General features: G+C 43.6%; 6 protein-coding genes across 23 annotated transcripts; 4 read left to right on the plus strand and 2 right to left on the minus strand.

Annotated features, from left to right (window-relative positions):
• Nucleotides 1-1305: 1305 nt before the first annotated feature.
• On the minus strand, nt 1306-4795 carry RBP7 (retinol binding protein 7). Its single transcript, XM_089534215.1, has 4 exons — nt 4692-4795; nt 3150-3328; nt 2209-2310; nt 1306-1503 (listed from the first exon to the last, which is right to left on the minus strand). The coding sequence occupies exons 1-4, from the start codon at nt 4762-4764 to the stop codon at nt 1453-1455; spliced, it is 405 nt and encodes a 134-aa protein (XP_089390341.1). The 5' UTR covers nt 4765-4795; the 3' UTR covers nt 1306-1452.
• LOC149307664 (uncharacterized) lies at nt 1492-16656 on the plus strand. Of its 4 annotated transcripts, XM_089534211.1 has the most exons (9): nt 1492-1580; nt 3523-3597; nt 12801-13093; nt 13667-13757; nt 14103-14165; nt 14819-14898; nt 15421-15551; nt 15953-16019; nt 16503-16656. In XM_089534211.1, exons 4-9 carry the CDS (start codon nt 13684-13686, stop codon nt 16631-16633), a joined length of 546 nt encoding a protein of 181 aa, XP_089390337.1. In that variant the 5' UTR covers nt 1492-1580; nt 3523-3597; nt 12801-13093; nt 13667-13683; the 3' UTR covers nt 16634-16656. The 4 variants fall into 4 exon arrangements, with proteins under 4 accessions (XP_089390337.1, XP_089390338.1, XP_089390339.1 ...); XM_089534212.1 differs by lacking the exon at nt 12801-13093; XM_089534213.1 differs by lacking the exons at nt 1492-1580; nt 3523-3597; nt 12801-13093 and adding an exon at nt 12157-12716.
• Nucleotides 8989-29049, minus strand: LOC149307665 (nicotinamide/nicotinic acid mononucleotide adenylyltransferase 1-like). Of its 7 annotated transcripts, none has more exons than XM_089534207.1 (6): nt 19498-19516; nt 14542-14656; nt 12043-12204; nt 11441-11624; nt 10701-10840; nt 8989-10264 (listed from the first exon to the last, which is right to left on the minus strand). In XM_089534207.1, exons 3-6 carry the CDS (start codon nt 12158-12160, stop codon nt 9861-9863), a joined length of 846 nt encoding a protein of 281 aa, XP_089390333.1. In that variant the 5' UTR covers nt 12161-12204; nt 14542-14656; nt 19498-19516; the 3' UTR covers nt 8989-9860. The 7 variants fall into 7 exon arrangements, with proteins under 7 accessions (XP_089390333.1, XP_089390334.1, XP_089390335.1 ...); XM_089534208.1 differs by lacking the exon at nt 19498-19516 and adding an exon at nt 17004-17031; XM_089534209.1 differs by lacking the exon at nt 19498-19516 and adding an exon at nt 16162-16188.
• Nucleotides 19690-27679, plus strand: LOC149307666 (protein LZIC). 4 transcript variants are annotated; one of them, XM_089536910.1, is made up of 8 exons: nt 19690-19801; nt 20031-20069; nt 21443-21567; nt 22510-22645; nt 24551-24649; nt 25489-25584; nt 26064-26145; nt 27251-27679. In XM_089536910.1, the coding sequence occupies exons 3-8, from the start codon at nt 21467-21469 to the stop codon at nt 27307-27309; spliced, it is 573 nt and encodes a 190-aa protein (XP_089393036.1). In that variant the 5' UTR covers nt 19690-19801; nt 20031-20069; nt 21443-21466; the 3' UTR covers nt 27310-27679. The 4 variants fall into 4 exon arrangements, with proteins under 4 accessions (XP_089393036.1, XP_089393033.1, XP_089393034.1 ...); XM_089536907.1 differs by lacking the exon at nt 20031-20069; XM_089536908.1 differs by lacking the exon at nt 20031-20069 and having other exon boundaries at nt 19690-19793.
• Nucleotides 29050-34820: 5771 nt separating the features above from the next.
• On the plus strand, nt 34821-62567 carry LOC149307667 (beta-catenin-interacting protein 1). Of its 3 annotated transcripts, XM_089534217.1 has the most exons (8): nt 34821-34963; nt 36640-36735; nt 36885-36980; nt 38800-38864; nt 46825-46931; nt 47644-47765; nt 48660-48750; nt 59875-62567. In XM_089534217.1, exons 6-8 carry the CDS (start codon nt 47670-47672, stop codon nt 59931-59933), a joined length of 246 nt encoding a protein of 81 aa, XP_089390343.1. In that variant the 5' UTR covers nt 34821-34963; nt 36640-36735; nt 36885-36980; nt 38800-38864; nt 46825-46931; nt 47644-47669; the 3' UTR covers nt 59934-62567. The 3 variants fall into 3 exon arrangements, with proteins under 3 accessions (XP_089390343.1, XP_089390342.1, XP_089390345.1); XM_089534216.1 differs by lacking the exon at nt 38800-38864; XM_089534219.1 differs by lacking the exons at nt 34821-34963; nt 36640-36735; nt 36885-36980; nt 38800-38864 and adding an exon at nt 42156-42321.
• Nucleotides 62568-76424: 13857 nt separating this feature from the next.
• LOC149307668 (calsyntenin-1-like) lies at nt 76425-133438 on the plus strand. Of its 4 annotated transcripts, XM_089534220.1 has the most exons (19): nt 76425-76717; nt 93407-93529; nt 101928-101957; nt 103858-104053; nt 108609-108817; nt 109739-109888; nt 110241-110426; nt 111957-112205; nt 114707-114828; nt 116603-116765; nt 120609-120659; nt 122003-122160; nt 123330-123478; nt 125159-125385; nt 125650-125820; nt 126817-126962; nt 127401-127542; nt 129129-129313; nt 130355-133438. In XM_089534220.1, the coding sequence occupies exons 1-19, from the start codon at nt 76642-76644 to the stop codon at nt 130544-130546; spliced, it is 2925 nt and encodes a 974-aa protein (XP_089390346.1). In that variant the 5' UTR covers nt 76425-76641; the 3' UTR covers nt 130547-133438. The 4 variants fall into 4 exon arrangements, with proteins under 4 accessions (XP_089390346.1, XP_089390348.1, XP_089390349.1 ...); XM_089534222.1 differs by lacking the exon at nt 120609-120659; XM_089534221.1 differs by lacking the exon at nt 101928-101957 and having other exon boundaries at nt 76426-76717.
• Nucleotides 133439-141329: the final 7891 nt, after the last annotated feature.

The raw sequence follows: 141329 nt of genomic DNA on the forward strand, positions 1-141329 counted from the left end.
AGGTGAGGCCTGACCAAAGCAGAATAGAGTGGCACTATGACTTCCCTTGATCTAGACACTATACTTCTATTGATGCAGCCTAAAATCACATTGGCCTTTTTAGCTGCCGCATCGCACTGTTGGCTCATGTTCAATTTGGGGTCTACTAGGACTCCTACATCCCTTTCTCACATAGTCTTGTTATGTCTACTTCCTCAGATGCCTTTGGGAATTAGGTGTTTGTTTTGCTATTTGTACAGAAAAAGAACTCATTCGAAGATAAAGAGTTTCAAAATCACAGCACAGCCGCTGCTTTGTGTAAAGCACAGAGGCCATCTAGCGGCGCAGACATGGCAGGAGCTGCTTCAGCTTTTCTTCTTTTGTCTCTCCTTTCTTCCGAATCGCTCTCAAGGGAACATCAGGCTTACAACCTGATTTTAATCTAAGAAATCCAGAAAGTAGGATGGGTTGGTAAAAGGCAGCCAGCTTTTATGCAGGGCCAAGCCAAAACATTTTCGTGCCCGAGCGAAAGGAAGGAGATAGTGCCATCCCTCCACTCCATTTGCAGAAACCTGGTCTCTTTCACATTACACAGTTGCAGCACTTGACCAGCATGGCATCCTCCAAGGAAATCCTGGGGTTTGTAGCCTTCTGAGGAACGTAGAATGCTCTGCCATTAACATTAAATACTTCACCAAACCCATATATTCCAACTGTCCCAAATTGGGTAGACAGTTCTGCTTAAACCTTTGCCATATCACCTTTTCATCTGCTTTTAAAAACGTCCCAGATCGTTTCTCCTCTTCCTCCCGCTTTTCCCTTTTGTCTTCAGGTTCCTTCAATGGCTGCAAACTGAGCTCCAAATAGGAGTCTGTGGTCTATTAATCCAGCCAAAGGAGAGGGCAGAATCCTGCCCTTCCCAGTATGGTCAGGCAAAAGCAGTCTACTGCATCTACTAGCTTTGCGTGTTTTTCTTCATCAATAACTTTTGCTATCTTGACCATACTCTGATGTTGCTTGCTTGGCTACATGCATCTTGGTTTTTCATCAGTGAAATGTTGTTGCAAACTACAAATCCCAGGATTTCTGCAGGATAGAGGCATGCCTGTTAATGAGATCTTAGTATGAAGGAGACATAACCGGACTGTGAGTTAGAGCTCTACTATTACTCTTTGAGAATTAGAGGTCCAAAAGCTTAGTCAAGGTCCTCTGACCCATTTCACATCCAGACAATGTTTGGATAATTAGCACACTATTATAAGAACTACTAAAGACTCCCAGATATGTTGCCCATCATCCCCTTTAATGAAGGGAATACATTAAGTGCCGGCTGGAATGTTTTTACAAAGAGCAAAGGAGGAGGGAGAAAAGGGCAGTACTGCTCACTGAGTGTTGCTAAGGGACAGTGCTCTTGCACAAGTTTTCTCCATGTAGTTGTTTTTTTCTTTCCCCAGGGATATCGTCTCTTGAACTTCATCCTCTCTTGAAGACTTGCCTGCTGACTTGATCCTCACACCGGAGTTCCTGCACGAGAAAGAGTTATCATATCAAATAACCAATATTAAGGTTCTGCAACAAAATAATCCTGCCCAGAAGATGGAGTAAGTAGCCAGTCTCATTAGAACATATAAAGAAGGCATTTCAGAGCCAGTGTGGTATAGTGGTTCGAGTGATGGGCTAGGAATCTTTGGAGTTCTGGGTTCAAATCCAGGCTCAGAAAAGCACTGAGGGATCTTGGGCAAGTCATATCTTCTAGTTCTTAGAGGAAGGTAATGCCAAACCTCTTCTGAAGCCATCTTGCAAAGAAAACCCTTACACAGGTTTCCGTAAATTAGAGATTAGAGACTCTACACAGTTTGTAGTTCTGCTGCATTCTACACTTGCCTATTGCTTTCAGGTTGACTTCTTTCTCCATCCTGAACAGAAACCATACATCTCCTGGTGGTTTAAAGTACATGATGACCTCAATATGGATGGAAACACTGAGCTAGGTTCCCTTTTTAGTTTCCTGTACAATAAGTTAAGAGTTACCTTTTGGAAGGAGACTGATCATCATGTGGCAAATCAACATGAAATAAATGTGGCTATAATTTGATTGTGGAGACACTTTCAGATCAAGGATAATTATATGTAGCACATTTTGAGGGGTTGATTTGTCTCTTGGAGATCTAGTAGGACACTCATAATCTAGATCAGCTATATGTAGACATTCATTCCTGAACCGCTTACCAAGTAGAGTTCATCCCCTTCAATCCAGTGCGACCAACCTCTGTTCTTCTTTTCCCCGGTCTGGACACAAACAAGCCTGTCGTTTTCCCAGGTAACCACACTCTGCCATTTTCAGTAGGGAGAAAAGAGAGACTTACAGTCAGAATATTCAAGGCCTGGTTGAACTTGCAGCTGTTTTTCTGCCCTGCAACCCTGCATTTGTTTTTATGTAAGAGAGCCTTCCCTGACTTGAAGGTGCCCTCCAGATATGTTGCACTACAGTCCTCATTATCCCCAGGAGGCCAGTGGTTAAGAGATTATGGGAGCCATCACCCAGAACATCTAGTAAGTACTATAAAGGGAAGGCTGGTTAGGATACATGAGGTGTCTGATAGAAAAGCTGGCAATGCTATTGTCCAACTCTCCTGATTTGGCAAGAGACAGTCCTGACTAATCCTGACAGTCATTCTGCTTTCTCAGCTGCATTTAAAATGTCCCATTTTCTCTCTCCTCCTCCCATTTCCCCCCTTTCTCCTCTGAGTATATTCAGACTTTAAAAAATGGGGAGGGGGGAACTACCCTAAATGTACCAGATCCCATCTGATCTTGGAAGATAACTTAGGGTCAGCTCTGGTTAGCCCTTGGATGGAGACCATCAATGAAAACCATAAATTGACAGTTGACTTGCAGACACATACACACATTAGTAAGAACCAGTGTGGTGTAGTGGTTTGAGCGTTGGACTGTGACTCTTGAGAACAGGGTTTGAATCCACGCTCAACCAAATAACCCCAGTCATTCTTTCTCTGTCTCAGAGGAAGGCAAAGACAAACATCCCTCTGAATAAATTCCTCTAGGGTTGCCATAAGTCAGAAATGACTTGAAGGCACACAACAACAACGATACACTTACACATACGTCCAATTAAGGGTGCACATTTGGATCTTTTCAGTGCTTCTCACCTTGCATTTTCTGTTGTCCAAACCTTTGTTGTCTTCTTCAAACTCCTCTCCAATTTTGAACTGGACAAAATAGTTTCGGAAAGTGCTTGTTGTGCTGATAGTAAAGGAGTCTCCCTCCTGTTTTATCACCTTCTGTGGCTTCAGCATTTTTGCTATCTTGCGAGTGGCAAAGTCAATACCTTTGTGGAGAGAGATGTTAACACATCCAGATTATCCATCACTTATTCTACACACTGGATTTTCTGCTTATACTGACAGCCAGCTGTTTGCCCACACTATTTCCATCCCACCTGCCCAAGCTAGCTTTAAAGTTTATATTCAGTTCAACTTTTGCATTTGATTGGGTTTATCCATATCATTTATCATTTAACAGATGAAAACTGAGACACGTGTGGCTCATCATAACAAAAGTTATGAAGAACACAAGCACAAGATAAGAAAAATCCAGGTAAGAGATCGGGTTTATCCATACTCTTTATAATTTAACATATGAAAACTCAGACATGTGTGACCAAGCAACAAGAGGACAAAAGTTATGAATTAAGAACACACAACTTATTTATGTACTGGGTTTATTTATTGGGGGGAGTCTTGCTGAGTGAACTGAGTGCAAACTGCATTGCATTTTGATCTCAGTTTGCAGCAAAATAAGTAAATCAAAGATGAATGAAAGCAGGGGAAGAGGAGAGAGATACTGGGACACTTGAGAAGATGAGATGGCAGAGGATTAACCAGGGAAGTTTCTGCCAAACTAGGGCAGTTGGAGTGTGCGTTATAGCTTGACTGTTAGTACAGGGATACCTTGCTTAATGAAACACACATGTTTCTGGGCTTTCCCGCATCATACACACACAAAGAGCAGCACTTAAACATACATGAATAAACATGTTGGTAAGGCAGGCTTATTTCCTTTCTGGTTTCCTGTTCATGCATGTTCAGTAACACATTCTGGAGGTAACTGTTGCTTACCTTGCCTGTTGTAGGTAGGCACACATGGCTGTAGTAGGATCAGCTAGAATCCCACTTTGTTCTACTTAAAGTTTCATTGCATTGCTTACTGCAGAGACACTGCTGCAACCTGACAACAAAAGCCTGCGTTTCTCCAACCTCCCTTCACCATCCTTCCAGCACTAATTCTACCTTAAAAAATACCAGCTAGACAGAGGACAAGGAGGAAAAGTGGGGCTGAGAAGGCAAAAAAAAAGCTGTTGTTAAAAAGCAGCTTCTTTGTTGGAGGTTTTATTAACTGAAATATACCTGCACAGCATTCAGGATGGCTCATAGGAACCACATGCACAAAACAAGTACAGGATACATTCAAAACACAATTAACTGCAATGAAATAAATGTATACGAAGGGGAGATAACTGCATCAACTTTTACAAAAAATCCGAATTATTCAAAGCCTGCCTTTAAAATTAAATATATAATTGCACAGATAGTTCTTGAGCAGAGAGAAAAACTTCTACATCCAGGCTTTGTGTGGATATTTTTAAAGGTGAAAAGAGGAGTCAACACACTAACAATGCTGTATTTACTTACCCAAGGCCAACATATAACCTTCAAAGTTGTCACTGCTGACAAGGTTCCAGGTGCCACTGAAATCCATAGGCATGGCTTAAGGAAGACACTCAAGACAACCAGAAAATAGACAAATGCCAGTTGTAGCCACTCGCTCTTCATTTATAAGGGAAACAGGGGAGGGCTGTAGGCAGGACATGTTGCGAATTGGGCCAGATCAGCAGCAGCTGGGAAAGTGGAGGACAAAGTTCGTCTTGGCTGAAATCGCCTTTTTTTGTAGAACTAAAGTGAGTGTTTCATGAGTCATACACAAGGTTGTGAAGCAGCAAGAGCACAGTTTGACCTCTTTGGTAACACACACAAAAAAAGCAGAGAATGTGAAGCAAAGCTGGGGTTTAGATCAAAGATCTGTCTATAGACCTGTGTGACCTTAGTAGAACATTGTGGTACATTCTGCAGCATGGATTGTCGTTGTTTGCTGTCAAGTCAACTTCGATTTATGCCAACCCTATGAATGAAAAGGTCTAAATACCCTAAAGGCACCAGGTCCTGTATGATCTTGGAAGCTAACCTGGGTCAGCCTGGGTTAGTATTTGTATGGGAGACTGCCAATGTACACCATGTGCTGGAGGCTATATTTCAGAGATAGGAACTGACAGCACCACCTCTGCCTAAAAAAACCCTGTGAAGCAGGAGATTTGAAAGGCAAACACACGCATATAATGCATCTCAGGAAGCAGACTTTAGTCTATGAAATTTCCTGCTGCCAACTTCTTTCAGTGAGTCTCAGAGGTGTTACAAGATCTTTGGCCATATCTTTGAATTTACACACACATAAATGAAGACCCCTAGTCATCAACTGCCCTGCTCAAGTCTTGCAAACTCAAGGCATCTGTGGCTTTCTGGATTGAATCAATCCACCTGGAATGCAGCCTTCTTCTTTTCCTACTGCCTCCCACTTTTCCTAGCATTAGCCTCTTTTCCAGTGAGTCATCTCCAAATACAAATGCCTCAATTAATTGTCTTTTCTAATGATTGCTCGGCTTGATTTGCTGAAAGACCCAGTCATGTACCTTTTTAGCAGCACAGGTACCAAGGTGCTTTTAGAGTTGTGTGTCAAAATGGCCACCCACTCCTGGCTTTTGCACATACATCTTAATCAATGACCTCTGTGGTTCTCTTGTTTGTTGTTGTGTGCCTTCAAGTCATTTCTGACTTATGGCAATCCTAAAACAAACTATCATGTTTGCCGTTGTCATCCTCAGGCTGAGAGAGTAAGACTTGGGACCACGGAGTATTGGTTTGAGTATTGGTCTAGGACCAGGGTTTGAATTCATGCTCAGGCATGGAAACACACTGGATGAGTTTGGGCAAGTCACTCTCTCTTAGCCATAGAGGGAAGAAGTAGCAAACTCCCTCTGAACCAATCTAGCCAAGAAAACCCCATGAGTCCTCTGAAGAACTCTTCCCTGGGACTCAGGGAGCAAGGAAGGAGGGGAAAGGGGCTTGGTCAGTGAAACAGCCATTTTGGTCAATATTGCTCACTTGAGGTTAGCCAAATGTTGCTAAGGGAGAGCACTCTTGCACTAGTTTCTCCATGTCCTTGTCCTCAGAGATATCATTGTTTTAGCTCCTTACTATCCTGAAAACTTGCTTGCTGATTTTGCCCTTACACCAGAGTCCATGTATGAGGAAGAGATACTACCAAATAGAGCCAGCATAGCGAAGTGTTGCAGCAGGTTGAATGTGAAACTATATAGAAATAACACAGTTCGATACTACTTTCAGTGCTACAGCTCCATCTGATGAAATCCTGGGATTTGTAGGATTTACAGGGTCTTTAGCCTTAGCGTCACAATAAATGTTGGCAACTGCAACCCAACAACATCCAGAGGGCTGTGCATTTCCCACTCTGTTCTAGGCCAGTATCCTGTTTGTAGCATTAGCCAGTCAGAAGTATCTCTGGAAAGTTTACTAGCAGATTATGGAGGCAAAAGTCTCCCTCGGCTCTTTGCACCTCAAAATCTCTTTCTTCTCCTTCCTTTTCAGCTTATTTGTATGCCACTTCGCTAGAGACTTGTGCACAAAGCAGCTTACAATGTATAAAAACACAGTAGTGCCTTCAAGTCATTTCTGATATATGGTGAGCCTAAGGTGAAGCTATCATGGGGTTCTCTAGGTAGGCTTTGTTCAGAGGAGGTTTGCCATTGCCATTGCCTTTCCCTGAGGCTGAGAGCATGTGATTTGACCAAGGTCACCCAGGGCATTTAATGGCCAGGCTAGGAACTGAACCCTGGTCTCCAGAGTCATAGCCCAAGACTCAAACCACAACACCACACTGGCTGTCAGGATTGGAGGTAGCTATTCACTGCCACAAGATCCTTGCATGATTATTGCTATTGCTATCTTTGCATAGTTAGCCATCAGTGGGTCTTTTTAAAAATAGGATCAGAGGTAGCTGTTTAAAAAAGCCCCTGATAGCAGACAATATAAAGGTATCAGTAGCAGTTAGCAGCAATAATCCTGCAAGGATCTTGTGGCAGTGAATTTTGAAAGCGAGGTCTTCCTTCTGAATGTAAAGCTCATCAATTGCATAGGGTGACTCTGAATTCCTATGGCAGTGGTCTCTCAGAATCTTAGTCCATACTCAAATCACTACAAACTTTGGCCCTCCAGGTTTTTGGACTTCAACTCCCAGAAGCCGCAGCCAGCTAGGCCAATAGTCAAGAATTCTGGGACCTGGAGTCCAAAACATCTGGAGGACCAAAGTTTGGAGGCCACTGTGGCTACCCCACATTGTTCCTCTTGGGAAGAGCAGGGTTGGGAGCGATACTTTGATCATCCTCTGACCCATGACAGAGACCAGAGGAACTTCAGCCTCAGGGCTGACCCCAGACATTTTGCTGCCTGAGGGAAACATGGCACTCTCAACTCCCATTCTATATGCAAAAGCCAACTGTGCCGGCAATTGAAAGTTTCCTCCGCTTTGGTAAAAGGGCAGTGGCTGCTATTACAGGCAGCTGGCAGTATTTTAGGATGCAAAACAGGCTGCACAAGACTCAGTTCTCCCTTCCAATACCTTGTTGCTGCCTGAGGCAACTTTTTCACTCTATCTATTGGCAGGGCTGGCCATTAAAAGCCCAGCTATTTGCAGTACTCTGGGTAGAGGTTTGTTTTGTTGTTGTGTGCCTTCAAGTCAGTTTCCAGCTTATGGTAACCCTACGGTGATGAAGGTATCACAGGGTTTTCTAGGCCAGATTTGTTCAGAGGAGGTTTGCCAATGACTTCCCCTGAGGCTGAGAGAGCGTGACTTGCCCAAGGTCACCCAATGGGTTGCCATGGCTGGGCAGAGAATTGAACCGTAGAGGGAGATAGGATGAAACAGTGAATGGGATGAAGCAAGACCATGATGTTAACTTTGCACCAGATTGTGCTTCCGTCAAAGTTATTTATATAGCTCTCCCTCCCAATGGGTCTCAAAAGCTGTGGGTGTAAAAGGAAGTTTCCTCGGTTAATCAGACTCCTAAACCGGCAAACCCCTCCCTCTGCACCTCTTCCCGATTTAGCAATCTCTCTGGAAGTACATTCAATACCACAAGGGAGACCTTGAACTCTGACCACAGTTCCGGCTCTTGCGTTGTGCTCTCCAATGCATGCAGCGATCATAATGGGATTGCAATCCCAGATGCCAGGCCTGCTTTCCTGTCTGTGGGGTTTGATTGTTCTCTAGTTCATCCTGTTCATTCTTTTCTGTTCTCTAGTTGATCAAAATCACCTGAAGACACACTTTTCTGATCTAGAAAACTAAATAGGGTCAAGCCTGGATAGTACTTGAAGGGAAGAATGCTAAGGATGACCAGGAGTTGGAGGATATACATTATTGTTGTTTGCCTTCAAGTCATTCCAAACAAAAATGGAGCTAAACTCTGATCACGGCACACAAAGGAATTCCACCCGCTCTAGTGGCGATGGTCTGTGAAAGAGGCCATCAATTTAGGCTCTCAAAAAGTGCCCTCCATCCTCCCCAAAGGATAGGAGCACAGTTTTGGCGCAGCTTCCAGACTCTTAGGACGCATGCATCATTTAAAGAGCATACCTCCAAAGTGACTTGAAGCAGCTTTATTTTGGCTTGTCTGTATGGGGCCAAAGACATCCTGTTTAAGACCAAAGAGAATAGATTTGAAATGAAACCTATGGAAGCATTAAAACAATCAGATCCAAAGGTGCGCTGGTATCCTTATTTACAGATTAAAGAAAGATTCAAAATAGATAAAAAAAACCAAGATTTTGAAGAGGAAACTTCAGAATTTGCAAACATTTTATTAGATACAGCCAAGAAAGAGATAGCAAAACTATACAAATTTCTTAGAAATTTGGAACAGGAGAAAGAACCTGTCACAGATACAATGATAAAATGGGCATCTGATTTAGGGCACATGATAGATATGGACAATTTGAAATCAGCCCGTGAAAAAACAAAGAAATTCACAAAGTCCCAAAGTCTTCAGAAATGTTTTTGGAAGATGAAACATAGGTGGCATTTGGCCCCTAATAAACTAGCAAACATGTACAAAACAGGCCCAGGAACTTGTTGGAAGTATGATAATGCACCCGGAACTTGGATCCACGTATGGTGGAAATGTCCAAAACTAAAACTTCACAGGAAAACCATACGTAGAGAAATTGAGCAGACATTGGAGATTAATTTCGAAATGTGTCCGGAAATGTATTTGTTAAACATGCTGGATAAACTTTCAACACAAATCAAGATCAAGCATGGAAGAATCTTACTACATTTAGTAACCGCCGCCAAAACTATATTAGCCCAATTTTGGAAAAATCATGAGACACCTGATCATGAAATATGGTGGAAGTTCTTGAAATGCGGGAGATGGACATTTTAACAGGTCATTTGTCCTATAAAGGCATTACAGTAATAGAAAAAGAGTGGGACCCGATATGATAAACGCATCTTACGTAATTGTAACTTATGTAATTTTCTGTTTGATCAGATATATCCCTAACATGTCGGTCCAAACAAAAATGGACCTAAAGCTCTGATCACGGCACACAAAGGAATTCCACTGGTGGCCATGGCCTGTGAAAGAGGCCTGTGAAAGAGGCCATCCATTTAGGCTCTCATAAAGTAACCCCCATCCTCCCCAAGCCCCACCTGAAGGGAGGGACCACTCAATTTTTGGTGGCCTCCCTTGTGTATCTTTGATAAGGAGCTAGGCTCACTCCCTTATTCTTTTCTTCACTCTCCCCAGTGTATACGTTGTGTTGCCTGATATAGTCTACAACAGCGTCAGGAATCAGGTATCGGACACTTTGGTTCCTCCTCAGGGCTCTCCGGATCTTGGTGGCTGAGATATCATTGGGGATCCATTCATCTACTAGAAGAATATTATCCTTGTGTCTCCAAAGCATGTCAGAATCATATATGGATTTCTGGGAAAAGTTCCCAAGTCGGGTAATGCATACCATGCCATAGTTGGTTAGGATTTCTGTGATGTCTTCTGGTTTCCAGAGATTGGGGAGTCTGAAAGAGTCCAGGACATCCGACCCGCACAGCATCTTCAGCTGAGGGACAGCTAGACATCAAACAACAAAAAACAGGAATGATCAGGTTTATTACCTGAAACCAATTGAGAAATAAAATCATAGCTGTCTCTCCTTGTATTCGAATTAAGCACTCAAGCCAGAACGTCTGGACATTACAATCTTAATGCATTCTGCAATAATGTCTCTTTTTTGCTCTGGAGACCAGGGTTCAAGTCAAGCTCTTTCTTTATGAGGGGTATTTAAAGAGAGGCAGGAAAGCCATCTCTCCTTGCTTCCTGCAGTGAAGGCGGAGGGTATTGATTTATGGTCATGGATCCATAAAAGAAGATACTATTTGCACTGAGGATCAATGGCATCCTCTAATGTAGTGTATACATGCTACACCTGGATCCTGCAATAAGCATTGTCTTAGACTAGCAGACCGCCAAGATCTCTTCCTCATTTAATTCTGAGATTGAACCCAACCTTTTGTTTGTGACTGGTTTCTCTTGAGAGAGGGTTGGCCTCCTGCCTCCCGCTTCCTCTTCCGGCCCACTTTATTCTGAGGAGTGGCATTGTCAATGGCCGAAGTGCAATATAAATCCTTCAGCTTTTGCTGGTGATGCCTATGAGATAAAACAGAATCTAAAACAAAAACCAAGGGAAGAAATGTGGCAATACGGAACACTGAATTTTCTCTTTCTCATACCCCCAAAGGGCTTACAGTCTATAAATCTATACAGGGAGAACTACGAGGAGAAATGGAAAGGAATGGAGTCAAGAGAGAGACCAAGGAGGGCTCCACTGCAATTTGCAATTATAAAAATTGAAGCTGAGTTACAAGTGGCCTTTTCAACAGTAGCTGCAAACAATCTGGCAACCAACAACACAGACGTGCAGGACCACAACTCCCATCATTCCTAAACCACATGATAAATGCCCCTATACTAGGCTTTCATTTTTTATGATTTTCTGATTAGGTGTTTATTTTTATGACACTGACGTAAACTATTTGGAACTAAGTGCCACTGGATTCAGAGGAGGTTGCTCCGTGGAAAGTGTGCACCGTACCAAAACCCTACAATACAATCTTATATGTGTTTGCTCAGATGTAAGTAAGATTTATGGTGCATTCTCGTTTTTCAAAGGGAAACTGGAGGACCTGAACAGAGAGGCACAGCCCAGGCAAGACCACGCTCCGCAACTTTCCTGGAAAGTGATCATACCTGAGGACTTTGACAGTCTCCTGCCATTCCTGCTGGCTGCTCTCCCAATCGTCCACATCCACCCAGTCGCAGCTCTTTGTTGCAAGCTTTGCCATGGCCACCCGGTGCCTAGCGCTGATCAGGCTTTCCTTCTTATAGGCATCTCCCACAGGTGAAATGATCCCTTTCACCACTTTGTACTTCCCTGTAGTTGGGTGATAAAACGGACAACCAGCGGGGTGTGATGGTTAGAGCCGGCCTTAGACTTGGGAAACCTGGGTTCATTTCCCTCTTGCCACAAAGTGTGAGCAGTAGCTGCAAGGGGAAAACAACTCTTCAAAATGATCACAATGGATATGACTGAACCAATAAAGTTAATTGAATGTTAAAAAAAACCCTGTATACATTTGACGGCAAATTCAAGTATGCCAAAGTGCTATTGGGAGCAACTAATATCCCACAAAATCCTTGCAACACTGCAACCAGAACTATATGTTTTTAATAGCAATAACTGAGCTTTCTCCAACTGTGCCTGTTGTCTGTTGTAAACATGTTGCTTTTTTCACATGCCTGGTCTTGAGCGATAAAGCCAATGGATTCTCAAAGAAGTGATTGGTTTTTACCTGTTTCGTGCAAGTGATCCCTCGCCAGTTCAAAGAGTCGGAGATGCATGTTGGTGATTGGATTGAAAGACCCACATGCCAGAAGAACCACCTCAGTCCTGGTGTCTGAATTCTCCATAGCCTTTTGACGCAGGGGGAGGAACAAGGTCGGGCAATCGCACGCTGCATATTAATAAGAAAATAAGATAGTAATAGCTGTTTGTAACAGTCATTTGCAACAATAAATTTGTTAACAGTCATTTATAACAACAGTTCCAAAAACAGAGGCTCAGTCATTTTCTGTTTACTGCCTTGCCTTGCTTTTCTGGCTCAAATGTTTCATGGCCAACAACAGCAGCGGCCTTTACCTGCATCACACCTCCTTCCATTGCCATCTTAAAAGTCAGCTTTAATGTCTCAAGAAAGATGCAATATATGTGACTTTCCATCATCACATCTCTTCCCCTAAAACGACTTTTAACAAAGAAACCTGTGAGATTTGAAAGCTTGCTGATTTTGTGTTTTTGATTGGCCCTAATGCATGTAATTTACAGTTGGATGCATTCAGTTAAAGAAGCCACGGCTGCACTGAGTTTGCAAGACAGTTGAGAACTAGGGATCTTGCAAGTCTTCCTTTCACTGGGTTGTTGTAAGTCAAAGTCGACTTGATGGCAAATAACAACAACCAAATAAAGGTACCACAAGAATATATATTTTAGACAGCTAGCTACCTCTAGATATATAATTGTTCAATCATTCTTGTTTCTCCATGAATTCAGACTTCTGGAAAGGCCACCTGCAACCTGAAACCATCTCACAAGAGTGTAATTTGAACACCTGCAGACTCAACCCCCCTCCTTTGGCTTTGTTCATCACCTAACCCTGAGTTACTTTTTGGGGACTTCAGCTCCCATCAGCCTCAGCCAGCAAGGCCAATAGTAAGGGATTATGGGAGCTGTAGGTCACAACAGCAGAAGAGGTGACAGTTACTACCGGCAGTATCTGATGAGTGAAAGAGAAGTCTAAATTCTGCACGCTCCCTCTTGTGATCTGTAGTTGGCCTAAAAGAAAGGTATTGCCCTACATAAGGATTTTTAAAAACAATTCCTCCTTCCTCTTCCTGGACAAAATGTCTGTCTTGGGGATTTTTATGTATATGCCTTTCTTGGTATGAAATGTTTTGTGTGTTTTAGGATTTTAGTCTTTTTTTACTGCAATTCCTATGTGTTTGTATGTATTCTGACCTCTATTTCTTTTCTTTTTGGTAAGGTGCCTTGATTCATGTATTGGGGAAAAGGCAGGATATAAATGACTTTTTAAGATGGTGATGATGATTTTATTTCTTACCCACCTCCCCTCGTGGCTCGAGACGGGTTACAACATAGTTAAAACACAATCATTACATAACATAAAATACACATATTAAGAGATCTACACAATATTTATATTACAATATTTTGATTATGATGATGATAACCTCTACTACATCTATTATAAACAATTGGAAATGCTGTGGACTGAGTTTCCACTGAGCTTCAGGCTTTCTCTTTGTTAGGAAGCAGAACAGAGAAACAGGTAAATTTGGGGCTTTATGTTTAAAATCCTACAAGAAGGAATTCTAAGCTGCTGCTCTCTCTCTTCCCAGATTCTTGCCAATCAGATATGATTCACTTCTGCCTGGCCCATGCTGCCTACCATGTCGGCCGATGCCTACCAAAGCGTCACCACTTGAGACTGTAAGCACCCATGACTTACTCTCCAACATTTCACAGATGAAAACTAGGACGTGTGGCCAAGCACCACCAGAGAGTGGTCAAGATGGCAATGTTATTCATGAGGAAGAACAGATCAGCTAGGAGAGGTTGCATTTTGGACTACAATTCCCAGGCTCCACAGTGAACTGGCTGGGGAACCTGGGAGATGTAGTGCAAAAAGGATCTTGCCCCAAACTCTATGGAAATTTGTGTAGAGATAAGCTAAGGAAAGCTAAACTGCTGGATCTGTAGTAGATTTGTGACTCCAGTCCAGGTTGAAAAATCTTAACAATCCTCTGTATTTCTCCCCCGTTTCTCTTTCCTCAGCCAGCTCATCATCTTTGCCATTGGGCTTGCCATTCTCCTCCTGCAACTCTATGTCCTACTAAGGTAAAAACAGGGGCTCCCATTCATTCATCTTGCTTGTGATTTGCCTTGATTTGCTGGCATACCTTCTGGGGAGCCACCCAGAATATCCCACAGCGGCATTCTTGAGCAGAGAGAACTCTCAGCCTGGCCCATTTACTTTTAAAAAACCACAGGGAGATTAGCAGCGGTTTTCCTGATATTGTCCCCACATAGTTCTGAGCATTCAAACTCCAGACCCAAAGACTCAAAATGCAGCCGAAGCCTGTAGGAATGTTTGTTAAATTTCAAATTTCAGTTTAAATTTCTGTTTACGGCAGCAATAATGTAATCTCCAGCGCTTATGTATGGCATCCTCATCAAGGGCATAGCATGAGAAAGTTACTTTTTTGGAACATACCTCCCCAAATCCTCCAGCCAGCATGGCCAGTCTCTCTCAACTGGTATCCTCCAGATATGGTTTGAATTAGCTGGGACGGACAACACTTCCCAGTAGTGGCTGCACGTTTCTAGCCCTTAAACAAAGGAATACATGAAAGTGTATTTTCCAATGGGAAGGATGCATTGCCTAACAGCCTAGAGCTGTCCAAAGAAGTGAAATTACTCTGTCATATTTGAAGATCTCCTTATTAACCTGGGACAGTTGGGTTTCTGTTTTCTCAATGCTGCTTTTTCAGACCAAAATCCGCTCGCTACTGCAGCCAGCCTCTTCTGAATAACCTAGTTGGAAGCATCGTCTTCACGTTCTTTGCCACTGGTATGTTCCTGGCTCCACTGCCATTTAGAGAGCTAAATGTCTGAACAGCCATTGTTCAGATGGATGCGTGTGTGTGTTTTATTTCTGCCAAAGGTGCCATTTGGAGAGGTTTTTGTATTTTGGATGAAAGTCACAGTCTTGTTCCTCACTCTTGTTCATTGTGGCATGTGCTCAATAATGAAACAGTCACATGGCATCACTGTGGAAGTGTTCCTCCTTCACTCCCTTTGCTTCTGTAAGATCTGGAACACAAATTTCTAAACTTCTGGTATCAGTGTCCGACTGCAATGCTGGAGACCAGGGTTCAAATCCCTGCTCAGCCATGAAACCCACTGGGTGAGCTTGGGCAAGTTACGTGCCCTCAGCCTCAGGGAAGGCAATGGCAAACGTCTGAATAAATCTTACCAGGAAACTTGAATTTTTCAAGTCAGAAATAACTTGAAGGCACAAGTACATACATGAGAGTATCAACAGTCCTGCCTCTTGGCCTTGATGCAAACTCCCTCCTTGCCATCTCTGCAGGGCTGTCTCTGCTGCTGGTCTTGTTGGAACCCCTTCCCTGGGAGCTGAGGACCACTTTCTCCATCTTTGGAGTGGCATCTTTCGCCCAAGGAGTTTGCACCACTGCACTGACTGCCTTAGCAATGCAATGTGTGGGTAATCACTGCTCCCATTATATCTAGCCACAAGTACTAGAGTGTTTCCTATTTCTATATATAGTTAGGGCTCAACTGCAAAGAAGACTGACAGGAAGAGAACTCATTTGAAGTATGGTGCTGGAGAAGGGTTTTGCAGATATCATGGGCTGTCAGAAGACAAATGGGTGAGCCAGGCCTGAACTCTCCCTAGAAGCCAAAATGACTTCTGAGGCTTTCATGTTCTGGACATATCATGAGATGACATGATTTATTAGAAAAGTTTGGTAAGGTGGAAAGCATTAGGAACAGAGGAAAACGACAGTACAAGGTAAATAGATTCAATGAAGGAAGCCTAATTTTTAAATTGCTGGGAGGAAATCTTTAGAAACAAGAAAATGTCTGTTTCCTTCCAATAGGTTAAAACTACTCCTGAGCTATATTACTTCTCAGTGACTCTGTCTGTAACCAGCATAATATCAGTTGGTACGTATCATTATATCTCTTCACATTTCCTTGTTAGAACCCACTGTTGGTAAAGAGCTTTATCTTAGCACCTATTGATCAACATGAGGCATTTTGCCTATTTGTAGGACTGCTGAAAACCTTATCAGTATTGCAGCCTTACCTGGAAACGTCCCTGTATTCTCCCACAAAGTTGCTGTTGGCCACTTTGAGCATGGTTTCACCATGAAAAAGCAGCACAGAAATCAATAGGTGCCGATGATCAAGCGGGCAAGGGTGCTCCAGATGTTGTTGGGCTGCAACTTCCATCAGCCCTTGCCAGTAGAGCCAAATGGTGAGGAATCATGGGAGGTGCAGTGTAATGACATCCAGTGGGATATATGCCCCCAAGTCCTGTATTCACATCTGATGGGGGGTTTATAGCTGGAATGATGTGCCTTTCTCCCCTCCCCACTCTAGCTGCAATTTTTGTTGTTGTTGTTGTTGTTGTTTGCTTTCTTACAGCCTTTTTCTGTTTCCTGGGACCATTCTGGTTGGCCAACATGGTATCTCCTGGCCTGGTCCTGAACAAGGAGACCAAGACTGGGATCTGTTACAAGCCAGTGTCTGAATGCAGCTGCCTCTGGCATGTCTGACCTTTAAAGCGCTGGGCATCGGGTTCAGCAATTCCTTCTGCACCATCCTTGCCAACCATGGGCACCCCACTAGATTCACTCTGCTTCCATCCTTTCTTTGCCAATGGAGAAAACTGACTGATCTCTGCAGTGGCCACAGCGGAAAGATATTCAGAATCAGGGATAGCTAAGGTGTTTAACTATTCATAGGATGCTCACCTCAGGTGGTGTTTTGAGTTGAAAAGAGAGTTATTTAAGGAGGGGAGAGGTTTTACAGTCCCGAGACTTCAAACTGGCTTTCAAGTGGCGCAGGATCCCATCATCCACATTTTAAAATAGCTCACAAACTCCTCTTTGTTGTTGCTATAGCGAACAGTTAGCGGTCACAAACCTTGCGCATGTAGCGTGAAGCATGGCAGGAGGAGCGATGGGGAGACAGTTGCCATGGGAACTGCCAGGGAACCGGAGACGAGAGGAGCAGCATCTAGTGTGAGTTGTTTCAATGTCAAGGGAGCAAGATGAACGAGAAGGGGGTGGGAGGGATTATGGACAGCGCCTTTTCCTCATTGCAAGCATTAGGTGGATAGTTCAGTCTGGAAGGACAGGCAGATGTTTAGATCAGGGGAACATCAAGCCCTGTCATGTTATGTATATTTGATACTACTGTGAACCGCTTTGATCGCTGTGGAAAAGCAGTATATAAATAAAGTTTTTATTTGTTATTATTATTATTATAAGACCAACTGAATGATAACACAACTGACGGCTTCCCAGTTTTTGTATCTGCCCTATCCCCACTATTCTAAAAGACTGTTAGGCTATTAGCATCGCAAAAGGGGTTAGGCAAGGCTGCATACTATCCCTCTTTATATTCAACCTGTATGCAGAAAATATCATGCACAGAAAAAGTCTCCTTGCAGAAAAAGAGAGAGAGAGTGTGTGTGTGTATGACACTAATAAGGATGAGTCCTCCTTAGCCAAAATTCCAAAGTACTCCAAAAACTTTTTTCATGGGTGGCTGAGATAGTGACACTTTTGCTTCCTGATGGTTCAGTGTACACAACCTTTCTTTCATGTACAAAATTATTAAAAAACATTGTATAAAATTACCTTCAGGCCATGTATATAAAGTGTGTGTGTGTATACATACATGAATTTTGCATTTAGACTTGTGTCCCATCTCCAAAATACCTTATCATCTACGTATACACAAATACAGGTATTCCAAAATAAAATCAAAGTCCAAAACAGTTTCGGTCCCAGGCGTTTCAGACACCTGTACCTGAATCCCCAAGGGTTCCTAGCCTTTTTTGATATGCTAGAATTTGCCGCCGTTTGTTGAAATTTGTCTGACCGAACTTAGTGTTTTCTTATGGCATTATCCTCTGAGCCACTCCTGACAGTTTGAGCCGAGGGACAGCTCTTACAAATCATGCCAAATCATTAACTTGACCAAACGCATCTGAGGAAGCAAACTCATGCCTTTCTTTTAGTTAGTCTCAAAGGTACTAGATCTCTCTACATACGAAAAGCTCTCAAGTCTTTCCTCCGCTTCGTCCAGATCGGTTGTGTGCACACTGCAGAATTAATGCAGTTTGGCACCACTGCCATGGCCATGGCTCCTTGCTATGGAATCCTGGGGTTTGTAGTTTTGTGAGGTATTGAGCCTGAAGTACCATAGATCTCTGGTGCCACTGCAAACCACAATTCCAGGATCCCATTATATGGAGCCATGGCCAATTTCCAGGGCTGGGGAGTAAGAAGTTTTTATAGGAGTAGGAATAAGGAATAACAAGATATTATATATTTTATTCCTTATTCCTGTTCTTATATTGTATATGCAAACACACATTTTTATTTTTTGACTGAAGAGTAGAGTAGGAGTAGGCGTAACATTAAGAAAAAACATCTTACTCCAGAGTAGGACAAGGAGTAACCCCAAAATTGCCGCTACTCCCCAGCCCTGGTTTTTGGAGCCCTGTTTGGTGGTGTCTTTTTGCATGGCTGAGGGTTGGACTGGATGACCCTTGGGGGGTCTCTTCAAACTCTAGGGTTCGAAGTCACATATTCTCAGCCCTGATTATTTCTACAGTATAGATCAGTGGCCCCCAAACTGTGCCCTTGGAGAGATTTTGGACTTCAGCTGTTTTCCTGTCTCTGATGGTTTCAATGATTTAATGGGTTTAATGATTTAATGCCGTCAGAAGAACTCTAAGATCTCCGACTGCACTTTAGTCCATAGTTTGCTGAGTGAGTGTGTGTGTGTGTGTGTGTGTGTGTGTGTGTGTATATATATATATATAAAGTCTTATATTGTTTAATTGTATTTTAATTGAGGGTTTAGGAATACATATTCTTTTCTAATCTTTGTCAACCGCTCCAATATAAATTAGTGGGATATAAATAAATTTTATTACTATTACTATTATTATTATTATATTTTATTAGTGTTATATTGGAATTATTATGTTTTTGTGTGAGGAAGGAGGGAACGACGGGACTTATTTTATATTGTACAGGTTTAATTATTGCTAAACCGCCCCGATCCTATGGAGAGGCGAGATAGAAATAAAAGTTTATTATTATTATTATTAGCCTTGGCTATGTTGGCCAATAGTCTGGAATTCTGGGAGCTGGAGTCCAAAGAAATCTCTTAAAGAGCACAGTTTTGGGGACCACTAGTATAGATGCACCTATAGATACAAAATAAGTGCTCCTGGTAAGTAAGCAAGGAAGCAGCCTTTTAGAAGGGAGGCAGAATGCCATTAACGGTCAGCTCCCTTAATATACTAAGGCTGCCTTTCCCTTAAAGACCCCTTTACCTGCTTCTCAGTGACCCTTTAAGGCCCCTTTGCCCCTCTGAAAGCCCCTAAAACAGCCCTTACCAGCCTGGAAAAGGCGGCCTCCTTGGAGAGGGGAGAAGGAGCGGAAGCACCGCAGCATCGGAACCAAAGAGTGCGGTCGAGGTTCCCGGGGGAACGCTATCGCCGCCGTACCGCCGAAGCGCCTTCTGATTGGCCGCGCACGCGCCGGAAGTGGCTCTGGGGTCCGTTGCCAAATATGTTCCCCCACGGCCTGGAAACCGGAAGTGGGGAGGTTTCGATCCTCCTTAATAGGAGACCCCCATTTGCTTGAAGGGAGGATGTGATTGGAAGGTTTTGGAGGCTGGAGAAGGAGGAAGGTTGGTTGGTAAGGCTATGATTGTGTCTTTGTGTGTCACTCTTGGGTTTGTGGAAGTGATGGGAAAGGGTTAATAAGGATGGTGGGTGGGGGCCTTGGGAGGAATAGGTTCCCATTTTATCAAAGACCCTTTATGGTTTTGGGGCAGGAGAACCTTTTGGGATGAAGTAAGGCACTAGAATGCTAAATTAATAAAGTAATAATAATAAATATCTATGTGTATAAATGTCTTTTTGAGGTCAGCTCCTGAGGATGTCAGAGAGCCTTTTGGGCTGAGGTAAGGCACTAGAATGCTAAAATAATAACAACAACAACAACAACAATAATAATAATACAGATATTTAATAATATACATAAATAATATATATTTATTATGTCTATAAATACCTTTTTGAGGTCAGCTCTTGAGGATGTCAGAGAGCCTTTTGGGCTGAGGTAATGCTAAATAAATAAAATGTCTCAGATCAGATGGTACATCACTTTCCAGATTCAGTAGATGCTTTGTGATTTAATTACTTCCTTACATATACCTAAAGTCTTGAAATTCCTTCTTTGTGCACAATGTTGGAAGTACAACAGCCCAGCCCACTTTCATGCAGCTGCCCTGGAGGAAGGTGTGGCTCAGTTGTGGCAGAAGGGTTTGCTGGTAGTCGGTTAGAGCCAAGCCTCTACATATTTCCATATCTTTTAGTTACGTGTTTCTTTTCCACTTCAAAAGAAATCAGAGCACTGGGCATGGTTACTCACACTACTGCATGAGATTAGCAACCAGCCTTTCCCAGTCTGAGCAAGGATTTGTATTGCAGTTTTGCCCATTCCTAGTGCAACCATTCCTCCATGTATGGTAGAATTCAGAGACTTAGACTGCATCTACACGGCAAAAATAAGGTAGTTTGACACTGCTTTAACTGCCATGGCTCAATAGTATGGAATCCTAAGATTTATAGTTTGTTGTGGCACCAGAGCTCTCTTACAAAAGGTGAGCACAGGTGGCTTAATGTTCCTATGGAATATGGTTGGGAATGCTTTGACTTGGGGTGCATCTACACTGTAGAAATAATGCAGTTTGACACAAGGCTTGGCTCCATCCTACAGAATCCTGGGATTTTTAGTTTGGTAGACACCAGCACTCTTTGGTACAGATGGCTAAAGACCTTGGAAAACTACAAACCCCACAATTCCATCAGATGGAGCTGCAGCACTTAAAAGGGGTGTCAAACTGTATTATTTCTATGCTGTAGATCCTTTGTAATAAATTGCTGCTGTATAGATTAGGTGAGTATATGCATACCGTATGTATTTTGTAAGCTGTTGAAAAGGTGTTGATGTTGTTAAAATAAACTTAGATAACTGAAAGAAATGAGATTGGTGTGAAATGTCTTTTCAACTAGGCTGAGGTAAAGAAATAGAGATTTTAGCATTAGAAATACTATGAACCTACCATAATTTTGCTTCCTAGGTGAGCTAAACATATTGCAGTAATCCTCCCAACCATGTTATTTTTCTTGAGACTCTGTAGGATGGGCATATTTAAATAAGCAAGAGAATAAACATTGACCTTTGCACTAAAGCAACGTAGTTTTATTATTCATTGCTTTATAAGTTTAGCTGGTTATTTCCACTGCACATTACGTTTCTTTTCTCTCCCAGAAGTGGTTGTGCAAATAATTTAAAATGGCTTCAAGAGGAACGATTGAAACCAGTAAGTTGAAACAGAACTTGGAAGAACAGCTGGATAGATTAATGCAGCAATTGCAAGATCTGGAGGAGTGCCGGTAATAAGCAAATCCTTGGAAATGTCTATGTTAGAAAATGTTGCCTTTTTAATGTGATAAAGGTTTTCCTTTTGGCAAGAAATGGGTCATTGTATTGAGTCATATTGTGATTAATCCCAAAGTTTAGACATTTTTAGTTACAAAACGATTACCTACTTGCATTTAATTCCTTTCCCCACTAATAGAGGTATAACTATATCACACTGTATTTGTAATTAACATTGGATGGTGTCACTTCTTCTCTTGGGTAACTGTAACTTTGTAGTTCCTTACATAGTTATGGGAATGGGGTGTCGGTAAATGTTGGAGAAATAATAACACGGTTCAAACACAGGATCACACTATGCTTCGTGTCTGTGAATGAAAAGCATCCAGGTGTTTGGAGGGGAAAGTAACTAAAACTACTAGCATCTTTTGAGAAATGGGAGGGGGGAAAGTTACTGTTAAGATGTGTAACTACAACAGTAGTTATGGTTTGGAAGCACAGGAATCATCTGTAATAACTTAGAGACATACCTATGTTAGTCTGGAATATCGGTATGAAAACTGATCTTGCGGCACCTTTGAGAAAGGCGGGAAAGAAGTTGTAGCATAAGCTTTCATAGACTTAATCTACTTCCTCAGCTGCACAGAGTGAACTGGTATCTAGAAAGGACCATTATAGACTGTATGAATACCCATATTTACTCAACAGCTTCCATTAAAACTGAACTTGTCACTTCATCACCATACTCAAATTTTGCATTTCCATGGGTATTCATACACTCTACAAAGGTCCTCCTTGGGCATCAGTTCACTCCATGCATCTGAAGAAGGAGACCATGTCCATGACTGTGCTTTCTCGCAGTCTCAGAGGTGCTGCAAAATCCTTTTGCATATTGAATAACTTAATTTTTAAAAGTAACTCTCCTCATTCTCATGAATTTCTTGTCTCTCAATAAGAGATGACCTGGATGCAGATGAGTATGAAGAAACCAAGAAGGAAACCCTGGAGCAGCTGAGTGAGTTCAATGACTCCTTGAAGAAGATTATGTCTGGAAATATGACCCTGGTAGATGAACTCAGTGGGATGCAGTTGGTGAGTGCTTTTGTTTGAACCGTTGTGAATCAACACATTTGCTAACCCCTTTTCTCTAGAGTAAATATGTCTTACTGCCACTACCTTGGTTATTGTGATTGCTGGCAAACATTTACTCACCTTTGTCCTGAAGAGTTTGTTGGCCTGGGTGGTGCACATAACCTCATAATCTGAGGTGTATGTGCTGTTGAGAATAAGAAATGTTAAAAGAAACAAGATGGGGGATATATGCAAAAACACCCACCTTCCAGTAATATGTAACACACCCACGTTCCAGTGGGTGGCACAAGAGTTCTCTGGCTGACGGAGAATAAAACGTACCTTCCCGCTGCCTTCTTGGTAGGGATTTTAAAAATTAAATTTATATCCCATCTCCAGTGAGCGCATAGCATTTTACATGACTCATCCTCCCCATATAATCCCTGCAACAACCTTGTGAAGAATGTCAGGTTGAGAAAAAATGACTGGCCCAACCCCACCCAGTGAGTTTCACAGCTCAATGGTACCTGAATCTAGAACTCCTAGGCCCTAGTCTTATACTCTAGCCAGTTAATCACATTATCTTGTAAGTATTCATGTTTTGATCTCTCTCACAGGGTTATTCTGAGGATAAAATGGGGTGAGGCGGAAAAACTTGTTTTCCACCATGAGCTCATTTGGGAAGAAGAATCATATAAATGTAATAAAATATCAAATGCTTATGTAACTTACATATTCTACCAGAGTGTGTTGAAGAAGCTGAACCAGGCTTTGGCTTAGTTCAAAGACAGAGCTTGGTCTCATATACCATAGTTTATCAGGCTAGGGCTATTATGGGATCAGTAACAAACTTCACACAACCTTCCCTTTGTCCTGGTGTCTCAAGCCACAATATCACGATCCCCGTATCATGATATTTTAAACCACAGTGTCCCAGGTTATGAAGAAAGGTTATTTTCTTCAAAGGTTAGGAACCCCTGTTTCTTCTCTTACAGTGAACTAAATCCAGTGTTAGTCCTACTCAGGGCGGGCTAATTGAAATAAATTGGATTTGAGAGTTATAATTAACTTTAGCCCCAGTAGGTCTTATCTATGCTGGACCAACATTAAGCTAAGAAAATTGCTTCGGATTAATAAGGTGTTGTTTTGCAAACACATATAGCAGAAACATCGATTTATGGTCTAATTATGAAGTTAATGCCAGGGTGGGCAACTGCAGCAGATCTAGGGGCCAGTTTTATGTCCTAAGACCTTCTAGGTGCTGCATGGACAGCCAAAAACAAAACAAATAGATAGGTTATTATTATATATTATTTTAAATGGACGTGTCTGGAATGCAGATTGTGGTTTGGTATTTTTTGATGATACAAGAGACACTGTTGCTTATTTTAAAAATAAACTGTTTCTCTTGGGGGTTTCCAGGAAAGGCCCTCTCCCTCTCTAGGTTTCCCTTGTTGATGATTATGATGTGTGCCTTAAAGTCATTTCTGACTTATGGCGATTAAGTCAAACCTGTTGCAGAGTTTTCTTTGCAAGATTTGTTCAGAGGTGGTTGGCCTTCCTCTGAAGCTGAGAGAGCGTGACTTGCCCAAGGTGATCCAGTGGGTTTCTCTGGCTGAGCAGGGATTTAAACCCTGGTCTCTAGAGTCATAGTCCAACTTTTAAACGACTACACCACGCTGGCTCTCTAGGTTCCCTTAGAGTTGCAAAAAGTTGAAGATGACTTGAAGCTACATGAACAATAAAGTGGCAGGAAGCATGATGTATGATTGTATCTCAAGGACTTTATTCAAACAGAAATTGAGCATCTCTTTGTAAGTGTATTAATGAACTATTGAAGCAGCTTGCTTCAATAGTGGATAACTGGCTCTTGATATGCGTCAAGAGGAGGACACCATGATTTTAGCATGTCTCTTTATCTTGCAGGCCATACAAGCAGCCATCAGCCAGGCTTTTAAAACCCCAGAAGTCATCAGGATGTTTGCCAAAAAACAGCCTGGGCAGTTGAGGACAAGATTGGCTGAGGTAAAGATCTTCTCTCGCCTATGCATTAAAAAAAATGTACATATGTTGCCTGCTGGGATTTGCAAAGTCAAAGATGTAAGGTGTATTATAGTGTTGCTTCTCAGCATGAAAAACTGAATAACTTTCAGAATCAAGGTTAAATCTTTTCCTTGGTCAGGCAGCTTTCAGAACCGATACTTGAGTTTGTATTTTTCCTCTTGCCTCTCACTCTCTTCATTCTTTGGTGTTGTGCATTTTTTATATAAGCATGGAGACACAGGCTGTCTTGTTTTCATAGATATTAACCTAAGCTGGTCTGCCAAACATTTTGGCTGAAGGGGAATGTAAACATGCTTTAAACTGAAATTTATGTAAATTTATGTAAAGCGTACAGACTTTTGTGTGTCTTAAGGTCTGTGTATTGGACCAGTTGCTTGCATGAATAGTTGGAATGTAGGAGAAGAGAAACTGGGGAGTAGTCTGGACTGTGGGCATGGCTTTGGATTTTCCCTAGGGTTTTAGCTATGATGGATTTTACTTGTATTATTTTTATTACAATCATTACTTTATTTATCTAGCACTATCAGTGTACTGTACATGGTGCTTCACAAGCCCTTTGGGTGGATCTGAGAACTGTCATCCAAAAAAGCAACCTTTCCAAACTTTAGTTGTGATAGGTTCCTCCGTTAAACATTTACCAGCATGTCCCTTAGGAGCTGTGACTTGCTAGAAAAACGTGCATCTCTTTATGTACATAACTTTAGAATTATTGCTGTGAACTCTGTAAATCTTCATTCATCGTGAGTATCTGGTCTCTCTCTTTCTTTCCCCCTTTCCTCCTCCTCCACTTTACTGCATAGATGGACAGAGATTTGATGGTTGGGAAGCTCGGACGGGACCTTTACACCCAGCAGAAAGTTGAAATCCTCACTGCTCTCCGCAAGCTTGGGGAGAAGGTACTTATTTTAAATATGCGTCCTTCACAGAACTATATAGTTCACAAAACTCTAAATAGAACTGTATGTATTATTTTCTGCTCTCTCTGTAAAGAGAGATTAGACTGATGGGTTGTACCAAGGACAGGGCCTTTTAAACAGTGGGCCCACGTCTTGATCTCTGTCTCTCCTAGTGTGACTTTGTAAATGTCCAAGAAACAGATTAACGCACTAGTAAATCCCCCCATTTCCCCTTCAGCACATTTGGGGACATGAAGCAGGTACAGTTGGGAGATATATCCCTCTGCAGGGGCTAATGTGGCCCCCTGCCCTCCATAGTTGCCCACCACTCATTTATAGCTTCATATGAAATCTAAGGATTATGAAAACCCTTTGCCCTTTCTCTGTGGATTGGTTACACTCTTCCCATTCATAGATTAATGACTTGTCAGATGCCATGTAAATATGATACGGTCAACTCTTTTCCTTTCCCTTTTCAGCTGACTCCAGATGATGAGACTTTCCTATCAACAAATGCCGGAGCTGCCCTTAGCCAATTTGAGAGGGTCTCCAGTGACCTTGGTCAGTGTGTCCGTTGGTCTGCCTCGCTTGCTTTCTTTTCATGACTTCCTTGCAGTTGGTTGGGAAAAAATGGCTTGAATCGTCTTAGATTCAGAGGGAGTTAGGAACATGGAAATAGGATTGGGCTTGTGGTACGGTTTTGCCTGCTTCCTCTATGTTAAGAGGCCTGACGCCTGGATGGGTCATAAGGTAGAAAAATGTATTTGATGGACATTGGGATGCAGCCCATGGATCTCATGCCCTCGACTTCCCAGAAACGTTGAATATCTTTTGGAAAGAAAATAACGAGAATTGCTTTTTTGTGGGTTCCCCATCCACCCACCCAGAAATAACAAATTATTTGGTCTCAAAGTATCCAGAGGTGATTTTGGTTCATTATGGTTCAACTGAAACTTGGTTTCTGGATATGCTGGTCTGCCAAGGATTTGTACGAGCTGAAAATGGCCATCTTCCACCCCTTATGTGTTTCCTCCTGTTTTTAATACATCTGCTTAATGTACCTACATAAAAATCCTCTAGTGCTGCATCCGCACTGCAAAAAAGCAAAGCTCTGGTGCCCCAACAAACTACAAAGCCCAGAATTCCATAGCAGGCTGGGGCTGGTGGGAGTTGTAATCCAAAGCATCAACCCAGAACCAGATTAGATGGTTGTTTGTGGGGTGGGCTTTGGTGCTTTGTGGGTGTTTCTAAAGCTCTGTGATCCCATCACATGATCACAATGAAGCATAAGCCGGAGTGGGAATCAAACAGTCTTCTAGATGTTGGTTTTTTGTGGGTTTTTCAAGCTATGTGGCCATGTTCTAGAAGAATTTATGCCTGACATTTCGCCAGTCTGTATTGTTCTGTTGTTGATTGCAACAACATTGACTTCACTTCTAGATGTTGTTCGACTGCAGCTCCCAGCGTTCCTCACTTGCATTGCTGGATAGCGCTGCTGAGAATTGTTGTTCAGCACCATCTGCACAGTCGCACAACTCCTGTCCCAGATTTAAAGTTTCAGTTTAAACCCTATTTTAGGGGGCTATTGATTATTAGAGGAAGGACCTTGACTGAATGGAAGGCAGGGTTTTAAAATGGTTCATTCTCTCTCTTTCTCTGACTACAGGATCAGGGGACAAGGTCTTCGCTCTGGCAAGTTTTGAGGTAGAAAAATCCAAGCAATGAAGGCTTTTTTCCCTGTTTGCGGGCTACTTCTCTCTGCCGTGAGAAGCTATATTGGCCTCACCTTTTTTTAAAAAAAGCTAAGTTGTATGTATGTGTTTCTTATGGACTTTTTTTTATATATATAACATACTTTCTCATAACAGCAAGCTAACTGAAAGCAACAAGTTTTTCAAGTACCTTTCAGGAGCTCAACAAAGTAAGACTCTGAGGCTGAAACACTAACTAAGTGGTACTTTTGGAACAAAGAGAAACAAACCTAACGTAACTGTGATTGTCATTTTCTTTTTGAACACAGGCAAAAGGGGACCAGTCTTCTCCCCCACTTTGCCTTTGAAATGTGCATTTTTTCTAGTAAAATGTCCTCTCTTTCCTTCCTTGTTTTTTTCTTGCACCTAATGGCAGAAATCCTCTCTGTCTTCCGCAACCAGACAGTCGTGCAAGTGTAGCCGTTGGCCCAAAATCTAGTTACCTTTGTTTCCTCGAAATCCCCTATTTATTTTAGTGGAGGGGGGGAAGAGTCTGGTTCGGTATGGAATGTGGCAGCGTCTGCTTCAGACCCCGTTTCTCTAAGAACGGAGCGCGCACACAAGCCAAGTGTACTACTCCCACCCTGCCAGTTTCGCCCTGGCTATGAATGGGCGCCATTGTATTGCCAGATCTTGATTGGCAAACAATGGCAGCCCTGTCGGGAGCTGTTCTAGCCCAATTTAACTCCATGTAGCGGAATGACAGGGAACGCGGTCAGAAACAGCAGCCAGGAGCTGCGCCTCGGGCCTCTTTCAGGGAGCCTGGCATGTTATCGGCTGCGGGCCGCCATTCTTCCCCATCGTGTTTTGCGGGCAGCATGAAAACAGCTTCCTCCCAAGTAGAAACAAACAAACAGAGTCTATTCTCTCGATGAATGAAAGTCATGCTTGCTGTCTACTGACCTCCTTAGCCTCCAGGGCTCCCTTTTGGCTTCCAGACTGATCTCCTAGATGCTGCTTTTGACCTACAAGTAGGACTGGTCTCTTATGTACCTGAGAGCACTCCTTTTCTTTTGTAATCACAGTTTCTTTATTTCTGGCCTTCCTTTTCTCCAAAGCTCTTGGAATAATGCCCTTCTCTTCCCCCAACCCCACCTGATACTACTATCTTCAGAATCCTGCAAAGTAAATTAGGACAAGGAAAGGTGGATTAGATCAGGATCTCTTCAGTGGGTTTGATGGCTTAGTAGGAATTTGAGCATACATCTTCTTACCTTAGGAGGGCAGAGCCCTGGACTGGGAGGACTCTGGGAGACCAGGGTTTGAGTTACCGCTCAGTCATGGAAAGCCACTGGGTGATCTTGGGCAAGTCTCACACTCTTAGCATAAGAGAAAGGCATTGGCAAACCTCCTCAGAATTATCTTGCCAAGAAAACTAGGATAAGATCATTGTAAGTCAGAGTTGACTTGAAAGCACCTAACAACAATGAATATATGAAATTTCTATATTGCTTTCCTTGAAACTTGAAAAATGGATAAGAAAACTATTTTCCAGACAGAACTTCTTTCTCCTTACCTTGTCTGCTTAAGTAATTTCCCTTGGGAACCTTCATTCCTCAAGGTTTAACAAAGGATGAGGTATCGCTCTATGAATCAACTCTTACCATTTCTACAAATCCCAAGTGAAGTCACTCTGTAGTACCTTGAGAAATTCCTTGACTTTCTCTCCGATTTAAGAAACGAACAACCATGACACTGTGTTCTCTCTTCCTGGCTTGAAAACGTGTGCGGATTGCCAAAAGGGTACTGGCTGTAGCATACTGTGGTGTTGTTACAACACGATTCTCCCTTATTCAGCAGTTTTGGGAATGCAATAACAGCAGGGTTGTGTTGGGGGGAGATAGGAAAGGAGGCTTGTTTGTTAGGGAACAGTGGCGAGGGTGAATCTGTCCTAAAACAACCTCCTGGACAAAGATGACAATGACCTTCCAGGTTTATGGAGCAGTTTTGGATGGCTTCGTTCTAAACAAGATGGCTCTAAGGTCTGAAACTGGGCAAGTGGGAAAGTTTTCACAATAATCAGACTAGTAATATTCAACCTTTATTAGGAAGGGCTCTGTAACTTTAAATCATATTGTCCAACCTCTAGTAATGTCCGATGTAGAGAAACTGAAAGTCATATTTATTTCTGGCATCCGGAGAAGGGTTTTTGTAGAACCAGATGACTTGCGTAACTGAGCCAAACCACAAATGCCAAGGGAAGGCAAAAGACCCAAAGGCTCTAGTCCATGCACAATTCCTACCCAGCTACACAAGTCTGCCTAAATGCAAGCAAAAGGTAGTGTGTTAATCTGGTAGACACAGCTAAGGGTTATCTTTAGCACTGTGTTCCAAGGTTTTGTGGTCCTACAGAAGAGTTTATGTTATCCTGGCATGCTGAAGCATATTCCCCCAAAGACTATGAAGTGACAACTTTAACCTCTCTGACAATTTAGAGGTAATCTGGTTTCTGACTTCTCAATCTTATTCTCACTGAAGCATCAGTAGAATGGTGCTTTGGGATTCAGAACATCACTCAGTTATAGATGCTTCAGCATGTCATGGACTTTGTATATCTTAAGAAAGTAATTTGCCTTTAAGGAAGATGGGGAAATAACCTGCCCAGAAGGACAAGAGGGGAGAAGATGGTTGTGGAGACTGAGTAATTGTATGTTTGTTGGGATTTGGGACCATGAAGGCCTCAGCAAAGCAGGTTGGAGGGTCAGGCTGTCCTCTTTTGACTGGTCTGCCTTGCCCTCTCTGGGTTGCCATTAGGCTTGGGCAGTTGGGAGCCTCATCCTTTGAATATCTTCCCTTTCCAAACTGCCATGCCTAACTAACAGCTTGTGTGAAATGTGGTTGCGGACCTCCTCTCCCTGGAAGACCTGAGCAGCCTCATTAAAGATGATTAGAGGACGAGTCGGTTGCTTGCAGAAGGGAAGTGTTTGCTGCGCTGCAGTCATAAATCTGTGCCTTGAGCCAAACCCAGCCGTCACACCAGCTCTTAATAGGCTGCCGCTGCTTCTGATCTCCCTCTTTCTGCGTACCGATTTACATTTGTGCGCCTCCATTTGCATACGATTCATCTCACTTGAATAAGCCGTCGCTCAGAAATGCACTTTATCTTGATTGTCAATTGATACCTCCCCACACACTTTAAGCAACAGTGACTTCGCTGGAGTTTTCCCCCTAATAAGACCATTGATTTTGAACGCGATACATAATTGTTAGTACGGGAAGAGAGGAGACTCTTGCGAGCTGGGATTGCTTAAAGCGATGATAAATGAGGCTCAAGGTGTCTTCATGCTGGGTTTTGAAAATTCCAATCTTTAAAACCCTCCTTTTAAAATGGGTAGATTATGAAAGTGTTTGATGGAGGGATGGGTGAGAAAAGAGCAGCAAGGACAATGAGAGGTATGGAAAACACAAGAGGAAAGGTTAAGGGAACTGGGCATGTTCATCCTGGTGAAGAGAAGACCGAGGGGGTGATGTGACCCCACTTTTTAACTATCTAAAGGGCTGCCACAGAGAAGAAGGTACAGGTTTATTCTCTGCTGCCCCAAAGGGTAGGGCCAGGCCTAATGGTTTGAAGTTACAAGAGGCTAGGTTTCAATTGAACATTAGAAGTAACCTCTTGAGCAGTTTGGCAGTGACCTAGAGATAATAGGGCTTCTTTCTGTGGTGAAGCTGGACAGTTACTTGCTGGGGATATTCTAGATCAGTGCTTCCCAAACTCTGGTCTGCCAGGTGTTTCGGACTTCAACTCCCAGAAGCCCCAACCAGATTGGCTAACAGTCAGGAATTCTGGGAGCTAAAGTCCAGAACTTGAGGACCAAAGTTTGGGAACCACTGTTCGAGATGAGGTTCCTACAATGAACAATTATTTTACTGTGTCATTGCATTTAATGGGACTTGAGCATCCATGGATTTTGTTATCCAGGAGGTTCCTAGAACCAAATCCCAGTGGATACCAAGAGTTTGCTGTATCCACAACAGTCCTTGTAGGCAGGACAGTGTCATTTCTGCTCCGCATCCAGTGCTTTTGCCTTGTTGGTGCTGCTCTGTTGAGTACAAAAGCTCACACGCTCCCTTTTTGCTTCTGTGTCTCGCTTTCTCCGAGAAAGGAGAGAGAAAAACACTTTGCCTTCCTTTTATTCTTCTCAGCAAGAATAATAAAAACGGCAATCATTTTACATTTTTCCAAAGTGAGAGATTTGGGGTTCCAAAGGGAAGAGTGTCATGTATTGATTGTCTCTTCTGAACACCATAAAAAGAGTCAGGATGGAAACCATAGCAGGGAATTCAATTTAGTGAAAATGTCTTCGCATGAGGCTTAATCCACTTTCGCCACCATACGGGAAGGTTTAGTTTTGGGGCGGCAGCGGGATTATGGGAGAATTCGAAATGAATTTTCAAAGGAGATTACTGTGGATGGCTGAAGGGAAAGAGATTGAAGCGGAGAGGTTTTTGTCCAGATGGAAGGAGGGCTGGGAGAAGCCTTGGGCTTGCAGATGACTGAATTAACCGTTACACCTAAAACAGAGGATGCGTAACACAAAGGGAGCCGCAGTTGTCGGGCAGAGATGCTAAACCTACAGCAGGATCGACTGCAGAGATGTTGTGTGTTTTAACACCTTGAAATGTACAGTATTTTGTTAAACCAAAGGACAAGACGAAGCCAAAGGGGTCCTACAGTCCCCAAAATAATACCCGGGTACAGAGATTTCAAAAGGCTTTAGCACTGCAGGTTTGACCAATTATGGCTATTTTTAACAGTTCTCCAAAACCAAAGAGGTTTGGAGAGCTGTGCCAAGGGGAAAAATAGCCTCCTGGCTGTTGCTTCCATGCCTCTCTGGAAGATCGTACCACCGCTTTGGCTGGGAACTGGGTCAGGAGCAACTGAGGCTTGTGAATAATAGTAATAAAAAGGCTCCTGTCCCTTTCCTCCAGGCTCAGCCTCCTCCAGTGAAATGCTTTCCGTTTATTTTCATGGACGCTGTATACTTTATCAGGTGCTAATGAAGTTAATTCAGATTTTCCCCAAAGGCCTTCCTCAACATCCAGGTTTTCACTGCTCACACCAAAGGCAAGCAGTGTTTGAATGAGGTGTGTGTTTCATACACTGTCCAAGACTATCTTAGGCATCCTTGCCTGAGAATAAGAACACTGGTGTGTGTTTGTTGTGTGTCTTCAAGTCACTTTTTACTTACGGTGACCCTGTCTTGGGGTTTTCTTGGCAAGATTTGTTCGGAGGAGGCTTGCCATTGCCTTCCCCTGAGGCTGAGAGCCTATGACTTGCCCAGGTTCACCCAGTAGGGTTCACAGTCAGGTAGGAATTGAACCCTGGTCTCCAGAGTCGTTGTCCAGTGCTCAAACCACTAGGCCATGCTGGGTCTTAAGAACACTGGTACTTATTTTCAAGTAAGTACTTATGGGATTGGAAGGTGGCTAAAATGGTGAAGGGTCTGGAAACCATGCCTTTTGAGGAGTTCCTTAGGAAGCTAGGTATGTTTAGCCTGGAGAAAAGAAGGTTAAGAGGTGATATGAGAGGCCTGTTTAAGTATTTGAAGGGATGTCATATTGAGGAGGGAGCAAGCTTGTTTTCTGCTGCTCCAGAGACTAGGACCCGGAGCAATGGATGCAAGCTACAGGAAAAGAGATTCCACCTCAACATTTGGAGGAACTTCCTAAAGTAAGAACTGTTCGACAGTGGAAGATGCTGCCTTGGAGGGTGGTGGAGTCTCCTTCTTTGGAGGCCTTTAAACAGAGGCTGGATGGCTTTAAGTCAGGGATGCTTTGAGAGTCCCTGCATGGCAAAATGGGGTTGGACTGGATGGCCCTTGCGGTCTCTTCCAACTCTATGATTCTATGATAGTACACAATGCAGAATGTTATACAGGGCCCTGACCCGAAGTGGTTACGCAATTGCACAGCCAAATGAGGACAAGGCAGAAGCATACAGTTCCTTCGAAGGCCGCCTCAGTCAATGGCGAAGGGTGCCCAGCTGCCTGGATTGCAGGTCTCCCAGCAAACAGGAGCAGAAGATGGCTCTGGCTCTGGCTGCCTGCTTCCCGGCGTGTGCTAATTAACGTGAGGCTGACAGAAGGATCCCCGAGTGATGTTTCCGTCTCCCTTTTCTTCCCTGCAGCCTCCGTTTCCCCTTCAATAATTCATCATCTTCCTTGGCTGCCACTTGCTGTGTACATGGCAGCGATCCTCTCAGATCCCAGCGTATTTGCTCCCTTCCAGTTCCTGTCTTTCGGGGGCTTTCATGTGAAGGTCTTCATTAAATGAGACGGTTGTAGGGTGGCTCTTTCCCCTTTTCTTCCTGTGGCATTCAGGCTTTGATGCCCTCTGTTTCCTCCCTGTGATTTCTAGGAGAGAAGGAGAAATGAAAGGGGGGGAAATGATGGCATTTAAGCTTAGTATGTTCACATTATTGTGAGGAAGGAAAATATGAATGTTGTGGGGCAGTGGTTTGAGAGCTGGGCTGAGGCCCAAGACGCACGGCAGAAATAACCCAGTTTGAGACCGCTCCAAAGGCCAGGGCACCACCTTTCTCCAAACACTAATCATCCCTCTTCCCAGGCATCGCTCTCTTGTGGATTTTGGAGGTTATTGTGGTTTGTGTGTGTGTGTATATGTGTGTGTAAATATGTATCTATATATATCTATACACACATATGTATATATATGTATGTATGTGTGTGTGTGTATATATATATATATATAAATCATAGTTTATATTCTGCCTTTTCCCAAAGAAATCAATATATATGTGTGTGTGTGTGTAAATAGATATTTATATCTATATATATATCTATACACATGCATGTATATATATATATATAAATGTATATGTGTGTATATATGTATGTATTTATATATATATACACACACACACACATATATATATATATATAAAATAGTAATAATTTATATTCTGCCTTTTGCCAAAGGAATCTATATATATATGTGTGTGTGTGTGTATGTATCTATATATATATATAGATCTATATACAGACATGTGTATATATATATATATATATATATTGACTTTTTGTAAAGCGCTGTGTACATTATTCATAAATAAAGTTTAATATATGTGTATGTGTGTGTATATATATATATATATATATATATACACACACACACACACACACACATAGATATAGTTATGTGTATGTACTGTATGCCTCCTCCCTGGTTCCCCAAACGACCCTGACCTCCTTTCCCCATTCATCGCCTGACAGACAGGCAGGCAGTCTCCCACTTCCGGTCCCGCAAGCCCCGCCCCCTCAGGACCCGCCCCGCCCCATTACCAAACCCCTCCCTCCGACGTTAGCCCCGCCCCCTCGTGGCGAGCGACAATCCTGGCCGCTGCTGCTCGTCAAGGCCCCGCGTGGCCCCGCCCCTTTTACCTGAGGCCTGAGGCGACGGAGGAGGAGGCGGGTCCTTCCTTCCCTCCTTCCTTCCTTGCCACCTTCGCTGTGAGTCACGACGGAGGAGGAGGAGGAGTCCGGCCTCAGAGCCATTGAGAGAGAGAGAGAGAGAGAGACTCTCTTCCCCTCAGAGCCCTCTTTGACTCAGTCATAATAAGGAGGGGCGAGAGAGGAAATTGACGCCGAAGAGGAAGGAGAGCGCCTCAGGTAAAGCGCCACGAAAGGCTCCGGGGAAGGAAGGAAGGAGGCAGGCGTTTGTGTGTCCCTGGGTCCCTCCCTCGGAAGGAAGGAAGGAGCCCCGAAAGGGTGGCCCCCCAAAATGGAGTCCCTCTGGCTCCTTCCCCACAGGAAGCGGAAGCCAAGGGCACCAGGCGCCCTCCTTCCCCTCTGCAGCCGCCGCCTCCTCCTCCGCTCTTTCCCCAGGGCCCCCTCCTCCATGGCAGCCTCCTCTCCAGGAGGAAGGCCGGCATGGGGCTCAGGAGCAGGGATGGGCGAGATCTCTAGGCTGCTCTTAGCCCCAGGTGCCAGGCGTCCTCCATCGCGTCCTCCCTTCCAGGAGGAAGGCCAGCATGGGGCTCAGGAGCAGGAACGGACCTCTCTACAGGGGTTTTTCTGGGGCTTGGGGGCTCTGTGTCCGTGTTCTAGGAGAGTTTGCTCCTGGTGTTTGGCTGGCATCTGTGGCTTCGGCATCTTCAGAGAAGGCTGGCATGGAAGAGAGTGGGGTGTGTGGGTATGTCTATATACACTGCCTCTGAAGAAGCCCATAGCCACAGATGCAGGCGAAACGTCAGGAATAAGCTCTTCTAGGACACGGCCACAGAGCCCAAAGCCCCACAAAACCCCCACTATGGATGCCAGCCATGAAAGCCTTCAGCTTGACATCTCCATGAGTGTTTGTAGCCCAGCTGACCAGGCATCCACCTTCTCCAGGCCCTGTCCTCCACTTCAGCCTCCTCTCCAGGAGGGAGTCCCTGATGGCCTCTAATTTCAGCCTGCCTTCAGAAGCATGGATGTGCATTTCTAGGAGTTTGGCTTTGGTTTGTCCATGTCCTCTTTTTCTTCCAGGTCCTACATTGGGCTGTGCCTTGTCCTCCTTTGGGGGCTAAGACAGCCAGCCGCCCTGCTCTGCCACCTTCCAACACATCTGCGTTTTAACTGAGCTCAAGTCACAGGATCATAGAGTTGGAAGAGACCTCAAGGGCCATCCAGCCATGCGTTTGGCCAGGCTCATAGCAGCCTCCAAGCCCTCCTGTCCTCCATTGCTCTGCTTAAACCCTGTCAATCCAGGCCCCGACCTCCCTTCTTGACTCCATGCGCTCTTCCTGTCTTTCCCTAGATATCATTGCCTTTCCTAATAGATTGTGCCTTCTCCATCTTCTGTCCTAATAGTCATGTCCTGAGTACAAATCCTCATCAGGACTGTCCAATGTAGTGTCCCTCCCATGTCTTTAAGAGCATTCCCAAAGCCGTCAAAGGCTCAGCTATAGTCTATAAAGCGTGCGCTTATATATATAGCACATGACGCCAAACATGTTCTCCCCAAAAATGTGGGGAGAGGGAGCTGGTGCTAATCATAGCAGCTACTGTGGTTTTTATTGCTGCGGTTGTGTGCCTTCAAGTCATTTCCACATTATGGCGAAGCCTATCACAGGTATCTTCAGAAGGAGTTTGCCATGGCCGTCTTATGAGGCTGAGAGAGTGTGAGATGCTTACCCAGCGGTTGAGCTGGATTTTGAACCTTGGTCTCCAAAGTCCTGGTCCCAATGCTCAAACCACTAGGCCACACTGCCTCTCACCTCTATTGTTATTGCTTTATGCTATCGTTGTTCTCATGGCTTTTTTTTGCTTCTGCTGCTTATGACGACTGTTGTTACTATTGCTAGGGTTGCCAGAGCGAAAACCGAAGAGGGTTCCTGTGCTTTTGATCATTGTGTAGAAGAGGGAGCTTCAACAGGAGAAAGGCATAGCAGGCTTCGCAGGTTTGTTACCACTTTATTTATTTGCTTTATCTCCTTTGTTTCTCTCTCAGTGATATTATTACTTGATGCTATAGCCATTATCATAGCTGTTATTGTTAACTGTTGTTCTCATAACGGTTATTATTTCTTTGTATTGTTGTTATTTCCAGGATTGCCACCGTGAAAACTGGAGAGGGTTCCTGTGCTTTTAATGGTTGTGTGGAAGAAGGCGTTTCAGCAAGTGTAACGCACAACAGACTTATCAGGTTTGTTACCATGTTTTTATTATTACTGTTATTTGTTGTTCTCACAACAACTGTTGTTGTTCTCACAACTGTTATTGCTCCTTATTATTAGTATTTCTAAACTGGAGAGGTCTCCTGTGCTTTTAATGTTTGTGTAGAAGAGGGAGTTTCAGCGAGTGTTGTTTGTCAAATAAAGCAGGACCTGCTGAAATTCCCTCTTACATACACAACCACTAAAACAGTGGTTCCCAACCTGTGGGTCGGGACCCCTTTGGGGGTCGAATGACCCTTTCATGGGGGTCTCCTAAGACCATTGGAAAACACCTATTTAATTACAGTTATCAAGTAGCAATGAAAATAATTTCATGGGTTTGGGTCACCACAACATGAGGGACTGTATTAAAGGGTCGCGGCATTAAGAAGGTTGGGAACCACTGCACTAAAAGCACAGGGGCCTCTTCAGATTTCATTCTCACAGTCTTGAATGCAGACATACCTCAGTTAACAAAGCCCCTGACAAAGAAGCTCCTTTTTACAAGCGTCCCCCCTGTTCCCAGTTCTTTTGTCCTCCCTGCTCTCTGTCTATCTGGAAGTTTTTTGGGCAGCATCAGCATGAAGGATTGGGAAGGAAGGTTGGAGAAACACTGGCTTTTGGTACCAAGTGTCAGGTTTTGTCGTGTGCCTTCAAGACGTTTCTGACTTGCAGTGGCAGAATTTGTTCAGATAGGTTTTTTCTTTGCCTTCCTTTGAGGCTGAGAGTGAGGCTTGCCTAGCGTCAGCCAGTGTAGATATCCATGGCCAAGGAGAGGGTTGAACTCCCAGAGTCATAGTCCAAAACTCAAACCACTACTACACTGCGCTGGCTCAGTAATGCAACAAGCAAAGCATTACAGGGTCCTGTTCTAGCTGAGCTTGCTGTATCTATGTATGCCTGCCTTGAGCAGAAAAGGTATCTGCATCTGTCTCAAGCATGTTAAAAAACCATAGACCTCTATGTTTGGCCACCAAAATGGAAATTGTAAGCAAAGTGAAAGAAAAATTATTCCCTGGTTGCTTTTTGGAAGAAGCCTTCAAACAGTCTCTATGGAAGATTCAAGACGTTTTTGTTTGTTTATGCAAGGCTTATGTGACCTGGTTGTTTCATTTCATATGTGCATATTGCGCATGCTGCAACATGTTGAACGGCTCTTCTTCTTTTTGAGGTATAGGACTCTATCCCTGTTTTCTTTCCATGTTCTTTCTTCCTCTGGTATCAAATTGTCTGTTAAGGAAGTTGGGCCCAGGAGCAACACATTGACTATTTCTGTCTCCCTGTTAGCTATGTTACGTTACAATGCGTTATCACTACTGTTGTCATTACTGTCATCATTATTGCTATTATTAAGTTGGCATACAAATAAGTATTTATTATTATGTCTATTTATAAGATGCAGTGTGCAACAGTATAAGTTGATACATAAAATCAAGGTGCAAGGTTTACGTCGCCCATAAAATAGACAGTAAGGCTGAAAGGCAGGAATAGTAGCTGGTTATTATATTGAAGCTCCCCCCCCCTTTTCTGTCTAATTCAAATTTATTAGCAAACTAGAAGAAGCCACAAAGTGGTACAGAGATATACAGGGATTAGCCAACACAAAGACAATTCAGCATCTCAACAATATCCAGCTCTCAGTGTGTTAGAAAACAACCACAAAGATTGGTGTTCTTGTTTGCTTCAAGATTACTTATCTTTTAACCAGTGTTAGGATTCGTGCTCAAAATCACTTAACTGCTGTTTGTTAGGATTTGTTTAAAAGTAGCAAGAGTGCACACCTCCTCACCATTCTGTATATGTCTACAGGAACATTGGGAATGTTAATGCTAGTTGGTACCAGGAGACCAGGACTCCTGTTATGGAGCTGACAGGTATTGCTGCAAGACAGTTGACACTTTCACTTGTGCAAGACAATTTGCACCATTTCCAGGTTTGGGAACTTGTACTAAATAAGCTTCAACGTCCGATGCCTTGCACTGACTGTCCAGTTGTAGGTTGACAGTTTGCCACTGTGGTGTAGTGTGTGTTTATATAAATGTCTTACAAACAAACCATGATTTCTTGTAGCTGACATCTGTGTCTCGGGAGTTTATCAAACAGGAGGAATTTCTCTTAAATTTGAATGAAAAGAAAGTGGGGCCAGAACGCATTCACTTAAAGTCTCTAGTTTAGCGCAATTACGTGAATACGCATTGCATTCAAACTGGCTCCCCATTGCCCAAAAATAGCATGTCGTCCGAATTTGCGTGTGGCAGTCTATCGCACAATAACGTGAAACCACATGATTGCGTTTGGACTGACTTCCCATTGCCCAAATTTGTGTGTGGCGGTCTATCACGCAGTAATGTGAAACCTCATGATTGTGTTCAGATTGCCATCAGATTATACCGTACTTCCAATTTCCCTTGTCTGATAAACTCCTAGGTCAGTGTGATGGCTTCATCTCTGAGCATCTTCCAGCTGCTGTTGAGGTAAACACTGGCTCTGAAACACTTTTATATTAGGAAGGCATTGCTAACAGATTTCAATTGACTTGCATTTGCGGTTGTGGGTGGCAGAAAGATCAATATTTACAAGCAGGCCTGACTTCATAAAGGTGTTTTATTACCGTTTATAGGACAGAGATAGATAGATAGATAGATAGATAGATAGATAGATAGATATTGTTTATTATAGTCATAGACCAGTAAAAGTTGCTCCAAAGACATAAGTTACCAATAGTTGCAGAATACAAAAACTTCAATATATACATATGTGATGGCATAGATATAAGAATGATCAGAGAAGGAATGTTTCTGAGGAATAAAGCTCACAGGGATTACAGCTACAGGTATTGCATTCATCATCTGTCCAGAAACATCTGTGTATAAGTTACGAATAGTTACAGATATACATAAAACACAAATGTAAAAGTATACAATGGGATATTAAAACTAGTCAGAGCTACAAAGATTTTTAAATGTGAAAAGTTGCACAGCTATATGTATTGCATTCATTCTCTATCTAGTATCATTCTTATCACTGCAGCACAAAATTTGGCGACCTTAAATGCTATATCAGGGTTAGTATCTGATAATGTTAAGAAAATATAAAATGCTTCGGAACCACCTGGACGATCCCAAATTCGGCGAAACGGCATTCTGTTTTTGTCGGTAAAACCTTGAAAGAGTAACTGTAGTCTCAAATTCTGGCTGAATACTGAAAAAAGGATCTTTCTTAATTGTATGCAGTAAGCCCCCAGAAATCCTCAAAACTGTAATTCCTGGCGTACAATAAAGTTTGGGTAACTAAGCTGTTTATGTGGGTTAATCGCAATGCGCATTGTCCGATCTCAGCTAAGTGACTGTGCAAGATTTGTCTGGCAAATGTTCTCAAGAACATAGGCACCCAATGGATAAGTCGGCCTGATAAGTCTTTAACATAATTAATGCTAATCCTGCATAAATCGAGTTTGTATAGCGATTAATTGGAAGCTATAGCACAAAGCTCAGTATAGTCACTCACATGACTCTTCATCCTAATATCAATTTCACTTTCTCTCATTACAAAATGCCCATGCGGTAATTTAGCATTGATTTAAGGTTTTGTATAGCACCGTCTGGAAGAGCTCAGAAGTATATATTTAAAATAAAGTGTAGTTAAAAGGAAATTTATGTTTGTAAATGTGTTACTGCTTTGAGCTTATTCTGTTCCATAGCAGTTTTACATGTCACTGGTTGGAAAGGAAGGAAACTACACCCTGCTGAGTACATTTCCTTCCCTCTTCTTCTCTTAAAGAACAGCAAATGCAACAGCCTAGGGCCATAAAGTACATAAGTTGAGGTGGAAAAATATTGTGGTATATTGGTCTGCAGAGTTTAACATGCATATGCCTACATTAATGGAGGACGTAGAAGAGGTAGTGGGATGTAAAGTTTACAATGGCCTGATACAGACAGGCCAAAATAAAGTTGCTTTGAGTCACTTTGGAGGTATGCTGTTTAAAAGATACATGCATCCTAAGAGTCCGGAAGCCGCACCAAAGCCATGCTCCAGTGCTAAGGGCTGCAGTGCAACTTTGGTGCAGCTTCCAGACTCTTAGGACGCATGTGTCATTGAAACACCATACCTCCAAAGTGACCTGAAGCAGCTTTATTTTGCTTGTCTGTATAGGGCCAATGTTAGGCTGGAACATGAGAGATCCAGCTTCCGTTCCGTTTATCCCTGAGTGATAAAGTTGCTGCGATACAATTAGCTTCCTGAGAGAAGGTTGTTTCTGGAATAGCAAACATAGTAATGTGTTCACTACTACAAGTATTGTTGTCATGACTAAAAATAATTTGGTTTCACACATACGATATTGTGTTCTGTCTCTCCCTGCTCGCTTAAGGAAGTAGAGTAAACTCACCACTGAGGTGTAGTAAGTCTTTGATAAGTAACATGACAACTCCTCCGCTACTGAAGATGCTTGAAAGTTGACCAGACCCAAAGGGGCAGAAGTAATAGCATGGCTGCTTGAAACACTCTATTGTCTCTTGGTATAGATTCAGCTCTATTTTAGCTATATGTTCAAGTCTGAAGGCCAAACTGAGTTAATTCATCTGGAATTAACATTGACTTTTAAAAGCTAAAAACATCAGTTGGTTGGCTTGGAGTATAATAGAGACAGCCTTTCTCTGTTGACATTGCGAAGTCGGCAGAAATGTAATCGGCTGCAAATGCCGGCTGCAAATGCCTTCAAGGATGGAAGTTAAACAATAATTCAGTTAACTTGATTCCATGTGGTCAGGCAAAATTACTGAGGGGAATTCTTGAATTTGGCTTCATTAGTGCCCTGAATATGTTTGAAATCTATGAAAGAAGCTATAGACATGCATAGATCATAACCAGGAAAAGAAAATTTCCCTTTTTTTGGTCTATAAACTCTAAGGTATAGACGGCTGCAGCTTATTTTATGTAGAACTGTAAGGGCTTTGTCTAAAACCTGAATCACTTGGGAATCTTAGCTGGAAACAACCATCTGAGAATTCAGTTTGAAGTCAAATGCAACTGAAATCTTATACCAAGAGGGTTGAGAGTCTCTGAGAAGCCTGACACATTCGGAAAAAAGATGAGACGTTAAATATTCCACGTCTTGCTGTTCAATTATAAATGGCTAAGTGTTATGGATTTTGCATTGCTAGCCTCCCTCTAGAGATGCGGATTAATGCAATCTCAGCTGCCTGTGGTTGAAAGTTGCGAATCACATTGAGTCTGAACAAGATAATCGGGAGCATGAAGACGGGTTTTCTGGTTTCAGTGCTCCAGTCTTCATTAGAAAATCTGATTGTGAATTAACAAGGATTAAAGGTACGGCACACTCTTGTATACCTTCCGATTGTGACCACATTGTAACCATTAAAATCTTTTCCAAAACCCGCAAAACATTGTAATAATCATACTGCTGAGCTAAAGGAATGGCTCCCTGCATGTTATTAAACTGTGACTCTGGAGACCATAGTTTGAATCTCCATTAAGCCATGGAAACTCAATGAGTGTCTTTGGCCTCAGAGGAAGGCAATGGCATACCACCCTGAACAAATCTTGCCAATACAACCCCATGATGGGGTCACCTTAGGGTTGCCATAAGTCCGAAACAACTTAAAGGCACATGACAACAAGGGATGTAGACATTTAGGCTCTCCAGAAGACATCCAGGGGTAGCTGTGATACCTTTATTGGGCCAACGCAAATGCGCTATATACATGTTGCAAGCTTTCGATGCTCCACTGGAGCTTTGAAAGCTTGCAACATGTATATTGAGTTTTTCCAGAACTTGTACCAAGGATCTGAATCAGTATCTACTCTTCTTGTTCCCATATATTGCCCAGAAAAGACACTTTTAATATACATTTCACCATTATGGGAATTAGTGTGGATGTAGAATGTCTCAGAGATGTGTATATAATGCTTGTGTGGTAGAAATGGTGGTTTTGAAGATGCTTTTGTAAATTTATCCCTACAGACAAAGTATTTAGAGCCTCATATTCCACATCCTGAAAGTCCTGTGAGATTGTGTTGAGTGATATATTGGGGATATGTAGATGACTTCAGGGAATTGTAAGTCATTAACTCATGTTCTACAAATGAGACACTGGCGTTACTCAGTGAATCCATGGCTGAACTACCCATGGAATTCAGTGCTGACCGCCTGGAACCATTATGGTTCCCCCTGAATTGTACAATGAGATCGAAAAGACCTTGGTGTTAGTGGTTCAGCTGTTGTACAGCTGTCTTGCTGAGCATTGCTGCTTGCTTTAGGGACCTTAGTCATCTACAAATGTCCGATCCCCGCCACCTCAAATATCCTGTTACCGAGTATTTGGGGATCCTATTTCTCGCGAGTCTGCGTCTAGTTGAACATTTCAGATTTTTGGTTGAAATGAAAATCCTTAAGCCTAGCCTTAAGGGTCCTTGGGATCAAGGTCGTAGGCTAGATTTGTGGTTCTGAATATGTTCATTGGGACTTTGCCTCCTAGAGAAGTATAGATATTGGCAAGAAAATGGAGGAATAGAGCTGGGGCAGGTTAGTCCCTCAATATGTACTAGTGTCCTCAAGTACTAAAGCTAGATCTCAGTTGAAAGCTTATATGCAAGATGTTGTGATGGAGCAATAGACAAGGAACTGTAAGCTCGCCTTGTAAGACCTGGAGATGGTGGTTCAAATGGCCGAAGCTGCATGCCTTTGTCCATCCTCCTATTAAAGCCATCCAGCCTGGTGACCATCCATATACCTTATGATTGTAGATTCCACAATTTGACTTATGAACTGGGTGAAGAAGTCCTTTATTTTCCTAACCTGAATCTCCCACAGTATAGTTTCACCCAGTAATCCCTTTGGCTTCTAGTACTGTGTGTAAGAGAGTGTGTTTTCTCCATACCAGGCATTATTTTATACACCTTTATCATGCCTCGCCTTTTGAAGCTAAACAGCCCCAAGTATTGTAACATTCCCCATAAGGGACTTGTTCCATTTGGTAATCTTCTTTGCCCTTTTTGCACCTTCCCCAGATCTACAATATCCTTTTCCAGGTGAATAGTATTTTCAGTGTAGTTGGTTACTATAACTCTCTTGACTCCCTTGTCGGAATTGTGCTGAAGCTCTCTGTTACTTGTTGAGCTAGTAAAGATAACAGAAAGTAATTACTGAACTGAAAAAAAATTAGCTTAGGCCTCATACAGACAGGCCAAAATAAAGCTGCTTCGGGTCACTTTGGAGGTATGCTGTTTCAATTATGCATGCATCCTAAGAGTCTGGAAGTTGCACCAAAGCCACGATCCAATCCTAAGGATTAGAACGCAGCTTTGGCGCAGCTTCCACACTCTTAGTATATATGCATCATTGAAACAGCATACCTCCAAAGTGACCCAAAGCAGCTTTGTTTTGGCCTGTCTGTATGGGGCCTAAGTTTTTAAAATAGCCTTTTCCTCCTGAATTTTCTTCTTTGGAGGCAAGGCAATTTTTTAAAAGAGGGGCTGGTTAGCTTATTTACTCCAGGTCCTTCCTGGGGTGTTTCATTGTAGAGGAGATTTGCAGGAATCCCAGCTACAGGGTCCCTTTCTGATGGAGACATTCTAGGGATTAGTTTGGCATCTCTTCCAGATGCTTTGTGGGATAGCAGAAATAAGCTGACACTCAGGATTACCAGTCTTTGCCTTCTGACTGAAGCTAACACTTGTGTGCTGCTTGAATCAGTAACATTTGAACAGCGTTCTGTGGAGCCTTCAGGCTCCTTGGGAGGATATTGGAAGGGGTTTCTCAGTCTTTTGTGGGGTTTTTGGGCTATCTGGCCATGTTCTACCATCTTCTTTTTAAGTTCATCAGCCCAGTTGGGTCTGCAAGAGCATGCAGAAGAGCTGTCTCATAGGTTCGGAACATCTTCCCTGTGAACATAGCAAGGATATATGAGTATATTCTAAATAATAATAACAATATTCTGAAAATGATGTAAGTGACAATCCATAGATGGACTCAGCCAGAATAGGAGAGCATTTCTTGATAATATCTGCACCCAATCTCCTAGCATCTCTTCATATTCTGTGACCACAAAATTATCACAACCACACAATCCTACCAACAAGGAGGTAGGTTAACATGTTGGTTTATGGTTAGCCCATCTCAGGTTGTTGGTCTTGTTTTGCTCATTGGTGTGAACTTGTTCTCGCATAGACAATGCTTCTAGATGTCTGTATTAGGAAGAGGTTACTTTTGTGTAAATAACAGTAGCTAGTCTTGGAACGTTCCTGACATTGCTTCATTAATTTTCCTAATACATCTTGAAGAACAAGATTTAAGAGATCATCTTGATAGAAAAAGGATTGCTGTACAGTACAGAAAATACAACCTTATCTGGTACAGTACTGTGATTTCAATTTTCATTCGTTGTCTCAGCTTACCTTCTATGTTAGTCTTATTTTCACGATTCCCACATGTCCTAAAGTCAAAAGAAGGGTGATAAATTTGGTTTACACTGAACAGGATTGATTTTTAGGAGGGGGCTTTTTTCTTTGGCCTTTGAAAGTGGTGCCACCTGCTGGAAGATGATAAAGCCAAAAAAGCCCACTTTGTATTTTTCAGAGCTGCTTACATTCTGTTTCCTCTGTTTGTACTTTCCTTTCTAGTTTCCCTAGAGTGACCGTTGCTCAGTAGCATTCCCTGCAATGCACTTAAAATGTATATCATGCTACCTTTTCTCCTCCCCACCCTTCTGGCCATAGAGCTAAATCGTTGGATTGTCATACAAGTATCCATCAGGTCTCTACAATTTAGAGTTCCATAATTTATGAAGCAATTGTAAAGCCCAGATTGCAACTTCATGGACTGTTATTGGGCTAACTGGGATGCTGAGTGGTATAGCGGGGAAGATGGCTTGTTGCGTCACATGAGAAACTGCTGGTGTTCAGATTGTAATACCTAATGATGCCAAGAAGGTATAATAGGTGCCATTGTACTGCCACTTGTTCAGTGTCTGATTCAGAGTGTTGTCCTTCAGTATCCAGCCCATCTGTGGGGAAAAATCTCATGTTTATCTGGAATATATCTCTATTAATAGTTGAATGTATTTGGGCTAGTTCACAAAATAACCTAGATAGTGGTATGAACAGGCAGTAATGCCCTTTAAAAGGAGGGTTGCATCCCTTTTGCCCTAAACTGATCAATGTATTTGTTCCAAATTGGCCAACATCAGTGACACATTGCAATTCGTAAGTAGGCAACCAATATCTGCCCTACAGATATGCTAGACCAATAGTTCTCAAATGCTTTTACACTTGTTACCCTCTTTACATGTGAATTGTGCCCCCCAACATATTATTATTATTATTATTATTATTATTATTATTTAAATAGCACTGTAGATTTGCACATTTAGTACATACATACTATTTACACATAGTATATGAATAAAAAATATTTTGTTTAATGTGCATATTTTCATTCGCACATCCATGTATATTCATATTTTAACATTTTGGGGGGCATTGGACCTCCAAATCTCTGCCCCACAGTTTGGGAACCACTGCACTAGGCAGTAATTCCCACTGGCGCCACGCTAAGGAAGACTGAGTTGTGCAAGGTTGCTGGATATAGTTATGCTCTTGTTGTTTAAACCTTCCTTGAGAAACGTGTGGCCCTCCAGATGTTGTTAGACTGGAACTTGCTATTCACGTTATTGCTTGTTCAGGCTAGAACTGATGAGAATTGCAGTCCACTAACTTGAAAACCAAAACTTCCCTATCCATGGTTGAAACACATGCTGTAGAAAATTGCCAGATGCCTAAATGAAGCCTCATCTTTCTCTGTGTTTGTTGCAGGAGGTACCCTTCATGCTTTCCCCAAGGCCTGAATTACATCTTTGATTTCTTCTACCCGGCCGTCCTTGACTAAACATTCTCATAGCCTGAAGTGACCAGGCAAACAGGTAACACAGCCTCTTCTTATACCCTGTTGTGTCTTGTTTTGCTTCTTTTCTCTTTATGAACTGTGACCAGCCTGGCATGGGTTGAAGGCATTCAAAGGATAGCATGGAGGACCTGTCAGCTATGCACAGTATAAGAAGTTAATTTATGGCTAGAAATTCCTGCTGGTGACGGATCAAGCAGGCATCTAGAATAAATCCTTCTGATAATTTAGAACCAATGGTCCAGTGGCTAAATCTCTAAAAGCAGCAGTACATGCCATCATTCTATACAATGTTAGCTCATTACCTGATAGTCTTAGAATAGTGAGTTGGCAAAGGGAGTGGCACTTGATGTAATCATGTATGTTAAACAGAAAGTCTTGACACTACAACACTGTTTGGAATAATAACACCATAAGCTCCCATTTACTGATTCTTCTGTGTCAAACACTATTGATGCGTACAGTAGTCTGCAGTACTGTTGTTCTTCTGACAACTTTTTCTTCCCTAAGAAGAAGCTCTGAACCGTTGCTTCCCTATGGAAAATGAACTTGTCAGTTCTACTAGAATTCGGCTCAAGCTGAACGCTCCCAGGAGCCAAACCTGTCCATGACGTTTTCTAGCAGAGTTGAATGGCATACTAGTCAGCAAGTCCCAACAATCAGCTTTTCTGAGCAAAGTAATGATGGCTTTCACTGTTAATATTTTGTTTTCCTTGGTGTCAAATATCTAGAAGTCTCAGGAACTGGGAAGAGGGGAATGAACCGTGAGGGTGTCCCCGGGAAGAGTCCGGAGGAGATGTATATACAACAGAAAGTGAGAGTCCTGCTTATGCTTAGGAAGATGGGATCAAATGTAAGTATTGCAGGCAGCCTTGATGACAAGCTCACTGAAAGTTAATAACCTAGATTTTTTTACCAGCCTCCTAGAACTTAATAGCCAAGTTGGGGTTATTGCTAAGACAACTAGCCATCTTCTAATTTATGAAGACATGTGCTTCTTAGTCACCATGGGCTGCTGGGTGAGTAGATATTTATAAGCTTGATCATAGACATTTTAGACCAAGATTCTTTTGGGAAGTGGTGCAGGATAATATCCCTCAACTTGGCTTTACATCTGAAGAACTTTGTGGGCAAAGGCTAAGCTGGTTTTCATTAAATTATGTAAAGTAGTTTTAAAGTCTTGCCTTCTGGCCTGTACCCAATTGCCTAATAGTTTATGTCTTATATTGCATCTAGGTGTAAGTAATTCTTCTGCCTTTTGATTTCTAAAATATAAAGGTGTAAAATGAAACTGTACAGTATCACTTGAGAATTGGAGTTAATTTAGGAATTGGTGCTTTAGTTCCCTGTGTGTCTATATAAATGTTTGTTTGGTGTATTTGAGGGTGTTTTAATATCAAATTGAATGGCTGATTTAGACACACAACAGCATCTCTAATGGTTAGAGAAAATGACATTCAATTTATAGCTGCACAGCTAGGTTAATAAACCACATCAATCCATTGTCAGTGTTGTTTGGTTATTTTCCTTGGGGATCATTTGATGCGGGGTTTGTATACCTTCTGTGAAAGGGAGTATTTTGTGTGCCAGGGCTTTACTTTATCTGACTTGTGTGCCAGGGCTTTACTTATCTGATTACTGTCAGCAAAAGAGACTAATATGAATTGTAACAAGACACGGACCTTGCTAATGAGTTTTATCTTCCACTGTATTCTTGTGGATTTACTCTGCTTTGTCCTTTTCCCAGTTAACCACCAGCGAGGAGGAGTTTTTACGGACGTATGCAGGGGTAGTGAACAGCCAACTTAGCCAGCTTCCTCAGCACTCTATTGATCAAGGTGAGTAAGAAGGGAAAGGGAAGCAGAGGAAAGTTTTTGTTTCTTGTTGGTGCAAATAACTGGGTGCTGGGTCATATCTGGACACAATTCAAAGCACTGATTATGACTTATAAGGGAACCTGGGAAAGGACTTTCTCCCTGGAGCTTCAGGCTGTAGAACAATCTTCTAATAGATGTTAGGCTGACACCCTCCTTACTGTCTTTCCACAGGCAGGTAAACACCTTTTTATTCTGGCAATTGCAATTCCTCATTTTCCGTGCTTGAATGGATTAAAATAATTTCAGAAAATGATAACACGTTTTATAGCAATCCTGAACCTTTGAAACATGGTTTGGTAAGGTGCAAAACCCACGGTGTGTTTTGATGATTGACAAAGTGATTTAAACATCCTTGAGATGCTTGAGGAATGAAAAGCAGCATAAGCCACGAAGACTTCAAATGGTAATCAATCAGCAGGAAAGCTCACTTAAAGACAGTTTCAGGTTCCGTGTTTCTGTACAGCGTAACATAGTTTTGATCATTTTCTTGGCCTTGAGCAAAGTTGAAAAGGTGGTTGCGGAAAGAATGGTTAATTTTAACAGCATACGTATCTTTTTGATGTGCTGCTAGCAGCCGCTTGCTGACACTGACCTGGATTTTTCCCCCACTTCTAAAATTGGAAGTTGCTCGTAGAGTAAATTATGATGCCTTCTGCTGGGATGGAAGGGCAGAGTGCAGCCTACAGGTTACATTTAGGCCCAAAGCCCCCTTTCCAGCCCTAAATATGTTTTCAGTTTGACATCCTGGTTTGCTGCCAAAATTTGGCAGCAGACCACTGAAGGCATTATAGTCAGTGAGGACAAGAACCAATATCCTATATTCAATGGAACATTTAGTCAGTAGCAAATTAATTAATGCTAATAGCATATTCATTCATGTTAATATATCAATTAAAAGGAAGTAATCTATATCTGTTTAATGAGTTTTCATGAAAAGGTATACTAGGTTCTGCCCCTTCCTTAGGCCATGCCCACTGATATGCAACCCTTGACCACGTATCCCTTCTGAAAAGTGGCCCCCAGACATACAAACTGGCATTAGAAGTAGGTGACCTACAGATTAGAGCCAGTTGAAGCAATGTTTGATCTTGCTGTGGACCATCAGGTTGCTTATGTGTGTGTTTTATTAACTCACAGTCATGGGAATGCATTTTGTGGTGTTGTGTTGCTTGTCCTTGCGCTACATTGGGTCTCAGTTCTAAATATTCTATACTCGCTTACACTTTTCTTAGTTCCACTTCTACATCATGGCACTTGCATTTCATGAGTGCTGTTTATATGCCATCCATATAAGACCTTTCTTCCTTTATCCTGTGGCACACAGTAGGCTTTCTGACCTGGACCACATCACACTTGTGTTTTGGATGCTACTTTATATATATTGAGAGAGAATCCTTTTTAAAAATCTTTGGTGAGAGGGAGAGCCCATCGTGGAGCAAAATGAAACCTATTTCAGTGTCTTGAATGGCCAAACTGAAATTTGGAGTCTGAATGGAAGCGTTATCCACTAGATGGCAATATCTTCCTGGAAAATGTGTCCCATGCCTCTGGGATGCTTGAAATAAAAACATTCAACACCTCCTTCCCAATAGTTTTAAGGTATTTCTTGTAGTACCTTAAACGCATGGCTGATCAGCAGAGCTCATTGTAAACTTCCTTTTATCTTACATCATTTATTTTATAGTGTCTTCTATGGTATATTAATGTTTATCTTCTTAGTTATTACTCCCACAAGAGATCTGACTGATGCTGTTCAGTGGAACTGCCTTTTACTTCTCCATTAAGGGTTTGCATGCTTTCTCTTTTCCCATGTGTTTTCTGCATTCTGTATATTCTGCTTATGTCTGGAATTCTTGGCATTTAAATACTCTGACAGATATTTGGCAGTAACAAAGAGAGGTATATGCTGAAGACTGCCAATCAGGTCTGATTTTAGGTCCAAAATAGTTGCCAATGGCATCTTGGCTGAAGATTAATATAGTCTCGTATAGATGCTGCTACATCATATGCCTCATAGACATGGGACATGTGTGCAGAATAGACTTAACAGGTGGTCTAGTCTTGGGTCCATTGCTTACTTGGAGGTCTCTCACTCATAGGATCACCATAAACTGAGGGTGATTTTATGGCAGCTAGCAACAATAACCAAACTGAGGTCCAAACCACACTGCAGAAATATTCCATCTTGAGACCGCTTTAACTGCCCTGGCTCAGTGTTAGGGAATCCTGAGAACTGTAGTGTATTGTGGCACCAGAGCTCTCTGGCAGAGAAGACTAAGGCCTGTTACAGACAGCCAAAATAAAGCTGCTTCGAGTCACAGTGGAGGTATGGTGTTTCAATGATGCATGCGTCCTAAGAATCCAGAAGTTGCACCAAAGCCACGCTCCAGCCCTAAGGACTGGAGAGTAGCTTTGGTGTGGCTTCTGGACTCTTAGGACACATGCATCATTGAAACACCATACCTCCACTGTGACTCGAAGCAGCTTTATTTTGGCTGTCTGTAACAGGCCTAAATGTCTCATAACACTACAGCTTCCAGAATTCCTTTGTCCTATACCAGGGTGGTTAAAGAGGTCTCAAACTGGATTATTTCTGCTGTGTGTTTTGGACTTAAATTTCAGTATGTGATTGAACAAGGGATAGCGTCATTTCTTATGTAGTGTAACTATTACCGTTATGATGAGGAAGCCTCAATGAATGATGGAGGAGAAATATACAATCATAGAGTTGGAAGAGACCACAAGGGCCATCCAGTCCAACCCCCTGCCATGCAGGAAATCACAATCAAAGCATCCCCGACAGATGGCCATCCAGCCTCTGTTTAAAGGCCTCCAAGGATGGAGACTCTGCCACAATCTCTGAGGGACTGTGTTCCACTGTCGAACAGCCCTTACTATCAGGAAGTTCCTCCTAACGTTAAGCTGGAATCTCTTTTCCTGGAGCTTGCATCCATTGTTCCGGGTCCAGTTCTCTGGAGCAGCAGAAAACAAGCTTGCTCCCTCCTCAATATGACATCCCTTCAAATATTTAAACAGGGCTATCATATCACCTCTTAACCTTCTCTTCTCCAGGCTAAACATCCCCAGCTCCCTGAGTCGTTCCTCATAGGGCATGGTTTCCAGACCTTTCACCATTTTAGTCGCCCTCCTTTGGACACGCTCCTAGGATTCACAAGGTTTAAGTCCTAGCTCATGCTCAGTTGAGGATACTGACGCATCAAAGCAGGCAGGGAAAGTAGTCGTTGAAATTAAACACTGGGGATAATTTCACTTGCAAGTAGTCCATCTGGTTACTATACACTGGTGGCACAGTGGTTCAATGCTGGTCCTTCAGCCACAGCATTGTAACTTCGATCCTAGAGGAGGGCTCCGGGGTTGACTCAGCCTCCCATCCTTTCGTAGGTCGGTAAAATGAGTCCCCAGCTTGTTGGGGGCAGTTGGCTTACACATTGTAAACTGCTTAGGGAGTTCTAGTTCACTGACAAGTGGTATAAAAATGTACTTGCTATTGCTATATATCACTGGCCAATAGTGCAAGGCATGCTCTCTTCCTTCTAAGTTTAGATCTGTGCCAAGCATGTTAAAGGAAATTAATTTGAAGTAGCTTTTGCAGAGGAGTTCCTACAGCGAGTGAACGGCTGAGCTAGTTATTTCGCAAACCTGGGTGAAATCTGAAAAGTTCCAGAGTGCTCTGTTGGGTGATCTTGAACTACTGCAATGGCCATGGCATTAACCATGAGGTGGTGAAGGATAATTAGCACTCTGCCTCTCTAAAGCAAGCTGTGCCTCTTGGAGCCTTTGCTATCAAGGGATATTTTGAAACAAGACCCCAAGGTTTGCGCTTCGGCAGGAGCTCAGATGTGCGAAAGATCTGAAGAGCCGAGGCATTAATCTGTGTAAGTACATGCCTGGGGGAACGTTGGCCGCCTTCTTTCTCAGTCATCTGTTTTGATCTACGCTGCCTAGCTCCTTGCCTATTAAAGGAGGAGCAAACGCAGTGGCTCTGGAGGGTTTGCGCTAAGCTGCGGGTGCTTGTCAGATAAAACCCAAAGGCTTCTCGCTCTTGAAACACCTTGTGCACCATGCAGCCTGGTTTGGAGGTTGGTTTGGTTCATTTGCAGAATGAATAAGGCTAGCATGATGAGGCTGGAGAAAAGAGAGCCCGCACGGTCCGGCTAGGGGTAGTACCAACCTTAGTGGCTCTGCCCTTGCTTGTTGCTGTAGCAACTGTGCCTTGTGGGTTTTTGCAGAAACACGGATCCCTCTGGGAGCACAGAGCTGAGATGCAAACACGCTCTGGGCAGATAGGTTGATGGGCTGGCATTTAGAAATAAAGCTGCTCAACCTGCGCTTGTCTTAAGCGGGGGAAAGTTGTTCGGGGGACTGAAAAGAGAAAGTTAAATAGGAAAGATGCGGGATCCATGCTAAGCTGCCTCCTTTTGCAGGTGTGGTGTGCAAGCATACTGTGCAGTCTGCCCTTCCTTTGTAGTCTGTGACCTGTGCCTTCATGTTTGTGCTTGAAGGCAGAGGCTCTTTTGAGGCTGTGGAAGAAGTGTTTTTATCTCTTCTAATAATGCTAGGCCAGGAGTGGGGAAAATGTAGGCCTCTGGATGTTGTTTAATTACAACTCCCATCATCCTTCACCATTGGCAATGCTGGCTCGGTCTGATGGCTGTTGTAGTCCAACAGTATTTGGAGGGCCATACATTCCCCAGCAATGTTCTAGGTCCTTTAGAATCACAGAGTTGGGAGAAACCACATCCAGTCCAACACCATTCTGCCATGCAGGAACACACAATCAAAGCATCCCCGACCATCCAGCCTCTGTTTAAAGACTTACAAAGACGGAGACTCCACCACTCTCTGAAGGAGCATCTTCCACTGTCAAAAAGTTCTTATTGTTAAGAAGTTATTCCTAATGTTTAGCTGGAATCTCTTTTCCTATATCTTGCATCCATGTTCCGGGTCCTGTTCTCTGGAGCAGCAGAAAACAAGCTTGCTTGCTCCTCAATATGACATCCCTTCAAACACATAAACAGGACTATCATAGGGCTTGGAATAGCATGAGCATTGTTCATGCCTGAAATGTTGCAAATATGCGCCAAAGAGGCAAAGGTGCAAAGCATAAAATGGGTCTTAATTCTGAAGCCATCGCTGAAGAGGTTTCCAGTAGGGATTATTAACCTACAGAGTTCATAATCCCTGCACTTCTTATCTCCAGAAATCCCCTATGGTGAGTGACTGTCAGGTGGAGAGGAGTGGTATATTGTGTCCTAATCTTGAAGGAAAAAATAGTCTTTCAAAAACTGAATATGTCAATGGTTCTGCTGAGATAATGAATGTAATAGGGGGAAGCACATAAGCCACATATTAGAAAACACACCTTAATTTCATATTGTCAGATCATCTTCACAAGAAGCTAAACCTCTCTGAAAGTAGTTCTCCTTCCTGGTTCCCATTTCTGATTCCCATTATTGGGCAAACCTGTCTTTTTCAAGCCTAGACACTTTGGTGAGTCACTCAGCCTTACTTTGGGGCATCATTTGGGAGTCTAAAAGCTGCAACAGAATTAAGCAGCTCAAACAAGCCTATGTAAATTGGGACTTGCTGGGATTGAATCACTTAATGCCAAACCTCACATTGCTTCCTACTTGGTTCCTTCTGTTCAGCGAAGTCTATGTTTGCTCATGCTGAGCAGGGGACATTTTCTCTGGTGAATGCTGAGTTTAGAGACTGCTTGTCTCCTCTGCTTGATTCCAGTAGCCTTTTCTTCTTCTTCTAACATCCCGGTCTGCTGAATTCCTTCAAAAAGAGAGAAGTTGGGGAACAAAATATTAAGAACTTTGAGGAAATAGACTTCTTAGTCTATTAGTCTTCTTATTTTTAAGAAAGCAAGGGTTGACGCGAAAGAGAAGCAGGCCTATGGGACGCACCCCTGAGTCAGATGAGGAACCCTGTAGGTCACATTTGGCCCACCACTTGGATGTCCTCCATCGATGTCTTGATATCTTGGGATAGTTGGTTTAGCAAACATCTTGTTTTTGTTCTTCATCTATCTATCTATCCATCTATCTATCTATCTATCTATCTATCTATCTATCTATCTATCTACTCTCTGGACTGTAGTGAGTCCTAATGTCTTCCCAATATGGCCTATCAGTTGATAGTCTTTTTTGTATAACATACAAGAATATGGAGAGAAAAAAATTCTGCCCATCAAAGTCCTCACTTTGTATCACCTTCAAACAGAATAATCCTCCCCTGCTACATGCAACCTCCTGCTCTTATGTTGTTGATGCATGCTTTCCTCGGTGCACCCTGGGGTGCCTCATGGATGCGTGAGATGAGAGAGCATAGATGCATCCACTGGATTCCCTTTGGGAATGAAACATGAAAGAACAGATGGGGTTCTTTATAACTGCAAGGTGCCATTGTGTTGTTGGAGAAAGAAGCTGGCACTGTTAAGAAATGCAAGGCCATTGTCAGAATCAAAGTCCGGGTGGCGCGGACGTTCTGTTTGGAGCCAGATTTGTAGACGTACAGCTGCAGTTGGGAAAAGGTTATTTGTAACTGCTGTGGTTCAGATGTCTCGGTAATTTTCCTGTTGCCACAGGCTGTTCCCCTGCCGTGCGCGCACCGTTTTGCGTGCGAGGCACACATTGCCTTTGAATATCATCCTGTATAGAATCAGGACAGGTTAAGGCAAGTTGAAGCTTTGAAACAGCTTCACACACTGAATGCAGAGAAGCCTGGATGAGCACAAGCCACATGCTCCCTGCCAAGGACAATTTGACAAGTCTGCCATGTGTGTGTTTGTGTCCACCGACTCGCACATATCACTGGCAGCCATTGATGACCTCAGTCGAAAAATAAAGCAATGCTTCAGACTGATCACCTGCAAGCAGTTTCTTAGTCTCCAGAGCCTGCTAAGAGTGATTTGATATCTTCCACGGTGTAGGCTCTGGGCCAGCTGCTTTGTTTAAACAAGAGATAACTTAAGCCTTCTTTTTAGCCTTTGAGTGACATCATTTTTACTCTTTCTGTGAGTCAGTATTGGGTGCGGATCCCTGAAGGGTTACATGCCGAAACCTTGACTTCCAGACATATAAGTGCCTTTGACTGCCAGAGTCTCCTCGTTTCACCCTTGAGATTTTTTGGTGGGGCAATTAGCAAGGAGCCCAGTTGAGTATGAATTGCAAGTCAGGGTGCCACCTTCCCTATACACAGCATTCTCTCCTACTCCTCCCTTCTCAAGACCGTTTATTTAGTGGGTTTATATCTCACCCTTTCCCGAGTCTATAGTCCTTGAAACATACAGTCAGGATATAGTCAGGATTATCAATATGTCTACACATATGTCTGTGTAGTCATTGAACAACATACTGCATTTCTTTGTGCAAAATAACTCTGTAGAAACTAGCACTTAGCCTGAATACACAGTGCTCTCCACAGCAACCAACAGCCTCATAGTCTTGTCTTTGGATGTTTTCCTGGTAGATCTACCCACTACAGTTTTACTCATGATTTTCAGTAAATACATTGGGACCCCAGGATCTTGAGTTTAATTTAGAACATGATCTTGAAAGGACACAGAAAAGCCCTTTTCATAAATGAAATACTCTGCCTGACTCATAGCTGTCTCACAGAATTCGTGAAAGATTGCTTTCTTGACTCTTTTTCTTACATCTCTCCTTTTTAGAAGATGTTGCACTCAATTTGTCTCAACACACTAAGCTTCTTAGCTTTGCTAAACCTTCAATAATGTTAGTTCAGAGAGTGGTATCTGCCAGATCTGTGTTCCTTTTCGATTTGAAGCAAAGGCACATAGTTGAAAGGAAGGGCTATCTTGAAAATAACTGTTATTGTTTATGGAAATAGATGTTCGTAATTTATTTAAAAATTGCAAGGTGGCCTCTGTCTCCATTTGTTCTCTTGTTAATTCATTAAAGGAATGAGGAAAAATCTGAACCATACTGAAAACAAGTTGACTTTGATATATGGTGACCCTATGAATGAGAGACCTCCCAAGTCACCTTATCACCAACCGTTCCACTCAGGTTTTGCAAACTCAGGGCTATGGCTTTCTTGGCCGAGTCTATCTATCTAGAACGTGGCCTTCATCTTTTTCTACTGCCTTCCACCTTAATAAGCATTATTGTCTTTTCTATGATATGTCTAAAGTATGACAGTCAGTTTAGTCATCTTGGCTTCCAGGGAAAGCTCAGGCCTAATTTGATCTAGGACACATTTATTTGTTCTTTTGGTAGTTCAGGGTATGCTCAGAACTCTCTTCCATCCAGCAACACATCTCAAATAAGTTGACTCTTCAGAGTTATTGGCTACTGAATATTTTAATAATGGCATCTGCATGAAATCCCAAGCTCTTTCCAGAAGGAGAGTTTTCTCAGTGCATCAGTGCAGTGAGCCTCTGACCTAATATGTAGTTGGGGGTCTATCCCAATCTTCTTCAACCTGTCCTGTTTATGAAACACAAGATGTGGGTACTGGGAATAGTTTCTTGCTGTTTAAAGCAAGTCAACAATGCAATTCCATTGACTTGCAACAGTAGATCCATAAGGTGCCTTTATAGACCTTTGCTGTAGTGCAGTCTTCCTCAATCTGGTGCCTTCTAAATGTTTAGCTCTCTGCTCCCATCAGCCCTATATCATTGCAACTCAAACATTAAAACTCTACATAAATAAATCTACCACCAGCCCCAACCAGCGTGGCCAAAAGTCAGGAATCCAGGGAGTTGTAGTACATAGAGTGTGTGAACATGAAAATTATTTCCTGCACTATAGTGCATTTTATTACTCACGCTTGGTACATTTTGTTCCAGATGATGGCTTTTGTCATGACTGATGGTTCAGAGACAAGTGCTGCCTGCATTAAAATGGCTAAATTTGGTGCAGGGTGTTAGCAGCACTGTCAATTTAAAAAGCATACTGCCTGAGGGATTTAATTCACATACCTATTGCAAAGCTTGGAAATGTTACTTTCTTTAACTACTGCTTCCAGAATATCATTGCGTGTCAATGCTAGCTGACAGATTATGGGAGTTGTAGTCCAAAAAAAGGTTAATATTTCCAACACTGCTGAATCTTGGCATCAGAATAGTGGGCTGCAGTGGCTGCCCCTGTTGTCTTTGTATTTGATGTATCTGCTGTCCTTTCTGCTGTTCTTCTCTATGATCTGCCTTCTTGGAAAGCAAACTTTTCCCTTGAAGTTTATCAACCATACTCTTTCTAACCCTGAAGTGCTGTTCTCCGATAAGAGAAACCTCAGGCTGTGGTGGGTCTGTGAAGCAATTCCTTGACTCAAAGCAAAGGCAACTTTCCATGGCACGAAACTGCGATCTTAACAACCTCCATGCTGTTGCTCTGTCTCCAAAGGCTATGCGGCACTTTGAACCGTCTTGCCAAAAGATAGCGGCCTGACCGATTTGGAGGTTTTGCATTTAATCTCTTGTCAGCAAAAACTAAAAAAGTGGCTTCCTTGGGATGTGGTTTGGAGGAAAGACCATATTGTGCCTGTTGCATTTGGAGTGGTTGTCTCTGCTGTTTAATCCTTTTAACCAAGAGGCTTCAAAGAAAGCCTTATTAAAGGAAATAATCTGTTCACACAGGACCTAATTGGTTGGTGTGGGGCCAGGGAGGAAAAAAACACCACGTTCCATGTTGTCAGTTGCACTTAAATGGCAAAGATCGTTTTAAAAGCGGAGATCAATCGCACGTTTAGCCAAACATCTGCAGATGCGTGGGTGAGGACTGCAGGAACACAGACAGCTTCTTAATTTGGTTCCAATAGCTGCTGTTTGAGGATCTGAAGACGGAAGAAGTGTCAGCCACTTCCTCCATGTTGAGTCTGGGAGGCCAGACACATGTTCTGCAGCAAATTAAACATGGCACAGACATTCCCCACAAGACAGCTGGGGCAAGCCTGCCTTGAGAAAGAGGCTCAGGACTGACAGGATGAAACAAGTCTTTTCCCTCCTGTGTCCAAGAGCACAGCCATCCTGTGTTGCGTTCTCAATGAAGAAATATGCTAAGTCGAGTACAGCGATAGTAGGAAGCCTCATACCCTGGAAGCACATCCGGCCCTCTGTGCTTATCCAGATTGCCATGCCCTCTTCCCTGTGTCACTGCTGTTTGGAAGTATCTTCAAAACAAGAATTATGCAGGCTCATGTCTTTTAAAAATGACCAACAGATTAGACCAGGTGTGTTGAATGGATGTGCTATCTTACAGTCTTTTGAATAGGGTAATAGAGTGTAAGTTGGGGGATCACATGGAAAGTGATCGGTTTCCCTTGAGTTTATCCCTTAACTCAAACAGTGACATAATTCACAATGCTCATTATGAATCCCCAATGAGAGAATGCTGTATAAATGTGCCATCTTCAACAGAACGTTCTCACCAGGACCTGGCCCAATGAGGACCCCATACCACCATATAGAGATGTCTATGTGGAGACCTCTTTAGTTCTCCAAAACAAGTGAATTCAAACCATATTATAGACAAGTGACTTACAATTGTCAAATTACTTGTAGCATCTGCCCTGAGTGGGTAGATCAATCTTGATAATCTCCTCCCTTTCTTGCCTTCTGATGAGGAACATGGATAGTGTACTCCCATCTCAGAAGAACACCTTTTTACAGTAAAGGTAATAGGTTAGGTTTTTGGCTGTAAACCATGGATGTTCTGAGGCTGAGGGTCACTTTTCAGGCTGGCCAGATGCTTGAAGGCCACACTTCTTTTACAGTAGGTCCTTGTTATCCACTGGGACTTAGTTCCAGGACCCTGAGCGGATGCTCAAAACCCATTAAATACAATGGCATAGCAAAATGGTGTCCCTTATATAAAATGGAAAAACAAGGTTTGCTATTGAGAGTTTATACTTTTTTTGGAACATTTTCAAGCCATGGATGCTTGAATCCGTGGATTAAAAAATCCATGGATAAGGAGGGCTGACTGTATTAGTTTGTTTTTAAGGGTTTATGTGGGGTTATTTTTTAGTGAAAAATAAGTTTAAATCATACTGAATCCAGTCATACTGATTTTTGCTTCTTATTCTTTTGTGCTCCAGGTGCTGAGGATGGGGTGATGGCATTTTCCAGATCGGAGACTGAAGACAGAAGGCAGTAACTTGAAGGGTTGCTTGAGCAATAAATAGCGAGAATGGGGCAAATAACGCTCTGGGAGATCACGGAAGATGGCCGGACAGTCATGAGTTCCTTTGCCCTCCCTGATTTTTGTGTTGTCCTGTGATAGCCTCCCTTACCCTGAGTTCGGTTTCCCCGTTGCCCAACCTCCTGAATGCTCTTCACAGCCGTCTGTTCTATATCCCTTCTTGTTGGCTCTGTGCGGTAGTGTTAATCCAGGACAACGCCGGGAACACGTTCACGATTGGCTCCAAAAAAAGGTGGACTCTGATTGGCAGGCTAAAGGAAGAAAACTTGACCAGTGGAAACACATCCCGCCCTCGACTCTCAATTTTTGTATTTTTAAGAATTGTTGCTGACACCCTGCTTCTAAAAAGCCTTCAAGCTCTGGTGCTTATTTAGGTCATGCTTGTGTGGTGTGTTATTTTGAAGAGAGGCGTGCCTGTGTGAAATTGGAAAGGGGACTTCGGTGGCTGTTTCCCGAATGAGCGGTTTGCAGGTGTCCTGCTGACAGCAGTATTTTCTTTGCTCAAAACCAGGGAGGGGTGGGTAGAGTAGAGGGGAATCGATGTATTTAGTTATCCGCTTCCCATTTTACATTGGGGCGGGAGATGTTTTGCCATATTTATTACATGCTTGCTTGCCTTTTTTAAAAACATACCTGGTTTAACTATTGACTTCATGTTGGCTGCAAAGTTTCCTGTGTGACTGATGCTCCCCCTTGTCTGCTTCTGTACTTTCCTTGAGGGATTGGTGCTCCAAGGCATGTGGGCTTTTTCTCAAGCCTACCCAGGCTGCAAGGATGTGGTCAGAAACTCTCTTGCTTTGTGTAGACTTGCAGCAGTGAGTCCTGGCTCCTTCACACCTTGCTTGTGTCCGAGGATTTCACATGCCACAAATCTGTGACATGGATCCGTCAAACCAGCCCAGAGTACAGGGCGGTTTTTCAAGTAGTACATACAGACCATCCTCTTTAAAAATCTGCGGACTGATTCAGAGATGGGAAGAGGGAGAACACAAACCTTTGGGTAGAATTGGCATAACATATGAACCGATCTATGAGCTGGGTGTATCCTCAGGTTGGTCTTTCTTACTTGTGATCATTGATTCCTTGGGCAGCAGTGTTACTCTTCCCCAAAGAGAAGCAGTCTTGGTGGTTGCAGGTGCTATCGCCAGATCTACTGAGTCAGGAGCATTATTTTGCGATGTGCCCTGACTTGCCAGGAGCCTGTACACTCTAACCTTGATGTTCCATGTGCTCTTGCTTGAGTCTTGAGTGTTTTTCTTCTCTTTATGTGCCATGAATATTCGCAGTACTTCCAGAAAGGCACCTGGATGGGTTGCACTAATAAAAGATTCCAGAACAGTGTTGAAACCGAAACGCATTTTGCCTGTTCCCTTGTCTTTAGGACAGAGACCAGTTATCTAGAGGAAACAGTAGAAGGCCAGTTGACATGAGTTGTCCAGGGCCAGTGCTTGTGAGGCTGTAGAAGTGGTCGCAATCTGTGTGTGAATGAAGGGGACGGGGGGAAACTTACTGTAGCCAACACAAAGCAGAGGAGAAAAATGCCACTTGAGTTTGTAAAGTTTTCAGTTTGAAAGACAAGCCTCAGGTTCCTGAGACTGGCGATAGCGTGTTTAGTCAAATGAAATGAGCAATAAATTCAGTTCACCCTTTCAGTTCACATTTTCTCCCCAAGATGAGAAGGTTCTGACATGAGAACACTGTGGCTGTCACTCTTTTGTTGCTGGGCATCCAGACACTTTCCTATACCCAGGCGTTTCCATGAGAAGAAATCCTAATTTCCCCAAGATTTAAACTACAGTATGTTGAGGATTTTTTGGGGGGGAGGGTTTAACGCTTTGTCTCCTACTTACCCAATGCTCCCGTTAATGGCTGGTAAAATTTGGACTGTGGCTGTGCCATTGCCAGGACCACCTTTCCTCCACCTTGCCCCATACCAGCCTGTGTCACTTGTTTAATTTATTTGTCTGTTTTTACTACTACTTCATGGCTGAGCAACTCCACAGTTGAAATGCAAAAGAGTTTGTGGGGAAAGGGTCTAGTACCAGTCATGCTACCCCCGTACCCTTTTGTAGCAGTTTCCCAACAGTTTGTGCACCCCCTCCAAAAAAAAAAGCTTTGTACTTGACTTGTTCTTATCCCTTCCCTGTGGACGTTCCACTCCTTAGTATTTTTGTAAAGCAGCAAAAAGGTTGTTCCAGTTTGCCCCATCATTGGATGCCGCTCCCACTCCTGCGCATGCGTTCATACCTATATCTGTTGTATAGGGGATGAGATGTTGCACTGCGGTGCTGCTGCTTTGGGGCTGGTGCAAAGAATTACATGCTCTCTGGAAATAAAGTCCTCTGGAAAGGTCTGGAAAGTGTGGCTTGGTGAGTTTTGTTTTTGGCTGGGTTGAATGAGCGACGTTAAGGCATGTTTGATTCTGGCATGTGTGCCATGAACATGTGGTATGTCCAGGCTGTCATGTCTTTTTAATGGAGCAAGGTGAAGTGTTTCTTCCCCCCCCTTTTTTTGTTTATTCATCTTTTGGAGGCTTAAAATGTATCTGTAACTCGAAGGGGGTAAGGGAAATACAGTTTTTGAGACATATTCCTTGCTTCTTGTATTATGTGGATCCCACTGAACGTCAAAGTGTCTACGGACATTTCAAGAGCCGTGCCACAAGTGCATGGAATAATATAGTTTTGTACTCTCTCTATAATACTGTCCACTGGTAAAAATCAGTGTGGAGTAAGCCCCATTTAACTCGGTACTCGGAGTAGAACTGCAATGTTAATGCTGCGGTCTCCTTCTGCCTTCAAATTTGAGCATAGTTCATTCATGCCATGTTCAAAAGTAGATTATCTTTAAACTTGGTAACATCTCTCTCATACAGCTTTCTCTCCTGTAAATGCGGTGCCCCCGCACAAAGAGCTAAGAAAAGCAACTTCAGAAACACAAGCAGTAAATTGAAAATGTATGTAGCTCAGTGTAACAGCGTCAGTCCAAAAGGAAACAAAATTCCCCTGATTTTATTCCAGCCACACTGAACTGTCATAATGCTGGTACTGTTGGGCAAACCAACCCTCTAAGAATAGAGGATTCTGTAATTTAGATGCCACATTCAAGAAGGCCCTATGCTTTGTTCTTATCTCTTGTACTTGGACCAGCAATGAGTGAACAGTTGAGGATAGGAAGAAGTGGGTCTTTCAAATTTTGAGGGGCATCTACATAGAAGCATTGAGTTGGAAGGGACCACAAAGGCCATCGAATCCAACCACTTGCCACACAGGAATACTCAACTGAAGCTCTCTTGAGAGATGACCGTCCAACCTCAAAGACTTCTAAAGAAGGAGATCCACTGCCCTCAAAAGCAGTCCATTCCACTGTCAAACAGCTCTTGGAGTCAAGAAGGTCTTCCAGATGTTTAGGTACAATTTCTTTTCTTGTACATTGAATCCGTTGGTTCATGTTCTAATCTCTAGAGCAGCAGAAAACGGGGTCTCCCCATCTTCTCCATGCAATTTCTTCAGATATTTGAAGATGGCTATCATGTCACCACTGTGTGATTTTTACCCTAATTTTTAAAAACCTTGCCTCAGATTGTTCAGCGGCAGCACTTTTTTGACATTGGCTTAGAAACAGAAACGATGCCTGCTGTGTAGAAACCATGGAGATAATATCTGAGTCGCATAAACTGATGGAAAATAAAATATTTCCTGATAAGCATCAGACTGAATGAACAGCCTGATATCCTTGGAAACCTTTGCCTTATACACGCATAGTAACACAGGAGACTGCCTTAGACTGAATCAGACCATTGGTCCATTTAACCCAGTATTGTGCCACCTCTTTCTGTCACTGGCTGCCCAAGGTTTCACATAGGATTTCTTTATTAGCACAACCTGGTGATCTCCTATCCGTATCTTAACCAGACCCAGCCCTGCTTAGCTTCCAACAGTAGCGGACTTAGCAATAGTGGCAAGCCATGAAGTGATGGTTGTGTATCCATGAACCAAGCCTTAGACGTTAATGCTTTTTTCCCATTTGCTCAATGTGCCCCCTCTTCTTACCTGCTGCTAGTTGAAATTCCCAATACTAGACAGTGTTTGACAATCACAGGTGGCATGCATATATATATATATATGGGGAATGTGGTGTGAAGAGAGGCTGAACAGAGAGCTGTTCCTCGGGCGATGCCAGTTTCTGCCAGTGACTACACTGCAGTCTGTTTTTGCCACATTAGCCAATGAGCATTTAATTGAGAGAATGGCTCTGCACATGGTGAAATAAATAACCAGAGATTTGTGGCTTGTTGTGCGCCTCCAAGTCGTTTCTGACTTGCGGCAACCCTAAGGCAAACCTATGTTTGGGTTGTCTTGGCAAGATTTGTTCAGAGGACATTTGCTCTTGCCAGGCCCGCAGCATGTGACTTACCTGTTTTATTCCTTTCTGCGATCCCCTTTCACTCCATTTTCTTGGGTTCTTGTCAACAGCATTGATAGACCTGTCTATTTCCCCCCCAAGCACTGGCTCTGTAGCAAAACACTTTTAAAATCAATACTGTACACAGTGTTATGCAATACAACATTTCGCCTGCATCTGTAGCTGGCATCTTCAGAGAAACTCCAAAGATGCCAGCCACAGATGTGTAGATGCAGGCGAAACGTCAGGAATAAACTCTTCCAGAACATGGCCACATAGCCCAAAATACCCACAGAAAACTATCCCTTACCAGTTTGGATGTTTTTCTCACCAGTCAATACAAAGCGCAACACCTTCATGGGCTGCAAACTTTGATTAAACAGTCCAGGTAACTTGTGTTAACCCAAGAGGGGACTTAACAGAAGCTACCGATCATCCAGAGAATTGACCAGGAGGCTGGGAGAAGAATCTCCTCTCCAGGCCTACTTACTTCTCTTTAACCTCCCAAGCCCATCTTCAAGCATCCTCTGGTGCCAAAGAGGAGAGAAACGCCTGGGTCCATAATGAGGCATCTTTGGCATCCAGTTGGACATAATTCGGTTGCGTCAAAAGAGCTCTGGCTCCAAGCCCTTTTCTTCTTCTTTAAAAAATTAAGACTTAAAATTCTAAGCATTTCTTTGAAGTGCTAGGAAGTTCGAGGAGGTTGTTTTTTTAAAGCTCTCTTGGCTGCTGCCTTTTCCGTAAGCCGCTTTGAGCGTGAGAGAAAGATCCTAATTAAACTGGACAGCTTCATAAGCTGCACCAGCAGAAATGCCCATCTGAAAGGGACGGAGCTGCTCTTGCACTAGATGCGGATCTAGTGGCATCCGCCAGTTTTCCTCCCGTTCTGTCAGTTTTCACAAAACATGAGCAGGCTATTTATCTCCTGCCCCATAGGAAAAATCAATACAAGTGAATGTTGATGGGACCAAGGGGATTGTGCCTAGGCCAAGATGTCTGTAGATAGCTGGGAATCATAAACCCCTCCTGATGTTGCTGTTATATCTATTTATATTCTGTTTTTTCATCAGCTGGGGACTCAAAAGCGGCTTGCCACCATCCCATCATTAAGTGAATTTGGACCTTGTACAGTCAGCCGTCAAATACTGTCAAAACAGAACAGTCTTGTCTAAATGAGCAAAAAATGTGGAGGGTGCCAGTCTAGCCTCTTTGGTAAGGAAGCCTTAAAGTTAGCTTGGTTTTCAGACCTTTTATCATCTAAGTCACTTTCCTCTAGTAATGTTTCATCTTTTAGGAGCCCTGGTGGCGCAATGGTTAAATGCCTGTACACTGCACCCATGTGAAGCCGCACAGCAAAAGAATGAATGGTGCATGTGTTCTGCCATGTCGCAAGCACAAGCCCTATTATATTCAATGGGGCTTGAGTATAAGAGTTTTTTGCTTTAAGCAGGGGAGTCCGTCATGGATTCCATCCCTTAAGGTAAGGGTCCACTGTACTACAGCCACTTGCTCAAAACTGGACACAGGACTCCAGGTGGGGTCTGGCCAAAGCCGAATAAAGTGACGCTATTACTTATCTTGATGTGGACACTGTGGGAAAACTGAAACGAAAGAATCGTGTCATTCTGGTCATCTCCTGCCGTTCTGCTTCTTTGCCTTCCTGTTACCAGTACCTTTTTTAGGACGTAGCCCTATAGCTCTATGGGGGCAACCCAGTGTGCTCCATTCTGCTGGCCAATTTTGCTGCCAAGTGCTGAGCATCCTGGTGCTTGCTGCCGAAGATGCTACCCTATCTGAAGTTCTCCGTCAATGTGAATGATCAGAAGCTATCCAGAGGGAAACAGCTTTTAGAAGAGTTTTCTGTGCATCGCCAAGTAGTGAGTGCATGGTTACAAGCGGTTTAGAGGAGGAGGTCAAGAAAGAGCTCCACACAAGTGGAAATGGTAACAATGGATTGGGTAAGCCTTATAATCTTATTTATTGGTAATTTCTTTCAACTGGGAGTATGTTGGGAATATGGCACCCTATTACCCCAGCTAAGTAGCCACCACTGGAGGTTTCACCATCTTTGTTCAGGCAGCACACAGTCTTGACCTGGCCCTGCTTTGCCAAGTTGTGATGCTTTCCTTTCCTTTGCACAGATTTTACAAGCGAGGGTTGTATCAAGGCTTCTCACCCAGGGAGAGCGAAATTGTAAATGCGTCCTATTAGGTTTTTCTGTTCTCACACGCTGCCAAGGAGGATGCGCAATTATCACAAAGGAGGCAAGCCGAATCATCCCAGATGGTGTTTTTCTAGAAAAGGCAGTGCATCTTTTCCCCTTCCTCCTCCGCTGTTCACTTGCTAAGACTTGGATTTTCTGCTTCTCTGAAGGTTGTGTGTGTGAATGTGTGTGTGTATTCACCCATGAGGCCATTGCAATTCCACCAATAAAGCAAAAGTACTGTATAGGAAGCTGTCTTTATGACAGAGGAATTTATGGGGGGATGATTTAAGTCCCGCTATGTAGAAAATGCCACATTAGCAGCCAGTATCTCACCAATTCCTAGATTCAGTCCAAATTTTGAGAGTCCGAAATGCCAGTCAGTAACTTCTAGACTGGTGAACCAGAGCGGAACAGTAGTAGTAGCTGGATTGATTGATTGATTGATTGATTTTCTGCTTTCCCCCTGAACCTGGGATTTCAGGCACTTTACAGGAGTCAAAATATATACAGATTTTAAAAAGCAGTTGAAACGTTTTCTAAAAATTGTTAAAATCAATCTGTAGGGTTATAGTTTAGCATAGTCAATGTAGATTTACGAGAACAAAAAGCAAGATGGAAAAACTATCTACATTAAAGGGCGAGAACAAAAACAACAGAGCAGGACATTATTAAAAGCCTTGCTGTCAATACAGTGGATGCTTAGGGTTTGGTTCCAGGACCCTCACGGATACCGAAATCTGTGGATGCTCAAGTCCCACTAAATACAGTGGAACGGCAAAACGGTTGTCCCTATATAAAATAGTAAATTCAAGGTTTGCTTTTTGGAATTTATATCTTTTTGGAATATTTTCAAGCCGTGGATGGTTGAACCCGTGGATACAGAGAGCTGACTGTATTCAGAAGGCGTTTCAGAATAATAATACTTTCACCTGTCAATGGGAGGCAGCCAAGAAGGAGCTAGGACAGGAGTCCCAGAGCCTAAGATCAGCCACCGAGGAGGTCCTCTCAGCACTGTCTGCATGCTGCTAAATGAGTACTCTGGACAACAATTCTGTGAGGTAGGACAGAGCCTTGGGCTAGTTGGTGGGTGGTGTTCCTCCATGTTCCAGCTGCCACTGCTCTGCCCTTTGAGGGAGAGAAGAGCAGCCAGGCATAGCTGCATCATGCCTTGGTCCCAGCTGCTGGTGAGCATCCTCTCCCTCCATTTCAATACCCTTTGGTCTGGCCTTCAAGGGGGAGAAGAACAGCCTGGCACAACCCCATTGTGCCTTGGTCCCAGCTGCTGGTAAGATCCCTTCTTTCCACTCCAACTCTCATTGCTCTGGCCTCTGAGCAGGAGAAGAGCAGCCAGCATCTTGGTCCCTTTCCTCACTACCATTCCCTTCTCCTTATGTGCCCTCACTTACTGTATAGGTATATGCTCATGTATATACTTACTGTATATACTCATGTATAAGTCTAGAAATGTTAGTCAAAAAATGGACCCCAAAAACCTGTGTCGACTTATCCATGGGTTAATGTAAGTACTATACTTTAATTCTTATTTTAAAAAGGAACCATGACCTGGAGAAAAGCAAGAGCATAATCTGTCCTGAAAGCACCGAAACTCTCTATTCTGTCATTCATCCATCCTTTAAGATGAGCACAAACAGTTATGCTCTCTGCTGGAATTTTCCAAGTTATTTGGCATTGTTTCCCTTTACTTCGTCCTTTACGTCCTTCATTACATGCCCCTAAGTTTTACCCTCGACTTATCCATGGGTCATATCAAAATCCATAATTTTGGCCCTAAAACCTACCCTCGACTTATACATGAGGTCGACTTATAGTCGAGTATATACAGTACTTAGATTTGCATGCCGGAGGCCAGGGAACCATCAAATTAATTAATTGCAGACCAGCCTGGGAGTCCTTTTTGTCGAAGGGCCTGGTGGAAATACTCCAAACAATATATTAATTGATTAATTTGAGAATTACAGATTTTAATCTTAATGGGGAGAAAGTGCCACATCCATCCAGGCTTTGTGAGAAATTGTGACTTCCAATCTTTAAACGTTTTTTATTTTTTAATGGCGAACACTGCTAAATTTATATCCGCAGCATAAGGATCCTGGTCAAAACCCCCATTATTCCTAATTATTAATAACGCTCTAAGCCTCGGTGGGACCGTAGTGCATCTTTCAGAGTGATTTTTATACAAAGCAAGGTAGGATGGTTGATGTGAGGGAATAGGGAGGAAGGCCTATAATTGTGCTAATATGCCGTATAGCAAAGCATGCAATTAATACGCCTTAGGAATAAAAAGCGTGCCTGCTAATAATAGACCGTAATTGGGATTCAGCTGCACCCGTGGTCATGGGCTTATATGATGGAACGCTTGTGTTTATGCTCCTTTTCAAATTAGCAACGTGGAATAAATTAACAGCTTGCAATGAGCAGGTCTCCTTTCTCTGCAGAGCTGCAAAGGCAGACAGTGCCTCTCCGTCCCTGTATTTCTCCAGAGAAGTGCCATGAATTTTTTATCTCTCCAGTTGAAAAGGGAACGTTGCGAGCCATCTGTGGATTTAGGTATGTTTTTTGGTGATGGTGTGGTTCTCAGCAAAATGGGCCAGGTTAGGGAATCCCCGTTTTGGGGCTGGGAAGTAGGAAAACATTAAACATTTTCCATGGGCAAAAACTTCCGGAGAGGTGGTTTTTAATTTTACAGTGGACACCAGTTTGTACATACACATACCCTGCATAAGTAAAATTCACACAGCAAAAGCCTGTTTAAGTAAGGATGTCTTCAGCCACTGGCGAAAAGAGCAAGATGGAATTCCAGAGTCTGGGAGCAGCCACCAAGAAGGCTCTCTTCCAGGTCCGCACCAACTGCGGCAGCGAAGATGGTGGAACTAAGAGAAAGCCTTGCCCTGCGAATTTCAACACTCAGGTTGGCATGTATATGGAGACACGATCCTTCAGACAGTCTGGACCCAAGCTTTAAAGGTTGCTTTCTGCATCTTTGCATGAGTTAATGCTCTGGTTTGGCTCTCTTCCAGCGATGCTGGCGCTTGAAATCCAAGCTGTTCATTTCAGCAAATCTTTTAAAAAATCAATCCAGTTCTTCCGCCGCTCAAAATACAAGAGGAGGGGATGAATTATTTTCTCAAAGGCTGGGGTGGGTGGGTGTCCGTTGTAGCGCAGTGTGCTCTCGCATGATCTCTGCTGCGCTGTAACATTGCATTGAGTACAAAGGGAGGATCCAGCTGGCTGAGTGGAACAATGAACAGGACCTATTCTCAGTGCAACTTTGTGAACCTGTATCTTAATCATACCTATTATATTTTTAATTATATACTATTATATTAAGAGAGCCAGCGTGATGTCGCAGTTGGAGGGTTGTGCTAGGAGACCAGGATTCAAATGCCTGCTCAGCTATGGAAACCCACAAGTCGCACCCAGCCACAGAGTAAAGGAATGGCAAACCCTCTTGCCAAGAAAGCCTCATATGAGATCTTTAGGGTTGCCATAAGAAATGACTCATCAGAGATGACCCAAAGGCATGCAACCACAACAGATATTATACACAGAACCAGCATAGTGTACTGGTTCCAGTGTTGGATTGGGATTCTAGGAAACCAGGGTTGGAATCCCTGCTCAGCCAAAAAAAGCCTTTGGGTGACCTTAAGCAAGTCTCACAGTCTCAGCTTCAGAGGAAGAGCATGGCAACCTCCCTGGAAGAAACCTTGACAGCATAGTGTAGTAGTGGCTTGAATGTTGGACTAGGACCCCAGGGTTGGGATCTTTGCTTAGACGTGGAAATATAATGGTTGATCTTGGGGAAAGTACAGCTCCAGCTCCAGAGAAAGGCCATATGGCAAACCTCCAAATAGACTTTGCCAAGAAATCCCCGGGAGAGAGTCGCCGTAAATCAGAGTTGATTTGACACATAACAACAGCATATTACACATCTTTCCTTTTGGTACAAGCGACACGCAAGCCATCAATTCACCAAATCTCAATGGAAATCATCTCAGATCAATCATTTTGAATAACCTTCTTGTAGACCAGTGGTTGTTAACGTGCGTCGCAATCCCTTTGGGAGTCAAACGTGCCTTTCACAGGAGTTGCCTAAGACCATCAGAAAACACATGTTTCCGACAGTCTTAGGAACCGAGACACCGCTCTTCTGTAGTTGGGGGTCACCATAACATGAGGAACTGTATTAAAGGGTCGCGGCATTAGGACTATGGGAGACCAGGGTTTGAATCTTCCCTTGACCATGGAAACCCATGGACTGGTTTGGGCAACTTGTACTCTTTCGGCCTCAGGTTTTGCAAAAGCAAAACCTTTATGAAGAAATCTCCCTAAGAAAACCCTGCGACAGAGTCAGCTTAAGGTTACCGTAAGTCAAAAATGACTTGAAGGCTCACAATGACAACTCACCCAGACGCAGCATCATTATATGTTGTATATAGAGAGAGGGAACCTGCAGCGTCTCTGTCACTCTGGAGCCACAGCAGGGAAGCCTCAATGCCTCTGAAGGGTTTGGCAAAACAGCCAGGCTCTTGGGGTTCAGCTCTCCCAGGTAACGCACCAGGATTCGGAAGAGACGGGCTATTAATAGACACCATATGGCACTTGCTGATGTCTTTTCCGTGGTTCGTTTAAGAGAAGCTGGTGCAATGTTCTTCTGCAAAGCCCTTGGAGAAAGTCTCATCTTAGCCTTGGCAGCTGGATTTTTCTCTCCCGTTGTTGGAGGGAAGAACTTCCTTCGTCTACGCCGCCGTTTCTTCCAAAACTTTTAGCTTAACAGAATTATTTCCATGTTGACTTACCCACTAAGGGGTGATGCCCTATTGCCCTACCTGGCATGGGACTGCAGAAGATCAGAAGATTTAGACAGGGCTGGTCACTCTATACTAGATAGATAGATAGATAGATAGATAGATAGATAGATAGATATAAAATCTGGAGGTTTGGGAAAGTTACTCCACTTTGGGAAAAGCTGCTCCTTTCTCTACCAACAAGGCTGCGTTTTGTTTGGACCTATTTCTGAATTCTCCATTGCTGTAAAGTGAAACCTGGCCTAAAGCAAGGGAAGTTTTATTAAACACAGTACTGTGCTGGCTTGTATTCAAGTATGTAACTATGGCCATGAGGACTAGACTATGGCCATGAGGACTGACCTTTATGTCAACAATGAGAACCGGGACACGTGTGGCCAAGCGACATGAGAGTGTGGTCAAGATAGCAACAGTTATTAAAGAGGAGAAGCATAACAAGCAAGGAGAGGTTGCAGCGGTTTGCTTTTGCCTGAGCCTCCTGGGAAGGACAGGGACATTTTAAAAGCAGCCGAACAAAGTGGGATGTTGTCTTTGCCGATGGGTGCCTTCAAGTCAGGATGGCAGGGGATTCATTGGGATTGTCCCTACCAAACTGGACAGTATGTGACCTTAGGATCACCAAGATGCCGCTTTCCTTGTTGGCCATCGCAACTGGTCTTGCACATTCGAACCCTCTGCCAAGCTGGATGGGCATCTGTGCTTGGAAAAGCCAGAGAGTAAACCTGAAGGCAGGCTCCACTGCAATAGCTCCGTTCCTGCACCCCTTTGTGGATGCTAGCTGTTTTTCTTTCCTTTGTTGTCCCTGTCTTGTTGAATTTTCCTCCGTCTTCTTTTCCGCCTCCTTCCTCTTTCTTCTGATAAGCCCCTCACTTCAAGGGCTGCTTGAGAATTCCCCAAACGCTCCCAAAGATGTCAAGGGAGGGTTTTCTTTCCCAGTCTTAGCAGTTCCTGAGCTTTTCATTTGCATCCCCTTCAAGAAGCCCACAGCCGTGATCAAAGAGCGGAGATGGAAAGTTTCAGTGGGGAAAGAATGGGAGATGGGGCTAACCCTCTTTAACATACATACACCATTCATTACTACTGAAGTTAAACCGCAGTTAAAAGCAAAGGTAACTGTGATGTTGTGCGATAAACTTTGGGCATTTCTGAGTTCTCTTTGCATTAAATCGCATTTAACTCTCGCTGGTGTGATAAACTCCATAGACTTGTTTTCTCCAAGCAGCTGATGTGTTAAAACTCTCTGTATTGGCGATCTTTTGATCCCTGCATTGAATATTTCCAAATACATTAATACATGTATTAATGGGTCTTATTCCGCTGCTGGTAATGTCCTTTCGCCTTCGCTTTGTCAACAACCATCTCTTTTGCTGGAGGGTGAGACATATTGGGAGGACAGCAACAGGAAGCTATCTGTTATATTGATTTTTTATTTCCATCAAGGCCTGCCTGGAGGCCATGCGCCATTCCCGCGTGTGACGGAGGACCATGTGACGAACTTAAAAATAAATCTTTGGCTGGAAACAATAGCATCCCAGGGGCTCTGGAGCCGATTCTGCGCTTTCGTCGTTTCATTCCGGAGAGGTAGGGAAAAGAGGAGTGTGGAGTGCGGGAAGGAAAAAGAGAGGGAATGATGTTGTAAAAACCACCATCACAGAATGTCCCTGATTTTAAAATACAGCCATCCTACCATATTTGCAGATTTGATTATTCATGGATTTGATGAATATGTCCTCTCTAGGAATATCTAGGTCCTCCAGTGCAACTCTATGGTCAACTTTAACTAAAGGTTGCACTGAAAGACCTAGAGATTCCTAGAAAATACTCTACACGGCCTTTGTAGCTCCTTTAGCACAACTCTGTGGTCAGTATCTGTTGGACGTTGACCACAGAGTTGTCCTGGAGGACCTAGATATTCCTAGAGAGGTGTCCTCTCAGGTAAAAACATAGTGTTTCTGTTATTTGCAGTTTTTCCATATTCACGGGGGTCTTGTGCCCCTAACCCTAGCCAATACGGTGGGACAAGTGTATTAGCCTTGGGCTAATGGATTGCCCCAACATCCAAAGCTTGGAAAGCTTACCTTTCTGGACTTCAAAGTTCAGAATCCCTGAAACGACTTAAGGGATTATGAGAACTGCAGTCCATAAAAAAAACCCTATATTATTAATGTTATTAATATAACAATTATGACATCTTATTATTAATAGTTATGAATAATGTTTTTCATTGAGAGCCAGTGTGGTATAGTGGTTTGAGCATTTGACTCTGGAGACCAGGGTTCGAATCTCCATTCAGCCATGGAAACCCATTGGGTTCAAGTCACACACTCTCAGCCTCTGAGGAAGGCAAAGACAAATCTCACTAAGAAAACCCTGTGATAGGTTCACCTTAGGGATGCCATAAACTGGAAATGACTTGAAGGCACCCAACAACAACAACAACAGCAAATGTTTTATTATGACAATTATTAATGATTCATCATCACTGATGATGATAATAACAATGATAAAATGTTTATTAATCCTTATTCATTACTATTACAATTGTTAATAATCAATCCTCCTCTTCCTCCTCCTCATAATCTCTCATTTTCAGAGTCTCCCAGATGTTACTGACTGGAGTTTTGGACCATCGGTGATTCGGGTCCCATCCAAAAACGTAGGAATTCAACACCTGGGACTCTAGGAAACCGAAAGACAACGGCGGCAATGGTAATTTTGATGATCGTTTTCAACATAATTGGGCCCCACTTCTGGACAAAATAGAGAAAATCTAAGAACAGTTTAAAAATCATATATGATTCCTAGATTATGATGGTGATGATAATTATATATAACTGGGAAGGTAGATACCTGTCTCCAGCCAACGTAACTAATTGATTCTGCCTACTTTTGCTCTTCATTAAAGAACCGTTAGCGAAGCCTGCGGAGACAAAGAGCTCATTTGTTAATGAACAAGTTGTTGACACCTTAATTATTTATAGGAGCAAGCTGGAGGCAGAGCATGAAGCACAGGCTGGCTCCCCCGAAATGCATCCAGGCCTCAGTCTTAATCCAGATTAGCAGCTACTTGCAACCAGTGCATTTGTTCTAAGCATGCCCTTCTCTCCACCGGATCCAATTGGACCAAAATCGTATCTCCGCTACACAGTTATAGCAGCTGAGTACCGTCTGGCGGAAGCCTGGGATTTGTAATTCGGTGGTGGGTTTAGAATTAGAGTTATGGATTCATAGGAGTTTATCACACTTTATCACACTCTCCTTTAAATCCCATTTTCCCGTGGGATCTCGCTAATCTGATGAACTCCATAGAGTTGGAAGGGGTCTCATGTACAACAGTCAATGCAGAATCTCGCCGCCATTCCCAAACTCTGGTCTTTTTTGGACTTCCTCTCCCAGAATCCCAGACTATTGGCCAAGAGCTGAAGTCCAAAATCCCTGGAGGACCAGAGTTTGGGGATGACTGAGGTAAAGCATCCTTAGCCAGGAGCTGTCCAGCCCTCTTTTTGAAGATATTCGGAGAAAGAAGCCCCACAACCGCTCTAGGCCACTAGTTCCATTGCAGACCCATACTCTTACTCTCAATAAGTTCCTTTTTTATGTTAAATAAAAATCTACTCCCCTGTAATTCCTACAAATACTCTATCTCCATTGCAGTCTCCATTATCAGAGGGCTGAGGATTCGAAGTTGGTTTAAAATGTACGAAACGTCGCTGAAAATGGACTCAACAATCCCATTATTATCTCACATAAAATAATATATGAAACCACACAGAGACATACGCATGGTAATGCATACAGTATATGTTTTATTGTTATACTTTTACACATCTCTTTGTTTGGAAGAGACTAACATGGCTATGAGAGCCAGCATGGCGTATTAGTTTTGAGTGTTGGACTATGGACCTGGAGATCAGGGTTTGAATCCCACCTCAGCCATGGAAACCCATTGGGTGCCTTTGGCCAAGTCACACTCTCTCAGCCTCAGAGGAAGGCAAAGGCAAACCCTTTCCGAATGAATCTATGTTCGCCTTACAGATACCATAAATCAGAAACGACTCTGAGGCACAAAACAACAACAATTAGCGATTATCGTTACTAATTTCAACTAATTAGTTGAACTAATGTTGAAATTTGTTATTACGGGCTGAACCACACTGTATTAATAACCCAGTTTGGGACTGCCTTAACTGCCCTGGCTGAATGCTAGGGAATCCTGGGAAATGTAGTTTTGTGAGACATTTAGCCTTCTCTGTCAGGGAGCTCTGGAACCACAAAAAACTTCACTTCCCAGGATTCCCTGGGCATTTAAAGCAGTCTCAAACTGGATTATTTCCTCAGTGTGTTTTGGATCTACAAGAAGGGATTTTTATTTGCGCCTTTGGGACTGTGGTTCAAGACACATTGCAGGAATAATCCACTTTGAGGCCGCTTTAACTGCCTTGGCTGAATGCTATGGAATTTGGGGAACTGTAGCTTTTGTGAGGCATTTAACTTTCTCTGTCAGAAAGTTCTGGTGTCACAACAAAACTACAACTCCCAGAATCCCCAGCATTGAGCCAGGGCAGTTAAAGCGGTCTCAGACTGGGTTATTTCTGCAGTGTGTTTTGGATCCTATAAGAAGGGCTCTTTTAGCACCTTTGGGACTGTGGCCCAAAACACACATCCACTTTGAGGGCGCTTTGACTGCTCTGGAGAATGCTGGGAGTTGTAGTTTAGCGTGGCACCAGAGCTCCTAAATACTTGACAGAGCAAAAAAAGCGTTTAAGAAGCCAAGGAAAAAGGTCCCCTTTCCCCTTCCGTCCCCCTCTATCTGAAAAAATGGTTCCTCCCTTGTCCCCCCCCCCGCTGTATAGTTAAAATGGTTCCTCCTATTCCCCGCCTAGAAGATGGTACGGTCCGGCCTTGTCCCCCTATTTCTTGTCGCAGTTGGTTCCTTCCATTCCGTTGCCTGGCAACCGGAGAGGGAGGGGGAGGATCGAGGAGGAGGCGCCGCCATCTTAGTTCTCTTGGCAGCAGCGGCGCTGGCTGAGGCTGAAGCCAAGGGCGGCTCCTCCTCCTCCTCCTCCGACCTGCTATTATTAATTAATTAATTATTAATTGTTATTAATTATCATTATTAAGAAGGAGAGGAGCCCGCCTGGTGTCTCTCGGGGGTCGGTTGGGGGGCCCAGGAGGAGGAGGAGGAGGAGGAGGAGAAGCCCCTTCTTCCCTTCCCTTCTCGGCCAAGATGCTGCTGCCTTCCCCGCTGGCCCCCGCCTGGATCCTCCTGGCAGCCCTTCTCCTCCTCTCCGGAGCCGCAAGAGGTAAGGCTATGGGCAGAGAGAGACAGATATAGACGTCTAGGGCAAGGTCGGTTGCATAAAGGGGAGAGAGAGGGGCAGCTGGAGTGGAAAGGGACAGCTTTGGGAAAAGGGTTGCAATAGATATAGAGAGAGATGGATATAGGTACACACACATTTAGGGCAAGGTTGGATGCAAAAAGGCAAAGGGACAGGTTGGCAAAAGGGGGATGGATAGATAGATAGATAGATAGATAGATGGGCAAGGTTGGTTGCAAAAGGGGAGAGAGCAGGTGGAGTGGCAAGGAGACAGGTAGGTTGCAATGTATAGATATAGATATAGATATGGGTAAGGTTGGGTGGAAGACGGAGGGGCAAAGGGGCAGGTTTGGAAAAAGGGGGCAGATAGGTTGCAATAGATATAGATATATAGAGAGATGGATATAGGTACACACACATATAGGGCAAGGTTGGATGCAAAAAGGCAAAGGGACAGGTTGGCAAAAGGGGGATAGATAGGGTGTGTGTGTGTATATATATGGACAAGGTTGGTTGCAAAAGGGGAGAGGAGACAGGTTGCAAACATAGATAAGTGGGCAAGCTTGGTTGCAAGATGGAGCAGGAAAGGGTCAGGTTTGCCCAAAGGGAGCAGATAGATTGCAAGTGTGTGTAAATATGTGTGTGTGTGTTTATATGGAGGGGTGGGCAAGAGCAGTTGCCTAAAGGAGAGGGGCAGGTGGACTGGCCAAGAGGTTTGGAAAAGGAGGGCAGGTAGGTTGCAAACATCGATGGATGGAGGGGTGGGCAAGGTTGGTTGCAAAAAGGGAGAAGAGCGGGCAGAGTGGCAAAGAGACAGGTTTGGAAGGGGGGCAGCTAGGTTGCAAACATCAATAGATCAATAGATAGATAGATAGATAGATAGATAGAGGGGGCAAGGTTGGTTGCAAAAAGGAGGAGCAAGTGGAGTGGCAAAGAGGCAGGTTTGGAAAAGGGGGCACTAGGTTGCAAATAAGTGTGAGGGTTGGGCAAGGTCAGTTGGAAAAGGGAGAGAGGCAGGGTTACAAAAAGGGGCAGGTAGGTTTCATATCTATCTATCTATCTACACACACACACACACACACACACACACACACACACACAGAAGTGGGTGGGTGGGTGGGCAAGGTTAGTTGTAAAAAGGAGCAAGTGGAGTGCCAAAAGACAGGTTTGTAAAAGGGGGGCAGGTGGATTGTCAATGTCAGTGTGTGTTGTGGGCATATATGGGGGGCCAGGTTGGCTGCGAAAGGGATGCCAAAGGGGCATCTTTGAGAAAAGGAGGCAGGAAGGTTGCCCATAAAATGAAATAGGGGGATGTCTCCCTGCCCCTCATGGTTTATGATGAGTGGAGGGGCCATGCCTTGTTCATACCTGACACCTTTGCTGCCTTGTAGGTGCAAATCCTGTGCATGTTTACCTGGGAGTCAGTCCCCTTGGAGGGCAGCCGGCCCTTCAGTTGAATTGTTTTTGCCGTGTGTATTAGGGGCCGCTTCTTGAGCATACGTTGTGTCTCTTGTGGGAACAGACATGGTTGCATAATGCCACAGTTTTGTAGCCTTTAGTGCTGGCATCCCTGTTATGATATGGTTTCGTACTTGCTGGCTGGGTGTATATAAATGTGTTTCAGGTTGCGGTGGTGCAAGCATTCAACTGGGAGCAAGCACTGACGAGCTCAGTGCTACTTACTCTGAGTAGACTTATGTATATGCATAGAGACACATTTGGACATATCACTGAGTGTCAGCCTTGTATTCCATATGTCCTGAGACTGTTTCAATATTGTGTTGTTTAGTAATGCTGTATAGTCTTACCAAGTTATGGTTTGTCATATTAATTCATCAGTATATTAATAGTGCAATGTAGAGTCTTGCGTTGCATTATAATAATGTTACGTTGTGAAGCGCCATAAATAGGGATGGTGTTTAATAATGTATTGTTGCTGTATTATTGTAGCTGGATATTGCAGCCATATTAATATAATGCATCTTTAATAATCCATTTAATGGGACTGTGATGTTGCATCGGTTAGCAATCCTATATTACCCCAGAATATGGTGACTATGTATGATCGGAGTAAGATACTATAATCATTAGTTGTCTAATAGGGATATTGTTATTTAATAACAGTGTAATCCTCTGTTAGCATGGTAATGCTGTAGTATGTATTGCAATCTTCATAACATGCAGTAAGGGTTATGAAAATGTTGCATTTCTGTTTAGTTATATTATTCTTCAGGGTAATGTTTCCTTTTTTACCTTCTATTTACTGGTTTTACAATGAGGATGGGGGCGATGTAGGCCTCCTTACTTCTCATAGCAACAGCACAATCCCACCATCTTCTCTCTAATTTACGCCGTACCTTCTCTGGTCTTGCGTGGTGTTTTGGTTGTGGTTTTGGTGTATGAAACATGTAACAAACATCACAGTGCCATAAACATTAAATGGCAACTCCTCTGCCGGGATACCTGTACCTCTTTCCCCCAAAACATACACAAAGGGCACCCTCTTATTCAGGGATGCCTTTCCTGACATATATATTGAGCCCCACCAGAACTCCCTTGTACATTTGCCCCATCTCTCCTGTTTCTAAGTCCTTTGCCATTGTTTTCTTTTCTTTGGATCCTTTGCCTCTATGTTTTACCCATGACTTAACCACGGGTCTTATCAAAATCCATAATTTTGACCCCAAGCCCTCGACTTATACATGAGGTTGCCTTATAGTTGAGTATATACAGTAGTCTCCTCCACATCCCACATCTCTGCATGGGCCATAGTCCTACCTGTCCTATGCTTACTTGCCCCCAAAGAAACTCTTTCTTGAGCAATAACCCCTTTGCTTTCCTCTGTTCCTCCCCATTCTTTCCCTCTGCCCTTCTCAGTGCTACCAGCTTCACGCAAGGCCTGCCCATAATGTGTTGATCTTCCTTTGCCATCTGGGTTTTCCTAAAAACGTATGCCCCTTCCGCATAGCGCTTGGAGACCTTAATGATTCCTCCTTTTTCCCCATTCATTTTGGTATCTCTCCAGGATTACAAGCCTCCTTGGAGCCAGTTGCCATGGACAGTGTGCTTGGGAATGATGGTTACAACATCTGGAGGTCACTTGGCTGTGAAAGATTGCTTTGCCACCTCCGAGAGCCTGTTTTTGCCCCCAAAAGGTGTACCCCCCCAATCATGCCCCACAAAGGGAAAGCATTTCTTTAAATCTGGCTTTGGCAATGTTGAAACAAGAGCACCTTTCCCATTCCCTCCCACAGTTTGGATGCCTTGTTCCTAAGGCAATGTTTTGCGTTAGGTGGAGCTTGATATATAACCCTTATTGAATTTTCCCCTTTGGAAAGAGCGGGGAGAGGAGTCTGTCTTCCCTTTGCAGGGTTTTAAATTCAGTCGCCAGTACCCCATCTAATCCCTCGCTGGGGTTAAATCCTTCTCTTCCATGCTCCTCCTGCTGCCCGCCCTCCTCCTTGCCTTATGTCCCTTCCTCTGTGCCTATACATTAAGCTCCTTTCCCCTATAGGGATTTAACTCGCCCTAATCGCTTCCCCCAAATCTGATGCCCCTTTGTTTCCAGATCACTGTGTAAATGGAAGGGAGGAAGAAGGGTGACCGTGTCCTTGGTGTGTGTTGGGGGGTCTTATTCCCTTCCAGCACATCCAGGTAGTGCCATGAGGAGCAGATGGCCGGTGTGTCCTTTCTAGAAGGTGACAGAAATATGTCCCCAAGTATGATGGAGAGGGAGGAGGAGGCGATGGCGCTCCCATCCAGAGTAAGAGATGCTGTAGTAGAGGATGATGGAGGATAATGTTGACATGACACCGCAGTGAACTCTCTACCTCCCTTTCCCCCCTCCTGCTGTACGTTTTGCTTTGGCACAACCATTCCTCCCTTTTCTTCAGCAAGGAGAAAATTCCTTCGCAGCATATGGCCGCGTTGCAAGGCATGTTAATAAAGCGTGGCAACCTGTTTGTTTCGGCGTAAAGAAGTGGTGCAAATCTTTCATGTGTTCTTGGCCAAGCAAGGATGAGGATGAGGATGCAAGGGACCAGAGGCAGTGGCTGTGTGTGATTTTCTGGCATGGAAAGCTGGCCCAGCCATGTCCTCCTCTGTTGCCCTCTTGGCTAGCAGTCCCAAAGGAATGTGTGGGGTGTGATGGCACTGCTTTTGTTTGTGTGCAAAGGAGGGAGGGAGAGTCTGCAGCAGCCATGCAGCACACACTTTGTTGGCTTTTTTGTTATGTAAATCCTTTCTCGTCTCTCTTCCCTGCCCCACTCCCAGTCATTTTGGAACCCGGATCCCAATTCTTTCGCCCCTTTGGGATTGGGAGAGCAAGGTTGTTATCAGGATGCGAAGAAAGGTTAAACTTTAGAAATGGGATGAAACTAAAAGCCCGCTTTAGGTTGAGAGCTGCTCTTCCATCTTCTCCTCTCCCCCTGCACCTTCCCATCCCTTTCCTAACTGTGATGGCATTTGGGTCAGTGGAATTGTGTTTTTGATCATCCGCTGTGAATAGACACACTGCATTCGCACTCTGGGAATCTTAACTCTTGCCGGTTTCACCCCAAATGTACTGTCATGGTAAAATAACGATGGTCTCCTTGCCATGGTCTTCCTTGCAGGGCTCTGGAGTTGGTATACCAAACCTTTGACTCCAGACTCCTCCGTTTTTTGACCGTCCGACTCGATTATAAATGGTAAATGTATATTAATTAGCAATATCAAATGTACTGTAGATAAATGGTACCCCGAAGCGTTTCTTCGCCGTGACGTGAATCACCACTTAGATTGATGGAACATAAAATATATTTATTTGATTGAAAGGAGAAATTTCCCACATGGCTGTGAAAGTAAATATGCAACAAACTAATAATGTAATGTCCAGCAAACTAGGCATTTAATAATTGCACATTTGTCTTGCTTTGAAGCTGGATTAAGAGTCAATGCATTTCTTCTGTCTGGGCCTCCACCTATTAAAACCGTTTTAAGGAGGGACAAATGATGTGAGGATGTTGACTTTGTTTTCAAAGATGGAAGCTAACCCTTCTCTGTGGAATTTTGCTAGATGGAGCCACAAGAAGACAGTGTTTAGTGTCCTTAAGTTTCATTTCAGCATGAAAATAAAGCATCCATAAGTCCTGTTCAACCAAGGGCAGAAAAAAACATGAATTCTTCTATTCAAAGACATAGCTGTGCTATTCTGTTTTTCCATAAATATTATATAATAACACCTTTGAGACTAAGAAAAGGGAATTTTTAAACTCAAGATCTTGTGGATTCTAGGCTGCTGCATCATGAAGTGGACTGCAATCCAGAGAAGCCTATGCTAGAAATGTATTTTCCCAGTTGCAGAGACGCTACAGGATTCCTTTATGTCTTATGAGTTAGACAAGCCCAGAAAGCCTGTTCTCAGAGGGATAGCCATATGGTAAAACCCTTCTGTAAAACCTTCATGAGTCTTGAGTACCTGAAAAATTTAACACACTACTTTTGGCGTCAGAGTTTCCTTCTGGTGAGATGGGCTGAGGTCCACATAAGCTCATGCCACAATACATGTGTTACTCTTTGAAACTGTCTCAAGGATCTTATTTGTCTTCATGTTCTTGAAGCCTGGGGAGATGTAGCGCAGCTCCCTCCGCTCTGTATTTCCTCAGCCAAAATTTACGGCAAGCGCGGCACTTCCACTTGTGGCAATCTTATGCATCTTTAATTACATCTTTGTCTTTTGAGAAGCTGCGCTGGAACCGCATCCTCCGTCGGAGGTTATGATGGCAGTCATAAAAATGAGAGTGGATCCCAGAAAAGTTGCCAGGAGAGTGTGCCAGTAGCTTAAGGTCGGTTAAGAAAAATCCAAGGTTATTTTACTTGTCCATTCCTGGAAGAACTTATGGTAGTCGCTTTGGAAGTGCAGGTAGCCAGGCCGGGTCTGGAAATGCAAACTCTTGTTGGCCACTGTGAAAGCCAGGCTAGTAAGGATTTCTTGTGGATTTACTGGCAAGGCTGGAGGAGCAGATGCATTCCTTCTCTTTGGTCTCTGGGTACAAAGTTTATTTGAATCTTTATATCCCATCCGCTATCGTGGGATCTCATGTCAGAGTGCAGGAGCGTCATTTAATCAACTTCGAGCAATTAAAGGCAAGTAAAAAATAAACAGACTAAAAGCATATCTTAACAAGTGGACATGTTGAAGCACGGCCATTTATAACCCAGTTAAAGCAGTGTAAAATATTTAATGACCTGCAGTATTTGGGCATGTATTCACTAGTGGAGTTGGAAAGCTACATCCATTCTGGCAGAGGCAAGGAAAAATGCCCTCAGGATGTTGTTGGATTGCAACTCCTATCATCCCTATCCATCGGAGCGATGATGGGGTAGAAGAAGCAGTCCAACAACATCTGGAGGTCCACAAGATGGTCATTGTTGGTTTCTACTGTGCTTTAACCTAACACTGTTAAGCCAGAAACCCATCTAGGCTTGGTTGCCTGTGGTGAACAGCGATTGCTTACAGGAAACCAGGCAAGGGCTGCATCTGCACTGCTGTAATAATCCAGTTTGACATCATTTTAACTACCATGGTTGGATGTGAGGGAATTCTGGGAGTGGTAGTTTTGTGAGACATTTGGTCTTCTCTTTCAGAGAGTTCTGATGCCACAACAAACTACAGTTCTCAGCATTCCATAGCATTGAGCCATGACAGTTAAAGCGGTGTCAAACTGGGTTATTTCTGCAGTGTGGATGCGGTCAAGGAAGCAGTTGTGCAACAGTGTATTAGTCCAGAAGATCAATGTGCCATAAAGGACTAATAGAGGTACATGTGGTCAAATGAGGTGAGAATAGGAGTTGGATTTGTTGCCTGATGCAAGGCTTGCTGATAGTGATATAGCCTTTGTGAAGCTAAATTGTCCCTGCTTTGCTTATTTTCCTCTTTTTATTTAGCACAGCTTCTGATTAGTTCTCACAAAATTGCATTTCCAGATGCTTTTTTAAAGAGTGTGTTATTGTGTTATTGTTGTGTGCCTTCAAGTCATTTCTGACTTGTGATGACCTTATGGCAAACGTATCGTGGCGTTTGGTTGGAAATTTTCTTCAGAGGGGTTTTTCCATTGCCATCCTCTGAGGCTGAGAGAGTGTGGCTTGCCCAAGGTCAAAAAATGGGTTTATTTTAGTCGATGCCATTGCAGAATAATTTATTAAAATGTAAATTATTAACCCCCCCCCCCCAAATGGCTGTGACATACTTGGAACAGAACCAGAAGCTGCAACATTTTATAGCCTGACTTTTAATGATGGCTGCGTCCAGATGGCCAGTCAGTTGTGCTATTTATTATTACAAGCCTGGACGTTTATTGTGAACCCGGAAATACGGGAACCACTATCACAACGAAGAGACTCAAAGTTGTGCAGGGTTTTCAGGCCGACCGTCCATTTAGCATAGTTTGGATCTATGGCGGCCTCATCCGATGTGCTGAGTCAACGTCTGGAACATCCCCGGTCCTTGAAAACGTTGCGCTTGGGAGGTTTTCATTGCTTAGATTAACCTAAAGAGGCTCAGCTTGTAGGTACGGAGGCCTTTGTTTCCCTGATAGGGTTGGAGCAGTGTTCAGGAATGCGATGGAGAACTGCTGATATAAGACCGGAGACGCTTAGGAGTTGCATTGTGCATTTAAACCCTGGGAATTAACTAAGTGAGCCTAGCAAATAGTTTATATGGCATCCAGTCCTGCAGGATTGGCTTACAGATTTTTGCTTTCTCCCTCTGTGCCTCTAGAGCCTCTGTTTGGAAATTCAGCCATCCTCTCTGAGCTTTTGGTGCATTGCTGTAGAGAAGATCCACGAAGCCTTTGCAGCCGGATCTACGTTACCAGCGGGGCCTTGTCTGCTTTTCAATGGACAAGCCTTCTCACTGTTTAGTTTCTTTGTGGCAATGAAAGCCCGTTCTTCTCAGATTTGCTTCCTTTGTTTCTCTGCTTCAGTTTCCAGCCCGGTGGGAACGCGGCAGCAGTGTGCTTTTGTTTTGGCCTGGGAAACCTCCTTTAAAATATACTTGAAAAGGGGCAACATCACATCTTCAGCAATTCGTCTCCTTTTTATTTGTCTCCATGCAGTCAAAGCTATTCAGAGGCAAACGGTTGCATAACTGTACCCTTATGAGGCTGCTTCAGAGATAGCTTTATGCAAACAGAATCTTTACTCATATATATCTGCGCAAGTCACCTGCGCATGAGGAAGCAAACATTTGTAAAGCATAAGTGCTTGATCACCTGAAAGGTATTCTTTCTTGCCACAAGTGACTAAATGAAAAGGCTCTCGATGATGGCTGCAATTGGAACCAGCTTCATTTAATGGTTTATTGGTTGGTAACATCTGTATCTTACTCTACAGCTGGAAGCGACCCCAGAGTAGCTTGTGTGTATATGTCTGTATGTATGATTATTTGTATGTAAAGCGCTGTGTACATTTACAGCGCTATAGAAATAAACTATAATAATAACAATGTGTATGTATGTATCTTCAAGGTGACTTATAAGGACCCCATGCATTTCATTGGGTTTTCTTAGGCAGAGGTGGTTTTGCCAGTTCCTTCCTCTGAAATACAGCCTACAGCTCCTGATGTTGGTTTTCCTCCATCTAAAACCAGAGCTGACCCTGCTGCTTAGCTTCCAAGTTCAGACAGGATCTGATGCCATTCGGGTATTTAGATCCAACGTAGTTTACACATTAATAAAAACAAGACATGTGTGTGTGTGTGTGTGTGTTTCTTTTTAAAAGAAGATGCAACAAAAACAGAAAGCGGATGAGGAGGGCAGGCTCCTGCAAAGCAAATGCATGCACAGGCTTTGGGTTTCACATAACAACCAGTTTTAATGCAGCTGTAACACTATAATGCATTACATTTTAATGGATGCAGACATCGGTCGCTGTCTTATCATGATGACCTACAATTGTTCAGGGAGAGGAGCCAGAAGTGACCCAGTCAATAGAGTGTCCCTGCTTCTTATTTCTCCGTCTGTATGTTGCTGGAATGGTTGTTGGAAGACAACTGGAGGAGACACAAAGTCCAGTGAAAGTGGTTTCTTAATCTAGCTCTTACCTTATCACTGGAGTATTAAGTTTTAAGTAAACCAGACATCCTGCTTTTGGAAGCGCAGAAAGCGATGTGATGCCCAGGTTAAAGGAGGTGGACATATACCCCACTTAACAAAACACATTTGTTCTTGAGCATTACTGTTTAATAGAAAATTTGGTACCAGAGGCAGAAGTAACATGGAAACAATAGAGCTAGGTTCCAACACTACAACAAAGAACATGTTTCAGGGAATTTTCACTTAGTACTAACAATATGCACATGTGAAGTACAATAACCAGGTCAGGGAGGCCTTGCATAAGTAAAGAAAACCATTGTAAACCTTCTAGAGACCATGTGAAGGCTTGTAAGTTATCACTTATAAGTGATAATTGATCAATTATGTTGGGCTTGCTAAATGGTGATTTATAAGTCAGGTGGGGCATTTGAAAAGCATGGGCTTTTACGTTTTTGGCTATCAGAAGTTGGGGCCATAAAACCAGTCTAGTAACAGTATCCCGGAAGTCGTCGTAAACTCTGAATGGTTTGTGTGGTTTTCAGTGATTTTGTAACGCAAACCGCAGACAGCTTTCTTGTCATCACTACCAGGCCTGGCTGGGGATTTCATTTCCTTTGCATTTAAACTTTCTCCATCTTTCTCTTGGAGGAGTCCTGAGATTTATCTCCTTTAGGTTGTCTACAAAACTTTGCTGCACCATAAAGCTTACAGGAGACGGAAGTCAGGAGAGGCTGAAACAGGCAAAGAGAAGAGAGTTTAAACAGTTCTGCCCATGAATTGGTTGCAGAGCTCTGCCAAAGGCTATGCTGGCTGGGGGATTCTGGGGTATACCATCCAAAAAGTAACCTTTGGCTGCTGTTTAATACAGCTTGACAGCAGAAAAAATGGACAATAAATGTGTATCTATCACCAGAAGAGGCTTTTTATTGGAGGTGGGTTGTTGCTGTTGTGTGCCTTCAAATACACTCATCCCTCCACATTCACTGGGGTTAGCGGCACAGGAGCCTTGTAAATGTGGAAAAACTGCAAATAACAAAAACACCATCTTTTTATCTGAGATCCAGATCTGCCTGAGAATTCTAAATACCCCTCCTTAAAACTGCCAATCCCAGAATGCAACAGGAGGCAGCTAGAGGAGTCAAAGTGGAATAGTAGCACTATAAGAGTATAGTGTGATAAACATCAATGAGTGTGTGAGAGTGTCACTCACTCTTCATAGCCAAGCAGGGATTCGAACCCTGGTCTCCAGAGTCATAGTTCAGTTCTCAAAGCACTACATTACACTGGCTCTCTAACAGAGAGTGCAATGGATTTTGATGGCGATGGGTGTGGAATGGTTTAGCTGGCACAAGTAGCTCTCCTTGTGAACCTTGTGACAAAGAGGTAACTGGGAGTTGGCACAGAGGAGAGTCTGACCCCCAGAGAAAGCACAAAGGTGATAGTTTGATAGGGAGAGATGCAATGTTTGGTGCAGGAACTGCAAGCTAGGATTTTCAACTGCAGGGTTATCTCTCGCATATTGTCAAGTCAACACCTGGGAGTGAAATAACATACCTCACTTGCCAGTAGAAGCAGGATTCGAATCCACTTGACCCTTGGAAACCATCCAGTCTTTAACCTAATCAATAAGGGTTTTACCTTGCCAAAGGCACTACATTAACCTTCTTCTTCCTCCCATAAACCCTCATGTCCTTTATTTTCAGTGTGATGAGAACATTTTGGATGATGCCATCTCTTTCCCATCCTGTACCTCCAAAGATGTCATTAAATCTTAATTGCCGAACATATCCGCAGGGCATAAAACCATTTTTAAAAAATCAGTTTAATCTCCCAGACTTGTTTTGGTAACAAAAGCCACAGTATTTCAACTGACGCATCGTATTAAGAACGTATTTATTATCCCTTCTGAGGGGGAAACCTGCGGTGACTGCTGGAGCTGGTTAATCTAACCTGCTTTGTATCTGAAAAGATTGGGTTGGCGGGGGGAAATATCAGTGCCACCCACAATGGAGAGAAGCCGCTGATCTGCTTTAAAGTGGTGACGCCTAAGCAGTCCATACAGAAAAGTGTACTTAGTTAAAATTGACCATATTCACAGCAATCCAGGTTGTGGTTTGTTAAGGTTCGACATCTTAAATAACCATGTTTTGTGGCCTGCTGCAAACAATTGGAAGCCCTGGATTGTTCTTGGTTTAGGAATCATGGGCCTGTTCTAGACTGCCAAAATAAAGCTGCTTGGGGTCTCTTTGGAGGTATGCTATTTAAACGATGCATGGGTCCTAAGAGTCCGGAGGTCGCACCAAAGCCACGCTCCATTCCTAAGCACTGGAGAGCAGCTTTGGTGCAGCTTCCGGATTCTTAGGATGTGTGCATCATTTAAACAGCATACCTCCAGAGACCCGAAGCAGCTTTATTTTGGCAGTCTGTAACAGGCCACAGCTTGTTTAAACCATTGCCTGTTGTATCTGAAGTCAGAAGTGTTGCTTGCCCCTTGTCCTTGCTTGTTTTTCTAGCTGTCTGCCCTGAAATAAAAGCTAACCAAAGGAGACGGGAGTCACAAATGTTGGAAAACAAGCAATGTTTTGGTTGGTTGGTTGGTTGTCTGCCAGACAGCAGTGAACCATGGCTAGCATAAACCATGATTTAGTGTGACATGCAGACATAGTGTGTCAGATCAATGGAAACCATTATCTCAGAACATCTTCAGGAACGACTTCGAATCGTCACATCTCTAGGAAAGATTTTGGTCTGGATTCCTCCTCTTCCAAAAAATGTGATGTTCCAGTTTGAGTGGATCTGTGATCTCTAACATTGCATTTGATGGTAATGAATTCTCTGCTAAATATATTCTTGGCTGTAGACTATATTAATCCGCAGATGTCACTGGCCTGCTTCCCCACCAATGCTTACATTAGCCATATATAATGCACTGTAGCCATATCGAGGTACTTTTCAGTTCTCCGAATCCATTTTTCCTGGTCACCTGGTGATAGTCCTTACTCCACAGAGCAAGGCTGCTGAATATGATTTTGAGTTGTTGTTTTTAAAAAGCAACCATTGAATTCAAAGTCCTTGGTCTGGTCATCCATTAGGCCATCTTTCCCCTCCAAACACGGGTTTAAAAATAAAACCCATTTTTACAGCAGCCGGGTTCTGAATCTCTGCTTATCGACATTGTCAGCTTGAAACAAAAGTCAATTTTCGTCTGCAGCCACTTGTGTGTCAAGGAACATTCTCTTCTGTTGCTGGATTAAATGTGAGCTAGGATGTAGTGCTGTCGCATCTTATCATGGGATTTGCAGCTGATTCCAGCAGGGTCTTGCGAAGGTAGAACACTGTATTTCCAGAAAACCAACAGAACTCATCCTTGCTTATGTGACGAGACTAAATGGCAGCTAATACTAGGAGCTGAAGGCTCTGTTTCAGAGAAAGGAACCGGCAAAACTACCTCTTTTGAGACACAGCTTGCCTTACTTCGGTGTTCTTGCTAAAAGCCTTAGCGACCATATACTTTGGAAGAGGCTTTGAGAAGGCACACAGAAAAAGTCTTAAGAGGGGTGACCATCTTGGTCTGCAAGAATTCAAATTTGCCAATTATTGTCTTTTTTTATGGAACCACAGCTATGGATGCTGAGACTTTAGGATCGTGGCCAGGCATAAAAGCGTTGTAATTTGGCTCTTTGGTTATTTATTGTATCTTGAACTAAGTCATTGTTCTTTTGCACCTCTGATCAACATAAGGCCTATGAATCCTAGGATTTTGTAGGATGGAGCTCGCTTCTTCCCATCCCTCGGTGTCCATAGCCTACTTCTCTTTCGTAATTGTAGGACTTTGATGCCACTTTAATCACCATGGCCCCAACCTACAAAATCTTAGGATTTCTAGTTCTGTAAGGTATTTACACAAAGCTCCAGTCCCTGACTGAACTACACATCTCAGGAATCTGTCGGGGACTTAAAGTAGAAAAAAGGGCTACAGTTGCATAACATAGAAGAGCCCCAGGTTAGTCTGCTGTATACTATATTGCAGTCTAAATTAGTCTTGTGTTGTGTGAAAGATATCTAGACACACAAACACATCCATGCAGCCTGAGGTTGCAGGAAATAATCCCCTCTTCATTCATTCATCCAGTCATCGCTCTCCTTTGTGGTGACCTGGTTTGCGGTGTATTTGGAACATGGAGTCGACAGTGAGGAGGTATCCATAAGTCTTGCAGTCTCTGGAAAGGGCATTGCACCGTATTGTGTGTCCAGGTAGAGGCCAGAGGTCAGTAGTGGGGTGAAGTCAAAGGAGTCAGGCTACTTAGCTAACACTTCTCTGAAAGCATTCTTCAGTGTTGTATTTCAGAGCAGAGCTTGAAAACATCTGAGGTCTCTTTCTGATTATACATTTGTGGAAAAACCACAAATAAAACACCATTCCTTTTACCTAAGACAGCACCTTTCTAGGAATCTCTAGGTCCCCCAGTGCAACTCTATGGTCAGCATCTGCCAGACGTTGATCATAGAGTCATGCTGGAGGACCTACAAACGCCCAGAGAAGTGTTTTCTCTAGGAACTTCTAGATTCTCAGCACAACTCTATGGTCAACGTCTGGCCGAATTGCGCTAGAGGACCTAGAGATGCCTAGAGCAAAGTTATTGCTGTCCAACCATGCGTAGGAATCGCACATCAGCATCCACTTTAAATACCATTGCTGCATCCCACAGAATCCCGGGATCAGACTCACAAAAGTCACATGTGCAATTGTACAATTATAGCAGTTTGTTAGCATCTTAATGGCCATGGCTCCATTCTGTGGCGTGCTGAGGTTTGTAGTTCTGCCCAGAGACCTTTAGTGCCTCTTGAAACCACAAATCCCAGGATTCTGTGGGATGCAGCAATGGTATTTAAAGTGGATGCTGATGTGCGATTCCTACGTATGGTTGGACAGTGAAGGAAGATGGCAGGAAGAAAATAATCTCATTTGAAATGTGGTGCTGGGAGTGAGTTTGGTGGTTACCATGGATTGCTAAAAAGAAAAACGAATTGGTCTGAGAGCAGATGAAGCCTGAATTCTCCCTAGAAGTGAAGATGACTCAACTGAGGCTGTTGCGCTTTGAGATAATGTTACTCATTGGAGAAGACAGTGATGCATGGTAAAGTGGAGGGCAGTAGGAAAAGTGGGTTGATTCAATATACAAAACACCAAGGCCTTGAGTTCACAAAACCTCAACAACATGAGTGGGGCACTTGGAGGTCTTCCATAAGTCAAAGTGGCAGCAAATAACAACACAATAGATTGAAGTGCTATCCTTGTGTAGTGCCAAAGAGACCTGAAATTCAAGCAAGCCTACCATTTCTGAATATACTAATTGGTACTATCATTCTATTATGTTGGGCTATTTCATTATGGCTTTGCTGTGGCCCAGCTTTATTGTTTCCCTGGAATTTGAATCTGGTTCAAGTCCCTTTGCCTGATGCAAAAGCAAGGCTCGTTTTTGCATTGTAGGATAGTGGTTGGCCATCCTGAACCCAAGGGGCGGCTAAGTTTGGAAACTGGGCACCCAAAGAGAAACTTGCCTTCGATCATTCCTTATATAAGAAGCTGTTTTTGGCTACATCTCTCTTTTTTAATGTGGCAATGTTATAATTAACCTACTCTGTATTAATATCTGGATTGCATTGTAACAGGCTTTCTGTTGGAAACATCAAACGCTTTAAAATTTTTAATCCAATTTCAATAACAAAAAAAATCTGGTGCTCTTAAATTCATTATCTATCCCGAGAAGCACTTAATCATATTAACCTTCCTAAAAAGACAACTTATTAATCAAACTGTACGGCCAAGATAAGAATTTCAACATAATGGCGGATTGTTCTAGCGTTCTCCTGTAGGTAACTTCAGCCTCGATCATTTGTTAGGCAGCGATGGGGGAGAAGAAGAATGCCTCTGTCGTTTCTGCATTGATGGCATTAAAAAAGAGAAAGCCAAATCCCCCGTACGTGAAAGATTTCTCTCTTCTTGAGTGCCTCGGCCCTCGTTTCTCATGGCGGGAGGAAGACAAAGCAGCGTTTTGCAGTTATTTAAAGTGTCAAGCTTTGGTTTGCAGTGACTGGAGTGAAGGACCCAAACTGTGACTCCCAAATAGACACTAATCCATTACTACCTCTGTGGCGTAGCAGCTGCATTTGTGGTTGTAGCTGTTTGTCGTTTCACGCTTGGACGCTTGAACCACACAGTTGCAAGCCCTGGTTTTGCAAATCCACATTAAGCCAGAGTCTTAGGCTCTTCCCTGGCCGGGATTTGGCTCATTGACTCTGTTGTCTTTAAGCTGTATGTGGTTAGCTTGCTGAGCTACCATGGTTTAGTGGTTTTGATGTCGGAGACCAGAGGTCGAGTCCTTGCACACTGGGAAACCTTGGGAAGTCACACTCTCTCAGCCTCAGAGGAAGGCCATTCCAAACTCCATCTGAACAAACCATGCCCAGAAAACCTTGTGGTAGGTCTGCCTTAGATGATGGCAGGAAATTTTGCAAGATGAAACCAGAAACATTGGAAAAGACAAAGTTTCCCCTGACCTTCACCTAGATGCCAGAAAGGATGGAGGCAGTGGGGTCTTTCAGAGGAACAAATCATGATAGGGGTTTTCTTTTTCCTTGGGGTTGCCATAAGTCGGAAACAACTTATGGTTGGGGGAGAAGTCTCATTAAACTCAGTGGGTGAGGGTTTCTTGCAAAGTTGTTCATGCTTGGACTGTGAGTTGTAGTCAGTAGTTGCCTCCTCCAAATTGTGCCCTCTTCTTAGTTCTGAGCCTTCCTCAACTCCCAGGTTGAAGGTCTCTTTCATACAGTGAAGAACACCAAAAGGCAATCTTTTGCTTGTGAAGCTTGGAGTCAGTATGCAAGACAACTTCCATAATAATTTTTCTGGTAGTAATATTCAGAAGCAAACCGTATTGCAGGATGTTATTTGTTCTGTTTAACTTGATTAAATTCACAGTGGGTTGCTCTAATCTGGATGTAAACCAAAGCCGTGAGTGTCTTTCACCTCCTTGCCCTGCTGTCTAAGGCTGGCTTGCTGGGAAGCTACCATGGATTCTGTTGACAAGTTGAAAAAGAGGATGCAGGAGCTGTGTAAAACACAACATGTAGAAGTGTTCATCCAGTTGAGTCAGTTTTAAGGCTATCTTTCTCTCCATTTAAGTATCATTGTCAGAACACTTGAAAGCCTGGAGACATAATTTTGCACTTCCAACATAGCTGTTATTTCTGTGGCTGCAATCCTATTCTTTTTGTGTACTGGAAAAAAAGGATACTGGTGCTAAAACCTGGAAGATTATGGATGGATAGTGTCCTCAAGGGGAAGGATGGCATCTTAAAATAAATAAATACAATTTAAAAACATGGCTGTGGACCATGAAGGCCCTCCTGGTGATGTAGGATTCCAGTTTCCATCATCTTGTACCAGTCTGGCTAATGATGATGGATGATGGGAGTAGTATTTCATCCGTATCTGGAGGACCACCAGCTCCCTGTGTTTTAAACCAGCGAATATAAATAGACGAATACTGGCGTGTGCTGTGGTTAATCTTCCTTCCCTTTCCCTCTTCTTTTACAGTAAACAAGCACAAACCATGGATCGAAACGACATACCATGGCATAGTTACAGAGAACGACAACACAGTCCTGCTGGACCCCCCATTGATAGCACTGGATAAGGACGCACCTCTCCGTTTTGCAGGTATGAGGGCCTTGGGGTATATTTGGTAACTGCTGTATCTTGGGAAGCATGAGAAACACAAGCCGGCCAAAGAAAACCAAAGCACACACTTGATAGATGTTGTTTTTGAAAATTGTTCTAACCGTTCTGTTTCAGTAGCGAGGACCCAAATTGGAAAAGAAGGCTACAAAAAGATTAGTCCTGCGGGCCAGCATCTTCACTTACATTTACTCCAGAGGGAGGAAATAGTACTGCAAACCCAATTTATATCACATTGCTAGGGGACATGTGGGAATTGTTAAGCCCTCCAGATGCTGTTGGACTATAACTCCCAGTAGCTCTACTCAGCATGTTCGTGGTGATGCATGCTGGGAGTTGCAGTCAAACAACATCGGGAGCGCCATGTCATTTCCTTGTTTAAGGAGATGCCAGTCATCTCAAATGATTAGGGCGCTTAGTAGATAACCAAAGCAGGGTTTGACATGGATAAATGTAGATTGTCACTCAGAAAGCGGGAAACATCTCATGTATATATTTAAGGCAGGGAAACCTGGTTAAACGGACATGCTTTCCTGAAAGTAAACCATTGAGTTACTCTTCCTAAAAAGATGTAATTTGAGATGAGTGGGCTGCACTGTGGTGCAGAAGATCATGATTGCATTTCATGTAATGGAATTGAAATAGAAGATTTGAACACTATTCATACTATGTATAGAATACAGTCTTCTTCTTCAAAGTCAATACATTGTGGGAAGGTATGGGAGAGGGCTTTCTCAGCTGTGGCACCGCAGTTGTGGAATGCCCTCCCTTTGGAGGCCTGACTGGTGCCAGCACTTGCCTTGTTTAGGTGCCAAGCAAAAACATGACTGTCCCCTGTAATAGAAAGGTTAGAGTTAGGCCTTTGGGGCCTTAATTCATTCATTCCAAAATACCTCTGAACATGTTTCTAAATTGTTCAGACTTCCTTAATCTGTTTTTTCCTTGTCGACTTGTTTAATATTTTTTTCAGTTGATTTAAATGGTTTAAATTTCTTTCATTTGTTAAGGTTGATTTTACTTGTATGCTGCTCTGAGATATTGTGATATAGCATGCAGTATAAATAGTTTAATAAATACCTGAGTATGAAACAGCTGGGTGGGGTTCAGTGTGAAGCTAAAACAAAGTCTTCTGGCGTGACGTCAAAGGCTTTCATGGCCGGCATCCATAGTTTTTGGTGGGTTTTTCAGGCTATGTGGCCACGTTCTAGAAGATTTTCTTCCTTACGTTTCGCCAGCATCTGTGGCTGGCGTCTTCAGAGAAAGTCTTCTGGCCTTTTGAAAGCTTAGCAGTGTTAATGAGGTAATGTTTGGTGAATTAGAAATATCAATTCTAAAATGGATCTAATTCTAGTCTTTGAAGGTTTACGCCATAATATCTGTGCCATGTGGCTTGGTGCACATGTAAACAGCGTAATGGACAGAAGTCGCAAGGAAGAGACATAAAGCTTCTGTTTTTGGGTAGGAACAAAGCATGGCTCTTTTGCTGTCTGTGAACTCAAGCCCTTCTTACCAGGCCAGGAACCAGGTTAGCCTAAAACAATAGACATGACTACTCATCCTCTGTCTCACTGCCAGTGCGCCAGAAGATACCAGGCCTTCCGCATCCTGGGGACCTTTTGATCACTGGCCATGTTGGCTTGGGCTCATGGTGGTCCAGAGAAGATCTGGAGAACATAAGGTTGGAGAAAGCTGATTTTGAAGGCTGTGATGTAGAGCAGTGCTTCTCAATTATTTTCTGTCATGTCCCCCCTAGGAAGAAGAAAACATTTCGCGCCCCCCGCGCAACTGTAAATAGTATCATTTGTCTATAAAATTGTTATAAGTACACCTCTGCATAACAGAGCCTCGCGCCCCCCTTTACGGAACCTCGCGCGCCCCCTGGGGGGCCTGCCCCACTATTTGAGAAAGGCTGATGTAGAGGCAGAGGGTATCCTTTGGGAGTAAAGGCCTTAAAGAACAACATAGTAATGAATGGAGATGCCATGGGAAGTAATTAGAAAAGAAAAGCTTGGTGGGCATTAGTCATGGATGCTGGAAGGAAAACTCTCTGCTGTATTAAGTTTAAAATGCTGGACCTGTAGGAATAACTAAAGGCTCCAACCTGTCCATAATTTTATTTGTCACTACCCTGTTTTGGTAGGTCTCTGTCAACAATGAGCCACTCACATTGAAACCAGTTTCCTTTGATAAAGAGCGAGGAAAAAACCCCTCACACAGGTTGCAACTCGGGTCTGACTTAAGGAGATTATGCGCAGGAGAGCATTTGGTGTTAAGTCTGTCTTTATTACCATTAATGTAAGCTTTTAATTAGAGGTTTGTTGGCGTCAAACCTTTGCTAAGTAAACCATTTGTGGCACTGCGTCCTTGACTGGAAAATGAAACAAAGCATTTGCAGCTGGCAGAAATGTTAAGAGAGTTGGTGCTTATCGTATTGGCTTTCATTTCTGACCTGCGTGATCCAACTCCAGTTTGGTTGCAAACGCACAATAGGCTGTTCTGTGGTGAGACTGTCTGGCATTAGCATAGAGCCTGAAGAACCTGTTTTGACTATATTCTTCAGTTCCAATAATAGTCTGAAGTCTGATTTTCACCCTCTTAGTGTTAGTGAAAATAGCTGCTTTTAATGAAGTGAGCATTGGTCATTCTAGCTACACTGGTTCCCTGGGGTTTCAGACCTTTGACTTTGGTGGCTCCATAGTGGGATGGACCATAGCTCAGTAGTAAGGGCATGCCTTGTTTGCAGACAATCCTGGGTTCAATTGTTGGCATCTCCAGGTGGAGTTGTCTTTGATAGGGCACCTGGCAGAAGATCTGTGGTTGGTGACTTAGTGACAAAGAACAGTTACCTATAAGAACCAGTGCTCTTTGTAGGATACCACTACATCTCACACTTTTGGCATCTAAGGAAGTAGACTGAAGTCTATAAAAGCTCATGCTGCCAACTTCTTTATTTCTGTTAGGCTCAAAGGTGCTACAAGATCTCTCTGCATCTAGCTTTGAGTTTTGGCTATCAAGAATAACCTATGTCTCTTTCACCCCCCAGTTTGGTGCAGTTTCTGGTAAGCTAACCAAGTAAAGGCTGCATTGCAAGTGAATGTCATAGTCCTCTGACTTTCAACCTATATATGATTTGTCTGGGATTCAAAATAGCTATGGCAGGAGTCATGGAAGGCTTAGTTGTATGATTCTACTTGCAATCCCTGTGCAAATCCTTAAAGCTTCAGAAATACCTTTACATTATTGTTGTTTGCTGTCAAGTCAGCTTTGAATTATGGCGACGGTTTGAATGGCACACCTCCAAGAGCCTTAGTCATCAGCAGCCTTGCAAACTCATGACAACTTTTATCGAATCAATCCTGTGATCCACTTTTCCCACTGCCTCCCACTTTATCAATATTATTATTCCAGTTAGTCATGTGATATCTTGCTCCATCCAAGATGTGATAGCCTCAGAAATCACATTGGCTTCTAAGGATCATTCGGGCTTGAGCTGATCTTGGATCCATTCATTTGTCTTTTGGGCTTTTCTCAGTTAAAGCAAATGTTGAGTTCCTTCTGAAAGTCTTTGGTATAGTTAATAAAGAAAAAAATTGCATTGTACTGTCAAGTAGGCCATGGTTTTACTGCCTTAAAATGAGAGTGTTAAAACAAAAACAACACCCTGGCATTAAACTTGAAACATTAATTGTGTGTATAAGGAACATACTCTTATAGCAAGAATTAAGTACTGTATCCCATATCCCATACTGTCATATCTCAATGCTAAGGTTGCCCATTGTTCATGCTTCACGTCTTCATTTTTATGAGACTTTGCTGGACCTGAGTAGGTATAATGTTAATATTGGTGTCTCTTGGAGGCCTCTCATGCATAGGGGAGCCATAAGTCGTCACCCACTTGATAGCAATCTAACAACAAAACCTTTAACTCTGGATTTAAATGTTTTCATCCAGAATCTGGAATTCTGTTCTTGGCATTTTAAAAAAAGAAGGTTTCATCTCTGCAGCTCTTGTGAAAACATTTCATACTCATTAGTTAAGGCCTGAAAATAAGGAACGCATCTTAAACGGCGACTCTTGGCTCAGTTAGCATGCGCAGAGCAGCAACAAAGCGGTCCTTTCTGTGCATCTTTCTTTCTTTCTTTTTTGAAATGCCGGTCGTTCTCACAGCGCTCAGAAATGCATGTTTGGGTGGAATTCTTGGCTTTTTCTCTAGAACAGTGAGTGGCCAACTGAGTGCCACACTTCAAAGCCCAGCGAAAGAATGTGCCATGCTTGGAATATGTCCAGCTCAATGCTCTCTCTTCTCCTCCTCCCCCATTGCTGTGCAACAGACTTGGAAAGAGAGGACTGGCTCGAATTCAAAGAAGGATTGCTGCTTCAAATACACCAGACCCTTCTGCTTCAAATATTTGCAAGGATTTTTTCCCCTCCCCTCATTTGGCTGCGGCTTTAAAAACAAAGCAGAGATCCGCCATTGTGAAAGCAAGAGCTTCCAATGCCTTTGGAGGATGCATTAGGATCCACTTGATAATGCAGGGTCCATCTAGCCTCTTGCATTGCAGTTCGGGGGGGGGGGGGTACCTTTGCTTCCCTCTGAGGCTGAGAGAATGTGACCTGCCTAGGGTCACCCAGTGGTTGAGCAGGGATTCAAACCCTAATCTCCAGAGTCATAGTCAAGCACTCAAACCACTACACCATCCTGTCTCTCTGTGTGCCATCTTCTTTTAAGAGAAAGGGACGCTTCCTTCTATGCATTCTTCAGGGTGGCTTCTTCCTCCCACTCCCAATAATTTCATGTTTTGCTTTCAAAGAAGATGTTTAATACTCCCATAAACACATTTGTGGCACAGAGAGTGTGGTTACATGGATCGGCAATGACGCCAGAGTGCCAAGAACAGTGATGCTCGACTTGCCTCACAGCAGAGGCTGGCACTGATGCTCTAGTTCAGAATCCAGTTCAGGTGGCCAAGAGCTGAGCGGCCTTTGTTAAACAGTTTATTTTCATGCAAGCCCTGACACAACTGTCACACTAACACACTTTTTGCCTGCCCCCTTCCCTCTACTTTTTGGGTCTTTCCACGCAATGCCTGCCTGGCTAGGCTCTTAATCCTTCAAATGGGAATGTTTTGACTCCCAAAGCTGAGAGACGTTGGAGCTAGTGAAAGATGTTTTTGAAGTCACCTTTGTGCCTGGACTTTTTTTATGGTGGCTGTGTATTTGGCCAGAGCTTGTGCAATAATAGAAGTTTGTTGCCCTGGTGCGATTAAGCCAGATGTCCATACAAAAGGGAGGACAGTTTGCAGTTTTATATGTTGCAACGAATAGGTGTCAGTGGTCTTGTTGTTATATGCCTTCAAGTTGCGTCCAACTTATGGTGACCCTAAGACAACCCTATAATGGGGTTTTCTTGGCAATATTTTTCAGGGGGGGCTTGCCATTGCCATCCTCAGAGGCTGAGAATGATCTTCCGCAACAGATAACCTGGGAAGCATTGATTTTTAGAGACTGCAAATCCAAGAAAAGGGAATGGCTGATAGGGGTAAAGAGAGGCAGTCCGCAAGCATCTACCTTTGATATACAGTACAGAGCTATCTAACACAGAGTTACTTTGCAGCATTTTGAGCTTTGGGTGTGTCTTAACTATCTAGCTGTTGTTACATGCCTTCAAATCAACTCTGACACATTGCGATCCTTAGGTGAACCTGTCATGGGTTTTCCTTGATCCGGTTGATCCACAGGAGGTTTGCCTCTGCCATTTTCTCAGGCTGAGAGAATATGACTTGCCCAAAGTAGGTTTCTGTGGTTGAGTGGGAATTCAAATCCTGGTCTCCTTGTCCAACACTTAGATCTTTACATCACACCAGTTCTCATATCTGGCTATAAATGCCATCAAACACACCTGAGAGAATCTCATGGGAGGTGACTTTGTTGTAACCAGAGAGTTGCTTTTGATTGTGACAATCCCCAGTTGCTCTGAAGGGTACAATTTTGTACATGCAAGACCTATAAAAACTATATGTGAATAACTTCACAGAGAGAGGGGCTTGCTGTTGTTATCCTGTTTAACTAGTGAAAGGAGGCATGGCAGCCTACAAAGGTTATTGCTGCTGAAGCAGCCTACTTGCATTCATTACTTCTTGAGCTCTGCATTTGGAGAGCAGAAGGATAGAAGTATTATTATTATTATTAACCTTTATTTATGAAGCGCTGTAGGCAACGATTGTATTCGGAAAAGTCGTGAAAGGCTGTGTAGGAAGCGTTGGTCCTCCCACAACTTGGCACCCACACATCCCGAAAGCCAGCTGATCTGGGATGCCATAGGGCCACAGTTGCAACATGCAACATGCCCACCTGGCACCCTGCTGAGTCCCTGGCACACCGGTTGGCAATGCTCCTTGCCTAAGAACTGGCATGTCTGCTCCATGTTAAATGGCAGGGTAGAGAAGAGATGCCTCTGTATTTTGTCTGGGTGGAATGTGCTTACAGTTACTCAGCACTTAGGAAAGCCAGGTAGTTCTCCTTCCCTGATCCTCTCCTTCTGCTTGGTTGCTCTCCTAGAGCTCAACAGATGAACAAGAAGAATGGCTTGCAGACTGCAGAGGCGGGGAAGCAAAAGGCTCTTGCTCACAGCATCAGAAAGCTACGCATTTGGGGCTCTTGTTATAGCCGCGTGCCTTCAAGTCATTTCCAACTCATGGTGAATCTATCACAGGGTTTTCTTTTGGCAAGATTTATTCAGAGGAGGTTTCCCATTGCTGGCCTCTGCTGCTGGCAGTGGGAGTGTTTGACTTGTCCAAGGAGACCTACTGAGTTTTCATGGCTGACCAGGGGTTCGAACCTTGGACTGCCAAAATAAAGCTGCTTTGGGTCTCTTTGGAGGCATGCTGTTTAAATGATGCATGCATCCTAAGAATCAGGAAGTTGCACCAAAGCTGCACTCCAGTGCTTAGGAATGGAGTGTGGCTTTGGCGCAACCTCTGGACTCTTAGGACCCATGCATCATTTAAATAGCATACCTCCAAAGAGATCCGAAGCAGCTTTATTTTGGCAGTCTGTAACAGGCCTCAGAGTCCTTAGTCCAGCACTCAAGCCACTATACTTTGCGGGTCTCTGTTTTGGGATTACAGCTTTTCCAAATCCCAACACGGAGGAGTTGTAGACTAAAAGAAAACTGGATTCTGGAGTTTATACTTCAAGCTTTTCCAAGCTCTGCTTTTGCAATGACTGGGAACATTTTTGTCCCAGTCTAGATCCAGCCCTGATGAAGTGTAACCCAGTTTCTTGTAGGGGAAAGTCCACACTTGAGTATAGGAAAGCAGTTTTACTTGCAGGAGATCTCAGCTTACATGACATTGTATTAATTAGTCTATATCCCTACTTTGTCCCAAAGCTGGGACTCGTAAGATAAGAAGAAATAGGTGCTAAAAAAAAACCCCACCAAAATTATGCTTAAAATGGCACAAAACTCTCTATAGAATTAGAACCATTTAAAACATCTCCACTGAAAACTAAAGGATAGCAATATGACATGCCAGGAAAAGCCCTTTTGTAAAATGGTTCCCAAGGGCGAGACGAAAGAAAAAGATGCTCCCTTGCTAATGAAAAGATAGCCAGGGAGGGTCCATTTGCACCAAGCAAATGGTGAAGGGTGGCGAGGAGGGAGAGAAGGGCCTCTCCTGAAAATCTCCGCTTCCATCCTTGGCATCTCTGATTGAAACCGTTCAGGTAGTAAGTGATGAGAGAAACTCAACGCTTGAGAGGTTGTACCGCTGGAGAGAGTGCTATCATTCAACCAGTCACTGTTGGAGGCTTAACCACTACATGCCCACGCATCATGTCAATGCAAATGGCACGTTTGAGCAGTAGTGGAAAAAACAACCTCATTTGACCACTTTATCATCTGTACTCATGTTAGCGTGATCCTGGACATGTTCACTTGGAAGCAGCTCCAGTGGATTGAGCTCCCAGACAGATAGACTTTTAACCTAGGTTTCAAAACTGTATGGTTTATGAGAAATGCATAACCAGCTGAGTAGGAAAGAAAGGCAAGATGAGAGAAAGACCCAAGAATGGTATTCTGTCGGCCAAGTTGGAACATGCTCTTTGATTTATCTTACGATTCCTGGAGCTGAAAGCATGTGTGCATTTAGAACTGATGCTCCAGTATTTCTGAATTTAAAAATGGTGGGTGGGTATACGTTAAAGATCTGATAATTCATTGTATTCGTAGCAACTGACAACCAGATTTTCTTTTAGTTTTGGAAAGGAAAAAAATGTTCAGAGGTTTTCTGTGTAATGTCTGCATCTTTGACCTTTTCCTTATTTGCTCCCTTCAGCCTTTCCTGTATTACTGACTTGGGTTTATCTTTTCTCCCTTTAGAGAGTTTTGAGGTGACAGTCACCAAAGAAGGTGATGAAGGGTTCTTTCTATCCCTTTTTTATGAATATTAACCCACTAACGTTTGGTTATGAAATGGGGAATCAGCACTTAAACAGAAGATCCTGTCATGCCTCTTGACCCCATTTTGTCTTCCCAGTTTTTCCCCCCTTCACCCCACCCTCCTCTCAAAATATATGGATAGAAGAAAATGTTATGTAACCGACCCTTGGCTAGAAATATCGGTAAATCAGACATCCATTTGAACTGGGGAGTTTTGCTCTTCATTTAAACTGTCCCTTAGATCTCTTTCTAATAACATTGTTTTATGAGGGGTGTATTAGCCATATTTTGTTAATGAGTAATGTTGCCCACCTCCGGGGCAGCATTAAAGCTTTGGATTGTATAGCGTTTGCTAGAAATGCACAGCCTCGATTCTGGAACACCTCTGATACCATAAGATGCTATGGCTCAGCTCCAGTGTAATGTTCCCAGTTGCAGAACACACTTTGAGATTGTCAACCCTTCTGCCTTCGCATCCCTTTTAGAGCTAACCCTGATTCAAAGCTGCAGCTCTATTGATGTCTCTGTTAACCATGATTTGTTTCCAAATGGTGACACTGTGGTTGTGAAGTTTCTGATCCCTGGTTTGAAACTAACCACATCGATGTCATCCTACAAGGCAGATGGTGTAGGGAGGCGTGTAGGAGCATGTGGGCCACACCGAATCTCCTAAACCATGGTTAGCATGATAGAAATACAGTGGACCCTCTGGATCTGCAGGCTCCAGATCTATGAATTCAACCTCCCACGGATTGAAAAACAATATTTGGGAGGAAAACCCCCCAGAAAGTCTTGCTGAAGCTGGCAAATGTGGATGCGCTTGTGAGGAAAAGAGTTGGAGTGACCAGCAACCCATGTAATTTCTTCTGCAATTTCACAGCGCTGACATTTAAAAATATGGGACTTGATCATTTTTCATTTTTTGGTACCCAGGCAGAGTCCTGGAACCAAACCCCACAGATACCAAGGGCCCACTGTACTACATGTTTGCACCAGCCCTATACTGGTCCCTTCTAGATGGTTTAAACTGTAGTATTATTGAAGTATAATGCAGCAGGTTAAACCCCAGGGCGACCTAACACTGGTAATGCCAAGCTAGTAGGTAGCTGTTGAAATGGATGCCTGAGAAGTTGGTATTTCTACCATTTTCATTCAGTAGTTCATTTTGATTCCCTGACGCTCTCTCTCTTTTTTTAAAGCCAGGTACATTGCACAGGAAGACTTTGTCTTTTCGACCAATTGACAGAATTTTTGTGAATTATAGTGCTGAATCTTCGATACGTATTTATATAATACCTTGGAGCTTTCTTTCCATCTCTTCTTTGCCCCCTTTCCCTCCACAACTTTGTAACTGCGCATTTTTAACCTTCTGCTATGGTCAAAAAACCCCAACAAGCTGCCTAGCTATTTCCCAGTAGCTTGGCATAGAAAAGACTATTCTAGGCCTTGACTGTGTGCTCTCTTAAGACATCTACTCTTTTTGCCCTAGAGTTTCTCAAGTACTCCTGTGAAATGCCTGTCTACATCTCTCTTCTCTTTCTCTTTTCTCTTTCTCTCTTTTTGTGTTCCTGCATGAATGGATGCAAAGTAAACCCAGTTGCTTGGAAAGCAATATGTATGCCTTTTAATTTAATTTTATTAAAAAAGCCAAAAGACTACAATTCCCAGAGCTCACCCATCTTTTCAAGCACAGTGCTCTTGCTTTGTCCACAGACCCTCACAAACCCCTTTGGCTGCAAATCCGTTGAGTGATACTTGTTTTTAAAAACACTGTCTCTCCATCTCAATCTTTCACACACACACAAACACATCAAGGCACATGCTTTCGCTGCCTGAAAACCCTAACTGCAGTTGCTTTTGCATCTCTTAGGTGAGATCTGTGGATTTAAAATCCACGGGCAAAATGTCCCCTTCGAAGCGGTGGTGGTGGACAAATCCACTGGCGAGGGGATGATCCGATCCAAAGAGAAGCTGGACTGCGAGCTGCAGAAAGACTATACCTTCACCATCCAAGCCTACGACTGTGGCAAGGGACCAGATGGAGCCAACATGAAAAAATCCCACAAGTAAGTACCGCGTGGGTGGGAGAAAAAGGAAGTCTGGATTCTCTTGGTTATTTATCCCTCCCTTCTCTCCCAGCGACGGGATGTGGTTTCTACTTTCTGCTGTTGAATGAAATGGAAACCAGGTGGTGGGGTCGATGATCCAAGGGGGAACCTTGGTGCCAACTCCGGGAGGCACGATGACAGTTGAATCCTGATCCACATCCTGATTCTAGATTACAGTGCAGTTACATGCTACTCTGACAGTTACTGCTTCCCATTGTGGCACAGATATACATTAAGATATAAATACAGATGGGGGGTAGGGTTGTTATCATGCTTACCAACAAAAAGTCACAATGCACATAGGAAAGAATGTGAAATGAAAAGAACGAGTCTATAGACTAGTTATTATTATAGACTGGTTATTATTGGTTATTGTATTTACCACTCCGCCTACATCCTGCTGAGCAAATACAATGGAAATGTGAAGGGGAGGATGAGGAAGACCAGCAAATTCAGTGACAAGGTCACCACAGGCATGGTCTATATGCGGACTCGGGAAATGGCTGCCCTAACTGTTGGAAGGTGATTCTGTCTTGCCTACACAACTATACAATCAAGCAGCAATGTTTTTTAATATAATCCTGTTATAAAAACTGCAGTTGGCACATGCCTTCTTAGAAGAGACAGTCTGTTTCCCCTGTATGCAAAATCAGAATGTCTCTTGAAGGATGTCTGTACGCAAAAGGATCTTGCAGCATCTTAGCTTGTATGCCTTTCCTCATCAATAAATCTTGACCACACTCTGATGTTGCTTGGCCACATGTGCTGCAGTTTTCGTTTGCTCTGGAAACATGGAAGTGTGACAAAATGGTTGTTCAGATGGCCTTATGTCCTGTGACACATTTAGAGGTCATGTGTGGACTTGGCCATCAGTGGAGCAGTCAGGCAGGTAGCAGAAACATTGCTACAGTGTGCTTGATCAGAAGGCCCTCGAGAGCATTCTCTACAGAGAGGTGCTATTATTGCAAAATCACATGGATGGGAGTTAATAGCATTGCTTTCCAGTGTGAGGATAATGTTGAAGCAGCCTGCTGTCTGCACTGAGAAGGGGGAAATTATTATCAGATGACACCCAGCAGGCGCCAGAGGCAGCTCTGGCGGTGGAAAGAGAGACAGAAGGGGGCTGCCACACTGTATGGAGCTTACAAACAAAGCTCAGGCAGAAGAGGTCACCAATGCGACAAGGGTTTATGGCCTAAGCTGGCACTGTTGACTTGCTTATTCCCAGGGAAATCTGTAGTCACGTGCCCCTGTCTAAAGTGTACATCTAGGACAGGCTGGGGAGAGAGTGGTCCAAGGGCTGCATGCTGCTTCCTAGAATGGGAGGTGGATATAGCATCACTCCGTGGCTCATGGGGAGGGACCCCCCTGCCTTTCCACAGTTGGCCACCCTGCCCTTCGCTCTTCCCTTAGTGGATTTCTCAAAGAGCACTGAAGATGTGGTGCTGATGATAGTTACATCTAGCTTACCATCACAGATAGGATGTGAATACACATCAGCTTTCTCATCTGACACATATGAGAGGACATTGCAGTTGTAATGCCAAGGGTGAAGAGCTTTGAATTTTGTTGTTGTTGTTAACTGCTCTGAAGTTGGCCCCAACTCATGGTGAACCTGTAGATGAGACATCTCCATGACCCTCTGTCCTCCACTGTTCTGCTTAGTTCCTGCAAATTCAGACCCATGATTCAGTCTGTTCATACAGTCTTCCTTGCTTTCTGCTGCCCTCCACCTTTCCTAGCCTTATGCCTTTTCTAGTGCATCATGCCTTCTCATGATGTGGCCAAATGACAACAGCTTCACCTTGATCATCTTAGCTTCCAGGGATATTTCAGGCTTGATCTGTCCAAGGACCCTTTGTTTAATTTTCTTGCTGTCCACAGTATCCTCAGCGCTCTTCTCCAGCTATAATGCCCATGTTTCTTCACCACTGCCATGTTGAGTGGAGTGTCTGGGAGCTGAAATCCAAAGGCTGGAGGGCCAAAGGTCCTCCACCGCTCCTTGAAGCCCCTAGAAGATCTCATATACTCCACAACCTATACATAGAGAAGCCCATTCACCCTCCAGTGGCATATTAAACATTTTCCCTCTTGCCACAAGGAAAGCAATTCAGTGCCACCACCATCAGTGCCCTATTCTTTGTGCTGGGGATGCTGAACCAAGTGTTGTTTTGGGATGGGAATTGAATGAGGAATCTGAAATACAAAATGGGTCATCCTCGAGATGGCAGGCAATTTTGTGCACTGTTTTATTTACAGAAACGAACTTCTGCTGGAAACAAGAACTGGTGTGTGTGTGTGCATTGAATAGATGCTTCGGGAGCACACAACAAGCTTGCTTTCCAGAAAGTGTTTGCATGCCTGAGACTTGATCCTCCAAGGGTTCTCTTTGAGTTGCTTACTAATAAAGGACATATATTTTTTTCTATTAACCTTGAAACTCAAGAGGAAAGAAGTCACAATTCTTCAAAGGCTTTTCTGTTTTAAGAAGGTGATGAATTGTCACTTGCTTCTTCTTTGGCTTTTTAAAAGAAATCTTTGCCTTCAAGAAATTAGACAACTTGGCCTTCGGTTTAATAAATCTGGGATTGTAATAAAACATGCCTAATCCTGCTGACAGAGCCAATTTCCCATCTTTATTTAGCTCTCATAATTCATGGCTTAATAGGGTGCCATTTATAGCAGGAAAGCTGAATATCTGACCTGTCACTGTGTTAGATGTGTAAAACCTAAGAGTGAGGAGCAGCTTTAAACATTAGAGATCCGGGGGTGGCAGATTCTGGTGCTTTCCCTCCAGTTCTTATGCATTTCTGTTGAAGGTGAATTGGATCCTGCAGATAGGGAGATCATGGACATTTTAATCTTCTCCTCCTGTTAGTTGTTCTGAGCATGGTCTTGCCATCAAAAAAGGAACACAGAAATCAACGGATGCTGATGATCAAGCAGGTGAGAGCCCTCCAGATGTAGTCAAACTGCAGCTCCCATCAGTCTTTGCTAGTATAGCCAAATGGTGAGGAATTGAGGGAGCTGCAGCCCAATGACACCTGGAGAACTGTAGGTCCCCTAGCCCTGCATTCAAGTATGAAGGGACATTAGCTGTGCCTTTATCAACATTTAGCTTGCATCCATGTATAAGTTCAGTATACACACTGCAGACCTATAGTTTGACATTACTTTAACTACCATGGTGCCATTCTATAGAATTCTGAAATCTATAGTTTGGGAAGGCACCAAAGCTCTCTGGCACAAATCCCGATGGAGTCGTTTCAGTTAAAGTGGGGTATCAGAGTGCTATAATTCAGCAGTGTAGATACACTCCCAGGCACACCTTACTGCTGAATCTGGTGCTGCAGTCCAATCTCTGTGGGTCAGCCTCTGAAAAATACCTAACATTTTCAGCTGGTCCAGAGTCGGAGGCCAGAATTTTGAGAGGCACGTGACTTCCTTGTTACAGTGGCTCCATTAACACTTGGTCTATTTTGGCACGCAATTCAAAGTGCCAATTCAAAGTGCGACCTACAAAAAACCTAATTGACTTGGGAACAAGTTATTTGAGAGGCCATATTCACTAGTACAAGACTGCCCTACTTTTTAAGACATGGGTTGGGGGCTTCTCTTGTTCCTGCCCTCTTTCGAGTCACATCTGAAAATACCAGAGAGGACATTATTAGTGGCGGCTTACAAACTTGGAACCTGAATGCTTGATGCTATTTTATATTGATGAGTTTTTTTGTAGTTGTGTGTCTTCATGTTGTTTCTGACTTATGACGACCCCATCATGGAGTTTTCTTGGCAAGATTTGTCCAGTGGAGGTTTGCCTTTGCCTTCCTCTGAAGCTGAAAAGTGTGACTTGCCCAAGATCAACCCAGTGGGTTGCTGTGGCCAAGCAGGGATTCGAAACCTGGTCTCCAGTGTTATAGTCTAACACTCAAGCTGCTACAGCATAATGTGTTTCTGCTTCATTTTTAAATATGGTTTCCATTGTGGTTTCTTTAGATTCAAGTTTTACTATTGTTTCATGCCCTTTTTTGTGGGGGGCAGAGATGAGCAATATCAGTTCAACACATGTAAGTGATGGAGACCAGTCTTCCCCAAGCTCCAGATGTGTTATCCTATAATTCCCACCACATGGCCATTGGTAATGAGAATCAGCGTCTGAAACATCTGGAGGGCATTAGATTGAAGAAAGTGTAAGTGTTTATGGTCATGAATAGAGAGATGTGAAGGTCCAGAAAAATTTTTTAACACAAATTTCCCAATTTTTTCTGATTTTCCCTGGGTTTTATCTGGGGTTTTACCTCTCTAGTCATGGTTTACTACGTGTATCCATCTTTCTCAGCTCAGCATCTCTATAAAATGAGAGTAACCATACCCTCACAAGTGTAGTTGGGAGAGTATTTTCAAAAGAGGGAACGTCAGCATACTTGTACACAGTTGGCTGTGAACTCATTGCAGCTCATGGTTTATTTTGACTCTGCTGGACATTTAACAAGGATCCGTTTTCTGATTCCAGAGCAACGGTGCACATCCAGGTGAACGACGTCAACGAGTATGCGCCAGTCTTTAAGGAGAAGTCCTACAAGGCCACTGTGATCGAAGGAAAGAGGTACGACAACGTCTTGAAAGTGGAAGCGGTGGACGCTGACTGCTCTCCCCAGTTCAGCCAGATCTGCAGCTACGAAATCGTCACTCCGGACGTCCCCTTTACTATCGACAAAGATGGTAAGGAGGAGACAGATTCTGCCCAGTGGCCAGTGTTTGGGTTAGTGTCTATTAAGCCCAATGAGTAGCATTTAACTCTGACTCGCTTTGTCTTGTGTTGTGTAAAAGTCTCTCTTTTTTGGTATTTATTTGCCTTTTTTAGCTTAAAAAGATAAGTAATTTTCTTGACCACATTCTGTAGAGCTGCAGTGATGGTAGCATTCTTTTAGCGTTTTCCCCAAGAGATTCTTAGTGGTCAAAAAGCTGTTGAGAAAGAGGGAGAGGTGTAAGGATTGATCCTTGTTCCCATTGATGAGATTGATCAGAGTTGGCTGTGCAAACTGTGATAATGGAAACGGCAGTTCAGCAATACTAGGGGAGTATCACATTCTGGGCTCCTCAAGTGATGCATTTTGCAAATGACATAGTTTGTTCAGGCAACATGGTATGAGGTTTTGAAGTTTAAAAAGTATCCAAAAATTAAAGAAAACAGATCACAAACAAAAAACAATGAGTTATAAAATGTAGAGGTTATCCAGTAGAGATTAGCTGTCAGTAAATAACACTAGCATCACCATGAGTAATTGTGCAATCATTCAGGCTATTAATTCAGAGAATCATAGAGCTGGAAGAGACCACAAGGGCTAATATTTGTAAAGGGTTAGCAAAACCATTAATCCACCAATATTAACAAAAGAATAGGTAATAAAAACCCAAACTGAGAAACAGCTACGGAACAGAAAATGGATTATTTGTTTCCATATTCTATTTTGCTTTCTTGTAATCCCTTGTCCCCTTCCTTCTCAAACCTATGCCCTGATCCATTCCTTTCCAAATGTGTGCCCTGATTTTCTCTTAATTCAGAAGAAGTAATTATTATTCGTACCTGCGAGATTCTCCTCCTTCTACACCATTTTAAAACAGGTTTGCTCTCATTGTTAGGTTACATTAAGAACTCGGAGAAACTCAACTACGGGAAGGAGCACCAGTATAAGCTCACAGTGACAGCCTACGACTGTGGGAAGAAAAGGGCTACAGAAGACGTACTGGTGAAGATTACTATAAAACCAACATGCAAGCCAGGATGGCAAGGTTAGTTCACCAGCTTTTTTATTATATGCTTGAGGTCAGTACATTTCTGGTCCTTTCATAATCATTATTATTCACTTATTACACACTTAGGGAACCTTTTCAGATGGGAGGGTGAAGTTGTTGTGCGCCTTCAAACCATTTCTGACTTACAGTGACCTGAGAATGATGCTATTATGGGGTTTTTTGAGCATGATTTGTTCAGAGAGGGTTTGCCATTGCTTTCCTCTGAGACCGAGAGAGTGCGACTTGCTTAAGGTGGGATTCCATGGCTCTGTAGGGATCCGAAATCTGTTCTCACAGAGTCCTTGTTCAGCACACTGGGTAACAATTACCTTTTCATTGGTAAATTCAGGATGGAGCAAAAGAATGGAATACGAACCAGGGACAGGTGCGCTCTCTCTCTTCCCTAACATCCATTTGGAGACGTGCGATGAGCCCATCACATCCGTACAAGCCACCATCGAACTGGAGACCAACCACATTGGGAAAGGTTGTGACCGAGATACATACGCTGAAAAATCTCTGCACAGGCTTTGCGGTAAGATACTGTCTGGCTGATTTGGGTAGGTGGGGATCACATATTGTGCCTTTTTTCTTGCCTCCCTTTTGAATTCTAATATTTTTTCCCTGCTAGGCAAGGATGCTGAAAAATATGAATCCAGGGAGAAAGGAAAAAACAGACTTTTCACCATGTGGTCTTAAGAAATCCGCATGCAGACCATGCAGTGTTAAAATAGCTCCTAGGAAGGCAGGCAGACTGACTTCTCCCATTTCTAATTCTCATGATAGCTCAGCTTTCCTCAGCCTCAGATAGTTTGGATTTTGGCTGCTGCCTGCCCCAGGCTATATGGTCCACAGTCAGGAACACTGGGAGATATAGTCCAAAACATCAAGAGAACATCATCTCCCAGTATCTCTTTACTTAGCTGCTGAAGGTTGCATGTCTGGACACATAATGAGTAGTTGGAAAGAGTAAGCAGAAACAGAGATTAGAAAAGTTACCTTTTTTGTAACAGCTCCCTTTGGCCATGCTGTCTAGGGTGTTCTGGAATTGTACTCTCTAAAAGAAGTAACATTTCCAAGGTCTAAGCCGAAAAGCAGTAGGGCCTGTACTGGAAGATCCCAGGGTGACTTGCAGTGGATCAGCAAGAATTTGTTTTTGTGTTGTTGTGTGCCTTCAAGTCATTTCCAACCTGTGGCAACCCCAAGGTGAACCTTTCACAGGGTTTTCTGGGCATGATTTGCTCCAAGGGGGTTTGCCATTGCCTTCCTTTGAGGCTGACAGAATGTGACTTGTCTAAGTTCATTCAAGGGTTTTCCATGGCTGAGCGGGGATTTGAACCCTGGTCTCTAAAGCTGTGATGAAACCACTACACCACTCTGTTTGGGACAGACTTCAGGATATAATGAATTTCAGTTCAGGCTGTAGTTCTGTTACAGGAATTTATTAATACTGAATGTTTTAAGAGGGTCCCCTTTCTTTCATTCAGGTTTGGTTCATTTCTCTTATACCTGGCTCTGGTATGTGGAACATGAGGCTTTTTTGAAGGGAGGTGAAAAATAAATTGGATCTGACAACCCTGTAGTGTCTTTGCCCTTGAAAATGGAGGTTGGGTTTTGGTCCCTTTTTTACCCATCTTCAGAGGTGGCCGCAGTGCTGGCAAATGAAAGGCTGAGGTTGGGGAGCCGAAGAAAGGGAGCCTATATGTGAGGAGAGTGCTGAGAAGTAGGGATACTGTTCATCAATCTGAAAGGAGAATTGGGCCAGTGGAGTGCCATTACTGTATAATGGAATTCATGTCACAGAAGGGGCCAGAGGTACTGTAGATAATGGGAGCTGGATATTCGCCAGCGCATTAAATAACAGGGAAAAGGAAATCTGTGCTGCTCTCCTCGGGTCTGCGACAGTGAAAGTTTCGCCCACAATGCCTGCGCTGAGATTTTACTGCTAACGCTGAAAGGCTAGCGATTGTCAACTCGCTCCGCGCACGTAGAAGCCGAGTAATTGTGTTCATTTTCCTCCCATCGGGAATCCGCTGCTAGCTTGTTCTTCATCACTCAATTGCAGGTGCTTCCTCGGGGACGGCGGAGCTGCTTCCCCCTCCGAGCAACACGGCAAACTGGACAATAGGCCTTCCGACCGACAACGGCCACGACAGCGACCAGGTCTTCGAGTTTAACGGCACCCAAGCCGTGAAAATACCAGACAACGTTGTCACCGTCAACATGAAAGAGCCTTTTGTGATCTCAGTGTGGATGAGGCACGGGCCTGGGAGCAGGGAGAAGGAGGCCATCCTCTGCAACTCAGACAAGACAGGTTGGGAAAAGCAAAAGAATCAAACTGAGACAGTTGTCTAGTTTTGTAGAGAGGCGCATGCCATCCCCAGCCACTGGCTAAGCTGCTATAAAGTCATAGCATGTTCACAAGCATTACAAGTATGGTACCAGGTTGGGGAGGGAAGAAAATCCACAAAAACACGTCTAGATGCAGTCGAGAAGGAGGGAAAATAATTGGCAAATCTCTGATTTCTCTTCTTTATTTTTCCATTGTTGGCGCAGCAAGGGTCTGAAGCGACACTCTGTTCCGATTTTGTGCTTTTGGGGGGAAAGATACAATTCTTCATGTTAGCAAGTAGACAGAAGCGTGGGCGTTGATGCCTTCTAGTTCTCTGTAGCAGGTGTTGCAAGATGATTCCTTGGTATATTTGCAGAAGGAACCGACTGCACAAAAGACTTGATTGATTTTGTTTTTCTGGGAGAGCATACTTCTCTCCTTCCCCCTACTCCCTTCCCTCCCACCTATGAATAGCTTTCTCTGTGAATAGCACCAGCCTGTGAACATGGCAAACAGTAATTTGGAAGATGATATTGATACAAAGGAAACAGGATAACTTGGGTTTTGTTATTTGAACTTTAATAGAGCAAGGGAATTGTGCGTTGCCATCTGGAACAGACTGAAACAGCCATTTTGAGCAAAGAAAACTCTGCTCTTTCAAGGTTCAACCAAAGCTCTCTTTCTACTTTTGAGCATTTCCTGCTTAATTTAATAAGAGAAATATCATAGGAACCTGGATCCCTTTGGGAGAAAAGCACCCTCAATGGCTAATAGCAAAGACTCCTTCCTTCAATCTGAATCTTGTGAGAATCAGTGCGAGGTCTAATCTGCACTGCAGAAATATTGCAATTTGACACCACTTCAACAGTCATGGCTCAATGCTATGGAAATCTGGGAATTGTAGTTTTGTGAGTCATTTTGCCTTCGCTGTCAGACAGCTCTGGTGCCACAACAGACTACAGTTCCCAGGATTCCATAGCACTGAGCCATGACAAAGCAGTGTCAAATTGCATTATTTCTCCAGTGCAGATGCAGCCTAAAATGAACTCAAGATGTTAACTCTTCATTAAAAAGGACAACTCTGGAGCCCTATAAATAATGAGATTTTAAAAAGGAGGTTTAAAACGCGAGTGAATGATATTATCATTAGAACCATTCTTTCTTTGATATGCTAGGAAAACTTTGCCACAGAGAATTTAACATCAGAGTGTAGAGATGTATAGAGCATTTTTTTCCTAACCTGGTACTACTAGCTCAAAAGTACAATTATTTGCAACAAAGGCTATTGCCTTCCAGACATGTTTGTGTGTCTCTCAGCCTCCAGCCAGATTTCATGGCTGACACTAGCTGAAACAAAGTGGAAATTTTCACAATTTAAAATATGCACAGGCTGGAGAGCATGTTATGATTCAGATAATTTCCCAAATCCAGGTTCCATGTCTTTTGCTACCAAGTGCACACATGTTAGCAAAGCTCTCTGTGTGTGTCTCTTTCCACATGAAATGATGGGGGAACTTTTGCTTGGCAGCTAAAAATTCAAGCTCCCATAAGCAACCCTGCCTGCTCCCGGTCATTTATTTGGTTATTGCTTCTTCAACGTCCTCCTCTTATGCCTCTCTGTGAAATTTCAATGTGAAATTGTGTGCCAATAATTTTCCCCCTGACATCCTGCAGTGCCACTTGTTGGCTGTCAAAAAAAAAATCATGGTAGAATTACCCTTATGGGAGGTGTTTTTCTTTTAGAAACCAACTCCGTTTGCTTCTGTCTCCTGCACTTTTTAAAGAAACTCCCTCTATTCATAACACAGCCTTTCCCAAATTGAGTCTCTCCAAATGGTTTTTTACTACAGACCCCTTTCTTATTCAACAGAAAGTTGGATTCAATAGGAAGAGGTTGCTTCCACCTTTATGAAGGAGTCACAGTTCAAATTTGCCATTGCCCTGAGAGGATGAAATCCCACCAGCACCAGTCTCATCTTTGCCTGTGAAAAAGCACCAGGCTTTTCTCCTTTTAAAAGGAGGGATGAAGAATGTGTGGCCCTCCAGGAGTCCTTTCTCAGTGCACAGTTATAATGCTATGATTCCGCTTTAACTGCCATGGCAATATCTTGTGGGATCCTGCAATTTGTAGTATGGTGAGGCACTATAGCTCTCTGTCCAGATGTTGTTGAGCAGCAACTGCCATCAGCCCCACCTGAAGGTATTAGGGACTGATGTGGGTCAGAACATTGGAAGGGACTCAGCTTTGGGAAGGTTTCCATACCAAGTTGGTGCTGAATTGTTAATGTATATAAGCATATCCAGGCAAGGTCCTAGCTAATGGCTGCTTTGGATATTGCAAACAAGAGAGCCTTTGACTCTTTTTTTATTTGCAGGAGGTGCAGCCCTCCAGGGTCTCTTGGGGGACTTGTGCCATCCCCTAGCCTTCTACACAATTGCTAACCCCCTCGGCTGTGGTAACACATCTAATTTCCTCCACACAGATATGAACCGACACCATTATTCTCTCTACGTCCACAATTGCCGGCTAGTGTTCCTCTTCCGCCAAGATCCCTCTGAAGGGCAGAGTTACAAACCAGCGGAGTTCCACTGGAAACTAAACCAGGTGGGCATGGGAAGGCTTTTCCAGGGGTTCCTCACTTGCCACTGGCCTTGGCTGTTTTTCATCGTTCACATCTTGCCATACCTATTAACAACCAAGGCAACATCACTATGTTAGTTCGTTGCTATGGTCCATCCCAACATTCCTTACACATTGCAGATGTGCTTTTTCGGGTGCTGCAAGGTGTCAAGTCCAGCAAGAACCAAGTTCAGAAACTTAGGCTACAGTAGTTAAACTCAGAAAACCTTTATTCATTAACTGTAGATCCAGTCCAGAGTCATTCTTTGTCAGAACTAAGCAACAAACATTAACATTGTCCAATTAAACTACACACAATTCCATACTCATGGTGGGATCCATTCTCATGTATTACAATCTATAAACACATTTTGCCCCTCTCGTTCCTATTCCACCCTTCTTTGTAGTTATGGCTAGATTCGTTTCACAACCTTAGACAAGCTTGAAGCATGCCTACCTCCTCTCCATAGATATCTCACCACCTGTGGCTAAACTCGCCATGGCGGGAAAGGTGCATTAACAACTTCTGGCATACAGCCCCCTGAAAAACACATTTCCTGTACCCCCAAAGCTTTGCAGTCACAAGCAGCAATATAAAAGGTACATTAGCAAGTCCTGATCAGTATTCCTTTCATCGCTGCACAGTACCAAAAGGCCCTGTCCCAGCTCATTTTAAAGCCCCGAAGTGAGCATGGCCATTCCATGCTTCACAGCAGGAAAGATTAGAGGAGCATCTGGCAACTCTTGCCTCTATAGCCAGAGACCCTTGGAGGATACCCATGGATTTCAGCACATGGCTGTAGCCAGACACATCTCTGATCCTGCCTTCTGGCCGTGAAGCACTGAATGGCTGTGCAAAGTGGCTTTGGGGCTTTAAAGTAAGTTGGGTGGTATATGGGTCAGCATAACATAAGGTCCGCATGTGGATATTGGTTCTACGCTGAGGACGCGCTCAATTGAGGCCATAATGTGTTTAGCTTTCCGATTCCATAAGGATTTTTATTTTTTCTGTAGCTAGGAAGTAAACGTATATTATTTACCTTAACAAATGTTTTGCCCAGCTTTTCTTTGGAAGCACTGCTTTCACAAGAAAGCTGAGAAGATTGCGAGAAGACAATTACAGTTTAAAAATACCCACACACCAAACAGCTAAAGGTTTTTGAAATGTCAACTGCAGACTTAGATGGAATAAATGTATCTCCGCAGACAGTTTTCAGAAAGCCAGCAGTGATGAAGCCAGGCTTATCTCCTTGGGGAGCTCCAGCTGCGTGCGCAACATCTCTCCATCATTTAGCGAGAGAATATCCTTTTGCAACAGGCTGTTTGCAAAATTATTTCGGTCTAGTGATTTCTCCTGATTAGCAGATTTTTCAGGAGGGTAGCTGAGTTAATCTGCTCCAGCAAAAACAAGAGGAGAGTCCTGTGGCATGTTGGAGATTAACCATTTTTATTTGCAGAAGCTTATGTGAACTGCAGTCTACTTCTTTAGAGGCATGAAGTAGTGTCTTAGAAGGAAGATCATTATTGGGTGGGCAAGTGGGTGCGGTAATCTAACCAGAAAGGCTAATAATAATAATAATGATAATAATAATATTTATTATATGATGCCTCCATGTGCAACACAATCAGGGTAGCTTACACTTTAAAATATACAATCCCGTATCCCAATAACTCACCCCTTAAAATACAATTAAGCAGTTTCCAGATTAAAACATACCTTAAAGCAATAAACAAATCCTTGCCATCTTTCCTTTTCCAGGTGTGTGATAAGGAGTGGCATCACTACATCCTCAATATAGAGTTTCCAACAGTCTCGCTGTACGTCGACGGGGTTTCCTTTGACCCTTTCCCCGTGACGGAGGACTATCCACTCCATCCCTCCAAAATAGAATCCCAGCTGGTGGTTGGCGCTTGCTGGCAAGGTAAGGTGCTTCGAGGGCATGCCTTGGCATCCTGACAGCAGAAGAGTGTGGTTTCAAATCTGTTGGGACTTCTGTTTCTCTCCAACTTTTTCACTCCACTCCAGTTTTATGGTTGCAGTTCAATAGGCATGTGTCTCTCTTCTCTGAGACCATGCAAGAGAACAGATGGAGGCTGAAAAATAGAAATACCATTTCAGCGCAGAGCAAACTGTGCAGTCTCCCCTAGTTATATCGGACTGCTTGTAAAGCCCAGGTGTTTGGCGCTCTCACCATCTGTTGGCAGTGTTGCCTTTGGAAATAGGTTTATTTCCACTGAGTTGCAGTGTTGAGAGCCAAGGTGAGGAAAGAAACCTCATACTGGAACGAGGACAAGATGCTCTGGATGAAATTAGAAGGCAGAATGTGTATTATCCAAAACCCCAAAGCTCCTTTGCCTTTGACTTTTTGGTCTGTTTTGTTTTCTTGAGAGGATTTTTCTGAGGTTTGCTCTGTGTGTGTGTTGAAGGATTTTGCTACTTATGGCTATAAAAAGCAATGCTGCAGCAGCAGGAGGTTTTTAACATGCAAAGCAGGTTGGCATCACTATTCCCTAAAGGCTGCATAATGCTGAGTCACAGACTCCAAGGCCTTGGCACTTTTCCTTGTCAGCATCCCGAGAAAATGGATACCTGGGTTTATCCGAAAGCAGAGGAAAGCAGGGCACTGACCTCTGCAGTGATTTTGTCCTTTCCCATTTCAGTCTTATTTCCATTCAAATGGCAACTGCCTCCCCCCCCTTCCAAAAATAGGCTGTTCCTTGTTCAAAATGACCCAAAATCTATGTTAAAAAGTGAGCTTTCTTTTCAATAGGTTCTAATACTTTCTATTTCTGCTGATATCCTTCAAGGCATCTGCAGTAGGATATTAGAAAGATTAAAATACCAGTACTTTTTTGACTTGAAACAATGGCTATCACATGTAACGCTAACCATGGTCGAGTGCTATGTGCCCAGGCAGAAGGGATCCCAAGCAAGTTCTCAGATCTCACACTATCTCCTTCTCTCTTTCTCGCACCTGGCAGAAGGAATAAACCAGAATTCAGTTTAGCAAATGATGCAAAAGAAGACATGCCTATCATCTGCATATCGTATCAGATTTGCAGATGACACCAAATTTTTTTAATGGGTGGTGGGAGCTAGTACTCCAGAGGACAGGCTCAGAATTCAAGATGGCTTTGACAGATTGGAGAGCTGGGCCAAGGCTAGCAAAATTAATTTCATCAAGGATAAAGGTCTAGGTAGAAAACGTGAAATGCACAAATATATGATCGGTGACACCTGACATGTATGCAGTGCATGCAAAAAGGATCTAGGGATCATAGTATATCCCTAGCTAGACAAGAGTCAACAATGTGGTGCAGGAACCAAAAAGGCCAATTCAATTCTGGGCTGCATCAATAGGAATATAGTATCCAGATCAAAGGAAGAAGAAGTGCCACTCTATTCTGCTCTGGTCAGAAGCACCACAGATAGATGTCTACAGGCTGGAATGTGTCAGAGGAGGGCAACTATTATTACTAGGGGTCTGGAAACCAAGCTTTATGAGGACCAAAAGTAACATGATAGGCATCTTTACATATCTGACGGGATGTCAAGTAGGAAATGGGAAGAGCTTGTTTTCTGTTGCTTCAGAGAATGAGACCCAGTGGCTTCAAATTGCAAGAAAAGAAATCCCACTTAAACATTAGGAAGATTTTCTTTAGTGTAAGAACTTTTTGACGGTGGAATAGACTGTCTCAGAAGATGATGGGTTCTCCTTCTTTGGAGGTCTTTAAACAGAGCTTGGATGGGCATCTTTCAGAAGTGTGGTAGTTGTGTCCTCCTGCATGGCAGGGAGTTGCAGCCCCTTCCAGCTCTTAAGATTGAGCCTTGAGGAGAGGTAGGAAAGAGATAAAATTTATTATTATTATTATTATTATTATTATTATTCTATAATTCTAGAACTTTGGGCTTGTAATTAGTTATGTGTGAACCAGGAATTGTGCTTTCAAATAAACTCAGGTCGCTTGCCTGATAAGCCAACTATAAACCCTGGATAGTTGAGCTAATGTGGTTAACAAACTAGATTTATAAAACCACAATTCCTGGTTTGTTCAGAATGGAAAGCCAGGGGTCTGCCAAAGCACCCTCCTTCAACCTTGTGCCTTCCTGGCACACCAGGATTAGAGCCCTTAGATATCTAGAGGGCTATAGATTAGGGAGAGCTGTGTTCACTTGAAACTGCAGCCTGATTTATATATCATCCCTTCCCATGCTGGAGGAAGAGAGGCGAAGGAAGAGGTTGCATGTATTTTGGCACATACGCATAACACTAAGCCTTAGCGTAGCCTTGTGTGCACTCCCTCCCGCTGTGAAAAACACAATATTAATCAATATTAGAGGGAAGCATTAGAAGGGGAGTGCTCACAAGCGGCAGGTAGGGAGGGTTGGAAAGGATAGCATGCTGGGCATTCTTGATTCCATCCCAGCATTGGTATTTTTAAAAAGAAGCTGGAAAATGGAGCTTCTGAACCGTGGAGAAATGCTTCTAATCAGAGGAGATGTTACGAATGGTACCTAAGGGATTGTTTTATGACTGAGCAAGGAGAGTATGGGCTGGGCTAGTCCTGCTGCTTGGCACAAAGCGGTAGCCATCTCTGGAAGCAAAGAGCTAGTTTTTGGATTTATTCAGCATGTATTTGTGCTGCATAGAAGGGACAGAACTGCGCATAAGATTTTTCTACCTCCAATAATCTTTTTTTTTTTTTTATTTGGTGAGTGGAGGCAGTAAAGTACCCTGGAATGGCTGCATTTGTGTGAAAAAGAGAGGGGTGCACATCTTTGGAGGCCTTACTGGCTCCATAAAGGTCAGTTGGGGGCATTCTGAAGCAAAGAAGTATTGGTTTTGAAAAGAAAAACCTGCAGGCATTTAACTGCAGATATTTTTAAACCCCGTGGGCCACAAAAATGGCTCTTGGGGACCAAACTCTGCCCATCCCTGCTCCAGATAGACTTTCTAGATGTTGTAGAACAGCTTTCTTTAGCCATGCAGCCTCCAGATCCTGAGCCATAGCCATGCTGGATATGGTTGTTTGGAGTTGGAACAACCAGTGTCTTGCATTTAGCCAAATGTCATCATAATTTGGTAGACGATGTTTCAAGAGACCATCAATAAACTCTACTTGAACCATCACAAAACCATAACCCTTTGTCGATGCAGGCGATGGAGTGATGGTTCTTTAAAATAGATGATGAAGAACTTTTAATTTCCAGTCAGCTGTGGCAGTAATGCGTCCATATAGTTCATACTGTGTGGGTTATTCTCCAGTAATGGCTCCACGGTGCACCATGAAGTTTTGTTGGAGTACCCAGGAAATTTACGTTCTCCTTGGGATTGCATGCAAGGATCAGAACGATAAGTAATGTCTTAAATTTATCAATATGATTGCAGCCTAAATGTATTTCCATACTGTCAGAAGATTTGGGGATTGAACCCCCAAGCATCTGGACAGTACCATCTTGGGGGAAACTACACTGCAGGTATCTTTGTCATTTTGGGGGGGTTTCCTGGGCAGAGGCGTGATGTGTGTATGTTTCGGATGCATCAGAATGAGCGTCATTTGCTCTGATTCCAAGATCCAGGAGTCTCTGTTTTGAAGTGGAGAAATCTTGATTCTGTACCGAATGCAGAGAGAGCCGGGTATCTGGTAAACAGAGCACGTCTCTCAAGGATTGTGTGCTGCGACAGATAAACGTACAGGACTTAACCACCCGGTTCCTTCTCTTCTTGTCCCTCTTCTCTTCTTTTCTCTTGCCTCCTCTACAGAATTTGCAGGAAATGAGAATGACACAGAAAAGGCGACTGAAAGCCCTGCAGGTTGCTGGTGTTCTCTCTCTTTCTCTCTCTCGTTTTTGCTCTTAATTTTTTTCCTCCTCCCCTCACTTCTAAGCCAAGACATTGCTTCATCTCACACACAGCATGAAATGACAGCATCACATTGTGGCCGTTGAAACGACGTTGTGTTACGGGGCTTGTTTTTCTTCCGTTTTATCTTTCGTTCTTTCTCATGCGTTCACTTTTTTCTTTCAACCCCTCGCCCCCGTCCCTTTGGCGATAACATCCAAGTGCAGATTCATTTGCAAACTAAAAGGCGGTGGAAGGAAAGCAGGGAAATGAAGAGGGATCAGATATATTTCATTGCGGAAGGGTCGGTCACTTCATTGGCTTGCCCAGGAATACGATAGGAAGCTTTTGTGGTCACTTTTGGTGCTGACTGGATAGTGGATCGCTTCCTCAAAGCCAAGGAGCCACTTGGGAAAGCCATGGTTTTCATGAACTTCCTTTCCCTAAGGGAAATGGGGGATGCTATGAGTAGGAAATGTGGGGAACCCGTGGCTGACTTGTTTTCCAGAGGTTCAGTCAGTTATCTACTTGACCCCTTTCCTCACGATTGCCATTTCTAGTTCATTTATCAATGGCTCAGTGAATTTCACTCCTCAGTTTGAGAGAACTGAACAAAGATGTTCATTTCATTTTAAATCAAAGATATGGAATTGGATTGTAGTTTTGAGGGAGAGGGTGGAAACCAAAGAGGAAAACCAGGTAAACTTCGTCAGATCTGTTTACAGAGGAGTCATAACTTGGTGGCTGACCTTGTGTGCAGAAGGTCCCATGTTCTGCCACAAGCATCTCCTGGTGGGACTGGGGAAAAGGATCATCCATGAGTTCCTAGAGAGTTGCTTCCAGTCATGGGTAACAATACTGACCTACTTGGACGAATGGTCTGGCTGGACTTGATGGCATCTTCCAAGGTTGCTTGTCCCAATGTTCCTCCTAGGGCAGTAGATGTTCTCTTTCTGTACTTAGTTTAGGCAGCCATCGCATCTCAGAATCTGAAGAGCATCCTTAGTGCAGACGTTACATTTGCAAAACAAGGGATAGCCATAACTTTATGGTTGAACAAGGTCATTTTGCTTCCCTCTTCCCCTCCCATCTCAGTAGTCATTTTGCATGAGTGAGTGTCTTTTAAGTTTCTATTGCTTTTCTTTTTCTTTCGTTTCAACATCCGGTTGTGCTTGAACGTAACTGCAAGGTTAACTCAGGAATGGGCACTGACTAACCTGCATGCCGGTTTTAAGAACAACCATCCAGTGCTTAAGAAAAAGCAAAATCCCAACTTGGATGCTCAAGATGACCCTCTTCCTTTACCTTTTTCAAAGGTGGCGAACTCCGCATGGCCCAGTACTTCCGAGGCAACTTGGCCGGTTTAATGATTCGCTCGGGTAAACTGGAGAACAAGAAGGTGATCGACTGCCTTTACACCTGCAAAGAAGGACTGGATTTACAGATGGCAGACGGTGTTGGCAAGGGCCTGAAGGTAAATGCGTGCTGCTGTGAAGTAGTGAAAGCTAGAAAGCAAAGATGGAGCAGATCTATCTTCTCTGTGTCATCTGTCTCTTTGATAAAAGAGGGAATAACACCTCTCTACACATTGCCCACATGTCTATTAAGATGGCTTTAACTGTTGCTTTTCACAATATTGAAAACTTTCAGTAGAGAACATAAAGAAGAGAAGGGAAATTTAAATGACTTGCCCAGCAACTAGCCTTGAATGTTTCTCTTCTTTTTCTCCTGTTAACCCCTACATGGGTATGCCTCAATAATTCACGCGAATAGCACAATTAAATCAAGAAAGGAATGAGAGGTATTGTTTCTTATGGGGTGTGATAGAATGAATTGCTGTACCTGGAAACACTCAAGTCTGTCCCGCAAATTATTCCCAGAATTATTGCTTAATTTTGGGGCAGTATTTGCCTGTAAGAAAATCCCGCAGATGCATGAGCAGGCAGGCATGATGGGTCTGTGTGTCCCTCCCACACACACACATAGTTGTCATGCACAATGGATTGGGGACTGGGAAGGGACTATTGTACAAAGCACTGTGTACCGAAGGTCCCTGATGTAGCTCAGGAGCATGACTAGCTGAAAATCTGGAGAGCTACTGCCGGTGAGCATGCTGTGGACATTGCTGGATATCATTAGACCAATGGTCTGAATCAGCAGAAGGGAACAGTAGCCTCATGTTCCTGTGATTCCTATTGAGCCTGTAGGAAATCTCCTGCATTGCAGAAGGAGCTGTTTGAGAGAGGGAGGTCTCTTTGCTCTCTTCAGCTTCCTTATCTTGCAGGAGGCAGCGTCATTCTTTTCCTGCTGCAGGAGTTAGTGAACCTTGCAGTGGTGCAGAAAACATGTGTGCAGGGCAGTAGTGTTTGTAACCTGTCAAGTTCTTCGGGATTTTACTGGGTAGCGAAATACGCTACCAGTATGTGTGGTGAACTTTTGATAGCCTATTAGGGGCACTCCAACCCTTATAAAACTCCTCTTAAACTTACCTTTCCCATGCTCACTACAGAAGGCCTCCTGATCTCTGCAGCAAAGAACCAATGGCACAGAATGAATTATGTGTATACTTCTGAGGCCTGATTTTCCCCTGCTCCTTCTGTCTCCCTCACTGTCCTTTCGCTGTTTCTCTTGATCCACTTTCAGATCCACATGAACCCGAGCCAGTCAACCCTGAGCTTGGAAGGAGACGACATTGACAGGTTTGACAAGGCCATGCAGCACATCTCCTACCTGAACTCTCGGCAGTTCCCGACACCAGGCATCCGCCGGATCAAGATCACCAGCACTGTGAAGTGAGTCCCACCTTGGTCAGAGACCAAATGCAGATGCAAAGCTATCATGGGGAGCTGGAAGGTCTCTTTCAGTCCATGTGTGTGTGACAAAGAGCAGCCCTCCAGTTGTTGGACTGCAGCTCCTATCAGTCCTATCAAGCCAGTGGGGACAGATGATGGGAGTTGTAGTTCAGCAACATCTTGATGGCCACACTGTCCTCATCGCAGTTTCCAGTGACTATATAATTCTAGATCCAAACCAGCTGGAGTAGTTCGTTCTGATCCATCCTATTCAGTGATGGAGATCTGCCAGGGTGACTTTCCATGGGTTTCCATGGCTGATGAGGGATTTGATTCCTGGTCACCAGCATTCTGGTCCAACACTCAAACCACTGCACCACACTGGATATGTACATATACATCATATTTATTTAAGCTCTCTAATCACATTTTGAAAGCTCTTACAGGCTCCGAGTTGATAACATTTGCAAGATAAAATCTAATCAGTTTTCAAGTTTAAAAATCTGAAATAATTTAGAGAGGGGTGACTGTGTGCCAGCCTGTTGCAACAAAAGCAGCGGGTGGCATCTTAAAGACTCACCAGTTTATTTGGCATGGGCTTTGGCCAACTACAGCTCGCCTGCAAGATCCCTTATGTAACATGCATCTGATGGAGTGGGCTGCAGCAAGCAAAAGGTTTTGCCAGATAAACATCAGTCTTGAAGGAGTCACAGCACTCTCTGGTGTACCAGCTTAAATGAAATGCCATGCTGAAGGCCAACAGCTGAAGGATCTCATATCTGGGAAAGACCAGCTTGAAATCTTACTGAGGTACCACTGTTTTTGAAAATATACAGAATGCAGTATTAGCAAGAAGATAGGCTTCGTCCCCAACTTGAAAACACCCCCTCCCCAGCATAAAGAAGAAAAAAGGAGGATGCAGTAGCATAGATCTATCAGTACCTTTGAAACTAACTGAGCTTTCATGGATTTTAATTCCCTTCTTCAGATGCACAGATAGAATGATATTAAACTCACAGGTTTTGAAGCAAGGTGTGGCGGTGGGATAGAGTGTAATTTGGTTGAAACACCTGAGGCTTTTCTATCCTCAGGAAGTGTAAATATCTGAAGGGAAGTCCTTTAGAAGATGGAGCCAGCTTGTTTTCTGCTGCTCCGGAGACTAGAACCCATGGATTCAGATTGCAAGAAAAGAGATTCCACCTAAAGGTTAAGAAGAAATACTTTACTGTAAGGACTGTTTGACAGTGGAATAGACTGCCTTATAAATGGGCTGGGATGGACTCGCCTTCTTTGGCAGTTTTTAAGCAGTGGTTGGATGGGCATCTTTCAGGAGTGCTTTAGTTCCTGCACACAACTAAATGCACACTAGATGCCCTTACAACTCCGTGATGCTTTGATCTGCAAGAGTCTCAAGAATGTGAAGTCAAAGGCTTTCATGGCTGACATCCATAGTTTTTTGTGGGTTTTTTGGGCTGTGTGGCCATGTTCTAGAAGAAATTCTCAGGAATGTTTCTATACTCTGCAAGTGAGGTATAGCTAATGTATGGTTTGGTTAAGCTTGCTGTCTGATTTTCAAAATGGGGTGTTCCTGAGGGTGGTGATGCTCATTCCATGCACCGTGGGTCTCTCCTCCTGGGATGGGGACCTCTTTTTATCAGCTGATGTCTGTGGCCTTTGCAGGTGTTCCAACGATGAGGCCTGCATCGCCATTCCCTTTGTCGACGGCTACATCATGGTCTTGCAGCCTGAAGAGCCCAAGATCAGCCTGAGCGGCATCAACCACTTTGCCCGGTCGGCTTCAGAGTTTGAGAGCCCCGAAGGAGTTTCTCTCTTCCCTGAGCTTCGCATCATCAGCACCATCACGCGGGAAGTGGAGCCAGAAGGAGATGGCGATGAGGATCCCACAGGTAAAGGATGCTGCTCACCTGGCTGGTGCAGCTGATAAATACTGAGTCCTAAACACAAACTTAACACAGGAGTACCCTGAACTAGGTCACTGAGATATGAAAAGCCATCAGGTAACACTATTTGAAACACTGAATACTTCACAAAATATTAGAACACTGTTAACAAAATGAGTAAAGGAGAGACAACAGTGTGATTATAATAAACTACGTCAACCTTTTAAACAGTATAAATGCAACATGTTCCCCTCTTCCTTTTCTTTCCAGTCCAAGAATCCTTAGTCTCTGAGGAGATCATGCACAATTTGGATACCTGCGAGGTCACTGTGGTGGGAGAGGAGCTCAACCAGGAGCAAGAGAGCTTGGAGGTTGACATGGTGCGGCTGCAGCAGAAAGGGATGGAGATGAGCAGCTCCAACCTCGGCCTCATCATCACTGGTATTTTCCTTTCCTCCTTCCACTGCTTATGAGTTTTGGCATCCAAATGTCACAGTTAGAAAAGAGAGAGCCAAATAATGGCAAGTGGCTCCTGAAGTCTTGAAGCATTTTTCAGTGTAGAATTTGGGGATGCCTGTGGATAATGTTTTCAAATGCATAAAATAAAATATATAAGATTAAAGAGGAAAGCAGTTATATTTGAAATGCAGCTATCAAAATAGTTAAAAACACTTTTGTGATATAATAATGTATGTGCTTCATAACAAGGCAATCCATTAAAAATACAGGCAAACTAAAGTTGAATGTTATTAACTGAATATACAGAGAGGTTACTGTATATAGAGGTTTTTTCCCCCAAGCCAAATTCATGGACCCCCTGAAATCTTCTCATCAGACCCCTTGGCTGAGAACCCCTGCTCAAAGCCATGGCTTGCCTGTAGTGGTTTGGTAGCATAGTCCTTTGTTTTATACTCCCTGGACTTGGAAGACTGATGGTACTCATGCGCATCTGATCTTGTGGGCTAGAGTTAGCAGAGAGATTTTAATATTTTCAGAGTCCTGTAAGCAAACAATGGTGTTTCACTTCTGCATGTCTAATCTCTCATCCGTCTCAGCTATATAAAACTAAGGATGTGTAACCTAACATTCAACAAGAGCAGAATGCTCTTTTTAAATAACCATCAACGTACACTCCACATAGTTCAGACCCTGTGAATTATGTTTCCAGAAATTATAATTACACAAAGTAGAATTATGAGGCTAAATCCATGGTTCATTCTGCCCTAAACCATATCCATTGAAATCAATGGGCTATACATTCATTGTGATTTCTCCCTTATGGATATACTTTAGATAGGACTAAGATTGGATTGAGTTAAATGCCTTGAAAGTGCAAAGACAGGAAAATAAGTCTTACATCTGCTTTCTTTTTCTTACTTACTTGTTATAACTTGCCCCCAAGAGCACCCACTAGCTTCTGTGTCTCTGTCCTTCCAGGGGTCGATACCATGGCCAGCTACGAAGAGGTTTTGCATTTGATCCGCTACCGCAACTGGCACGCCGTCTCTCTGTTTGACCGCAAGTTCAAGTTGGTCTGTTCGGAGCTCAATGGGCGCTACGTCAGCAATGAATTTAAGGTGGAGGTACGTGAACAGGCCTTGGCTGCAGCCTTCAATACTACTAGAAAACTGGACTGAAATGAATAGAGTGACATTCAAAAGAGAAAAAGTGAAATTCTGCATTTAGGCCACAAAAACCCAATGCAAAGTGTAGGATGAGGGATACTTGGCAGGGCAGTAGTGCATGGGGAAAGGACCTTATTTTTACAACTTATCACAACTAGATTGGATAAGTAGGGTTATTGGGTGTAGTTTTGGAGAGAATCACTGTAATGGAGGTTAGTCTTTTTTTTTTTAACCTTGCCTTTTCTTTCTGTTCCGGATTTCTTTTAAACCAAATGTTGGAGCGTTTGCTTAAAAGATACTTTAAAAGATTGGATGGGGCGGTATATAGTGAAGAGAGGCAGCTTGTTCTGAAATAAGCTCATCTCGGTGGCTCATCTGATCTTTCCTTTTTGCCAGGTGAATGTGATCCATACTGCCAACCCCATGGACCACGCAAGCCACATCGCAGCCCAGCAGCCCCAGTTTGTCCAGCCCATCCACCACTCCTTTGTGGACCTCTCGGGTCACAATCTTGCCAACCCTCACCCTGGGTTCTCCGGTAAGGCCTTCTCACAGAAACCCTTCCTCTAGCCCCTTCGGTTGCTTTGGAGCCCTTCTTTTTCCGGCTGAGGACTGGTATTGTTCTGGCTCCCTTCCTGGCTGATGCATTAAACGAATTATGTCTGAGCAGCCCTTAATGTCTTGTGGGCTGTGAAATTCAAATCCTCCCAAGAGGCCCAAATGGCCTGCCAGGTTTTTAAAGCATGGCCCTTTATATAAAAGAGAGAGCGAGGAGATCAGTGTATGTTTTTCCTGCCTCTCAAGGGAAGAATGAAATTTCTAAAGCATTGCCAAACTTGGGAAGATGTAGGTTGCTGTTCTCTTGGGCCCAGAATGAATGAATTGGCAGATCTGGATTTGTTGTGGAAAATTGGTTGAGGACATTGACAGCTGCAACATGCTAGACTTGGTCTGTTTGCCTCCTTTTTTACCTTCTGGAGTAAATGCCTGAGTTTCTGGGACAGGGAGTGGGAAAAAACTGATAGGATCCTTCATGAACAACTGGAGGTTTTGACTTCTTTCTCTTTAGCTACCTTCCACATTACTGCACTGCTCTCTTACAGTGCTGCTATTCCACTTATACTGCTCTGGCTGCCTCCTGTTGCATCCTGGGGTTTGTAGTTCAGTGAGGCCTAAGAGCTCTCTGGCTGAGAATTCTAAATGCCCCTCCTTTAACTGCAAATCCCAGAATGCAACAAGAGGCAAGTCAGAGCAGTTAAAGTGGAATAGCATCACTATAAGAGTGTATTGAGATAATCCCAAGGAGAAAGAATAAGAGGCCCCATACAGACTGCCAAAATAAAGCTTCTTCGGGTCACTTTGGAGCTATGCTGTTTAAATGATGCATGTGTCCTAAGAGTCCGGAAGCTGCACCAAAGCTGTGCTCCAGTCCTTATGACTGGATTGTGACTTTGGCATGGCTTCTGGCCTCTTAGGACGCATGCATCATTTAAGCAGCATACCTCCAAAGTGACCTGAAGCAGCTTTATTTTGGCCTGTCTGTATGGGGCCAAAGTTAGCCAAGGTTGCCCTAGTCCAGTGGTGCCTCGTACAGTCGGCCCTCCTTATCCATGGATTTTTTAATCCATGGATTCAACCATCCATGGCTTGAAAGTATTTTTTAAAAAATATACATTCCAAATAGCAAACTTTGATTTTGTCATTTGATATAAGGGTCACCATTTTGTTATGTCATTGTATTTAATGGGACTTGAGCATCCACGGATTTCGCTATCCACAGGGGGTCCTGGGAACCAAACCCCAGCGGATACCAAGGGCCCACTGTACTTTTGAAAGTGAGCAGTCTGGAGTGTCATGTGTTCCAGAGGTACCCTTTTTCGGGACCTCACATCCTGATGCACTTGTTCTGTAATAGCTGTCCAAGATGAATATTTAGAACATGGCAGTTTCTGAAGAGGACTTACTTGTACTAGAAACATGACACTGAATTTCCCAACACTATGATAAAGGAGCCAGTGCAGAGGTAATGCATCTTTGGGCTGCAGTAATTTCTTCTGCACATGCTAATGGTGCCACCTTGTGTCTTTTCCCCTCTGGCTCCCTTTCATAAACCCTCGCTCCTAGTGGTTCCAAGTACAGCCACCGTTGTGATTGTGGTGTGCGTCAGCTTCCTGGTTTTCATGATCATCCTTGGAGTGTTCCGGATCAGAGCCGCCCACCAGCGAACGATGCGGGATCAGGATTCGGGGAAGGAGAACGAGATGGACTGGGACGATTCGGCTTTGACCATAACCGTTAACCCCATGGAGGTAAGTCTCACCTGCTTCTTATGGATGTTAATGCAGCTTCTGTTTATGACGCTGGACTCCAAGGGAAGGGCCAGGACTTCCTAATCCTAGTGACATAGGACATCTCCTTTGTGTGCTAGAAGTCTCTGGTTCCACCATTGACATTGCAGCTGCTCTGGACTCAGAGGAAGGGAAACATCAAGATGCTTTTACACATGGAGTTCATCCCTGTTTTCCTTTCCCCTCAGAGCCCAGAGCCACTGTATTTTCATTTTATGCAGCAGGGGAGAGGCTTTGTACCAACACAAAGGGGTACAGATAGCTTCCTGTGACCCAAAAAGAAACACACATGCACATAAGCCCCACTTACACATACATCACTAACAGAATCCACCCTGTTGTCCGCATGTTGCTGTTCCTCCAAAAAATATGAGGCACGAAAAAAGAATGTTAACATGGAAACTAAAGAGAGAGAGGTATATAAATATGGCATCACTAAGAAATAAGCATTGCTGAAGTAAGAAGGTATTTTTCAAACAACAGAAGGTTGAAGAGATCAGGAAGGCTATTGTTTTATGTTGTGTATTGTGTTGTAAATTTTGGTTAGGCTGTGGGTTGTTAATGTTTTTAACTCAAAATAGGGTCCATCTCCCTCTTGAGTCAAGTGGCAAAAGATCCATCCTGGGACAACCTAAAAGAAGCACCAAACTCCTCCATTCTCTCCACTGAGGTGTTGGTTCTGGCCTTTTTGAATGGCTGGACCGGAAAATAGAAGCATTCTTTGGCATCATTTTCCTTTCCTTCATTCTATACATCCTTGGTTGCGTGCCCCTAAGTTTTACCCTCGACTTATACACGGGTCATATCAAAATTCAAGATTTTGGCCCCAAAACCTGCCCTCGACTTATACACGAGGTCGACTTATAGTCATGTATATACGGTAATTAATAAAAATAAAAAGTCATTTAAAAATACAAATGCAATGGTAGCTGCAAACCCCCCAGGAAGGAGACTCATTGGGCAAGAGTAAAAAATACCGACGAGTGTGTGTCTCTTTACCAGACCTATGAGGACCAGCACAGCAGCGAGGAGGAGGAAGAGGAAGAGGAGGAGAGCGAAGACGGAGAGGAGGAAGATGACATCACGAGCGCCGAGTCGGAGAGCAGCGAGGAAGAGGAAGGGGAGCAGGAGGACCAACAGAATGTGAACAGGCAGCAGCAGCTAGAATGGGACGACTCCACGCTCACCTATTGATCCCAGCGCTTCCCGGCGTCAGCGTCGTCGTCTCTTCTCTCTGTCTCTCTTTCTTTTATGTCGTTGCTCTTCTGTTCTAGAAGACTCCACTGCAAACCACTCCATCGCTCTCCGGGACGCCTGGCGTGAGCGGGCCGCTTGGGCCGGCAGAGGCAACCAACGCACCCCGACACAAAATCCCCCTCCAGCCTCATCCACATGTCTCTCTCTCTCTGTCTCTCTCCCAGCTCCCCTTCCTTCCCTTTAGGACTCCAGCTAGCCCCTCTTCTCCCTCCGTTCTCCCACAGTGACTGGATTACAATTATGGGGTTTGGGGCGATTGTTTTTTTTACTTTGCAAGGGACTGCCTTGTATTCTCTCCCAGCGTCATCTGGCTACGACAGCTCCGTAGCCATTGCACACTCTCGGTTTTTATCCTTCTCATTTCTTAGGGTTCCTTTCATCTCGCTTCCTCTCCCAGGACGAGAAACGGCGAACGCCAAGATCGTTGGGTGACCCAGGGTTAAATTCTTCCTCTCTCTTTCTTGTTTCGATTTGGGTGCTTTGCCGGGGAGAGCAGGTGGCGGCTCATGTCATCCCACCCACCCATTCCTTCCCTGAACCTTTTAAAACTTGTTTTCCGCCCCCATCTCTCTCTCCTCCCAAACTCTAGTGCATGTGTAAAGTCACAGAATGAGGTCCATACGTAGACGATTAACAAGACTTTTTAATATTTTGTAAATATATCGGAATTATGTAATTACGTCACTTGTGGTAGTGAAAAAAACAAAACCGGGGTGGGATGGGGAGACTTGGGAGGGAGGGAGGAAACCATGCTCAAGTTTTAAAGACAAATCATGCAGCATGCTGTAGTGATAAGGTTTGGGTTTTCCTTTTCTTTTTCCTCTTCTGAAACTCCTGCTGCCCGAAGCATGGGGCAAGTTTTCATTAATGTAGAGAAATGAACGATGATCCAGTGGCATTGGACTCGGCTGCCATCTCCACTCTTGTCCCAGGCCCTGTTTTTGTTTCTTTCGTTCAGAGAAAAGGCCGAAAAAGAGAAAGGAAAAGTGATTTTAGTTGCAAAAAGACCCCCTCTCTGCGTCTGACTACCCTCCCTTCTCATGGTTTGGGTCCTTATCCGTTTTGGTTTTGAGAACAATGTGTCTGGGGCACTTGGTATACATATATATATATAAAAATTAATGAATTGTGTCTCTTTTTGTTTGTTCGTTTGCACAAATAGAGAAGAGCCCAGTTGCCGCTTTGGCCGGGCGCTTTCTGATTCCATGCTCCTGCTTTGCGCAGGAGGCTCCGATGATTGTAATGGCAATGATGGCAGTCCGGAAGGCATGGCTGCTATTGCGGGGTAAACTAGGAATAAGGCGTTGGGGGAGGCGGGAAGGAGGTTAGTGGGGTACCATTCTTGTCCTTCGAAAACGCTCCAGTTTGTGGCCTGTAACTCCTTGTACAATGATTTGGGCCTCTTGGTCTTTGGGCACCGTGGGGCGCGAGGCGGTGCCATTGTTTACACTGAATGTCTGTTAAGTTTTTCCTCTGTTTTAAGATGATTCCTGGCAACCTTGTGAACCCGGTTTAAGGCACACAGTTGGAGGAGCGGGATTAATGGGGACGAGGGAACCAGCATCCCATTCAAATCTCACCTGGGTTTTGGGACAGTTTCCGCCCCTCAAAGTGCAGAAAAGCAAGCGATGACCCCAACGGCGTGGCGGTGACGGCTCGGCTTTTCACGGGGGCGGGTGGCCCTTTCCCCTCACTTTTAACTTTTTCCTCGAACGAGTCTTAAGTTGGTCGCCGCTTTGCTTTTGCAGTTGTTTGGGTTTTGGGGAGGGAGTTGCGGCTGGGGCTGTTTTGCTCCATCATGCGCTGCTAAGTAGGAGAAGCAAAGTTGGAGGCATTTGGTATCTGGCAGAGCATCTTCTCTTCACTGCAGAACACCACTTTCAGGGTGAGATGCTCACAATGCTGCTAAAAAGCTTAGTTTACGGTGGGGTCAGGCATACAGACAAGAGACAAGGGGGCTTGGAGAGGTTGCGTGCAGAAAGTCTCCATCTCTAGAGATGGAGAAACCTTGGGAGGGTTGTGGCCGGCCAAGGCAAACCGCACTAAGCGCGACGATGGACCAAGGGTCTGCCTTGCTGCCCAGAAGCTTCCCAAGTCAGTGCTTCCCAACTTTGGGCCCCTTGGGGTTTGGACTTTAATGCCCACCATCCCTTACTTGGCCACGCTGCTAGCTGGGGATGCTGGGCACTGGAATCCAAAACCTATGGTGGGCCAAAGGTTAGAGAACCACTCGGTGCCTATCCTTAGCCGTGAAGCGTACTTTCCCTCCTTCCCTCGGCTTTGCAAAAATCTATCCGCCGGGTTTAATTTCTAGGAAAGCTGGTCTCTGGAGTGCCTTTTACTACGGATGGCTCTGAAGACAAGGGAGGTTTAAAACGTACCCCTCTTTTATAACTCTAAAAACCTAGGTTTCTATAATGGGCAAGGGATGCTGGTTTTAGACTACTTTTACATGGTCACTGCTAGTTTTTAAGTTTTAAAAAGATACAAAGCAAAACCTGGGAAGACTTTTAACCTCTGTCCAAGTTGTCCTGTGTTTTAATGTCGCTGCGTAGAAGACTCTCGACCCCCTTTTCCCCACGAAACCGTCACTGTAGCGGCTGTATTTTAGAGACTGTAAACCCGATTCATGTGCGTGTGTCTTTCTCCTCTCTCTCTCTCTCTCTCTCTCTTAAATGCTAATGCTGAAAGGTTGTAAACTTTTATTTCCGACGCGGTTTGTAGCCATCATGGGTCTAACATTTCAGATGTGTATATTGGTAAATAGGGTCAAGTTTGGAAAAGTCTGAGCTACAATAAATTTCTGGTTCTGAAAAAAAGAAGTGTCCTAGTTAACTTCTGTGAAAGACTCTTTTGTTCAAGGTACTTTCTGATGATGCTTGGTAAAGAAACATGGAGTAGCAGCGCACCGTTCAAGAGGTGTGCTGATGTGTCCAGGGACTTAGTTTGGGGCTACAATTCCCATCGCCCTTCAATCAACCCACATGGCCATGGCCCTGGAGGGCTCAAGGATGCTGGGCATTTCCAGAAAGGAGCTCGAGGGAGGGACCAATAATAATAATAATAATAATAGGTTTTATTTATATACCGCCCAATCACTGGGAATCCGAGCAGTTTACAATAGAGGGGAAAACAGACAGTTCCCTGCCCACAGGCTTACAATCTAAAAGACACGACACAAAAGGAGAAGGGAATGGTGAGGGGGGAAGGAATCAGGTCCAGCATTCTTCTCTCCCTCTGAGGCCTGGACCAAGGCAGATGGACTGGAGGGAGGGCTCTTCTTCTTCAGGCTAGCCCTGATGGAACTGGGCCAGTGTAGTCTCTCCCTCAGAGGCCGAAAGATGACAGTTAGGGAGGGAGGAGCCTCTTTCTTCAGGCTAGGCCTTGATGGTACTGGGCCAGCCTTCTCTCTCCCTCAGAAGCCGAAAGATGACAGTTAGGGAGGAGGAGCCTCTTTCTTCAGGCTAGCCCCTGATGGAACTGGGCCAGCCTTCTCTCTCCCTCAGAGGCCGAAAGATGACAGTTAGGGAGGGAGGAGCCTCTTTCTTCAGGCTAGCCCCTGATGGAACTGGGCCAGCCTTCTCTCTCCCTCAGAGGCCGAAAGATGACAGTTAGGGAGGAGGAGCCTCTTTCTTCAGGCTAGCCCCTGATGGTACTGGGCCAGACTTCTCTCTCCCTCAGAGGCCGAAAGATGACAGTTAGGGAGGAGGAGCCTCTTTCTTCAGGCTAGCCCCTGATGGAACTGGGCCAGCCTTCTCTCTCCCTCAGAGGCCGAAAGATGACAGTTAGGGAGGGAGGAGCCTCTTTCTTCAGGCTAGGCCTTGATGGTACTGGGCCAGCCTTCTCTCTCCCTCAGAAGCCGAAAGATGACAGTTAGGGAGGAGGAGCCTCTTTCTTCAGGCTAGCCCCTGATGGAACTGGGCCAGCCTTCTCTCTCCCTCAGAGGCCGAAAGATGACAGTTAGGGAGGAGGAGCCTCTTTCTTCAGGCTAGCCCCTGATGGTACTGGGCCAGACTTCTCTCTCCCTCAGAGGCCGAAAGATGACAGTTAGGGAGGAGGAGCCTCTTTCTTCAGGCTAGCCCCTGATGGAACTGGGCCAGCCTTCTCTCTCCCTCAGAGGCCGAAAGATGACAGGGAGGGAGCAGCCTCTTTCTTCAGGCTAGCCCCTGATGGTATCGGGCCAGCCTTCTCTCTCCCTCAGAGGCCGAAAGATGACAGTTAGGGAGGAGGAGCCTCTTTCTTCAGGCTAGCCCCTGATGGTACTGGGCCAGCCTTCTCTCTCCCTCAGAGGCCGAAAGATGACAGTTAGGGAGGAGGAGCCTCTTTCTTCAGGCTAGCCCCTGATGGTACTGGGCCAGCCTTCTCTCTCCCTCAGAGGCCGAAAGATGACAGTTAGGGAGGGAGGAGCCTCTTTCTTCAGGCTAGCCCCTGATGGTACTGGGCCAGCCTTCTCTCTCCCTCAGAGGCCGAAAGATGACAGTTAGGGAGGAGGAGCCTCTTTCTTCAGGCTAGCCCCTGATGGAACTGGGCCAGCCTTCTCTCTCCCTCAGAGGCCGAAAGATGACAGTTAGGGAGGAGGAGCCTCTTTCTTCAGGCTAGCCCCTGATGGAACTGGGCCAGCCTTCTCTCTCCCTCAGAGGCCGAAAGATGACAGTTAGGGAGGAGGAGCCTCTTTCTTCAGGCTAGCCCCTGATGGAACTGGGCCAGCCTTCTCTCTCCCTCAGAGGCCGAAAGATGACAGTTAGGGAGGAGGAGCCTCTTTCTTCAGGCTAGCCCCTGATGGAACTGGGCCAGCCTTCTCTCTCCCTCAGAGGCCGAAAGATGACAGTTAGGGAGGCGGAGCCTCTTTCTTCAGGCTAGCCCCTGATGGAACTGGGCCAGCCTTCTCTCTCCCTCAGAGGCCGAAAGATGACAGTTAGGGAGGAGGAGCCTCTTTCTTCAGGCCAGCCCCTGATGGAACTGGGCCAGCCTACTTTCTCCCTCAGAGGCCGAAAGATGACAGTTAGGGAGGAGGAGCCTCTTTCTTCAGGCCAGCCCCTGATGGAACTGGGCCAGCCTTCTCTCTCCCTCAGAGGCCGAAAGATGACAGTTAGGGAGGAGGAGCCTCTTTCTTCAGGCCAGCCCCTGATGGAACTGGGCCAGCCTTCTCTCTCCCTCAGAGGTTTATTTTAATTATTATTTTTGTAAAATTAATGTGCATTTATATTGTGAGCCGCCTTGGCTCCCTTTTTCAGGGCATTAAAATAAAATAAAATATTATTATAATTATTACTCTTTCCTCGCCTTCTCCCAGGACTGGGACTCAGGATGGCTTACAACGTTAAAAAAGCAAGACAATTAAAAACATACACAAATATTACATTAAATTACGTACTATAATTTAGAGAGAGAGAGGCTATGTCGGTTGGTTGGGGAGTGATGGGAATTGTAGTCCAAAACTGAGTCCTTGCACTAGCCAAAGGCACCACCCCCATATACTGTATATATGTACGCCCACTTCTGATATGTATATGTATATATACACACACACTTGGAAGTGCCAAGTGCAGAGGGATCCCTCACTTGGCAAAGCCAAGGACCCTTCTTCTCTTCCGTCCAGCTGTAAGGCTTTCTAGCAGCATTGGCCTCAATGGAGGACAGAGAGAGGGACACAGGGAAAGAGCCGCTGTCTGAGGCCATGGCCCTCCTGGGAGCCTCCATTTGGAACCCCACTGGCCTCTGCTCCTTATGAACCATTCATCTTTTAAATGATTATTAGGAGGGTGCTCCACGTGCAGAGGGGGGCCACGCCCCTCGGGAATAGGCAGCCAATGGGAGCGGAGGAAGGTCCAGGGAAAGGGAAGGAGGCCACGCCCCCTCAGGAGCGAGGAGCCAATGGGAAAATCTCCTGAATCCCCATAGACTTCGGTTTTATTAAGATGTGGCTGATAATACAGAGCATTCCTAGTACAAGGGCGCCCTCTTGTGGCTACGCTAGAGCACTGCAGCCTCTGGATCGAGACAGATCCCTCCCTTCCCAAGGCTCACCTGAAAGGCCCGTTGTGCACCAAAACCTACTAAATCTATCTATATATATAATGTATTATGTTTGTGTGTGTGTGTGTATATTTGTATTTGTGTATATATATATATATATATATATACACACACACACACATATATATGTATATATGTGTGTATTTATAATTATATGTATGTATTTATAGCTTTGTATATATAAGTGTGTGTGTGTGTGTGTGTATATATATATATATATATATATACACACATAACCGTCTGTGTAATATTATGTATGTGTGTATATACAAACATATATATATAATTACACACACACACATATATATACACACACACACAGTCCCCCAGTCCAAGCACCTTCTGTCTTGTGGAGATACATAGCATCTCACTGTTATCAAGGGACCCCCAAAGCCACCCTTTTGAGGCTGAGACAGAGTTACCAGATGTCGGAATGGAGGACATTTTGAAATTCCTGGAGTTCAATGCCCAGCATCCTGCAAAGGAAAGATGAGGACTGCAATCTTAGAGGACCAGAGGATCCCCTTTGACTCCTCCATTCCACTTAATGGGACTACAGCATACATAGGTTTTGGCATCCATGAAGGGGCTGTTCTAATTCGTTGGACTGCAACTCCTATCAGCCTAAGCCAACAATAGCCAGCCAGGGATGCTGGGAACTGCAGTCTCACCAACCCTTTCACTCCTCCCTTGCATTGAATGGGACTTGAGCATTGTGGCTTTTGGGATCCACAGCTACCCTTGAATGTTTTCTGAGTAATAATAATAATAATTACAATAATACTAATAATTAAGCATACACCTTTTAATTGATAAGAGAGAAAAGGGGGGGGGTCTTAACCTTTGGAAATACCAAGCATTGCTGGCCTCAAGGGTTTGTTTGGAGAACGGAGGCTCTAGAAAAAGGAGAGAGGAAGAAGGCATCCAGGTGCATTTAGATGCAACCATCATCATCATCATCATCATCATCATCATCATCATCATCATCATCATCATCATCACCAACACCTGAGTCTCCATAGACTTCGGTTTCATCAAGTTCTGGGTTATAGAGAACATTCCTAATATAACGCTGCCATCTAGTGGCGACTCTAGCCTCTTTGCGCTTCCTCCAAAGTCCTTTGGATAGACCTAAGGAGAGAGAGAGGCACAAAGGTCGAGCAAGAGGTCGACCTAAAGAAAGAGAGGGAGGGAGGGAGGAGCCTGGAGGGGAGAAGGCGCCCTTTCCGCTGCCGCCAGAGGGCGCTCCAGGACAACAGGGAAAGGGGAGGCGCCCTTAGCGAGGGCAGGGACTGAGCTTGGGACTACAAACCCCCAACCGACCCACGTGCCCATTGCCCTGGACCACCCTTTATATGTTGTTGTTGTGTACTTTCAGTGTGTTTGTGTGTATATATATATATATATATATATATACACACACACAAACATACATATTAAATTTATATATATATATATATATATATATATACACACACACACACCTTGTGTAATATGAAGGCACACAACAAGAGTGTGTATATATATATGTGTGTGTGTGTGTGTGTAATATCATTAATATTAAAATTATTATTTAATATTATAAAATTATATACAATTATATAAAAGTTTATTTTATATAATTATATAAAGATACATAAATACATATATATATAATTTTATAAAAATATAATTAAAAAATAAAAAGATAAAAATAAAATAGAAATAAATGAAAATAAATAAATTTAAAAATTAAAAAATTAAAAAAATTAAAAAATAGACTATGGGTGTGGCATAGCCCTCCTCTGAGGCTGAGAGAGTGTGCCTTTTCAGTGTATAAAATCATATATAACTGTAAAATAAATAAATAAATAAATAATAAGATAACTAAAAATAAAATAATAACAATAAAAGATTAAAAATAAAAATAAAAATAAAAATAAAATAATAAATGAATGAATGAATGAATGAATTAATAATAAATAAATAAGATAATAAATAAAAATAATAAAAATTAAAAATAAAAATAGACTATGGGTTTGGCATGGCCCTACTCTGAGGCTGAGAGAGTGTGACTTTTAAGTGTATAAAATCATATACAGTATAACTGTTAAAATAAATACAAAATAAATACAAAAATAATTAATAATAGATAAATAATATAAATAAATAAATAAATAATAAAAAAACAAATAAACATAAATAAGGTTAGCTGTCGAAATAGCCCAGTTTGAGACCACTTTAACTACCCAGCCTGCTTCCCCTTCAGATACTATTATTATTATTATTATTATTATTATCATCCTTATAATTATTATTCATGTCTTATTATTTTTAGGCTTCCCTGCCTTGGGGAAAAAATCCTTCCTTTTACTTCACAGAGGCCCAAATCCTAGGAGTCTAAACCAGTTTAGATTGCCCTGGCTCAATGCTAGGGAATCCTGGGATCTGTAGTGTTTGTGAGCCATAATAAACTACAAATCCCAGGCAGGGTACTTAAAGTGGTCTCAAACTGCGTTATTTCTGCAGCTCACCTTGAATGTTTTCAGAACAACAACAACAATTAAGCATACACCCTTTAATTGATAAAAGAGAGAGAGAAGGGGAGGTCTTAACCTTTGGAAATGCCAAGCATTGCTGGCCTCAAGGGTTTGGATTGGAGAAGGGAGGCTCTGGGAAAAGGAGAGAAGAAGAAGGCATCCAGGTGCATTTAGATGCAATCATCATCATCATCATCATCATCATCATCATCATCACCACCAACACATTAGTCTCCATAAACTTCGGTTTGATCAAGTTCTGGCTCATGGAGAATAAGGGCGCCCTCTTGTGGCTTCTTTAGAGCACTGCAGCCTTTGGATAGAGCCAGAGATCGAGCCAGAGAGATAGATTCCTCCTTCCCTCCCTCCCAGGGCTCACCTGAAAGGCCCATTCTGCAGCAATGTGTGCGTGCGTGTGTATAGTGTATTAGGTATATGTGTTTGCATATATATATATATATATATACACACACATATGTAAAATTATAACTTTGTATATATAATTATATATGTGTGTATTTATGTTTAACTTAAGCCGCCTAAGGGCCCGCGCTAAGACTCTAAACTATCTAGTCCATGAGCTGCTTTTTGCTGATGATGCTGCCCTCGTTGCCCATACGGAAGCAGCTCTGCAGCGCCTCACATCTTGTTTTGCAACAGCTGCAGAGCTCTTTGGGCTGGAAGTCAGTCTGAAAAAACGGAAGTTCTCTACCAGCCGGCACCTCTGGAAGAACACTACCATCCCCACATCACTGTAGGCACATCTGTGCTTAAGTCCGTCCAGCAGTTCACCTATCTGGGAAGCATCATCTCCTCAGATGCCAAGATTGATAAAGAGATCGATCACAGACTGGCAAAGGCATATAGCGCATTCGGAAGGCTTCACAAAAGAGTCGGGAGTAACAAACACTTGAAGCGAAGCACAAAAATCAGTGTGTATAGAGCCATTGTACTGTCTATTCTCCTCTATGGGTCTGAAACATGGGTCACCTATCGCCAACACCTACGACTCCTCGAACGCTTTCATCAGCGCTGTTTACACACAATTCTAAATATACACTGGACTGACTATGTTACAAATGTTGCTGTCCTCAAGCAAGCAGGGATCACCAGCATTGAGGCCATGCTATTGAGGACGCAGCTGCGCTGGGCAGGACACGTTTCTAGGATGGAGGACCATCGCCTCCCAAAAAGAGTATTCTACGGTGAACTCGCCACGGGTCAAGAGCATAAGAGGGGCGCCCCAAAGAAGAGATACAAGGGCTCCCTGAAACAACATCTCAGGCTTGGCCAGATAGATCACCAACAATGGTCCTCCCTGGCCTCGCATCGGGAGGCATGGAGATGCACTATCCATGACGCTGCAGCCTTCTTTGAAAGCTCACGCCGAACGAGCCTCAAAGAGAAACAACAATGCAGAAAGAACTGCAACCTGGAAACATCACCAAAGGAGACTTTCTGCTGTGTTTTCTGCAACCGGACCTGTTTATCCCGAATTGGCCTTTTTAGTCACCAACGCGCTTGTACAAAGCGTGGGATGAGTCCTTCCTGAATCTTCGTTCGCGAAGCAAAGTCAGAGATTTATGTATAGATAGATAGATAGATACCGTGTGTAATTTTATGTATGTGTGTGACTCCATTCCCTTCACCTTGCCCTTCCTGTGCTCTGATTGGCTGCCTAGTTCTGGGGGGCGTGGCCTCATTCAAAGTCTCCACCCCCAGGACCCTAAAAGGAGGCCTTGGAAGACAGTTCCCATCATCCCCAGACGATGCAGAAGGCGGGGGGGGGATGCCTAAAAGCCAGCCTTTCTACGCCTTGGAGCCCCTCAAAAGGCTTTGGATTGGAATTCCCATCATCCTCTGACCCTCAGGGACAGTGGCCATGTTTACACACACACATATAAATCATATACTGTACACAGATATATATAGATATATATATACACACACACAGAGAGTGAATACATTATGTAAATACCAATGGCCCCATAATAATAATAATAACAATAATATCCCATGGCCTCCATGGATTTGGGGATCCAGGGGCTCCTCTGTGACTTGGCCTCATGTAAAGAAAAGCAGGGCTTGGGGCCACAAGGATCTGGATCCCACCTCCCATCCTGAACCTCTTTTGGGAGCTGTAGTACCCAAGGACCATGTCTTGC

The sequence above is a fragment of the Sceloporus occidentalis genome, unplaced genomic scaffold (assembly GCF_023333645.1).
Source record: "Sceloporus occidentalis isolate IW3139 unplaced genomic scaffold, rSceOcc1.0.p SCAF_8, whole genome shotgun sequence".
Taxonomy (NCBI): domain Eukaryota; kingdom Metazoa; phylum Chordata; class Lepidosauria; order Squamata; family Phrynosomatidae; genus Sceloporus; species Sceloporus occidentalis.

Bases quoted from the DNA above. Each gene is read 5' to 3' on its own strand.
- RBP7 (XM_089534215.1), bottom strand. From the start codon at position 4,764: ATGCCTATGGATTTCAGTGGCACCTGGAACCTTGTCAGCAGTGACAAC. The intron at 3,329-4,691 runs GTAAGTAAATAC...CTCTCCACAAAG, and splicing joins AGGTTATATGTTGGCCTTGG to GTATTGACTTTGCCACTCGC. The intron at 2,311-3,149 runs GTGAGAAGCACT...TGAAAATGGCAG, and splicing joins TGGACAACAGAAAATGCAAG to AGTGTGGTTACCTGGGAAAA.
- LOC149307664 (XM_089534211.1), top strand. From the start codon at position 13,684: ATGATTCACTTCTGCCTGGCCCATGCTGCCTACCATGTCGGCCGATGC. The intron at 14,166-14,818 runs GTAAAAACAGGG...CTGCTTTTTCAG, and splicing joins CAACTCTATGTCCTACTAAG to ACCAAAATCCGCTCGCTACT. The intron at 14,899-15,420 runs GTATGTTCCTGG...CCATCTCTGCAG, and splicing joins CTTCACGTTCTTTGCCACTG to GGCTGTCTCTGCTGCTGGTC.
- LOC149307665 (XM_089534203.1), bottom strand. From the start codon at position 16,225: ATGGTGAAACCATGCTCAAAGTGGCCAACAGCAACTTTGTGGGAGAAT. The intron at 12,205-16,161 runs GTAAGGCTGCAA...ATTAATATGCAG, and splicing joins GAATACAGGGACGTTTCCAG to CGTGCGATTGCCCGACCTTG. The intron at 10,265-10,700 runs GTTGGGTTCAAT...TTTGATGTCTAG, and splicing joins AAACCAGTCACAAACAAAAG to CTGTCCCTCAGCTGAAGATG.
- LOC149307666 (XM_089536910.1), top strand. From the start codon at position 21,467: ATGGCTTCAAGAGGAACGATTGAAACCAGTAAGTTGAAACAGAACTTG. The intron at 21,568-22,509 runs GTAATAAGCAAA...TCTCTCAATAAG, and splicing joins CAAGATCTGGAGGAGTGCCG to AGATGACCTGGATGCAGATG. The intron at 25,585-26,063 runs GTACTTATTTTA...TTCCCTTTTCAG, and splicing joins TCCGCAAGCTTGGGGAGAAG to CTGACTCCAGATGATGAGAC.
- LOC149307667 (XM_089534217.1), top strand. From the start codon at position 47,670: ATGAACCGTGAGGGTGTCCCCGGGAAGAGTCCGGAGGAGATGTATATA. The intron at 47,766-48,659 runs GTAAGTATTGCA...TCCTTTTCCCAG, and splicing joins TTAGGAAGATGGGATCAAAT to TTAACCACCAGCGAGGAGGA. The intron at 48,751-59,874 runs GTGAGTAAGAAG...TTTGTGCTCCAG, and splicing joins TCAGCACTCTATTGATCAAG to GTGCTGAGGATGGGGTGATG.
- LOC149307668 (XM_089534220.1), top strand. From the start codon at position 76,642: ATGCTGCTGCCTTCCCCGCTGGCCCCCGCCTGGATCCTCCTGGCAGCC. The intron at 126,963-127,400 runs GTACGTGAACAG...CCTTTTTGCCAG, and splicing joins GCAATGAATTTAAGGTGGAG to GTGAATGTGATCCATACTGC. The intron at 127,543-129,128 runs GTAAGGCCTTCT...CCTCGCTCCTAG, and splicing joins CCCTCACCCTGGGTTCTCCG to TGGTTCCAAGTACAGCCACC.